This window comes from Malus domestica, chromosome 04, assembly GCF_042453785.1.
Source record: "Malus domestica chromosome 04, GDT2T_hap1".
In the NCBI taxonomy this organism is placed as follows: domain Eukaryota; kingdom Viridiplantae; phylum Streptophyta; class Magnoliopsida; order Rosales; family Rosaceae; genus Malus; species Malus domestica.
In genome coordinates this window covers 566,598-705,168 of record NC_091664.1, presented here as the reverse complement: position 1 = coordinate 705,168, position 138,571 = coordinate 566,598, and the positions used below count along the sequence as shown (strand labels likewise).

General features: G+C 39.1%; 16 protein-coding genes and 4 long non-coding RNA genes across 28 annotated transcripts in view; 10 read left to right on the top strand and 10 right to left on the bottom strand.

Annotated features, from left to right (window-relative positions):
• Nucleotides 1-8,137, bottom strand: part of LOC103443567 (uncharacterized) — a 10,648-nt gene extending 2,511 nt beyond the window's left edge. Inside the window, exons 1-15 of one of the 2 annotated variants that reach the window (XM_029100748.2) lie at nt 7,369-8,137; nt 6,423-6,533; nt 6,219-6,275; nt 5,983-6,059; nt 5,795-5,894; nt 3,709-3,782; nt 3,042-3,142; nt 2,844-2,947; nt 2,626-2,679; nt 2,484-2,539; nt 2,352-2,390; nt 1,498-1,639; nt 1,056-1,240; nt 817-884; nt 595-667 (exon numbers count right to left, since the gene is read on the bottom strand). In XM_029100748.2, coding sequence (XP_028956581.1) covers nt 595-667; nt 817-884; nt 1,056-1,240; nt 1,498-1,639; nt 2,352-2,390; nt 2,484-2,539; nt 2,626-2,679; nt 2,844-2,947; nt 3,042-3,142; nt 3,709-3,782; nt 5,795-5,894; nt 5,983-6,059; nt 6,219-6,275; nt 6,423-6,533; nt 7,369-7,449 — 1,322 coding nt within the window. In that variant the 5' untranslated portion in view covers nt 7,450-8,137. The remainder of the gene's footprint in view (nt 1-594; nt 668-816; nt 885-1,055; nt 1,241-1,497; nt 1,640-2,351; nt 2,391-2,483; nt 2,540-2,625; nt 2,680-2,843; nt 2,948-3,041; nt 3,143-3,708; nt 3,783-5,794; nt 5,895-5,982; nt 6,060-6,218; nt 6,276-6,422; nt 6,534-7,368) is intronic. The other variant, XM_029100749.2, reaches the window with a different exon arrangement.
• Nucleotides 8,138-17,187: 9,050 nt separating this feature from the next.
• Nucleotides 17,188-21,995, bottom strand: LOC103443501 (cyclic nucleotide-gated ion channel 1-like). 2 transcript variants are annotated; one of them, XM_029100747.2, is made up of 8 exons: nt 21,854-21,995; nt 20,918-21,054; nt 20,276-20,681; nt 19,755-19,931; nt 18,978-19,261; nt 18,575-18,689; nt 18,087-18,347; nt 17,188-17,838 (listed from the first exon to the last, which is right to left on the bottom strand). In XM_029100747.2, the coding sequence occupies exons 2-8, from the start codon at nt 20,944-20,946 to the stop codon at nt 17,416-17,418; spliced, it is 1,695 nt and encodes a 564-aa protein (XP_028956580.1). In that variant the 5' UTR covers nt 20,947-21,054; nt 21,854-21,995; the 3' UTR covers nt 17,188-17,415. The 2 variants fall into 2 exon arrangements, with proteins under 2 accessions (XP_028956580.1, XP_070675907.1); XM_070819806.1 differs by having other exon boundaries at nt 19,755-19,811.
• LOC103443503 (putative WEB family protein At1g65010, chloroplastic) lies at nt 21,585-24,602 on the bottom strand. The gene is made up of 2 exons (XM_008382376.4): nt 23,449-24,602; nt 21,585-23,270 (listed from the first exon to the last, which is right to left on the bottom strand). The coding sequence occupies exons 1-2, from the start codon at nt 24,463-24,465 to the stop codon at nt 21,999-22,001; spliced, it is 2,289 nt and encodes a 762-aa protein (XP_008380598.2). The 5' UTR covers nt 24,466-24,602; the 3' UTR covers nt 21,585-21,998.
• Nucleotides 24,603-25,033: 431 nt separating this feature from the next.
• LOC103443504 (uncharacterized) lies at nt 25,034-32,998 on the bottom strand. The gene is made up of 5 exons (XM_029100744.2): nt 32,810-32,998; nt 32,610-32,715; nt 26,775-27,024; nt 25,383-25,520; nt 25,034-25,280 (listed from the first exon to the last, which is right to left on the bottom strand). The coding sequence occupies exons 1-5, from the start codon at nt 32,893-32,895 to the stop codon at nt 25,159-25,161; spliced, it is 702 nt and encodes a 233-aa protein (XP_028956577.1). The 5' UTR covers nt 32,896-32,998; the 3' UTR covers nt 25,034-25,158.
• Nucleotides 32,999-33,553: 555 nt separating this feature from the next.
• On the top strand, nt 33,554-38,153 carry LOC114824300 (uncharacterized). The gene is made up of 4 exons (XM_029100743.2): nt 33,554-35,002; nt 35,450-35,653; nt 37,157-37,266; nt 38,017-38,153. The coding sequence occupies exons 1-4, from the start codon at nt 33,731-33,733 to the stop codon at nt 38,024-38,026; spliced, it is 1,596 nt and encodes a 531-aa protein (XP_028956576.1). The 5' UTR covers nt 33,554-33,730; the 3' UTR covers nt 38,027-38,153.
• Nucleotides 38,154-38,936: 783 nt separating this feature from the next.
• LOC114824299 (uncharacterized) lies at nt 38,937-41,406 on the bottom strand. The gene is made up of 2 exons (XM_029100742.2): nt 41,169-41,406; nt 38,937-40,674 (listed from the first exon to the last, which is right to left on the bottom strand). Exon 2 carries the CDS (start codon nt 40,670-40,672, stop codon nt 39,110-39,112), a length of 1,563 nt encoding a protein of 520 aa, XP_028956575.1. The 5' UTR covers nt 40,673-40,674; nt 41,169-41,406; the 3' UTR covers nt 38,937-39,109.
• Nucleotides 41,407-46,264: 4,858 nt separating this feature from the next.
• Nucleotides 46,265-47,072, top strand: LOC103425187 (adenosylhomocysteinase-like). Its single transcript, XM_008363265.3, has one exon. The coding sequence runs from the start codon at nt 46,296-46,298 to the stop codon at nt 47,070-47,072; it is 777 nt and encodes a 258-aa protein (XP_008361487.2). The 5' UTR covers nt 46,265-46,295.
• Nucleotides 47,073-52,641: 5,569 nt separating this feature from the next.
• Nucleotides 52,642-53,499, bottom strand: LOC103429298 (uncharacterized). Its single transcript, XM_008367444.4, has one exon. The coding sequence runs from the start codon at nt 53,334-53,336 to the stop codon at nt 52,815-52,817; it is 522 nt and encodes a 173-aa protein (XP_008365666.1). The 5' UTR covers nt 53,337-53,499; the 3' UTR covers nt 52,642-52,814.
• A 3,850-nt stretch (nt 53,500-57,349) lies between these two features.
• LOC103443570 (uncharacterized) lies at nt 57,350-58,207 on the top strand. The gene is made up of 2 exons (XR_011579752.1): nt 57,350-57,621; nt 57,692-58,207. It is a non-coding gene; the product is annotated as an uncharacterized lncRNA (long non-coding RNA).
• A 992-nt stretch (nt 58,208-59,199) lies between these two features.
• LOC103443571 (cellulose synthase-like protein D1) lies at nt 59,200-63,853 on the top strand. Its single transcript, XM_017334228.3, has 6 exons — nt 59,200-60,039; nt 60,469-60,898; nt 61,051-61,446; nt 61,631-62,006; nt 62,119-62,539; nt 62,676-63,853. Exons 1-6 carry the CDS (start codon nt 59,435-59,437, stop codon nt 63,628-63,630), a joined length of 3,183 nt encoding a protein of 1,060 aa, XP_017189717.2. The 5' UTR covers nt 59,200-59,434; the 3' UTR covers nt 63,631-63,853.
• A 4,013-nt stretch (nt 63,854-67,866) lies between these two features.
• Nucleotides 67,867-70,681, top strand: LOC103443505 (putative vesicle-associated membrane protein 726). Its single transcript, XM_008382377.4, has 5 exons — nt 67,867-68,169; nt 68,882-69,023; nt 69,111-69,231; nt 70,097-70,159; nt 70,333-70,681. Exons 1-5 carry the CDS (start codon nt 67,980-67,982, stop codon nt 70,477-70,479), a joined length of 663 nt encoding a protein of 220 aa, XP_008380599.1. The 5' UTR covers nt 67,867-67,979; the 3' UTR covers nt 70,480-70,681.
• A 3,490-nt stretch (nt 70,682-74,171) lies between these two features.
• Nucleotides 74,172-78,570, top strand: LOC103443506 (3-ketoacyl-CoA thiolase 2, peroxisomal). Its single transcript, XM_008382378.2, has 14 exons — nt 74,172-74,535; nt 74,785-74,861; nt 74,992-75,076; nt 75,232-75,358; nt 75,451-75,549; nt 75,652-75,719; nt 75,854-75,961; nt 76,044-76,121; nt 76,214-76,343; nt 76,428-76,524; nt 77,067-77,190; nt 77,272-77,380; nt 77,946-78,029; nt 78,124-78,570. The coding sequence occupies exons 1-14, from the start codon at nt 74,455-74,457 to the stop codon at nt 78,234-78,236; spliced, it is 1,380 nt and encodes a 459-aa protein (XP_008380600.1). The 5' UTR covers nt 74,172-74,454; the 3' UTR covers nt 78,237-78,570.
• A 764-nt stretch (nt 78,571-79,334) lies between these two features.
• On the top strand, nt 79,335-80,108 carry LOC103443507 (uncharacterized). Of its 2 annotated transcripts, none has more exons than XR_011579617.1 (4): nt 79,335-79,475; nt 79,558-79,656; nt 79,752-79,809; nt 79,919-80,108. It is a non-coding gene; the product is annotated as an uncharacterized lncRNA (long non-coding RNA). The 2 variants fall into 2 exon arrangements; XR_001790957.3 differs by having other exon boundaries at nt 79,916-80,108.
• A 50-nt stretch (nt 80,109-80,158) lies between these two features.
• LOC139194878 (uncharacterized) lies at nt 80,159-80,637 on the top strand. The gene is made up of 2 exons (XR_011579618.1): nt 80,159-80,298; nt 80,402-80,637. It is a non-coding gene; the product is annotated as an uncharacterized lncRNA (long non-coding RNA).
• A 762-nt stretch (nt 80,638-81,399) lies between these two features.
• Nucleotides 81,400-88,357, bottom strand: LOC103443508 (uncharacterized). Of its 6 annotated transcripts, none has more exons than XM_008382380.4 (9): nt 88,165-88,357; nt 85,441-86,474; nt 84,123-84,786; nt 83,920-84,012; nt 83,293-83,484; nt 82,384-82,481; nt 82,094-82,193; nt 81,852-81,950; nt 81,400-81,693 (listed from the first exon to the last, which is right to left on the bottom strand). In XM_008382380.4, exons 2-9 carry the CDS (start codon nt 86,469-86,471, stop codon nt 81,631-81,633), a joined length of 2,340 nt encoding a protein of 779 aa, XP_008380602.1. In that variant the 5' UTR covers nt 86,472-86,474; nt 88,165-88,357; the 3' UTR covers nt 81,400-81,630. The 6 variants fall into 6 exon arrangements, with proteins under 6 accessions (XP_008380602.1, XP_017190064.1, XP_008380603.1 ...); XM_017334575.3 differs by having other exon boundaries at nt 83,920-84,009; XM_008382381.4 differs by having other exon boundaries at nt 84,123-84,783.
• A 1,213-nt stretch (nt 88,358-89,570) lies between these two features.
• On the bottom strand, nt 89,571-95,493 carry LOC103443511 (dihydroxy-acid dehydratase, chloroplastic). The gene is made up of 14 exons (XM_008382384.4): nt 94,602-95,493; nt 94,270-94,341; nt 93,636-93,683; nt 92,433-92,587; nt 92,139-92,333; nt 91,954-92,065; nt 91,764-91,833; nt 91,607-91,665; nt 91,348-91,471; nt 91,180-91,250; nt 90,832-90,933; nt 90,515-90,595; nt 90,034-90,192; nt 89,571-89,948 (listed from the first exon to the last, which is right to left on the bottom strand). The coding sequence occupies exons 1-14, from the start codon at nt 95,181-95,183 to the stop codon at nt 89,898-89,900; spliced, it is 1,881 nt and encodes a 626-aa protein (XP_008380606.1). The 5' UTR covers nt 95,184-95,493; the 3' UTR covers nt 89,571-89,897.
• A 140-nt stretch (nt 95,494-95,633) lies between these two features.
• On the bottom strand, nt 95,634-103,721 carry LOC103443510 (uncharacterized). The gene is made up of 11 exons (XM_008382382.4): nt 103,049-103,721; nt 102,152-102,462; nt 101,322-101,399; nt 101,038-101,140; nt 100,402-100,490; nt 99,897-100,008; nt 98,569-98,622; nt 98,439-98,487; nt 97,310-97,410; nt 96,614-96,729; nt 95,634-96,519 (listed from the first exon to the last, which is right to left on the bottom strand). The coding sequence occupies exons 1-11, from the start codon at nt 103,412-103,414 to the stop codon at nt 96,174-96,176; spliced, it is 1,725 nt and encodes a 574-aa protein (XP_008380604.1). The 5' UTR covers nt 103,415-103,721; the 3' UTR covers nt 95,634-96,173.
• A 2,597-nt stretch (nt 103,722-106,318) lies between these two features.
• On the bottom strand, nt 106,319-108,844 carry LOC103443512 (polyketide synthase 5-like). The gene is given in 2 exon segments (NM_001328985.1): nt 106,319-107,569; nt 108,589-108,844. Coding segments are annotated over 2 exon segments (1,170 nt in total). The 5' UTR covers nt 108,767-108,844; the 3' UTR covers nt 106,319-106,577.
• Nucleotides 108,845-120,263: 11,419 nt separating this feature from the next.
• LOC103443513 (polyketide synthase 5) lies at nt 120,264-121,609 on the top strand. The gene is made up of 2 exons (NM_001319257.1): nt 120,264-120,441; nt 120,612-121,609. The coding sequence occupies exons 1-2, from the start codon at nt 120,264-120,266 to the stop codon at nt 121,607-121,609; spliced, it is 1,176 nt and encodes a 391-aa protein (NP_001306186.1).
• Nucleotides 121,610-127,233: 5,624 nt separating this feature from the next.
• Nucleotides 127,234-128,195, top strand: LOC114824296 (uncharacterized). The gene is made up of 3 exons (XR_003772452.2): nt 127,234-127,411; nt 127,494-127,591; nt 127,767-128,195. It is a non-coding gene; the product is annotated as an uncharacterized lncRNA (long non-coding RNA).
• Nucleotides 128,196-138,571: the final 10,376 nt, after the last annotated feature.

Sequence of the window (138,571 nt, the reverse complement as noted above, 5' to 3'; positions counted from 1 at the left end):
AACATTTTGTGAAGTATTAGCTACAAGATCGATGAACCAAGTTCATAGCTAATCATTGACAGGTAAACATAGCAAAGTAACTTCTCCATGTTTACACAATGGATTATTTGTTGGGGAGTTTCTATTTGTAATGGAAATGAGCATATATGATGCATTGACTACAATATTTGCAGAGACCATTGAAACTGGACCAATCATTCGAGTGAGCTCAAAACAGCTTTCAGTGGACACGGTTGTGGGCTGTTCGTTGAGAATAATAAGGAAGGTATCTAACATCATGATCTCTAAAGAAATGAGATGCAAAACCAACTCCAATGTTTGAGGTGGACAGCATTATCCATTATAACAAACCAAAGGGCACATATCGCGCACACACATGCAAACATCTTTCTTTATGTAAGCCGTTCTTTATGCGAACCGGTGAACTTATTTTTCAAAACTTTTAAGAATTGACAACGCTACCCTAAACTTAAGCTCTGAATTCTCCTGCAGGGTATTTTTAGGCAAATTCACCAACTTAGGAAACTAATTTATTATCTGATGGAACATTATGATTTAACAAAGAACAATCACAGTTAATGCTTCCGTTCTTACCATTCTGGTAATGTTTCATCCCTGAGGATAGGGCTTTGCCACCTTTCAATATCTTCTTCCCATCGCTTATAATCTGTCCAGATTTCAAAAGTGATCAGGACCCATCACATATACTGCACCCATTGTTAAACAAGAAAAAGTATGCCAAAAACTAAATCTAGTGAATATTAACAGATTAGTGCCTTGATGAAAAGGTCACAATACAGACAGAGAGATACATACTTGTCAGCGCATCATGCACCAAATCCTGAGCTGCCCTTTCAGAGGTCCCGTAGAATTTTGTGTACCTCCTGCAGCAAAATTACAAATTCAAATAACCCAAAATGCACATCACTAGTATTGCAGTCGCTCTCTAGAATAAAATACTTAAAGGCATTCATTTATAAATCATAAAGGTACAGTACTGCTTAATATGCATCATTTTGAAGCAGCTTTTCATGTGTAAATTACAATAAGCTTACCTATGGTATGAGCTTCCCTTCAAAAATTTTACTTTTGGAGATGACCATGATAGGCCAAATGCAACGGTGCACTTCCCATGAGGTTCCACCCAAGCAGTAGCTGCTACTGCAGCACAGAGTGTTTCTCCAGGTGATGAAGACATGCATGGTCCAGAATTGAAATTATCACGATCAAATTGCCCATCCTGAAAAGACAGAGAAGGGTTAAGGAAAGGAAAAAAATTCACTCTGTAAAACAATGGAAGGAACACCATGGCAAAATCCAAGTAGAATTATTCTCAAAATTCGAACTTAATCCACCAGGTTGCTGAATGACAGCATTTGCTGGATAGGACAGCAAATTGATTCGGCTAAATAGAAAAATGACGCACCTAGCATTATGTTACACAATCAAAAACAACAAGGTGCACAGAATTGAGAAAGCAAACCACAGATTTAATACCTGCACCATTTTATTCCACATTTCTTTCGCCGTAGTGGTACTTCCTTCAGATAACCCAAAACACGGCAACACACTCACGCTTACATTTTGAGTTTCACACGCAGCTATTCCAAATGTAACAGGAGGATTCCCTTTTGCAGTCCTGCAACATAGGCATAGTTGTTATAAACAGTTAAAATCAACTGTAACGAGTTAAAGTTTAAAAATAGTGAATGACAACAACTCGCAAAATCAGAGTGATAACCTAATACTTTAGATCAGATCAGGTTACCAAGAACGATAAGAATATAAAGCTCATTATTTTGAACAAACTAAGAGGAGTTGAAAACATATGGTTGAACAAAAACAAGAACAGGTATCAAATAAGGTGATCACAAGCAGACACTTTCAATGTTAACAAATGTGGAGACCCCAAATACCAATTATGAATTTTCCACAGCACTTATTGTTGATGACTGGAAAAGACTTACTAAAAATAGGAGAACGCGGAACTCAAAAAGGCAAGAATTAGCATTTAACATATCAATTCCAATAAATTAGTAAATATGTTTTACTCTTACCAGACGATCAATCTATCTAAAATCTTTAAATATATCTGCTTATATGCTCCTATGACATCTGTCCATACTTCTTTATTTGTGCTTTTTATTTCATTTCCGGATATTTTTACAAGGAATTTTGATTTTAAGTTCATAGTCAGGCAGAAGCATCTTATTTTTCCTAATGGTTGACTTCTTTCACTTGTTTGGGGTTGTTTGAACACTATGTCTTCATTTTGGCCTAGAAAACAGTGTATCGGCAGAGAAATCTGCAAACCAACCGTCAAATAAATGTAATAAGGTTTGGTGACTTGCTTGTGATGTAGAAGTACACCAGAGACTCCATCTTCGCCACTGTCAAAGCAGAGAAGTAAGTTAGAATAAGTTAAAAACACGGTACTAGTATAGTAGGCAACTAGCCATACAACATCCACCAAATTTACTCACATAAATGGTTCGTTCACATGATCGCCCGACAAGTGTGAGACTCCTCCAATTGAATTCTACACCCAGAAAAGCAATAATTACTAAATATCCAAGAATCTTTGAATTGCTCGGAAACTATTCCAATAAAAAAATATAACCTTACCGCCCATGTAAATAGGAGGCTGACTTTTGCTCTTTCTTTTCCAGTGTTCACCAACTGTATCAGAAAGAAGACTCTTATAAACAAATCATATCATAGAAAATTATACTGAAATTCTTGTGTAAGATCCTTATGTTAACACTTGTCTAATACAGAAAGAGCTCATGGAACAATGAACTTTTTCATCTGTACATATCTGGTATCAAGTTGAATGAGCCTACCGTGTAAACAAAAACGGCTGTAGGAAGACTACTTTCTCTATAATTATGAGGGATGAATGGTGATATTTGCCGACAAGAAATTTTCAATTCTGGGTCAGGTTCACCTAAAATGAAACATAATACAACCCAAATTGAAACAGCAGCTTAAAGGGCAAATTACGTGATCAATGGCTAAAAGGAAAGAAAGAAGAATGATACCATCATATATGGTCCATGCCCTTGGAAATAGTGCATGGTATGTTGAATGCTGGCCACCCAGGTTCCATCCCCATGATGATATACCCTCATCATCAGCTTTTCTGTGAAAACAGTCGAATTAAATCAAGATGTCAATAATCAGGACATTTCAAATACTATAGGTAAATTTAGAGCTACAAAAATAGTTAAACCAAGTTCATGCACTATTCATCAAATTCCTCGTAGCCATCAACAAAACTCAAAAGTGATATGCATTAATACAAATGAGACACCCTCTGATAATACAAACTTGCTACACTCTGACGATAGTCCAGTTAAAATGAAATATTGCCTCATGTAACAATAAAGTCTATTGTTCGTTGATGCTTCAATAATTTCTTATTCCCTATAAATTTTGATACTTATAATGTTCCTGAAGAAGTGTCACAGCAGACCACTAGACCTGGTACCAAAGGAACATTTGCCAATTAGACTTCTTAGATTCCCCTTGATGCCATAAAAGGAAGACACAATATTACATATGGTCCCACAAGCTTGGTCTTGACTTGCAGTCAACAAAGGTAAAAAGCATGAAGAATTGTATAGGTATGATAAATTCATCATTCGGTGGTAAGAAATTGTAATTATTACAGAAGATGGTTTCTTAACTTAACGACTACCCTCTTACCCTAATCCTTCATGATGACCGGGGGCCAAGACTGATGCATAATTTTTATTCGTTCCTTCTCTAGATATAAAAATCTGCAATATCACATAAATCTCTGAGTCAGAATTACAACATTACAAAAAGTAAATAGGACAAAAGAAATGAGCTCTATCTCTAGAAACAACTAATAAAATATTAATATTCACTTCTCCTGTACATTATACAAAATAATGCATAAACATTCCTCAGCTAAATACAGTGTCAGTAACAGATTGGAGTTGCAAAGAGCAGCCAAACTGAACTGTACATAGTTAGACAGCATCCCAGAGATTCTAAAGTTTTGAGATGCCATCAAGCCTTAAATGCATATCCTTTCATAATTTTCAAACCGCTTCACTTCATCATCCTTTAAACAACTAATTTGTCCGGTATATATTGTGCATTGATTTTCACAACACCATCACACATCGTCCAAACTTTCATTTTGTATTAAATTCAAGACCACCTTATCAAATGTTTGTATGAACTACATTTCAGTAACAACCATGAGCACGTAAATTGAAGTTTCCTTGTCCACTGCTCTTGAATGTATTACAAAGATGTCCTCTTTCTAGCCATATAGCAACATCACAATCTCCAATTCTCCATATGGTCTTGAGACACTATAACATGACAAGTAAACTTACAGGCAGAAAACAAAAGTCTGATTTTCGCTGACAAGAGATTTTATTCTAGATTTTGGATTGATGTGCAATGTGCCTCCACCAGAACTGTAAACAATTGGGATTGCAGGAAGACCACATAACCAACTAAACAAATCGATGGAAGTAGGGGTGGACAACAGATGGGTTGGCTTGGGTTATGCACCAATCCATTGGCCAATCTAAGGAAACCGGGTTGGTGATTCTAGGAAACCGGTGCAAGCCAATAAAATTGGATGCCCGACACAGCCAGACCAATCGTTTGTGGGTTGGGCTAAGCGGGTTTATCGGGTTTCACAACTGCGAGGAGGGACTGACTGAGATATACCAAAGAGAAGTGTGTGAGGGAGTTAGAGGGAGTGGTTGTGGCTGAATTTGGATGCTCAGAAGCTTGGAGCAGCAACAAAATTCCAGAGTGGGGCTTTGCAATTTAGCAGTGGTGGCAACAGATAAAGAGAACAAAAATAGAAGGATTTTGAAGGTGAAGGGTTTCAAATGTCAAATGGTCCAGAGATGTTAAAAGGGCCAGAACATGTTTCTAGAGTTAGTAATAGCAAATCAAATGAAGTCATGCATACAGTAAACCCTTTTATTAAACATGACGTGGGTGGGTGGAGTTTCAACTGGTATATAGTGTTGCAAACCGGTTTCAAACTTCTCCATCTGGTGGGCGGGTTACGACCTGATATTAAGTTTTGAAAGTGTAGAACCAACCCAACCTGAATTTTATTGGTTGGGTTGGTCTGTGTGGGCGGTTAACCCATGAAAATGTCCACTCCTAGAGGGAAGAAAACAAATAGACTACCTAATTCACATGCAATTACTAGGGTGATGATTAAGCACTGAATACTGAATCTCTAGCACTTCAAATTTTAAACCCAGAAACCTTTTGAACTCAATTGTAAGTATTGGCTTCAGTTCATAAATAAAACGAGCTCTAAGTATGTTAATATTAAGAAAAAAATGGATACTACAGTGTATGTGGTTGTGGAGTTGAGGATGGTCTTGCCAAAAACAATGACAGGGAACAGTTTGGATTTGGTTGGATTTGCATATACTGAACATGAGGTGGTAACTATGGTGATAGAACCCATATCTGTGGTGATTGTTGCAGGTTGCAACAATGGTAATAAGGTGGGTTCAAGCGACAATATCAAAAGTGATGCGGGTGCCAATTTTGATATAGATAGTGTGGAAACTGAGCAAATTTTAAACCCAGAAGCAATGATAGTGGTAAAATCTACATAAATGACATAAATGATGATGGTAATGTAATCAGGCTAGCCTGAGGTCAATATATAATATAAACGAAACTTAAAATATCAACACATGCGTAGCAAATATGTTACGAAAGCAAAGAACAACATTAAATTACAACTATATAAGATCAAGGGTAGAGATTTTACAGAGAACTGATTGGCCATGACAGGAGAACCTTTGCAGATACCAGGAATGATTTGCCATTGCCTGAACTCGCCTCTAAAACCTCTAGATATGCTGCCACTTCTGTAATACGTGTAGATAATTGCCCACTATTAGATTAACAAAGATAATAGTCCATAGAACTCAGGTAACCTATTCATTCGCAACATACCCCATCCCTCCAAGTGGAACCCCCTGAGATGCAGATGGCTTGCAACTTTCTCGAGTAAAAGGGTCAATAGGTGCTTTCTGCATGGATAAAAAAATTTGCGGCCAAGTTTCAACAACCTTTGTAACGACATATCTTCACCCATTCATTTGACAGGTGGGTATAAATCATACAAATACCAGTTGTAAAGGACCAAAAAGGAAAATGACTTCTATATCTAGAAGATTGAGATAATTTACCCTTCCGTGAGAAGCCTCTTCCCTGATGTATGACCACAGGCGTATACCTAACCGAACCTAGTATTAAAATTTTCCACACTGGTCAGAGAAAGATAACATGTGCAGGGGATACTGGAAATTGGGTGAAAATAGAAAAGCTCCAAACATGAGAATGCACAGGACGTATTTATTAGTCAACGACAATAAAGAAAACAACCCGCTTACCATCTTTATCGCTTCCCTAAATGTAACACTAAATTCTCTGAGAAGATTAGCCTGGCTGTTTAACTTCTTCCTCCAGGCATGTTCTGGTGGGGCAGCACTATCAAAATCAAACTACACAAAAGTAACAAGAAAAATAATCAGTTTGAATAAACTAAACAACAAGAACCACAAAAGATAATAGCCCAAAATCAGTTTGCTTGCTAAGACAGTAAAAAATATGCTAAACAAAATTCACAGAGAAGGTGAGAATTGTTTATTTTTTGAATAAGGGTTCATGGAGTAGATACAACAGATTAGCAACTAATAACCCGAAATCCACCAACGGTAACTGACACAAATGTCGAATTAAGACACAAAATATCGAATAACGATACAGATGTAGGATTCCAGGTGTTCTCACAATATAGAAAACCAGAAAACAAAAGATAAAAACCATTCAAATTAAGCATGAATTTTAGTAGGAAATCCTACAGGTTAAGCATGTGTAGAACTAACACTTGATAAACCGCAGAACTTTAAGTTTTAACATGGCACGGATTTTGATTCACTCGATCTGCAAGACGAGCTATTTGATTAAACTACGTTAACAAATAATTTTTTCCATAGCTAATTAAAATTCCCACTGCTTACTCCAATTCCTTCGAAGTTCAAAAACTTTTGAAGAATATGCAAATGAAATCACCAAATAAATTGCATTGCATATATTAGACAACAGGGTTTAGGATTGAAAGGCATTTGAATTTGACTATCATCATTGAAACCAAACATATAGCTATGATCTCTGACTTTATCAAGTAAATTCTAGAGTTAAAGGAAGTTAAGGAACCCATACTTGCTTGTTTTCTTGCCACCTCTTACATTTTCTCAGCAACCAAACACAACCCAAATCAATAACACAAACAAATAGAGAGAGAGAGAGAGAGACAGGAGAGAGAGAATAACCAACCAGGTGCAAAGTGTTTTTGCTGATATACTCCTCAGGCGGCCATGAATTCTTTCTACAATGGAACAAATGCCCACTAACCATGTTGACTAATTCTCAGCAGCAGGTATCAACTCAACTCCTAATGAATCAAAGCCAAAGCCTCCCAAATTTGATATAAGGGAAGCCCCAAACCGAAACCTTCCTTAGCCTCCAAACAACGACACCGACCGCCGACCGGAATCTTATCCAAGCTTACACCAACAGCCAAGCAAGCTGAAAGTTTTTTATTGTTTCAGACCCAAAAGATCTTAAATTTGAATGAAAACCCAGAGGCAGAGGCAGGCCGGAGCTGGAGGTGGACGTCCACCGAATCGGAAACCCAGAATCCAAACACTTTTCGCGATTCGGAAACCCAATTAAAAGAAAGAGGCAAATTGATGGTTGATTGGATTGGATTGGATTGGAAAGGGATTCGAGGGAGGGTGGGGGTGGGGGTGGGTTTGTCGTGGAGAGCAGGTCGGCCGTCTGTCAACTCAGGAACTCCAAATGCCTGGTGTTTACGACTCCGTGTCCCAGATCGCCAGGTGGAGCTCGCTCTCTCTCTCTCTCTCTCGGAGGTAGACACGGGAAGTAGGAGGGCAGAGAATCTGCCTCTGTCTCTGTCTCTCTCTCTCTCTCTCTCTCTCTCTCTCCTGTCCTGCCGTTTCTTTACGACTTGTGGAAGAAAGAGCGCGTGCGTGAAAAGTCGAAAGCTTTCGTAGCTTTTATTCCAATTTGCTACCCGAAATTTACAGCAATTGAAAACCAACAACGAAGAAATACTGGAAAGTGCAAGTAAAAGAAAAGAAATCATTTTTTATTTATTTATTTGTTGTTGCTATTCTGATTCAGATTTTCATAATCCGCCCACCATAGAACTTTTTCTTTTTCTTTTTGTTTTTGTTAAATTAGAATAGAAACAGTCATAAGCATTTGTGTAAATCTGCTTTTAAAATGACTGAAAGCGTATAAAATATTTTTAGGTTCCAAAAGCAATTGAAATGTTTTCTGTAAGAAGCACCAGCTATGTGCTTTTTCCAGGAAGCACTTTAAGTGCTTTTACAAAATTTACTTGCACGTTTACTAAAGATTGAGTCTAAACATTTTCACCAAACACGTTTTTAATTATTTTAATATCCAAACGAGCTCTAAAACACTTGACATCTCTACTAATAAGTAGCTATCAATCTCAAATTTGTTATTGGAATATAGCTCTCATAATTATATAGTAAAAGTATGGTGATCGCTTTTTTGCACTCAAATTGAAAGTTTCGACTTGTTTTTCTATTAAAGTTGTCCTATTTTCTCGTACGTTTTATCTCTACTTAATGAACTTGCGAAATTTTCCTACCGAAGAAAACATTAATGTCATTTTTTAAAAGTACAAGTGGAACAAACAACAACGAGAACAATAATAATAAAATAATACAAGGTGGACTTTGTCTTGGCAAAAAATAAGGATCAGGATCCTCTCATCTCCTCTCCTAAGCTAATGATGAGGACCTTTCTGAGTAAGTTCATCGGACCGTTCAAATTTTATCCAACGGCTACAAATAAAGGGATTTTCTAAATATTATAATAATTATAACCGTTTGATAAAATTTAAACGGCCTGATATACTAGAATCTTTACCCTTAACTCAGGAGAGGATCCTGATCCCAAAAATAAGGAGGTGCATATTCTATTAGAGCGTAAAAGAGTCATGGAAGGTGTGCTAGGACTCACCAAGAATGGTCTGATCAAATGGGTAACTGGCATTTTAGTCAGTCAATGTCGAACTACCAGCATCATGGTACCAGTCTTCTAGAGGGCCATAATCAAGGAACAACCCAACATCACCTTTTACTTTTATTGTCAATTATCTTTTGCTTGCTTTGTATCAAGATTTTTAGAGTCAAGTCTACAACGCTTGTATTGGTTAACTTAATAATTTACACAGCTTTGCATATTTTGAGTTTTATAACAGATCATCTCGATGCAATTAGGTATTTATTGTATCGAGTTTCAGATATGAAATGCATTATTCAACACGTTGTTAACTGACGTGGATGACACATGTATATATAATATAAAAGGGGTGTGCTATCCACACACCCCATTTTACTTCTCACACACCCCTGGATGATTTTTGTCCGTTGATCTTCTTCAATTCATCCGATCCGACGGCCGAAAATTAAAAAGGTGTGTGAGAAGTAAAATGGGATGTGTGGATATCACACCCCAATATAAAATTGTGTATTTAACTTCTTTATAAAAGACTACTAAGGTTAATGATAAGGAGAGTGAAAAAATCATAATAGAAAAGAAATATGACACTGATTGTTTTGAGCATTGAAGGCAAACATATTATGATCAGAGAGAATATACAAGTCACACTTTTATAACCTAGAAAAATAAGTGATCAATTTGCATGATTTGCTGCAAATTTGTAAGGTATTGGGGGTGAAGTAAATATGTTTCTTTGGCAGTAGAAAGAATACAAGCTGTTTGCTTGACACTTGAAAAATAAAATGGAATATAATTGTTGTAGAAGTGACAACAACTCTAAAATTCTAAATGCGTAGAAAAGTATGGTGGTTAAAATTGAAAAAATAAACGCAGAAAAATAAAAGTAAAGTCGGATTGTCGTAGTGTGGGACATATTGCACTTAAAATTGATTGGTACACATATTGCACAGTTAGTGGCATATATGTAGCGATAGAGATGAAATTGGATCTTTTTTTTCTTTGGACTACGCGGAAATTTGTTGATATATCCGATTTAATCTTCTTGTTCTTAAACGTTTCATAGGAATAAATTAGGATTGAATAGATTACTATTCCCTTTTGAGAAACATTTATTCTAAGTCACAAATTCACGTTTGTAGTATGTGGAAATGCACATAATCCATATATCTTGGTTTTTCATTTGAAAAATCTATTACGCCTAAATTATGATTAACATTTAACAGAATTGATTGATGTGCTTGTTTTATTTAGTGGCATGTTGATTGCTTTTGGTTATTTTTTTTATCAGGCGGTTGCCTGCTGGTGCAACCTGATCCATTCATATATTCTTCTGTATTTTATCTATATCTCGCATGTTTAATTTTTTAACATGACAATTGTTTGCTTCTGGTCGAATATTTTTTTCAAATAAGTCGGATGAGGGGTCCATACCAAAAATAAAATATTGATGGCGGTGGGTCGGTGGATTAGTAGTCCTTCTCCTGCTGATTGGACCCGTAATTTGCATGGGAGTACAGTCAGTCACAGCTTAACGACCCTGCCAAATAATTGAGTTAATAATAATTATCATTCGGTCACGTAATAGTGATATTTTTTTTACTTATATAAATAAGATATTTTATATTTGGTTCATTTGAACGAGACTATATTGGATGGTCCATTGTAAATTTTAACTTTCTACTTATTTTTTTAATGTAGGTAATATTATTTGTTAAAAAAAAAATTACATAAAACTACCTTAATTATTGAATTAACCACAGTTTCATACATCATCTATAAAATATTTTAATTTTATAACTTATCTACAAATTTATTGCAACGTTATACTTTTTATCAATTCTTCTGTTAAATACTGACGTGACTAATACAGACCCAATTTCAATTCCAACTAAATTAACAAATTAATTAAATATTAAAAATTTAAATTAAAAAAAAAAAAAAAAACCCACACCCAGATAACCTTCCTTCCCCCTCACGTCTCTGCAACTCCCGCTCTCTCTTCCTCCATCTCCACCTCCGCGCTCCTCCCCTTCCCGCTCACCACTACCCATCACCTGTTGTGCTAGGATAGCACCAAACCCTTGTGGAACCAACTCAAGCTAACCCACAGGAAATATATCAAATAAAATGCAAGAACAAAATATTAAAGACACCAATATTTTAACGAGGTTCCTCAACAGTCAGTGTAACTGGAGTACGTCCTCGGAGCAGTAGGAGCTCACCCAAGAATCCACTATCAACCAAATGGGAGTTTACAAAGTGTTGGCAATCTCACAACCCAAATAACCCAATAACTCACACTCTAAAGAAACAAATAGAGAAAGAAATATAGTGATTAATTTCTTCTCTATACAAAGCTCAAAGCTATTACAACAATAACACTTTGATGGAGTGAGAATTATCCAATGAAAAGAACAACAACCCCTTCTCTGAAAATGGTACTGTAGCAGTACCTTCTTTCTCTCCCTCTCTTCTCTTCGGCTCTCTCAATTTTCTGCACTCTATTTTCTTCTCTTCTATCCCACTCTTACTTCTCATTACAACCAAAACTTATTATTCAAAACCTCAACCGTGACTTCCCATGGACCAAGACAAAAAACCTTTTCCCTATTTTCCTCCCCAAAACAAGGAAAGGTGTTGTCCACCTTTGGTTTGTTTAATCTAAAGTATATGGCCACTTGGCCACATAATCCAACAATCTCCACCTTGGCCAAGTTCCGAAAACGCCATGATAAGCCAACCAACACAATTAGCACACAACATCACTCCCAAACACTAGCAAGAGAACAACTCATGCTGAGCCAAATGCTCCAAAACTCCTACTACTCAACGCCTTCTTTATATAGGCAAAATGTGAGCCAAGTTCAAACAGTGAACAAACTAGGCTACACCAACAACCTTAGTCAACATATCAGCGGGGTTGTCTTTAGTTGGAATCTTCTGGAGAATGATTTCCCCTTCACCAACAATTTCACGAACAAAGTGATAACGCACATCTATGTGCTTGGTCCTCGCATGATGAACCTGATACTTAGCCAAATAAATGGCACTCTGACTATCACAATGTACCTCCACCTGCTTCTGATCAACCCCCAAATCTCTAATAAGCCCATGTATCCAAATGGCCTCCTTTATAGCTTCAGCAACTGCCATATATTCAGCCTCTGTAGTAGACAAGGCAACAGACGACTGCAAAATGGACCTCCAACAAACTGGCCCTTTAGCCATAGTAAACACATAGCCTGTAGTAGACTTCCTTCCATCCAGATCACCTGCATAATCTGAATCAACATAACCAACTGTAAAATGACCAATACCAGAGTCATCCCTCTCAAAGCATAAACCAACATCTCGAGTACCATGGAGATACCTCAATATCCACTTGGCTGCTTGCCAATGCTCTTTACCTGGATTATGCATATATCGACTCACCATGCCAACTGCATGAGCAATATCCGGTCTAGAGCATACCATTGCATACATCAAACTACCAACCAAATTTGCATATGGTATATTTTTCATTTGCAGTTTCTCTTTATCAGTTTTAGGACATTGTAGAGAACTCAATTTAAAATGAGGAGCCAAAGGGGTACTAACCGGTTTGGTTGAATCATGAACTCCAAACTTCCGAATCAACTTCTCAAGGTATTGTTTTTGATTCAAACTGACGAAACCCTTTGCTCTATCTCTAGTGATCTCCATGCCAAGGATCTTCTTCGCTTCACCAAGATCCTTCATCTCAAACTCATTCTTCATTTGCTTCTTCAATTTCTCAATCTCTTCGACATTCTTTGAGGCAATCAACATATCATCAACATATATCAATAAATAAATGAAAGACCCATCTTGCAACTTCTTGAAGTACACACAATGATCATATTGACTTCTAGAATAATTTTGGCCTCTCATAAATTTATCAAACCTCAAATACCATTGCCTTGGAGATTGCTTCAAGCCATAAAGTGATTTCTTCAATTTGCAAAACAAATTCTCCTTCCCTTTCACTATATACCCATCTGGTTGACACATATAAATCTCTTCATTCAAATCACCATGTAGGAAAGCCGTTTTTACATCAAGTTGCACAAGCTCAAGATCATACTGTGCAACAAGAGCTAACATAATGCGAATTGAGGAGTGCTTCACAACCGGAGAAAAAATTTCATTGTAGTCAATGCCCTCCTTTTGTGCATACCCTTTAGCAACTAATCTTGCTTTAAATCTCACATTGCTTTTCTCATCAGCATCTTCCTTCTTGGCATACACCCATTTGCAACCAATAGCTTTCTTGCCCTTAGGCAATTTAGCTAACTCCCAAGTCTTGTTCTTCAAGAGAGAATTCATCTCATCACCCATGGCATTGCACCACCTATTATTCTCCTCACTCTCAATAGCTTCCTCAAAATTGGATGGAATCTCTTCAGTGATAATAGGAAGAGCAAAAGCAACATAATCACTATACCGAGCTGGCTTAGTAATTTGTCTCATTCCTCTGTTCTTGGCAATAGACTCTTGAGGTGAAACTTGCTCTTCAACTTGAATAGAATCTTCAAGTTCAACTTCTTCAACATCCTCATGGTCTCCAACTTCTTCACTTGTAGTGGCTTCGACATCAGCGGAAATAGGATTTGAAGTACCAGAAGCAACTTTCTCAAGCTCCACCTGTTGGACATCTTTCACATTCTTCTCAGAGACTTTGTACATACTTTCTTCGTCAAATGTCACATCTCTACTAATTACCAGTTTCTTCATCTCTGGACACCACAACCTGTAACCTTTGACACCACTACTAAAACCAAGAAAGATAGCCTTTTTGGCTCTAGGATCAAGTTTATTTTCAGTTACATGAAAATAAGCAGGTGAACCAAAAATACGAATATGATCATAATCAGAAGAAGGTTTTCCAGTCCATACCTCCATTGGTGTCTTACCCTGAATAGCAGCTGAGGGTAACCGGTTGATGATGTGACATGCATAATTAACTGCCTCTGCCCAAAATGACTTGCTTAAACCCGACTGAGACAACATACATCTAACCTTCTCAAGCAAGGTTCGATTCAATCTTTCTGCAACTCCATTTTGTTGTGGAGTTCCCCGAACACTGAAATGTCTCACAATTCCTTCCTCTTTGCAAACTTTAAAGAAATGATTGGATGTGTATTCACCACCATTATCCGATCTCAAAATCTTAATCTTTCTCCCAGTCTGGTTCTCAATCATTTTCTTCCAACCCAAGAAAATGCTTAACACCTCACTCTTATGCTTCATAGTGTAGACCCAAGACCTTCTTGAATAATCATCAACAAAGGTCACGAACCAATGTCTACCACTCAAAGAAGGAGTCTTTGTAGGACCCCAAACATCCGAATGCACATAATCAAGAATGCCCTTCGTCTGATGTACAGCAGTACCAAATTTCACTCTAGTTTGCTTCCCCAAGACACAATGCTCGCAGAAATCAAGCTTACAAGTCGTGGCACCTTTTAGAAGACCTTGTTTCACAAGCCCTTGTAGAGCTTTCTCACCGGCATGGCCTAATCTCATATGCCACAATTTAGTAGTATCTGAATCAGATGTGCCCATATTTTCAGATACTACAGATGCTTCACCTGTCACAGTGCTTCCCTGCAATAAATACAAATGGCCACATCTAGGAGCTTTCATCACAACAAGTGCACCATAAGTAACTTTCAATGTCTGTCCATCTGAATGAAACCTGAAACCCTTAGATTCCAAAGTACCCAAAGAAATAAGATTTTTCTTCAAATTCGGTACATACCGAACACCTGTCAACTCTTTAACCATGCCATCATGCAACTTCAAACGAACTGTACCAATCCCTTTTGTTGTGCAAGGATTGTCATCTCCCATGAACACAACGCCACCATCAAACTCTTTCAAGCTTGAAAACCAATCCTTGTGAGGAGTCATATGATGAGTACAACCCGTATCCAACACCCACTTAGTAGCACAATCAAATGATGAGGAAGTGGTTAAAGCAAAATCAGAAAAATCTGTTTCAACCTCAGCAACATTAGCTTCAGAACTTTCTTTGCCTTTGGTCTTCAATTTTGGACAATCTTTCTTCCAATGGCCCTTATTATGACAAAAGGCACATTCATCCCTTTCCAAAGGTTTTCTACCTTTAGAGTTTCCCCTAGGTCGAGACTGTGATTTTTTCCTGCTAGAAGATGACCTCCTCTCCGATGATCTACCTCTAACAAATAAAGCTTCAGAGGTACTATCATGATTTTTATCTCTATGCCTCATTTCATAATTCATCAAGGCATTTGACACATCTTCAAATTTCACAGTTTCTTTACCATGCATAATAGTTGTAACAAAATGCTCATAAGAGTCCGGCAAGGAATTCAACAATATTAAGGCCTTATCTTCATCCTTAATATCCTCATCTAAATTTAACAAGTCGGCAATCAACTTATTAAAAGCATCAAGGTGTCTAATCATTTTTGTACCTTCTTTGTATTGGAAGCGGTAGAGCTTTTTCTTCAAGTGTAGTCGGTTCTCTGCACTCTTTGTCATATACTTGTCTTCCAATTTTTGCCACAACACACTTGCTACCGTCTCCCGCATCACAAAATACTTCTGAGTTTTTACAAGGCACAACCGAATTGAAGAGCAAGCCCACAAATTTAATTTTTCCCATTCCGGCTTCGACATAGTTTCCGGCTTCTCTCCCAACGCGGCAAGTAGATCTTGTTGAGCCAACACATCTTTGACCTCACATTGCCACATCCCGAAGTTGTTTGTGCCATCAAACTTTTCCACTTCGAACTTTGCATTTTGCACCGTAGTTCTTGCAAACCCGGAGCTGCTTCCAAAAGGATTTTCATCTTGCCCGTCTGACATCTTTGGCAACTAGACAGTACCCAAGAGCAACCAGTGCTCTGATACCAATTGTTGTGCTAGGATAGCACCAAACCCTTGTGGAACCAACTCAAGCTAACCCACAGGAAATATATCAAATAAAATGCAAGAACAAAATATTAAAGACACCAATATTTTAACGAGGTTCCTCAACAGTCAGTGTAACTGGAGTACGTCCTCGGAGCAGTAGGAGCTCACCCAAGAATCCACTATCAACCAAATGGGAGTTTACAAAGTGTTGGCAATCTCACAACCCAAATAACCCAATAACTCACACTCTAAAGAAACAAATAGAGAAAGAAATATAGTGATTAATTTCTTCTCTATACAAAGCTCAAAGCTATTACAACAATAACACTTTGATGGAGTGAGAATTATCCAATGAAAAGAACAACAACCCCTTCTCTGAAAATGGTACTGTAGCAGTACCTTCTTTCTCTCCCTCTCTTCTCTTCGGCTCTCTCAATTTTCTGCACTCTATTTTCTTCTCTTCTATCCCACTCTTACTTCTCATTACAACCAAAACTTATTATTCAAAACCTCAACCGTGACTTCCCATGGACCAAGACAAAAAACCTTTCCCCTATTTTCCTCCCCAAAACAAGGAAAGGTGTTGTCCACCTTTGGTTTGTTTAATCTAAAGTATATGGCCACTTGGCCACATAATCCAACATCACCCTCTCCATGTACGCCCACTCTCCTTCCCCGTCGTCGTCGTCCGTACGATTCGAACCCACCCCTCACCCAAATCACTGGTCTGAATATCTGATCTTGTTTTTCTTAGAGGCTGAGAAGTACTGAAGGCAAAGAAAAAAGGGGAGAAAATGGCGGGAAAGGCTTCGAATTTCTCGGCTGTTTCTTGCTTGCTCCATCCACGCGCCGGCGATGAGGATGACAAAATGTACGAGCAAGAGGCCGGCGATGAGCACGACGGAAAGGAGGAAGACGAGGATGAAGTGATTGACGGGGAAGGTTTAGGGGTAACTGGGGAGGATCGGGGTCGACGAAGGCGAAGGAAGTTTCATGTCAGTATTTAACGGAAGGATTGACAAACAGATCGTATGAAACGGGTTTACCGTTACTATGAAATTTACAAACGAAAACAAGTTAATGTACCAAACCTTTTTCATACAGCTTTATTAACGGCCCGAGATGTAATGGTGGCAGTAAATTTGTATCTTAGAATTTTATCCGAATCTACCTCCAACATTGTGGAGAAATTTTTTTATGATGACGAGAATACAGATGATACATGTATCACATAATTTGTAAATTAGTATGTCATCTCATGTTCAGATCATATTGAAAAATTTCTAAACATTGTGGATGCACCTGGGAAGACAGTATTCAGTGCAAGACGGGGTGTACTACGAAATCAATATGCCACAAGTCTTAGCATATTGATTTCGCAACCTAGCGGGTGCCCGACACAGAGAGAGGGTTGTCGATGTCATTGGTCCAAAATTCAGAGACGACACTTCTCAAGTCGTTGGCCATGAGGGTAAACCCTTCAACTTTTGTGCTGCACTTAACAATTCTAGTGGAGATGGGCAGGTCATCGGAAGAGGAGGCAACATTAACGTTATACAATGCCCAATTTAGAAGTTCTTCCCCGTGAAAATCACCTCTCTCAAGGCAGCTAGTCCTTGAGAAACCACCTCCACCACTGTTGCTAGTGTTGTAGGTGCGCACCGTGCCTTGCGTGATGAAGAGCATCTTCTCAATTGGTTCCATCTCCCGAATAATGTACTTGTTCTCGTTATAGATCATTGGCTTTAGATAACCGTCACAAACTTTTCTCAACACTTCGTCATCCATGGCTTGAAGCACTGGCACCTAAGGTTAGAATTAGATACATTATTCCCCAAGAAAAATAAACATAGATAATAAATCTAACAAGGCATCATTAATGTACATTATATCCATAACTGTAAGGTCAAAGTATATAAACTATCAATAATATCGACTGCATATCTGCGTTTTAAAATGTGTGGTTAACCAGAGTAGAAAAATTCAATATACTACGATGGATATGATCAGAACTTTTTTGGGGAGAATCTTTCTTGATGGAAAGAAAAACTTACCCTTTTCAGCGTAGCCAAGCAGAGATGGCGTTTGATGAGTTTGAGACATTCTAAGGGAAGACCAACAGAGAGGATGTTCTCGACATTGACATCCTTGTTCGCATCAAGTTCCCGTAGTGCACATGACATGATCATCTTATTCATGTTTAACGGGATGTCGTTGTTATGTAACCATGATGCTATCGCTGGGCCTCTCTTCCTCTCCATTTTCATCAACTTCCTTTGCTCCTTTGATCTTTCAGTTGACAACAGCATATATGTCTGTATACAAGAACAAGTAGCTAGGTGATCGATCAATTCATTAAATTCTGAGAATGCATGACAAAACTTTAGGTAATGATGAACAACGGAGAAGCTTTACAGTCACCCGATTGAGTAGATTCAGTACTGATTAGCAAGTTAATATTGTTTTCGTAACAAAAAAAGCAGTGAACATGCGTAGCAACCATTCAAGATTCTTGTTTTATGGAGACGGACTAAAAACCAACCTGCATAATTCCATTGAGATATATTAAGAAGAGAAGCATGCCAATTATTGAGATGAAAATTGCAAAGAGGTCTTCCCATGCATAGGTACTAGTCTGGAGATTTTGGCCAAAAGAACTGCAAAGATGAAATGAAGTCGCATTATCTCAATTATGAGCTCGAATAAGAAACTCGATCTACAGCCGTTTCTTTATGTCAAAAGCATTAGTTAAGATCCCATCTCTATATGAAGAAATAAAATTCTGACAAACATCGAGAGAACGACAGTTGTATATAATCCTTTTAGCATGAATGAACAAATGCAGAATACTACAACAGCAAAGTTGATTGTGAAATTGTTCACCCCCACCCAATAGTTCAATATGCAAGATCAAATAGTTGAGCCTTCTATATGCAATTACATACCTAAGATTTCGTAGACCCCACCAGAAACAGTGCAAGAACTTTTGTGGAAAATCGCTTGATCTCAACATATCAGATTGAAGGGCATCAAGAAATATACCAAAATCAAAGAGTGTTGCATTAGGTGGATTTATGGGACATAAACTATTTAGAAGTGTGATATTTCTAAACGGATGATCGTTGCAGTCAAAAGAACTAGCTTCACACCCATTTGTACTCCGACATGCAAATTGCCAGCAATCTGTTACTCGTTGAATGGAGAAAAAGTACCAAAGGGCACCAAATACCTATAAAGGACCAATAAATTAGTTAATGATAATGATTGGATTTAGAGAAAATTCTGAATTAATGTAACTGGTTTGAAGGGGACGAAAGTACGTTTATTAAGTTTTCACGAAATAAAAGCTTCACAACGTATTAATGAAGAATGTAATCAGATTTTGAAAGCCAAAGAAGTAAAAAGAAAACAAGGCTGTTAAATTTTGGAAGATCTGAGAGCACCATACCACGCAACATTAGATTGTCACAGTTAGGCAGTGACTCATTGCTCATGATAATGCAATCTGAACCCGTTAAATAGACAGATATAGGTGGCATTGCCTCATCGAACACTTGCGATTAATGTATATACATCATTAAATCTGAAATACAATTCATTGATGCAAACTACGAGCAACTTCATTTTTCAACATGTATGTTTATCATTCATGGATGACTTGCAGGACAAATGTTTTAATAGAGTAACAACATTAAGCAAATAAAGATGAGATTGGAACTTACATGACTTGCAAGGATGAACGTAAAGAATTTGAAGACAGACTGAACATGATTCTCAAGCTGTTTACACGATAAGTAGATGCGAAGAACCCGCAGCACATATTGAAATAGAACAAGAGAGTTTAGAACTATCCTTGACCTGAAGCCTCTCATATTTGTGAAGAAAATGAAAATTAGTACCTACACACAAAACAAAGGCTTAAGCAAAGAGTTATATATCTCGTCATTGTGTAAATAATGTTTTTTGTTATCACTTGACAGAGGGGGTTGGGGATTCAAACTTGGAACCTCTTCCAACACTGTGAAGAGATGAATCAATTAGGGTATTGACCTCTCCTAAAAAGAAATATATCACATGTAATCAGCTGAATCCTGGTCTAGCAGTAATATACAGTTCTATACGCCTATAAAAGCAAATATCTTATGCATTTATAGTAAAATTGACATCCTAACATGTGAGAATCCAATCCTCCTTACACGTTAACAGACAGAGAGGTTAGAAAAGCAAAGGCGTCTCATTGTACCTGTGGAATGGGAAGAAGGGCTAGAATGTCGATTAGGATGTGTGATCGCCAAATCCACTTGGCCAAATCCAGAGCGTCCTCAACTAATGTCGCTCCTTTGGTCAAAACTATCGTACTGCAATAGGACTTCCCCATCACCCTAAATGGCCGAGCTTTAGGTTCAAAATAAATTTGAATGACAACGTTCGCTATGTAAAAGAGATCTGTGAATGATCTCAAAACAAGAGCTGTATTCTTCAACTTCTTGTCCAACATGAGACACTTGATATCCTCATTGATGATAGGAATGTACAAGAATAAAGGATCTAGGAAAAGAGCAAAGACGCATGATATTATAAATATCCTCTTCCATATCACAAGGAACAGTTTCCTCATCTTGGCCTCCGCTGTACAGTGTTCAGCAATACTGAAAATGACACAAGGGAAATAACATAAACATTGCAGCCGTCAGAAAGAAGAAACATGAAAACGGTCATTGAAATAATATACGGTATAGTGGGGCTTCCAAGTTGGTAGAGGTTCCACCAGACTAAGATGGTAGACTCGAACTTCTTACAACATTGGGAAGAGAAATACCGTTGGACCAATAGCTTCCAAGTCCTATTGTTCGACATAAGAAAACAAGGAATTATATAAACCAACCTCACAACCATCTCTTTGGAGTTCTCCATAGCTCAGTCTTAGTTTTGATGCAAGATCCTCTGAACTATTAACGGACCAAAGGAGCTTCTTAAAATATGTCAATGTTCTGAATAATGTTGACTCCAGACTCGAGTCTCCTGCAAATATGGAGAGAGAGAGAGAGAGAGAGAGGAGTCAAAGTGCAAATATGAAGTCGTTGTAATTGATTTCAATGACTTCTGTATTAAGTACCAAGGATAAAAATGTAATTACACCTACAAGAGATAATACTTAAAAGTTAAGGAATCTTAGTTAGTTTTGGAGGTATATTTTCTGTTAGCTGTGACAGCTTTTGTATAAATACCCAAAGTGTAATGTTATTCATTTTATCAATGGAAAAATACTTTTCCTACTATTAAGACCGGGTCAAAATTTTGGTATTAATTCAACACAATCCTGGCAGTAGCAGGTGAGAGTGCCCAGAGCAACCGTACTTTAGAGGCTAAAATACACAACCCCAATAACATTAAAATTCGACTGAGGATATCACAATATCTATGGAGAGAAAACAGATGGATGGAGAAATGATAATCTCAGAAGAACACCAGAAGAAGTTATCACAAATAGTCATCAAATTACGAGATACCATATTTTGATCATTGTCTGCGATCGACGAATAAATAAAAAAGAACATCAAAATGCCTCTCCATTTATCTATCAAAAAAGGGTAAGGGCTCCCAACAGTTTACAAGCAACATAAAATGAAGGAAAAGAAACAAATCCAGAACCACATCACAATTATAGAAAGAAAAAACAGGGAATATAGAAACTCTACAAAAGTTACCGAAAAAAGCTTGGTGGGGATTCATAATTTGAGAAACCCACAAATAAAACACTCAAAACACATCCAATTCGGAAAAAGAAAAATGAAAATTTCAATTTCCAATTCTAAATTACCTCTTCTAGTAATAGTACATGAAGTAGGATTACTTTTTTTTTTACTTGTTCCAGCTTTTCATATCAAACTCTTTGTAGACTTATGATTTCCAATCTCGACAGAGATCAATAACAAATCAATCCTCGACTCTAGCTCTGCAAGTTGTCACCCCTGAGAAGGTTGCACCGATGCTGCTAATTCTTCTAACTGCTTCCTCCCAAGATTAGATATAAGCTCCACGGAGATGAACTGCTTTGGTAATCTTTCAACCTCTTCCACCTTGAGATCGTATAACGGTTGAAGCTTATTTGCTTCAGAGTCTGCTGCTTCGGCCTCCCCAAGCAGAAGGTTAGCTTCTTCAAGGTTACCCAACTCCAAAGCAGCTTCTCTTTCTGCTTTGGCAATACCAGATATCAGAAGCAACCTCTGAAACCTAGCCGTAGCTAGCTCTTTTTCCTTGGAGAGAATATGCCCCTCTGTCTCCTGCAATCTGTTAACAGTCTCTTTTATCTCTTGCTCGAGTTTCTCAAGCTCTAAGATGGCTTTTTCCATGTCATTCTGTATCCCTTCCTTTTCAACATTCAACGACTTAGCCTCGGCAGCAAGTCGTGCTGCTTCCTTAAAATTTCTTGCAGTTGCAGCGACTTTCTTTTCTGCTTCCAGCTCTGGAATTCTTTTGTCTATGAAAATCATTTTCTGCTTAGAGGATGCTATATCTTGCTGAATGCTCGACTTTTTCGAAGACAGTTCCTGCAGTGAAGCTCTTGAGGCAGAAACATCCTGTTGGAGCATTTGAACATCCTTGGAGAGCTCTTCCTCAGTCTTTGCAAGCGTGATATTATCTTCCCTGGACTTCAAAATAGAGGACATGAGAGTTTTTCTAAGAGCAGCAACTTGTTGGTATGCCTCTGCTTCCTCTGTGGAAGCCCTGGCCAGTTCCCTCAACTTTGCTTCCCTCTCTTGTTCCTGAGTAAGGAAGGCATCAATTTCCGTCTTTTTTGTTGACAGAGCCTCACTCTCTACATTTATCCTAGAGAGGGCCGCTTGCAAGTTGCTGGACTTGGCCTGAATGCTGGATTGCATGTCCTGGAAGCCAGAAAGAGCAAGATCAATCCTTTCCTCAACTTGTTTGATGTCACGATCATTTTGTGCAATCTCTTGTTCCTTCAGTTTCACCAAAGCAAGTAGCTTCTCCAGTTCGTCCATGAGAACGTCCTTTTTCTTACAGAGACATTCTTTCTCCCTCTTGTCATCCTCCACCAAAGTGTCAATGGAAGAGTCCAAGACAAGCCCAGCATCATCAATGATATGGGATTCAATCTCCAGTTCCATTTTCTTGGCATGCAAGGCTTCAGTCGATGAAAGCCATTCTTCTGTTTCTTTTGAAGAGTGGGCTTCTGCTGTTTGTAAGACCAAATCTGCATCATTCGAGGCATCCTGTGATATCGAACCAAACAATCATCACATTACTCATTACTACATGTCATCATTGTAATGTCATAACTTTCACAATTGCCATTCATTCCATTATCTCCATTTTGTTTGTAGTCTATGCTATTAAAAACAATTAATTTCTGCAAGCAAATAATCAAAAGGTGGAGGAGGAGGTACATACGGTGGCAAAGCGTTGAAGCAGAGAAGCACATTCTTCCTCGGCGGTGATTTGAGATTGGAGAACTTGATGCATTTTGGTGTCCACAGCATCACATTCGGCCTCGGCATCTCTGAGGGCGGCTAACAGAACTTGCTTCTGGCTCTGAGCAGCTGCAAGGCTGTCACTGAGCCTTTGTGCAGTGTCGAAATCCTCAGCCTCGCAAGCCTCTTCCAGCTGTTTCTCAAGATTGGCTTCATTGACAGACGCCAAATTGAGATGGTCCGCTGCTGCCCTTCTCTTGGCAATGGATTCCTTCCTTGCGGCGGAGATGGAGGCAGCCAATTGGCGAGCGTGACTGAGCTTGTCGGTGATCAGAGCCTTGCTCTGATCCAACCGGAGCTCGGGAGGGGCTTCTTTGTCATTTACGACCACTTCTACTGGTACTGGTTCTGGTTCCGATACTGATAAGGATACAGGCGGAGGCGGGGGAGGAGGGGGAGTGGAGTCAGAAGATGGAGTGGAAGTAGGGACCACGGGGCTGGTGGAGATGGAGGTGGAGGTGTAGGGGAGGGAGTCGTCGTCGAGATCGGGATCATCGGCCCTGGAACTGGAATAGGAATCGCGGGCGTATCCGATGCGGAGGCCAGCGGCTCGCTTTTTCCGTCTGGAAGTGGAGGAGTTCTGTCTGGATGTTGTCGCAGGCGGTGTTGGTTTCGATGCGGGGGTTTGATTCTGAACAAGGTCGTCGTGTGTCTGTGTTAGCGGACCTTCTGGGTTTGGGAGGGTCTGGAATTGGACTGTGAGGTCGGAGAAGAGGTTCTCGTCAAGAGGCTCGGAGGATGATGATTCTGGCGGAGGTGGCGGAGGTGGAGGAGCATCTCCATCTTGGTGAGATTGAAGGGCTGGATCTTGACCACCGTGATCAGGGAGATGGTGTTTCTCCAAATCCTCCAATTGGGGTAGACTGTTATTACCAGAATTGTTAGGGGTAAACAAGACCATGCCCTCGAAGAGCGAATCCATTTCGTCAACCTCCATTAATGGCTACCCCTCGAAAATCGATTGCTCTGGTTGGTTACTCCCAAGGCTTGGAGTCAAGGACGAAGCCGCCTTTTTCTATAGGAATTTAGTCGGTCCTTCTCTGGAGCGGAAAGGAAACAGATTTTTACTTCCTTACCCACGGTCAGTTTTGAATGCTGACATATACCATTTTACTTTTCAACTTTTTGAAAAAGGATCCTCGCCTCTGATGGGATTCCGTTAACGTTCATAGTACATAAAATCAAATATAAATAATACTTAATAAAAACTGATTGTTCGATATACAATGAACGATAACGATCACGGAATTCTCAGAATTCTCAGAATTCTCAGAATTTTTCAACTGTTTTGGTCAATTTTTTACTTTTAACTTTAGTTATGATCTAGTGGTATTCTTATTTACTAATAAATGACAGGTCTTATATTCGATTATTGTCAAATACAAATTGAAACCATATTATTTCTAGCTTATTGTGAGGATAAACTCATCTCATCCCTTCAGTATAGGTAATATCGTTTGTTAAAAAAAAAAAAACTTATAATTTAAGAGCATCCCACCATGATCTTTAGCTAGAGTGGTAAACATGACATCTTCAATTGTTAATGATATATCTTAAATTATACAACAAGGACATCTGGTCATCTACTAAATAAGTAAATATTCGTAGCATCAAGTCAAGAATCTCAAGATCAATGCCACTCTATTCCTCCCAATGTGGTAGATCCGACTCCTTCCCACACCTCATTCAGTCCTACTTCTTCGTTGTCAATCCCCTCCCGGTCGCAGTCCCACCACCCACGCCCGCTTGCATCTGTCATCACCACCAAAAAGAAAGAAATAATTTGTGGAGCTTCACAAGAAACATGAACAAGTAACTGTTTCTGACTCACAAATTATGTAGCAGCATACTCACAGTGATTATAAGCAGGCCCTGGTTTCTCCTTGCCTACGATCAAGCTCTCGTCCCTTCTCCTTTTCTGGTTCGGTTTTGGCGTTGGATCACCTCCTAGCACTGTGAAATTCTTTCTTACAATGGGTTTGTAACCGCCACCTAATTCAAAGACAAAGACGAGGTGTGGGGAGGGGATGTGGATCAGATTTATAACCAAATACGTAAGTTGATTGAGTAACCAAATGTTTTAACTGCCTGCAAAAGTGACGTTTCCTGCTAGATGTCAAACTACCCAATGCAATGCATATTGTGGTGTATATGCTAACTACAACTCTACTTGCAATTTGAGACCCTCAGCTCATCTTTCATGTTTCTACTTTGTGAGACTTTATCTCACAAACTTGTCCCTCTCTTGAATCCAAATTTCTGGGCCACTGCGTGGCACTTAATTTTTTTTTTCCTTTCTCAAGAAGTATGACAGTTACAGAAAGAGAGACAGAAAGTCTGTTAAAGATATGAAATCCAAGTCGATTCCAGAATCTAAGACTTCCAATGCGAAAAGAAAAGACATGCTGATGATATGGAAATCCCCTGAACCATGCTTGATGTAAGTAACGCATGTTGGCAAATATCCACAAACATTTCTACGCAGAAAGAAAAGCACTCATCAACTGATAAAACATTCATGGAATGTTCTGCCAGATTGCTACTCAATCAGATACCAACACGGAGAAACTACTAGATCATTTCTACAATTTAACTTTATCCCTGTGACTAAAATTTGAGGCAATTAAGAAATGTATAAAACTGAGAGTCAGACGTGCACAACGTATGGTGGAAAGTCCAATGCATACCTATACCAATAACTCATACATATGCATCTCCTGTAGTACATATAGACAAGGAAGTACTACTCTTAACACCTTGGCTACACCTCATTCTACAACTCCCCACCCTATGTGTACACTTCTCCAAGCAAACTACCATTGCAATCATTTTCTATTGGTACCTATTTTAGAAGTAATGGGCACAATCACATTTCATAAACATTAATCGCATTCTTGAAATGTGATGCACTATACGAATTAGCACCTGAAGAAATGGAAAACTTACTAAACTCGCTTGTTGTGCTTGCTGGTTCTATGAAGAACTAAACAACCAAATTTTATACCGTATTAAGATCCAGCAAACATCGCCCCAGTCCTGAACAAGAAATAGTCTTTTGAATTGGTTGAGTTAGGCTGTTTTAATAAGGTTTTCAGTTTTCCCCCAAGATTAGTGCAACATAAAGAAACAATTCAGTTTTCAATTATATTTCTCTCTGAAGACAAACCAAAAAATGATCATCAAGAGAAGCTTAGTTCATTCCAAAGATAATCTAGCACCAAGAAAAGTTGAGATACTAAAGCAAACCTTCAAAGGGGTTCCTCCTTTTTCTCGATTCTTGAACTACATCTTCATTAGAACTTTCAACTTCACCAGCAGTGGATGGACCTACAGAATGTCCTTTTCCTAGATCAGTATGGTTGAAAAGTTCGAGAGCCACTAAAGCAGCAACATGATTCTTGTCTGCTTCCCCTCCTTTCTTTGCCCCAACTTGCTCATCAATAGACTCACTTAAATCTCTTGACCCAAATACAGATGAGAAGGGCCTTAACCTTTCCTGAGAATTAAACCAATTTCATTCAAACCCCAAATCTTAAATCAAAACAGGAACCTAAATGCACATCCTTTTTGTTTTGTTTTATATATCTAACAAAGACCCACATGCTACATCCAACTCCTGGAACTACCTAAAAGGAAATAATCAAGTTCCAAACTTTCAGTTATCCGCTCTAAATTTGAGAAAAGGGAAATGATTTCAACACACCTCTCTTGTTTTTTAGCGTTAGATTGAACAATCAAAGGAGAATCAACCAGTTAAAATTAAGAGGGGGTGTGTAGAGGGTCAAATATGAGTGTCTAAATTGCTTCTCAATCGACATAATTTAGTAATTTTGTTGGAAGAATGCATGCAAGTCATATCTTGTGTTAAAATGTATGCATGAAATAAACATGTTGGATGACTAGTGAAGTTAGGCTAGTCAACATTCTTTGTGTAAATTAGGCAAGTTAGGCAAGTTAGGAAATTAGGCAAGTTAGGCAAGTTAGGCAAGTTAGGCTTATGTCTACTTTCTTTTCCTATATATATGTTTCATTTGTAATTGTTTCTTCATGAAATACACATAAAAAATTCTACATGGTATCAGAGCAGGTTCATTTGTAACCTGTCTCTGCCATTCTTGCTGCTGCAATTTTTTCTTTCTTTCAAAGTCTAAGTCATGACTGAAGAAAGTTCTGTGAACCATGATGAGGAAACCCGGCACAATCTCTCTCCAAACTTCTCAGATGTTGAGGTTAACACCAATCAACGTTTGTGTTCAGTTCTCTTGAACGAGTTCAATTATCTTCCTTGGTCCCGAGCTGTTTCACTAGCTCTCGGAGGCAAAGGGAAGTTAGGGTTTGTAAATGGAAGCGTGGAAGCTCCAGACAGTTCTTCCTCTACATACAATGCATGGCTCTGCAAAGATCAACTTGTCATGTCCTTGCTGCTCAACACCATGGAGAAACATGTTGCTGAAATTTTTAGCTACTCCAATTCCGCACATGATCTTTGGAAAGCTTTGCAGGATATGTATGGAAATCAAAACAACTATGCACGGGTCTTCCAATTAAAGAAGGACATTGCCAGTGCTCAACAAGAAGGGAAAGCATTTGTTCAACACCTTGGGAGCCTCAAAGCCATGTGGAATGAGTTGGATGTATATCTCCCTCATACCACAGATCCTACCATTCTCCTAAAACGAGCTGAGGAAGACAAAATTTATCAACTGTTAGGGAGTTTGAGCTCTGAGTACGAGGACCTAAGGAGTCACATCTTGATGAGTCAAGACCTGCCTACCTTCAACAATGTTTGTGCAACTATCCAACGAGAAGAAGCAAGGAAGAAGGTTATGAATGTTGATCACAATCCTAGATTAATGGAGACTCGGGCATATGCATCAAAGTACAAGAACTCAGAAGCCAAGGTATACAAGGGAAGAAACACACATCTAAAATGCAAATATTGCAATGGTGTTGGTCATGAGGAAGACAAATGTTGGGAACTTCATCCTGAACTCAAGCCTAAGTTCAGGAAAGATGGAAGGATGATACCAAGGTCCTCACAACAATTTCAACCTCATTTCAAGGCACAACTTGCTAATGCTCACGCTCCTACTATCTCACAAGGATCCATGGAGTTCACTGCCAATCCATTGTCATTGATCAATGAATTTGCAGCTTACCTACAAAGTAAGGGGCACGGAGGAGGCTCACATGGTCAAGGCAATGAAGAGGGTAGTCACACAGCTATGTTGGGACAATTTGCCGGATTTCTTGCTGGAAATGAGAAAGTTCCAAAGGGAGAAGCATCAGGTATACTCAATGCCTTTACTACTGCCCTATTAACTAGTACTGAAATTGATTGTTGGATAATTGATTCAGGCGCCACAGATCATATGACAAACAAAGTTACAAATTTACATCATTTTAAAAAAATTTCAAGCCCCTCACATGTGTCTGTTGCAAATGGAAAAAATGTCTTAGTTTTGGGAAAAGGAGAAATAAACTTACTCTCTCAAAAAACACCTTCCACTGCCCTCTATGTACCAACCTTTCCCTTCCAACTTTTGTCAATTGGAAAGATCACCAACACCCTAAACTGCCGTGCTATTTTCTCACCAAATAAAGTAAGCCGTGCTATTTTCTCACCAAATAAAGTAATGTTTCAGGATGTTCTCACCATGAAGATGATTGGTGAAGGGGTCTTCATAAATGGACTTTACTACCTGTGCAAGAATGCATGTTTCACTCAGGCTCTTCAAGCTCAATCGAAGTCCATAGATGAAAACCAACTTTGGCATAGGAGATTAGCTCACCCTTCTGAACTTGTCTTGTCGAAACTGTTTCCAAATTTTTGTAACCCCTATCCTACTTGTGATACTTGTCAATTTTCTAAGTTTACTAGGCTACCTTTTGGTAATTCAATGTCTAGGACAAGTAAACCTTTTGAAATGGTACACACCGATGTATGGGGACCTGCAACTGAATCGATGGCAAGTGCCTTCGCCCATGAGCGGTAGGTCTCGGGTTCGAGACTTGGGAGCAGCCTCTCCATAAATGGAGGTAAGGCTAGCCGACATTCACCTCTCCCAGACCCTGCGTAAAGCGGGAGCCTTGTGCACTGGGTACGACCTTTTTTATTTGTTGATGATTTCTCTCGAACAAGTTTTCTATATCTTATGAAATCAAAAAATGAAGTCCCTACCATTTTCAAAGACTTTCACATGCATGTTAAAACGCAATTTCAATCAAACATTAAGGTTTTAAGGTCAGATAATGGCACTGAATTTCTATCCAACAACATGCTTCAATACATAAGTTCTCAGGGTATCATACATCAAACCAGCTGTGTGGGGACTCCCCAACAAAATGGAGTAGCCGAGAGGAAAAATAGAGATCTCTTGGAAAAAACTCGTGCTCTCATGATTCACATGCACGTTCCAAAGAAATTTTGGTCGTTTGCCATCCTTACTGCCACTTATCTCATCAATCGACTTCCAAGTCGTGTGCTAGGGTTTAAATCTCCCTATGAAGTTCTCAAGGGGAGGAAAATAGATTTGACACATCTCAAGGTGTTTGGTTGTGTGTGTTTTGTTCACATCCAAACCTTGAACCGTGACAAACTAGATGCCAGGGCAACCAAGTGTGTGTTTATGGGATACTCGACCACTCAAAAGGGATACAAGTGCTTCAATCCAGTCACTAAGAAGTGCACAGTTTCAAGAGATGTGAAGTTCGAAGAAGACTATCCCTATTTTACAAGTCAGGGGGAGGATTTAGTTGACATGTTCCCACTCCCTCAAAACTTTAATTATCCGATGTTGGAAAAGAGATCAGTCATTGTAAGTCCAGATTGTGAAGAAGTTCAAACTGACCAAATTACTGCCAGTGAGAGTGAAGAGGAGCCCTACTCTGATCCTTCTCCGCCCTCTACAGAGTCTCAGGTGATTAAAAGAAATCCTCCTCGAATCAGAAAACCTCCAGCTAGGTTGCAGGACTATGTTACATATGCCTCACGACATCCAATCAATGAATGTATCAGCTTTAGTAAGTTCTCAACATCTCACGCTGCATTTCTCAGTGAAATTGATAAGCACTATGAACCAAGAAGCTTTCAAGAAGCTTCTCTTCTCCCACAATGGAACCAAGCCATGAAAGAAGAGATTCGGGCACTGGAAGAGAATTGCACCTGGAGCCTAGTTCAACTACCACCAGGAAAAAAGGCTGTTGGAAGTCGTTGGATTTACAAGACTAAATTCAAAGCTGATGGATCTATCAAGAGACACAAGGCTAGACTTGTTGCTCGAGGTTTCACCTAAACCTTTGGTGTAGATTATAAGGAAACATTCGCACCAGTGGCCAAGATGAACTCAGTCAGGGTTTTACTGTCAGTTGCAATCAATTGTGGATGGTCACTCTACCAAATGGACGTGAAGAATGCTTTCCTTCACGGCGAGCTGCAGGAAGAAGTGTATATGCAACCTCCTCCAGGCTATGATGGTATTAAAGGCAACATGGTTTGTAAATTGCACAAGGCAATATACGGATTGAAACAATCACCAAGAGCTTGGTATGCCAAGCTCAGTTCTGTTCTGGAAAAGGCTGGATTCATGCGAAGTAATGCTGATTCTTCGTTATTTGTAAGAACTGGCACCAAGGGGAAGTTGGTGGTCCTCGTCTATGTTGATGATCTTATCATCACTGGAGATAATACCATGGAGATTGAGGCACTAAAACTTTCACTACATCAAGCTTTCGCTATCAAAGATTTGGGGAGGTTAAAGTATTTTTTGGGGATCGAAATGGCCACATCTTCAAAAGGACTGTTTCTACATCAACGGAAATATGTATTGGACCTCCTTCAAGAAGCAAAAATGCTTGACTGCAAGCCTGCTATCACTCCCGTTGATTGTAAACTGAAGCTCAGCATAGATGGAGAAGCCATGCATGATGTAAGCTACTATCAACGATTAGTAGGCAAGCTCATATACCTCACTATCACTCGTCCAGATATCACATATGCAGTGAGCTTGGCTAGTCAGTTCATGCACTCTCCCACTGTTGATCACCTTAACCTTGTTAAGAGAATCCTTCGTTATCTTAAGGGTTCAATTGGGCAAGGAATTACAATGCATAACAATCAGTCCACTGTCATTAGTGGCTACACAGATGCAGACTGGGCAGGTAATGCAATTGATAGGAAATCAATCACAGGCTATTGTACATTTGTTGGTGGAAACCTTGTCACATGGAAGAGTAAGAAGCAACAAGTAATTGCTCGTTCCAGCGCAGAGGCTGAGTATCGAGCCATGGCAGCCACTGCATGTGAACTCATTTGGCTTAAAGGGCTTCTTTCAGACTTAGGGTTTCCTAGTTCTACTCCTATGACGCTTATGTGTGATAATCAGGCAGCCATGCACATTGCTGCCAATCCTGTGTTCCATGAAAGAACCAAACATATTGAAGTGGATTGTCATTTCATCAGAGCTCAAGTTCAAACGCAAATCATCCGGACCATGTTCACACGAAGCCATGATCAACTAGCAGATCTTTTTACAAAGGCACTAGCATCATCTCAGTTTCATCGGTTATTGGGCAAGCTTGGCTCAGCGAATCCCCTCGATCCAGCTTGAGGGGGAGTGTTGGAAGAATGCATGCAAGTCATATCTTGTGTTAAAATGTATGCATGAAATAAACATGTTGGATGACTAGTGAAGTTAGGCTAGTCAACATTCTTTGTGTAAATTAGGCAAGTTAGGCAAGTTAGGAAATTAGGCAAGTTAGGCAAGTTAGGCAAGTTAGGCTTATGTCTACTTTCTTTTCCTATATATATGTTTCATTTGTAATTGTTTCTTCATGAAATACACATAAAAAATTCTACAAATTTACAATACAACTAGTTGCCTTTGGCAACTTAAAGTTGCAATTTTTCACGAAAGTACGATTCACTTGGGTAAAATGTAGCCTACAAGATTCCTCTTTTGCTTCTAATAATCAGAGAAAACAGTAAATCTGGACAGAAAATATAAAACCCAGTATTTGATTTGTCTCTTTCTTTCCCTCACAATTTTCTCAGCAACCAAACAGAAGGTAACAAATGGGTACCTTTACTGTTGTGGATTTTGCAGAAGTCCGGAGCAGCTTCCTCTCTGAAGAGTCCGAAAGTGGCACATTGTTGCCTTCATCTGGATTTTCTTCTGCAACCTTGGCCCTAATTCCACTCAAAACAATTGTATCTAACAAAAATCAACTCCAATTTAATCGACAAAAGAGAAAAACGTTGGGTTTGGTGACTTTTCCCTTACGGCGTTTTTGAGCAAGACGAGAATAATGAAGGCAGTGAGCGCTGCCCCGCCGCCCTAAATGCCACCGGAGCTTTCCTTGACCTCATTTCTATGCTAATCTTCTTTCTTCGGGACTTCCTCTGCTTAGTTCGGCATTGGAGCTTTGGAAAGTGTTATTCTTTAAAAAACCCTATTTTTGAAGTTTTGGCGGCAAGGTTTCAAGTTTTGGCGGAGGCTTTTCAGTTTCTACTAAAATCACATCGATAATATTAACATAAAATAATAATATTGTTATGACAAGTAGTGTGAATGTTACATGTATGATTGTATAAGGAATCAAATTAATATGGACATTGACGACAACCATTGAAAGTTTTACGTGAAAAAGTATCAGGGAGATGAAATTTTTTCTTTATGTATGTAAGGTGTTGTCGAATGTATTAAAGTATGTTTGTTTCTCAACACAACGTACAAGATCAAAAGTAAAAGTAATAATATCAACCTCGCATCCTTTTGTAAGTTTAAATCTTGTTGTATTATTTTTACACTAGACCAAGATTAATAGACGCGAGTCTTCATAAGAGTTAGATACGGTGCACTTGCACCCAATTATTCAACTCATCCTTATCAGTATCTAACTTTTTCTGGCCCAATAAGAAACAAACTCAAAATTTCCGGCTCAGAAGGCATATTTACCTTGTAACTGGAAAATTCAACTATTTCGTTATACATTGCAATTTCCTTTGAAAAATGTAAAAGCTTGCATTGGGCAGTGCAGACAGTCTTCCTTGTGCCCTCCCAAATTTTGGTTTGGTTCTACCTTTCTTGTGTCTCAAGTCTCACAACCCAAAACTCATTTATTCATCAGTAAATCGAACCGTCAACCACCAACTTTTGGTTTCTCGAGCGAATCCTCTAGTTCCTCAGAACCCCACATTCGAAATGACGATTCCTGAAAACCAAATTCAGCGAAGAACGACGATGGAGCCGGTATTTTCTCAGCAATTGCAAATGCAAGCCTACGCAACTCTGAGTTCGAACGATGTGCAGCCAATGGAGACGCTCCTTTCTCATCTCTTCAGCCCTCAAGAGCCCCAAAAATCTCAGGCCTATAGCCTTCTACATTGTTGCAGAAAGCACTTCCCGGATTTGCTTTTCATCAAGGTTTTCTTTGTGATTAGGAACGGGCCTTCCGCAGAGATTCGCACCAGGTCTGCGCTTGTTCTCCGGTTTGTGCTCGGTGACCTTTGGCCGAAGTTGTCATTGAATGCTCAAATTAACCTTAAAAATCTATTTCTTGTTCGCCTTCATGAAGAGGGCTCATTGCCCATTTTGAGGATTCTCTGTCTCATTGCATCTGAAATGGCAGTGGAGATTTCTAGGACTGGCGATGAGTGGCCGGAGCTCATTGACTATTTGTTGATGTCTTTTCAGTCGGACTCCGAAAGGTTTCAGCTTTCTGCTTTGTGGGTGTGTTCTTTTTTCCCAAAAGTGTATCGTCCGGTTATTTGTGAAACGTTAGCTCCTAGCATTGAACCTACCCACTCAGCATTTTTGCGTATGTTGAATTCGGAAAATGCTGATATTCAGGTTGCGACATTTGGTGCTGTGGTTAGTTTGATCCATTTGTTTTCGAATTCATTAGGGCGGAATTGGTTTCATGACCTTTTGAGGGGGATGATGGTTGGACTGTTTAATTTGTTAAGTCACTTGAAAGAAGACTATGCTCGCGGGGCTCTCAAGGAGTTAATAATGTTGGTAAAGGAAGAGCCACAACTCTTGAAGCCCTACCTTAACGAACTAGTACTTGATATGCTTAAGATAGTAGACAGTGAACAGGTGACAGAGGGAACCAAAGTGTTTGTTCACAAATTCTTGCTGACCGTAGTAGAAGCAAGCGATTTGGCACTTACAATGAGGGGGCTGCCACATCAGACTTTGGTTAAACTGCTGGCAGTCCCAATGAAACTGCTTCTCAGTATAAATGATGACTATGCATGTTACAACACAGAAAGCGAGCAGGCTGAGAATGCTGGGAAGACAGATCTTGGAATTGCATACCTGACAAAAATATCAACCGCCTTAGGTGAAAAGACAATGACCCCCATAGCTTTTGAGTTGTTCTTGGAGTACATGGATGCTTCCGATTGGAAGAAGCGCCACGCAGGAATTTCTATGCTAGCGGTTATTGCAAAGGAGTGCTCAGAGGAGATGGTAATAGTTCTATGACTGGTTGATTGCTTGATTTTTGCCTACTGGTATTCAGAAATATTTATGTGATATGGTACTGTACTGCAGATCATCTAAGTATGATGGTTAGTTGGTTTACCTGAGTTACCAACCAGTCTTAAAAACCATAACTTGTCTTTTTATATGGTTCAGTCAACTAACATTGTGTGTCGGTATCAATAAAAGATGAAGGAATGGTATACACACCATATAGATTTTCTGGTTTGCGCATTTGCCCTGGGACTGGGGTTTAAGGTTTGTTAATGATAAAGCTAGATTATCTCCTGTTAGTCTGAGCTATTTATAGTGCACAAGCTTGTGTTAGTAAACTTAGCACGTGGTTAGTAACTCAGGTATCCAGTACCTGTTATTTCATCATTATATGCGATCCTTTAAATCATTGATATGTCTCAACCCATTCCTTTAGTGCAGGTACTGATGAAAAAATATTTGGAACAAGTTACAACCATGATTTTGAAATCATTCCAAGATCCCCAGTCTCAAGTTTGTTGTGCAGCTTTTAATTTTATGCAACTGCCTATAATCCTGATTGAGGCAATGCAGATTCTTCATCATTTGAGGATTGTGCCTGCACTAGTTAGTGCACTTGACCAACATTCGATTCCAAGATTAAAGGTGCGGGTTTATGAATTTACTATCTGTTATGTTATTTTGTGATTACTTGCTCGGTTTTTATCAGTAATGTTTTACATAATTGTGCCTCGTCTTTGCTAGATCTCTCTACTTCAATTTTGATAGGCCAAGTTCCCTTGTGCTTATTTGAACATGGTTGTAGTTATGTTTTACGTTTTACCCTGGCATGTTTTGTTTTGAATGGTCATATTGTTCAGTTAGAGATTTGCTTTTGTTTTCCTCCTTGAAAAGTATTTGGGTTGCCAGGAATTGCATATGGAACCAAAGCCTATAGCTAAATTAAGATGGATAGAGTAATAAACCAAAGGGTGAAAAATGTGTAAGAGGATGCCTGGAGGGGCAGTATGAAAGACACAGTTAAGTAATAAGTGTTGTGCTAGGATAGCACCAAACCAATTGGAACCAACTCAAGCTAACCCACAGGAAATATATCAAATGGAATGCAAGAGCAAAATGTAAAAGACACCAAGATTTTAACGAGGTTCCTCAACAGTCAGTTTAACTGGAGTACGTCCTCGGAGCAGTAGGAGCTCACCTAATAATCCACTATCGACCAAATGGGAGTTTACAAAGTGTTGGCAATCTCACAACCGAAAACCCCAATACAACCAATAGCTCTCACACACCAAAGAACCAAATAGTGAAGGAAATATTGTGAATAATTTCCTCTCTATACAAAGCTCAAAGCTAATACAACAAATACAACTTTGATGAATGATTACTAACTGAAGAGAGGTGCTCTCTTCCAATGAGGAATGCAGCACACCTTTCTTCTCTGCTCGGATGCTCTGCTCTCTGAGCAAAGTTGGGCTTCTCCAAAAAACAAATGATACTCTCTCTACTTCTCCAAAGGTAAAGGGTGGAAGTAAAAAACCAAATTCTCTGCCTTTGAAAATTCAACAAAACAAAAGGAAACATAATCATTTGTCTCCTCATAATGATGTTCCCACATCATTATATCCTTTATTTTTTATTATATGCACCGAAAGGTTTTTGGCCACTTGGCCACTAATCAAGTGGCCAAAAACCTTACTATGAACCGAGAAGCTATTAAGTTACCTAACCTAAAGGTTGACTCTGAACCGAGAAGCTATTAAGTTACCCTAGTATATGGAGCTTAGCTGATAAACAGAAATCTTACTATGGTTATAAGAATTCTAAGTATCTAGCATATATGAAACATCGTGCTATATAAAATATGGAACTTTTCATTGCTGTTTCAATGTTATCCATTCAGAGCAGTCTTCCATTGTGTATTGATACGCAATGCTTGGAAGAGACATTACTAGACCAGTAATGCTTGATGTTTATTTGCTCGTATTACTTTAGTTCTTGCCTTTACTGTAAACTTTACTCTTTGGTTCTTGAACTTTGAAATCCATCCAGACTTTCTTTTTTCTTTTTATCTTTTGAAATGCCCCATTAGTTATTTAATTGTAGGAAACGAGTATAGCTGTTGGTCTTAATCTCCTTGTTTGCATTCAGGAACAAGCTGCATCAGCAATACAACACTTGATAAAGAACGTTTCTTCGGATAGTTTAAGAATGCACATGGACCTGGATGCTATATTGAGCAAACTTCAGAAAGACCACAGGTACTCTTTTTTCTCTAAAAGTAGTCCCATCCACGAGACCATTGTACAATTCAATTTGCAAGTGTAACTTTGTTGCACCGGCACTGTACTTATATCATGTGTGTGTTTGTGTGTGCATGTAGAACTTAAGTTGAGGATTTGTATCTTAGTTGTTAAATTATATATGAATGTTTGAGGTGCACAATGGGGTCCTAATTTAAGTGTTTTCTAACTCATGCCTTGAGATCAAAATCTCAGAAGGAAAACCCCTTAATCATGGGCAGCATTTAAAACATTTATGAAGAGGTTGGTTGGTCATGATAATGTCACTTACAATGCCATGATAAAGATTTCTATTTCCTGCACAAAAGTTTAGGGTCCATTTCGTTTTTAGTGTTTTGGTTTTCATTAGTTCTGAAGTACAAAAAGTGAAAACCAAAATAAGTGAAATGGTTCTCAAACGGTCCGTTACCGAATCAGTTATCTCAACTACATCTTTAATCTAAATGATGAATTTGTTAACCAAGATACAGTCGAGACAATAAGGATGAATGAGTAGCATACCGTGTACTAGGGTAGGGTAGGTGACTGAACTAGCATAACCGAAGCTTACAAGAATGAAGTGAATGCCCTCATATAGGTAAAATCTTGAAACCATAGCCTTTTGTTATGAAATTGGAAACACATTGTTTATTTTAGAAATATGAAAAGTCGAACATTACTCCTTATGATTTTGGATTTTCATTTACCTTATTTTCCATCCTTTCTCAGGCGTATGTAGCGGTAAATACGAAAATGGGGCGTTTCTTTCTTCTCCGTGCTGAAAGAAGAGCAGATGCCAAGTCTCAGGTTCTTGGAAGAAACCCATCACGCTCTACTACCATGTCATCTGCTATCTGCTATCTTTTTTCTTTTTCTTTTGTCAATTGTCATGCTTTAGATTACTACTTTTTGTAATAGCTGCTTTAGAGGTGGTTTGGGAATGAGGTGCTTAAAAAAAAAGCACCCATAAAAAAAAGCTGTGAGAATTTTAGGTGTTTGGTAAACTGAAAAAAAAAAAAACTTATTTTGGAAGCTGCTGTGAGAATAAGCTGAAATCAAAGGAAAAAACTGAAGCTGCTATTTGCAAGCTGAAATCAAAGGAAAAAGCTGAAGCTGCTATTTGCAGCTTTGAAAAATTGGTTTTTTTTCAAAGCACACGGAGCTACAGTGCTCCTTTAATAAAAAGACCCACTATCAAACTGCTTTTTTTTTCTTTCCAAAAGCACTTTTACAAAAAAGTTTACCAAACACTCTGTTGATTTATTTCACAGCCGCTTATTCTCACAGCACAGCCGATTATTCTCCCAGCAGTTTTTTTTCAAAGCACATCAATACCAAACCAACCCTTAGTTTTATGCTTTTTGTGAAAGGGCTTTTTCTTCTTTTGTGCCATTGTCATTTAATTTCAAATATCTTTTTAAAGAAGAAAGTTTCAGTTGATTTTATACTTGTATATCAGTTCGATATACAACGTGACAATTGAAGGATGCTCCGGAGCATGAGAAAGAGATTTTCTATACTACTAGTACTCCAGAGAGTCGAATACTCCAAAGCACCATAGAAATTTTGTTTGCCATCGTCCTGACAAAAATTCAAAAGCCTTTGAGTAGAAGTATCTTGTGCATTCATCCTACTTCTCACTACTGTAATAAAAACTAACAAGCATATTTAGCTCCAAATAAGGGTCCACTCAACTCTTCCGTACAACAAACAGCCACTGTTGTAAGCAGGAAAAAAAAAACATACGAAAAACAATTTTAAAGGAAAACCAAACTAAAGAAGGTACCCAGTGACGAACTTAATATTCAGTTTAAACCACCATTTACTCCCGCATGCTACTATCGTCTTCCTCATCTTCAACGTCATGGTCGGAGTCACGAAGTTTAAGGTCATCAAGCAACTCTTCAAGTGGGACAGAAGGTGCATCTTCCCCATCAGTCATAGATGCCATCTCTGACGGCTGGTATTCTTCATTCTTGTACAGTGACATGTTAAACCTCATCTCAGGGTTCTCCTCCAGATCCTTCAAGAACTGTTCATACTCCGACTCCACCTTTTCTTGATCTGTTTTATTTTTATCATCAATCTCCATTCCAAGGGATTTAAGCTTCCAGGGACGAGGCTTCCCACGCTTCTTCTGCCGCTTTTCTTCGTAGCTCTTCTTTATTAAGATTGCATCTGGAATGACCAGACTCCTGTATTTCTCTAGTTCATCATCATTGCTGTTAGCCCCATACATGTCATAACCAAGAGCATAATCACCTGGGCTTAAAATATGGCCGAGATGTGTTTTTATGTTGAAAATAGTGTCATTCTTCCCAAAATCAGACACGCGAGCAACTTGTGCATCAGCTAGAGCATATCTTGAGCCACCAACATTAACTTCAGGGGAAATAATCTCCATATCAAGCACTATATACTCCACCAGCTCCCTGCTTGTATGCAGAGACTTGAAGGAATACCTCCAATACTGATCAGTATCTAAGAAACAATGCCTCAGGGTGAGCGGATCAAGCAAAGCAATACTATTGGTCACTTTGGTGCAAATCACGAGGGGACCAAGATTTCCCAAACTAGACCTGACCTTGGGAGGCAGACAAATCAAATCTTCACGGCAAATGGGGCTTATTTCAACAGAGAATGTATGCTTATAATTATAATTGTTACTTTTAGAATCATGGGAAACAAGCTGTTTGTCACTGCGACTCCTTACTGGAGCAACTTTGCCCACAAATTCCACAAATTTCACACCATGACTTCGGTTTGAGAAAAAGAAGTCGATACCTTGTTCCATCTGCTTTATCTTTATAGCACTAGCAGCAGCACCGTGCTTCAGGATCAGCTGCTCCAGATAGAAAAATGTGCGCCTGTGAGAAACATGCTGGCGGAGTTGCACAGATGCAACCCACTGGTCAGGGTTGGCCTGAACCCTTGAACAGGATTCGCACATATGCTCTTGCTGAACATACTCAACAATATATGATTGTTCAAGTATTGCTCCATTAAGGACCTCCTTCTGAACTTTCAACTTAACCTTGATCCTCTTGGAGTGAGGCTCAGTCCAAATAAATTCAGCATGCACCAACCGAACTTTATTCAAGTTCTTGAGTCTCTTAACGCAGAAGGTCAGCAGCTCCTTCGACTCCAATTGGGCTTTGATCCAAGTTCTTGGAGGCTGCAAGTAGCACTCACACTCAGGGCAATGAACAATGGTGACATGCTTCTGCAGACCTTCCGTAATATCAACTTCAGAGCGCAGACACTTGACACACATATTGGCAGCGTTTGGTGCCATGGGAATACCGCATTTGCAACATAGTACGCTCCCAACAGTCTGATGAACCATAAACATACCTGCGTCCTCAGCCATTGCTTCCTCGGCCATTGCTGGTGAACGCAAACACAAAAACAACAATTATAAGAACAACAACAATTATAAGAACCAGATTGCTAGTATTATGTCACGGCAAAGTTTGAATTTTTTTTCGCACGAACAGATATATATGCAGAGTATAAACAAACCCATTTCTGAATTCTGAAAAATTAAAATAAGATTCAGAATAAAAATTGTTTCTTGTTCTCATGAGTCGAAGCGTTGAATTTAGTTCATAAAACTAAAGATTTCAGGAAAATAACTCCAATTAAATAAAAAAATATAATCATTAACACGAAAATTTCTATCCACCTGGTTTCGCGCTCATAATACATGATAAATCAAACGAAAATAATCCTATTTCTCAGTTGAGAAAACGAATTAAGCAAAACCCAAAACACAAATTTGCAAATAACAATAGAAACGGAATCCATTCGAGGCAGATGACAACAAAAACAATCAAAGGGAATAAATAAACAACACAAATCCATTGGAAACAAACTCTTACCGGCAGAATATGAATGAAGCAACTGCCGATGAAAAGCCCTAAAGAGAGAGGCGACGGCGGGAGTGATGAGAGAGAGAGGGGGGGGGAGAGAGAGCGAGAGAGTTTCGTTCAACTAGGTTGGGTTAGGGCTACACCGCTACAGAAATGAGCTGCGAGGCCTTCGGCCTTCCAAATGAGAGGTTTTATCGCTGACGTAAGCGAATAGCTCAACAAAACTCAACACCGACTCCCCGGGTTCGATTCGCGGCAGCGGAACCTTCTTTTTGCAATTATTTACTTTTTAATTTTAATTTGTGGATTATACAAGGAGTTCAAACAAAACTCAACTTGGGCCGGGCTTTAAAAGTCTGGCTAATTTGGTTCAAATTCTCTTTGACGAAAATCAAACTTAAGACTTATCATTTACAAATGAGGAAAAATACTATTTAACTCGTAGGTTAAGTGGCTCTATCCCAGCCTTGATAGTCATGATTTTACATAAGAAGGCCTACTGACGCTCCGATTAGAAGATGCGACTATGGGACAGAGGTTCAGGGCCGAAGGGGTAGAGGAAGACCTAGGAAAACTTTGGAAGAGACCCTAAGAAAAGACTTAGAGTACTTGGATCTAACGGAGGACATGACACAGGACAGAACACAATGGCGTTCTAAGATTCATATAGCCGATCCCACTCAGTGACTTGGATTTTCCAAGTCTCCAACCGAGAAGTTTTCCTCACTCGGAAAATTAAGGGAACACTACCTCAGCCTACATGCTCCACTCACAAAGCTTCAACAAAAGAAAATTCAAAGAACTTAGCGAAGAAAGCTTTGGTGTATTTAACACAATACGTTGAAATGAAGGAAAGCTTATTTATTGATATCCCCGATAAGTTACAAATATGTACATATACTTGAGTCAAAATAAACAAACAAGAGGGAGCCTTCACAAAGGTTGCTTAGGAGAAGTCTCAGCAGTCGGTAGAGCCCCAGAAAGAGAAGGCCCCAGAAAGTCTTGGCTAATTTGGTTCAAATTCTCTTTTAACGAAAATCAAACTTAAAACTTCTTACTTGTAAAAGAAGAAAAATATTATTTAACTTGTAGCTTAAGTGGCTCTATCCCAGCCTTATAGTCATGATTTTACATTTTCTACACGAACATAAATTTTTCATTTGAATTTAATATTTTTATACGTTGCGTCGGAGGATTGCTTCCACATGAGCAAACTCTACCGAGAGTCATGCATAATTCCTCTGTCGTCTCCCCTTTAATTCATGCCCACCACCGTATTAGAAATATAAAACCATTTTGATTCTGTAGACATCGAAATTTCGTAAATAAATGTTGACCGATAAATCAAAGTGTCAACGCTCATGTATTACATAAATTTTACACGTAGCGTGTGACTCAACGAAAATTGAAATGAGTTGGAAAAATCATCAAATAGGACACGTGTCAACACCTGGCAGAAACGACTTATTTCATCTGGGATATTATATTCAAAATTAGGCATTGGAAAATTCTATAAATACAAGCCCATTTCATTCATTTAAGGGACCAAAAAAATCATTAGGCAAAAACTCTTGAAGCTCTGAAGCTCTGAAACTCCGAAGCTCTCAAGCATCCAGGTTCCCGAAGAATCAAGAAAGCGTTCTTCGTTCATCGTTCTTCCAAGATCAAGCCCGACGGCCCTTGGATCAACAATCATCCACCTTCAAGCCCAAGCCTCAACGGCCTCTTGAAGAAAGCGTTCATCGTTCATCAACTGTTCATCCTCAAGGATCAAGCCCCAACGGCCCCTTTGGATCGACAACATCAACAAATCCGCTCATTCGCTGTTCATCAAGCCCAAGCCCCGACGGCCCTTGAAGAAAGCGTTCATCGTTCATCACTATTCTTCGAGATCAAGCCCAAAAGCCCTCGAAGATCCGTTCAAGCCCAAAAGCTCTCGAAGGTCCGTTCGTCACTGTTCTTCGAGTTCAAGCCCAAAAGCCCTCGGAAATCCGTTCATCACTGTTCTTCAAGATCAAGCCCAAAAGCCCTTGAAGATCCGTCAATCACCATTCTTCAAGATCAAGCTCAAAAGCCCTCGAAGATCCGTTCATCCTCGTTTATCCAAGATCAAGCCTCGACGGCCCTTGGATCAATCGCACATCCCACAAATCAACACCTTACGGAGATCGAATCAGAGGATCAAAATAGAGAGAGATTGTAACCCAAAATCATCAAATACAAATATTTGTTTGTGCACGTTCGTTCTTGTCTCTTTCGTTTCAGGAATTTTCCGTGTTCACAAATTGGCACGCCCAGTGGGACAATCTCTGCCTCTCATCTCTTTCTCCGTTCAAGAAATTCAAGCGCACTTCCAAAATTAATGGCATCAAGGAAGGCTCAAACTGTTCCCGTAACCGGCGCAAAGAACAAAAGCGTCCTCGTCGCAACTGGTGTCACTTTGGGCATCACGACTCGAAGCATGGCAAGAGCTACTTTTGCCGCCTCTTTCACCTCTGCATCAACTCTGCCAAAGGAACAAAAGCACCCAAGGCACGAGCCTTTGATCACCTTAGCCTCACTAAGGGTACCAAGGGGGGAAAGCCCAAGGAAATACTCCGAATCCATGCTCTCTGATGCCGATTCAAGCGACAGTTCAGCCATGCAAGTCATGACCATTGGAGCAACTTCAATCGATGAGCAGCTGGCTCAAATGAATGAAGCAATCGCAAGGCTAACCCAAACTGTGGAAGAAAAAGACTTGCAAATTGCAGCACTAGTCAACCGACTGGAGGCGCAGGACGGCGATAAACCCGACCCAGAGGATGATCCACTAAAAGGAGGAGCTGGCGGAGACGAAGAGCCTCAGGTGGAGAAAAACGATGCGAAGCCGGAGCCAGACCAAGCAGCGGCACTCATGGGATCTCTTTCTATCCAGCAGCTGCAAGAGATGATCACCAACACCATCAAGGCACAGTACGAAGGGAGCTCAAATACCTCCGGGTTGTACTCAAAGCCGTATTCAAAGAAGATCGACGCCTTAAGGATGCCGAGGGGTTATCAACCACCAAAGTTCATGCAATTTGATGGAAAGGGAAACCCGAAATAGCACGTTGCCCACTTCGTTGAAACTTGCAACAACGCAGGAACCGAAGGGGATTACCTCGCCAAGCAGTTTGTGCGCTCGCTGAAAGGAAACGCCTTTGAGTGGTACACAGACCTAGAGCCTGAGTCCATCAACAGCTGGGAACAATTAGAGCGGGAATTCCTCAACCGCTTCTATAGCACCCGCCGCACTGTGAGCATGCTAGAGCTAACGAGCACAAAGCAGTGGAAGGACGAGCCAGTCATTGACTACATCAACAGATGGCGCACTCTAAGCCTCGACTGTAAAGACAGGCTCTCGGAAACCTCTTCAATCGAGATGTGCATCCAAGGCATGCAATGGGGTTTGCAATACATCCTTCAAGGCATTAAACCACGGACCTTCGAGGAATTAGCCACTCGCGCCCATGACATGGAGTTGATCGCCCATCATGGGAAGAAGGAACCAATCGCCAACTACAAGAATGACAAAGTTCTTGAGACAAAGGTGGAAAAGGCTGCATGGAAACCCACCAAGGAAGCGATGACGGTCAACACATCTCCTGTCAAAATCTCCACACGAGGCAAGGCGATTCAAGCCGAAGGCTTTCGTGATCAAGAGATGCGTAGACGCACTTTGAAGGAGCTCGAGGAGAAAACTTATCCATTCCCCGACTCTGATGTGGTTGCCATGTTAGAAGACTTGCTGGAAAAGAAGGTGATCGGCTTGCCTGAGTGCAGACGGCCAGAAGAGATAAATCGTACTGGCAGTCCAAGATACTGTAAATTCCACCGCTTCATCAGTCATCCGACAGAAAAATGTTTCGTGCTGAAAGATCTCATCATGAAACTGGCTCAGAAAGGAATCATCGAGCTAGATCTTGACGAAGTGGCGAAGTCAAACTATACCACCTTCACTTCTGGCTCTTCCGACTCAAAGTTTTCACCTCAACCGCTGGGGGCATCGTCCAAGACAAGCAAAATTGAAGGATGGACTCAAGTCACTCCTAAGAAATTGCACAAGAAGCATACGTCTCCTCCACAAGTCCGCCAATCGGAAAGGGGGCAAAGCAGCTCTTGTCAACCTTCAAAGCAACGTGAACGTGTTGAAGATGATGACATTTCGACACATAGATCGTCCGTTGCCATCACGATGCGCGACTTCTTGCCCGAAGATTTTTTCAATCACGCGGTCAAAGCTCCTTGCTATGAAAATTGTGAGGAACGCCTCTCCAAAATTGCTTGACAAAATTCACAAAATTCTCCTCGCCCGCACGAGTCTAAACTGCATGGCACAAAGCTCCTGGTCTGCACGAGCCTAAAAGGCAACAACCCAAAGCTCCTTGCCTGCACGAGCTGAAATTGCAAAACGGCACCAAATGCTCCTTGTCTGCACGAGCTGAAACTGCAACACGACACCAAATGCTCCTTGTCTGCACGAGTTGAAACTGCAAACGAAACCAACACTCCTTGCCTGCATGAGTTAAAACTGCAAACGGTACAAAAAGAAAATACCAAAAAAAAAAAATGTATTTGAACTACGTTTTGACTTGATCTCTTTCTTTGGAAGGGTACGTAGGCAACTCAAATATTCAAAATTTGAGTTCAGTCACACCAAAATAAGGAATAAAGATTTAATTAAAAGTTTTGATGCTATTACAATTTCTTTATACCAAAAAAAAAAAAAAAAAAAAGAGAGAGAGATACATGTTTTATGTATTTACACAAAAAAAAAAAAAAATATATATATATATATATGTGTGTGTGTGTGTGTGTGTGTGTATATATATATATCAAAGTGGGGTATCTCTCTATTTTAAATGTCGTCCCCAAGCCGAAATGGATGAAATCAGTCCTAAATCCAGTCGGTGCAGCAATCAGGACAAATCCTTTTATTGGGCCTGGATTTGTGAGGCCTGCTACTCCTATCCTTTGTAACGACATCTCTCAAGGGAAAGAGAAGACGCCTATTCGCGCAGTCAATAAAGTAGACAGTGATGAGAGTCCTCCATCTTTCGATTACATACCATTTATCCAGATTTCTTGAAAACCGACCCCAAGAGGTACCACAAGATGAAGGACAGGTTGGTCGGAGTCTCGGAGGAGACCACCACCGGCGTCAAGAGATTGTATCAGATGCAGGCCAGCGACGCTCTCTTGTTCCCCGCCATCAATGTCAACAACTCTGTTACCAAGAGCAAGTTTGACAACTTGTACGGATGCCGTCACTCTCTCCCCGATGGTTTGATGAGAGCCACTGATGTTATGATTGCCGGAAAGGTTTCAGTTGTCTGTGGATACGGAGATGTCGGAAAGGGTTGTGCTGCTGCCCTCAAGCAAGCTGGATCTCGCGTGGTTGTGACTGAGATTGATCCAATCTGTGCCCTCCAGGCTCTTATGGAAAGCCTTCAGGTTCTTCCCCTTGAAGATGTTGTCTCTGAGGCCGATATCTTTGTTACCACCGCCGGTAACAAGGACATCATCATGGTTGATCCACTGCTAGATTTCATTCTCGAGGTCATGCCATGGCGTTTTCAGAACATCCATCTTCGGCCGCCTCAAGAACCGCAGCTCGTTTCAGGCCCCGAAAGCCCTAAAGCCAGGCCCACCATGATGCTATTTATCACCGACACCACCAGTCCACCTCCGCCATTCTCGCCAGCAACGACCTCAACGCCTTCTGATTTCTCAGCTGATGTACGATTGACTTTCGAGAAGGCCATGCGGTACAATCCCCAAGGCCACGAGGTGTATAATTATGCCAATCAGCTTCGTTCGAGGTTTGAGGAGTTGTTTCAGCCTCTGATTGACAAACACGGAGATGAATTCCGGTCCGAAAAAGGGTTCTGATGAGGAATTGCAGGCGAGTTCCTGGAACCATGTTGAGCCCGAGAGGGTTTCAAGGAGGGAGGCGCCTGTTCGGATCGAGAAGAAACCTGAGCCGGTTCGGCCTCCACCAGTCCAATCATCTCACCGCAGCCTGATCTCGTCTTCTCTCGTCTGCCCTTATCTTCCCCTGCGACGCAACTGCAGCTCAGCAGCTACACATCTGAGCGCACAAGGCCTCCACGCCAACTTGTATCCTCCGTCCTCACTCCACTCAAACCCGACCTGCTGCACATGGTGCGCACACCCGGAGCAAGTTGGGCTGCGCTCTCGGCATCGACTCCTTCTACCGCAGCGCCTGGCCTCCCTCGAGCTCGTCACTCTACAGCCCTCTCCGTCTTCGTCCTTCCTGCAAGTTCTTCATCCCATCACCAGAATTTATATAAATATATATATAATAAAAAAAATAAAAAAAACAACATAGTGGAGCAAAGTGGTGCTGGCACCACGTGATTAAAGGCAAAAAATATAAATGTTTGATCTTTGGTGCGTCTGGCACCATGATCAAAGGAAAAAAAAAAAAGTTTTATCTTTTGGTGCTCTGGCACCATGTGCAAATAAAAAAAATAAAAAAAAGGAAAAGAAAGGAAAATATAAATGGATGGTGCATCTGGCACCACGTGCATAAAAAATAAAAAATAAAAAAATAAAAAAAAGCATTAAGAGAAATAAAAGTCCATTTTATTTATTTTTTCTGGAAATTTTACATACCTTAAGAAGAAAAAAAAAATCAAATCAAATCAAATTTACAAGAGGGGATCTTCAAGGACGATCATGTGCCGCCTCACCACTCGGCAGAGCTCCAGAAATGAGAGGCGCTGGAGGTTGACTGTTTGAAGCCTCACCACTCGGCGGAACTCCAGGAAGTAGAGGAGCCAAAGGTTGATCATTCGAAGCTTCACTACACGGTACAGCCCCAGAAGACGAAGGCAAATGTTGTTGGAACAAACCCACAAACCTCCGATGATCAAGTAAAATCTGACCATCAGATTCCTGCATCTGGTCAATTTTCCTCTTCATGTTTGTGGCATAGTTGTGTGCGAGCTTGTGCAACTGTTTATTCTCATGCTTGAGCCCCCTAATCTCCTGTTTGAGACTCATCACTTCAGCCGCCAACGATTCAACTTGACGGGTTCGAGCAAATAGGCGTTGGGCCATATTAGACACAGAACCTGCACACTGCACACTGAGAGCCAGAGAATTCTTAACAGCCAACTCATCAGACCGTTTGGAAAGTAGTTTGTTATCTCTGGGAGTGACAAGGTTCCGGGCCACCACCGCAGCGGTCATATCATTTTTCATCACCGAATCCCCAACGGTAAGAGGACCAGTAGGGGATATGAAGGATGGGCGCCATATGTTGTCTGGAGAAGGCGGGACTGACTCTTCACCAAGATTCAAGTCAAAACGACGGTCGGAGGGTCCAGACATTTTCAAAGTGTTGAAGGAAGAAGAGATCGGACAAATCAAGATCTTAGAAGTACAAGAGGGGAGTTTTCACAAGCGAAGTGTGCTTTGAAACGAACTGCGTGCCTCTATAAAATCAACACTCGACGGCATTTCAGAGATCGAAGAGGTGAGCTCAGAGTTCGAAAATGCCGATTCAAAAATCGAAGAGGCAAGCTTAGAAATCGGAGAAGCATCTTGCTTTTCCAGACGCGTTAGCACCCGTCACATGCAAACTCAGCTTTGCGGAAATCACGGGCAATTTGTTAAAGCGCCAATCCCAGATATCGAAGAGGCGCTAGTCTTTTTCAGCCTCGTCAGCACCCGTCACGCACAAACTCAGCTTTGCGGAAATCACGGGTAATTTGTCGAAGCGCCGATCCCAGATATCGAAGAGGCGCCAGTCTTTTTCAGCCGCGTCATCACCTGTCATATGCACACTCAACTTTGCGCAAATCACGGGCAATTTGTCAAAAGATTTTCAGTGAAGGAGAAAGCACGTGAAGTTTACTGTTCAATCACGCGTTAGTTGCCGACACGAGTGAAAGAATAATACCTCTACAGGTATTAAGGGACCTCCTATAACTGTCCACCTTCACCTTCCATAGCAAGGCAGACATACAGAGCCTTTCTTCATCTCCAAAAATGCTTTCCCAACGAAACCTCTCGAGTCATTCAGTGTTCCTTATTCCTTGGGGTACCTCTGCAAGCCAATGACTCCAAAGCAAAAGTATCTCATATCACCAGGGTAGAAAGCAAGAGTATCTCATATCATGCGTTCTCCCTGTCCTTTCCTTTGTCCTTGTTCTTACCTACAAAGACAAGGATAAAGAAAACAATATGCCGGAACTTCCACTCAAACTCGGGTAAGGAACCGACTGCTTGGAACCCTTCCCTGATTGCCTACCTAGCACTGCTCTCGAGTACTCGTTTCCCACTGCTGCTGTACTTCCAAAGAAGTTGCCCCATCTGCCTGGAGAACAGATAAGGCAAGTGAAAATGATACCTTGCAGCATGTGGAGACAAGGTGCAGAAGGAACAAGCAGAGAAGAATGCAGTCTGCACAGTCAACTCAGGAGAAGGAGTCCGAGCTGAAGAACTCGAGAAGCTGCCATATCTGCCTGAAGAAACAAGCAGAGAAGAATGCAGCATGCTCAGTCAACTCGGCGGAAAGAGTCTGAGATGAAGAACTCGAGAAGATGCCACATCTGCCTGAGGAACAGATAAAGGAAATGAAGATGATACCTTGAAGCATGTGGAGACAAGTGCAACCAAGCACGTGCCGATTCATCCGCTACTTCTTCAAAAGCAAGAGTATCTCATATCATCAAAATTGCAATCACTCTGACGGTGAATTCGTTTTGACCCTCAAATTCTTGGGTCGACTTACTAGGCGTTGTAGGCTGCACGTGCCGATTCACCACCCTTGAATCAAATCCTTAAAGATCAAGTCACCAACTGGAAGAAAAGCCCATCAATCTTGAAGATCATACCGTTGACCAAACTGCTCAGGTGTGAATTAGAAAGATTGAACAGAGCAACAAGTCGTCACCTTCACCTCGTGCCTGCTTGTCATGTGTTCAAGTCAACCTTCAAGGATCAAGCCCTAACGGCCCTTGAAGAAGTTTCCAACCAAATTCAAGATCAAGCCTCGACGGCCCTTGAGGAAATCACAAGTCCGATTCAAGATTAAGTGTCTACCACCCTTGAATCAAAACCTAGTTCAAGAATAAGCTGTGGAAAATCAACAATTGGAGGAATCCAGAAGATCCTTCAACCCAGTTCAAGATCAAAGCTGTGGAAAGTCAACAAAGCGCAACAAAATACGTGTCGATTCACCCACTACCAAAGCCAAAGATCATTTACCACATGAAGCTCCTTGTGGTCCAATTTCAACCTTCAAGATCAAGCCTCGACGGCCCTTGAAGAAATTTCAAACACCAATCCAAGATCAAGCCCCGACGGCCCTTGAAGAAATCTCAAGCCCAATTCAAGATCAAGCCTCAACGGCCCTTGAAGAAATCTCCAGCCCAATTCAAGATCAAGCCTCGACGGCCCTTGGATCGACATCTACAGTAAGGGACTTCAAAACGCATCTCCTACACGTGACAAGCACATGTATACGACGTGCCTTGAAGTGGGGGCATTTGTAGACATCGAAATTTCGTAAATAAATATTGACCGATAAATCAAAGTGTCAACGCTCATGTATTACATAAATTTTACACGTAGCGTGTGACTCAACGAAAATTGAAATGAGTTGGAAAAATCATCAAATAGGACACGTGTCAACACCTGGCAGAAACGACTTATTTCATCTGGGATATTATATTCAAAATTAGGCATTGGAAAATTCTATAAATACAAGCCCATTTCATTCATTTAAGGGACCAAAAAAATCATTAGGCAAAAACTCTTGAAGCTCTGAAGCTCTGAAACTCCGAAGCTCTCAAGCATCCAGGTTCCCGAAGAATCAAGAAAGCGTTCTTCGTTCATCGTTCTTCCAAGATCAAGCCCGACGGCCCTTGGATCAACAATCATCCACCTTCAAGCCCAAGCCTCAACGGCCTCTTGAAGAAAGCGTTCATCGTTCATCAACTGTTCATCCTCAAGGATCAAGCCCCAACGGCCCCTTTGGATCGACAACATCAACAAATCCGCTCATTCGCTGTTCATCAAGCCCAAGCCCCGACGACCCTTGAAGAAAGCGTTCATCGTTCATCACTATTCTTCGAGATCAAGCCCAAAAGCCCTCGAAGATCCGTTCAAGCCCAAAAGCTCTCGAAGATCCGTTCGTCACTGTTCTTCGAGTTCAAGCCCAAAAGCCCTCGGAAATCCGTTCATCACTGTTCTTCAAGATCAAGCCCAAAAGCCCTTGAAGATCCGTCAATCACCATTCTTCAAGATCAAGCTCAAAAGCCCTCGAAGATCCGTTCATCCTCGTTCATCCAAGATCAAGCCTCGACGGCCCTTGGATCAATCGCACATCCCACAAATCAACACCTTACGGAGATCGAATCAGAGGATCAAAATAGAGAGAGATTGTAACCCAAAATCATCAAATACAAATATTTGTTTGTGCACGTTCGTTCTTGTCTCTTTCGTTTCAGGAATTTTCCGTGTTCACAGATTCATTAGGAATGACACCTCACCAGATGCCACATTACTTCTTCTTTCTAATGATCTGACAAATGTACCGGAAAGTAGATCGTACAGATGAAGAGTGCAGATAACAGATGAACATGCTATGAATCAAGCAGTCGGACTGGTAACGATGAAAACCATATCCAATCCATCAGCTTCAAACCAAATTATAAGCAATTGTTGGGGTGCAGCAGCAGCACCATATTATCTCACCAACCTCGATGACTCGCATTTAAATTTTCATCGTTCATCCTCAACAAAAGGCAAACAACATATCATATTCATGTTCAAACACACTAATCACTATGGCACTACGATAACAGATGTAGGTACCATAACCAATCCCTTCACCCATCACCTTTAACTTAACATTACAATTCTAATGCTTTACATTGAAGCAATGATCGATCCAAATGTTCACCATCTCATTACACAAGAAAACAGATTCATACTTGACACAATTTTTCCCAGTATCAAGATGCAATCTATGCAAACCGCAGCCTGCATAAACTGTTTCACGGTGTAAAATGTCACTCATCACATCTATACACTCACTTACGATACACTTTTGAAAGACAACTCCTCTTCAATATGTTCTCGATATCTTAAAAACCCACATTCTGGGGAACCATTTGATAATTTGATAATCAATAGTATCTGTAGCGCACATAAGTACGATAGCTCAAACTAATCGCACCAAAATGACTAAACCACAAAACCCTACTATACATGCGTAATAGCCGTTCATGTACTCTCAAATCCAGCTAGAGGCCATACGATCAGCAATAACCAGAAATAAGATAATTCTCCATATGCATCTAAAGATATCAAGTCATCGAAGAGAGAATAGCGAATTAAGTAACAATACTCCAGAATCCATACACACGAAAACAGAGCACTGCATTCATAACAAACAGCAAGAAATTCAACAGAAGAAACAACAAGAATGAAAATATGATTGTTATTGGTTTTATCAAGTAAAAATTGTTGTGATAACAGACAGTGTTATAAGTTTGATTTTCAGGCCTCTCAATTGCCACACCAGTTTGCCACTAATTATTTCCGCAATAAAAACAAAAATCTCAATCACTGACCATGCTAGCAATCAGCAATCACCTAACCGGGCAATGCGTCTTGCTTGCCGCTAGAACCGGAATGCTGCTGGGAATTCTCCGAGGCGACGGCGGCATTTCGTTGTTCGGAGCTCTCAGCAGCCTTTTCCTTCTCCAATTCCTTAACAGCCTCTGCCTCGGCCGCCTTCTCGGCCTTGAGTATGGGCTCGTAGTAATCGGAGTGAGCCATCATACATTCCTTCAAAACCGAAGTGATCTCGAAGCATTTCTCCACAATATCCTCCTTGTTCTTCTCAGCCTCTTCGATGCATTCTTCCCACGCCGTGAAGCTCTCTTTGCACCCGCCGCCTTTCATGAACAAGCAGAACCCACACTCTCCCGCCTCCTCCTCCTCTTCCTCATCCTCCGCCGCCGCTTCCCCTTCTGCTTTTGACGCGTTTTCCGATTTCACTTCTTCTTGCTGGGACTTCTCCTCTTCTTCTTCTACGGTTTTCGTATCCATTTGGGGGTTTGAGGACTGATTTGGAGGTTGGTCTTCTAGGGTTTTAGAAGCTGAATCGGCCATGTAAGATTTTTGATGTGTTTGGTGGGTGGTGAGTCGGACTCGGTGGGAATCGGTGGGAATCGGTGCTCTATGGTTTGTTCTTGTTCTGGCAGCGCATGAGAAAGTCAGCTCCCACAACAATTGAAACCCTAAGAGCAACTCCAGCGTGAGGAAGGTCCTAGGCAACTTACTATTTAATTAATAAACCGTAATTATATTTTGCATATCCACTTTTAAACTGAATAACTGTGATAATAGGTAATAAAATATTAGTATTTTAGGTAAAAGATTGTTTACTACTCTTATATTTCGTGGTTTTCAACATTTAGTACATCAATTTTTTTTCATCTCATAATCATACCTAAAGTGTAAATTTTGGGACATATCACCCACGTGGAATTAAAAATAAATTATTTATAAAATAAATAAATAAATAAAATATATATATTAAATAAATAAATAAACCTTTATCTTCCCGAGAGGAAGAAAAAGGAGAAGAAGTGGAAGGAAGAATGAGGAAGGAAGAAGGAGAAGGATGAAGAAGAAAAAAAAACCGACATCTTCCCCATATTCGAAGGAAGAAGAAGAAGAAGAAGAAGAGGAAGGAAGAAGGAGGAATGAGAAGGAAGAAGGAGGAAGAAGAAAAAAAAAACTGACATCTTCCCCAGATTTGAAAGAAGAAGAAGAAGGAGAAGGAATAGATTCGGAAGAAGAAGAAAACCGACATCTTCCCCAGATTCGAAGGAAGAAGAAGAAGAAGGAGAAGAAGTGGAAGGAAGAATGAGGAAGGAAGAAGGAGAAGGATGAAGAAGAAAAAAAAACCGACATCTTCCCCATATTCGAAGGAAGAAGAAGAAGAAGAAGAAGAGGAAGGAAGAAGGAGGAAGGAGAAGGAAGAAGGAGGAAGAAGAAAAAAAAAACTGACATCTTCCCCAGATTTGAAAGAAGAAGAAGAAGGAGAAGGAATAGATTCGGAAGAAGAAGAAGAAGAAAACCGACATCTTCCCCAGATTCGAAGGAAGAAGAAGAAGAAGAAGAAGAAGAAGAAGAAGAAGAAGAAGAAGAAGAAGAAGAAGAAGAAGAAGAAGAAGAAGAAGAAGAAGAAGAAGAAGAAGAAGAAGAAGAAGAAGAAGAAGAAGAAGAAGAAGAAGAAGAAGAAGAAGAAGAAGAAGAAGAAGAAGAAGAAGAAGAAGAAGAAGAAGAAGAAGAAGAAGAAGAAGAAGAAGGAGGAAGAATGAAGAAGAAGGAAGAAGGAAGAAGGCTTTTCCACCCGACTCTTTGGTTTTAAGAATGCTGGTTTTAAGAATGAGTGATTGCCATTCTTCGACCCTTACTACCCAACCTGAAAGCGGACAGCTAATGCGGTCCACTTATTGAACAGGGTTCTACGGTCGGTCCACGACCCCTGGATGCCGAAAGCTTCCTTGGGGTGATTTCGTAGTTCCTACGGGGTGGAGACGATGGGGTTAGTCCATGGATTTTTCTTTCTTTTGCCACATTTCGCTTAAAGGGTTGAAAGGAGATAAGGAGGAAGAAGAAGAGAAGGAAGAAGAAGAAGAAGAAGAAGAAGGAAGAAGGGAGGAAGGAGAAGGAAGCAGGAGGAAGAAGAAAAAAAAAACTGACATCTTCCTCAGATTCGAAGGAAGAAGAAGAAAGAGAAGGAACATATTCGAAAGAAGAAGAAGAAAAAAAAAAAAACCAACATTTTCCCCAGATTCGAAGGAAGAAGAATAAGAAGAATAAGAGAAGGAATAAGAAGGAAGAAGGGGAAGAAGGAAGAAGGGGAAGGAAGAAGGAGGAAGGAATAAGGAGAAGAAAGAGGAAGAAGAAAAAAAAAGTTGCAGATTCGGAATTCGAAGGAAGAAGAAGAAGAAGAAGAATGAGAAGGAAGAAGAAGGAAGAAGGGGAAGGAAGAAGGAGAAGAATGAGGAAGAAGAAAAAAAAAGTTGCAGATTCGGAGGAAGAAGAAGAAGAAGAAGAAGAAGAAGAAGAAGAAGAAGAAGAAGAAGAAGAAGAAGAAGAAGAAGAAGAAGAAGAAGAAGAAGAAGAAGAAGAAGAAGAAGAAGAAGAAGAAGAAGAAGAAGAAGAAGAAGAAGAAGAAGAAGAAGAAGAAGAAGAAGAAGAAGAAGAAGGAGGAAGAAGAAGGAGGAAGAAGAAAAAGAAAAAAAAAAGAAAAAAAAACCGAATCTAGGTCTGCAACCCAGATTCGGAGGAAGAAGAAGAATAAGAATAAGAGGAAGGAAAAAAGAAGAAGGAGGAAGGATAAGGAAGAAGGAGGAAGGAGAAGGAAGAAGGAGGAAGAAGGAGGAAAAAGAAAAAAAAAGGAAGAAGAAGGAAGAAGGAGGAAGAAGGAGAAGAATGAGAAGGAAGAAGGAGGAAGGAAGAAGGAGAAGGAGGAAGAAGAAAAAACAAAAAAAGTTGCAGATTCGGAGGAAGAAGAAGAAAAAAAACCGAATATGCAACCCAGATTCGGAGGAAGAAGAAGAAGGGGAAGGAAGAAGAAGGAAGGAGAAGGAAGGAGAAGAAAAAAAAAACTGAATCTGAAAAAGAAGAAGAAGAAGAAGAAGAAGAAGAAGGAGGAAGAAGGGAAAAAAAAACCGAATCTACAACCCAAATTCGGAGGAAGAAAAAGAAGAAGAAGAAAAAAAAAAAGGACCCAGTTCGTCCCCCTCCCCCCCCTCCCAAACCCAACCCCAACCCCAACCCCTGCAACCCAGAGGAAGAAGGAGGAGGAGGAAGAAGAAAAAGAATAAAAATAAAAAAAAGAACCGAACCCCAGAAGAAGGAAGAAGAAAAAGAAGGAAAAAAAAAAAAACATGGATGACACGTGGCGCCCAGTCATTGTCCACATGGGTGCTACGTCACAATTAATGACAGATTTAATAGTTTGACTAACGGATGTATGAGACTGTCTCAAAATTTATACTTTAGGTATGACTCTGAGACGAAAAAAACTTGATGTACTAAATGTTGAAAACCACGAAACATGATGGTAGTAAATAGTCTTTTACCCTAGTATTTTATAAAAAATAAAAAATAATTTTATTTGTAATTTCGGATATGATTTTTAATCGGTCTCGTTGTACCACATGTTATTAAATAAGAAATTACAACACAAAGTATTTGAAAAAATATAAAATTATAGTGTAAGTTGGAAGATAATGATAACATATTTATAGAAAAATTAAATCATTTTTTTTAATTTTTAATTTTTGTTCGGATTTTTTTTTAATTTTTTACATTTTTATTAATATTTTTTTATTAATTTTAAAACGTGGTTGATGTCAGCCAAGCATCACATAGGCCTCAGACTCTCGGGCCAACGATTTGAGCCGAGCCTCTCACTCCGGCCCCACCTCAATCAATCGCCCTCATGAGCTGGAGTTGGGATAGGGAGGCAATTGAATTAAATCCTTGCTGGTCCATCGGGCTATCCACACCAGTGGAGTTGCTCTAAGTGGACTTGTAATGTGGCTAGGCCGGATTAGGCCCAATGTCGTTTCGACATGATTTTTTATGTTTGGTGGGTGGTGAGTCAGACTCGGTGGGAATCGATGGGTTATGCTTGATAAAATGCCCCAGGGAGGCTGCTTATGTCTCTTGGCCATCTCTGACGAAGAGAGGTCCAAAAGTTTAATAATAATAATAAAAAGGAACTTTAACGAAAAGCTCTCGATACTATTCATTTTAACGAAGAATCACATTTTTACACTAAAAAGTCAATCTTGGTACTATGTACTTTACCTTTTATTTTGTCCTTATCGCTAAAACTCAAAGTTTTTAAACCATTTTCATTAGTTTACCTATAAAAAAATGTCTAATTTGTTAAAAGATTTGTTTCCATTTGATAACTGGATTATTATTATATAGCGTACGATGAACTATTATTTGACCAAAAGGGCATTAGATTGGCCAAGTGTAACTTCCTTTTTGTAAATCAATAAACGCGAAACACAATGCTAATTAACCGCAACGCGGATGAGCCATTGTGCAATTTTTTACATACATAAAAAAGACGAATAAATTACATTCGTTCAAAATTCAAATGTATATCTAGCTAGCTGTTAGTTACCAATCAGGACAAACAAACATAATGCCGGGATTAGAGTCATTACCGTGGGAGTGCATCTCACATTTTCTTTCCCTCACGTCCCCTAAAGATGCATGCCGGTCGTCCCTCGTCTGCTCTACATTCCGATCGGCTGCCCTATCTGACGTCCTTAGGGAGCGTTTCTTGCCTTCAGATTACTATGCCGAAACCCTGTCGTCCTCGACGAGGGCATAGTAATTTAACTTTAATTAATTAGTTATGTAAATACTAATTTGACTATGCAAATTGAGTTATGATGTATATAACACATTCTGGATCATTACAGGTTCTCCCAAGTGGCTGAGCTGAAACTTGTATGGTGGCTTGAGATCAAGGGATGCATAGAGACGAAAAAGTTATCCCCACGAACGACGTATACAGCTTAGCTTACCTTGTCTATAAGCTCCCCGAAGAATCCAAATGGGGGTTTGAAGGAACGCCGATTACGTTGCATATCGTTTACAAACAAAGAGGAGTTGCAGAGGATCATAGCATGATCCTAGACCCTCTAGAAGATATGCCTCGAAATGCTCGGCGGCGTGGAAGAGACCGGTGGACAGAGATTGAGATGGGCGAATTCTTCAATGGAGGAGGAGATAATGCAACAGTAGAATGTAGTCTAAGGGAAACTAGTAGTGACATACCTAAGAGCGGCCTCATTGTGGAAGGTATTGATCCTAGGCCTAAGAGTGTATGATTTTTGGAATCAAGATCTCTGTATTCTGCTTCGTAAGGAGATACATATAGGATTACAATTGTGTTACAATAAAAAAAGGTAATAAAACTTAATTGCACAAATCAAGACTCTAAAATGTTAAATCCCGAAAACTAGATCAAGCAAATAGTACTTACAAACAAAGCACATGACATTCTGGCAAACATGACACAAGCAAGGACGAAGCTACCTTGGGCCAGGGGGCTGGATGCCCTCACTTAAATTTTTTTTGTTGGAAAAAATGTAAATGTTTGTGCCATTAAGAAGGTGTATTATTGGTTTGACATTAGCGTTAACTCTTTCAGTTGCAATTGCTAACTCTGAAAGAGCATTCTTAGTCGTGAAATTTCTGAAGAATCGATCGAGATATCGGATTGGTGATCAATAGATGAATGATAACATGATTATTTTTATAGAGTGAGATATTTGATATTATTGGTAATGAAGTTGCTATGCAACGCTTTCAAAACATGAAAAATACACGTCGAGTATACTATAATATGTTGTATGAAAAATCTTATGGATTAATATATAAGTATTTTGTTTAGTAAATTCTTTGGCCTGTTAATTTATGACTTTGTTGTTTGAGGATGTCTTTATCCATACAAATCTCTGGTTTCATCCCTGGACACGTGTGTGTAAATACAAAATTAAATGTCAATTCACGCCAACTTCGAACTAATTATAGAGCGTGTGAAATCAATCAATAACGGGTAGTAATAATATAGATATTGCTGCAAAGGTTTAAAACTACAAACTCTCAATTAAAATCGAGAAATAAGATTATATACAAACTGGGACAACAAAATTCAATTAAATTGCTGCAACTTATTTAAACCCAACATGCAAGCTTGATTGACATTGATTCAGTACCACTACTGGTGTAGCGTACAAAACTGCAACCACCAATTCACAAAGCTCAAACAATGTCCATCTATCCATTACGAAGATAAAATATGAATGAGACAGATTGAAACAAGGGAGTGAGATCCGCTGCAGCCAAACCTAAAAATAGAGAAGCAATTTCGGACCATTCAACTTATCAGCCATTACCATATTTGGCCTCTCCTTCAACCGCTGATTGAACTTTCAACGTCGATCCCAATTGCTCCACCTCCTGAGTCCCAGAATTTCATGTTTCCACCTCCTCCCTCTCTTTTTATACACGGAATTCCAAATTCTCATCTTTGCGTGCGTAACAAGCAACACGCGCAATTACATGTTCTAGTTATTTAGGCATGGAATAATCGATCATTAGGGCTTTCTAGCACAATTACATTAGGAAAAGCATAGACATCATCAGGAGATACAGATATGGCAACCTCATCAAATTCATCAAAGAAATCAACATCGTCATCTCCCGGCCAAGGACCGAAGGGTGTCAAGTTTGCTCGCCGAACGTCCAGCGGACGTGTGATGAGCTTGTCCCGGGACGATGATTTGGACATGAGCGGGGAGTTCTCAGGCGAAAATGACTACATCAACTACACCGTGATGATGCCTCCCACACCGGACAACCAGCCAGGTGGGTCGTCCAGTGCAGGAACAACCTCGGATCCCAAGCATGATGGTCCAGGGCCATATGGACCATCAAGGTTTGGGGCGGAGACTAGGCGAGGGGGTGGTGATGGTGGCGGTGGCGACAGTGAGGCCGCAAAGATGGACAGGAGAATGTCGGTGATGAAATCATCAAATAACAAATCAATACTATTGAGAAGCCAAACTGGGGACTTTGATCACAACCGTTGGTTGTTTGAGTCGAAAGGAACGTATGGGATTGGAAACGCATATTGGTCAGATCAGCAAGAGAACAAGTATGGTCCGGAAATAGAAATGAGCATGCAGGATTTTATTGACAAGCCATGGAAACCACTCACCAGGAAGGTTAAGGTTCCTCCTGCTATTCTTAGCCCTTACAGGTACTGACTTTTTTTGTTAGAATCTCGGCGGTACGAAAGAATTTTATTGATACAAAAAAGAAGAATTTACATCCAGTGAGCTTCTTAATTAACAATTACATTAGGCTTTTTGTGCTTTCGTTTCGTGCCATGTTAACCCATTCCATAAGCTGGTTGGAAAATCGTTTACTTAGCTTATGTGGAACTAAACATTTTGCTCGAAACTTGCCATTTTGTTTGTTTTGGCTCTACTTCCACAACAGCCAAGTTAGAAATTTTCTTCACCAATTGGATAGAATGGAGTAACTTGGGACACGAAATAAAAGCAGGAAAAGAAAGTCAACAGTTTCAAGTTCATATGGTGAAAGAAGGATTTTCATCAAAGCACAAGGGCAAGGAAAAGAAAAGGCCATTCAATCAATAACATATATACATGTATACATTATGCAGGTTACTAGTGGTTATCCGTTTGGTGGTACTGTTTTTTTTTATAATATGGCGAGTGAGGAATCCAAACCCGGATGCAATGTGGCTATGGGGAATCTCCATAGTCTGTGAGATTTGGTTTGCATTTTCATGGATTTTAGACATACTTCCCAAGCTGAACCCCATAAATCGTGCCACGGACTTAGCTGCCCTACATGACAAGTTTGAGCAACCTTCTGCAACCAACCCTACTGGGCGGTCTGACCTCCCCGGTGTTGATGTCTTTATCTCCACCGCCGATCCTGAAAAGGAACCGCCTCTTGTCACTGCCAATACCCTCCTCTCTATCTTTGCCGCCCAATACCCTGTGGAAAAGCTTTCGGCTTACATTTCAGATGATGGTGGTGCCATTCTCACCTTTGAGGCCATGGCTGAGGCTGTTAACTTTGCTGAGGTAATTGGTTTTTTTTTTTTCGGTCGAAGAAGTAACTGGCTTACTATAATGAACTTAGACAAACCAATTGATCTGTAACATAAAAAAATTCAGATCTAGAAGAATTATACACGTACCTATACGTCGTCTAAATATATACATGTGCACTGCAGGTTTGGGTCCCCTTTTGCCGAAAACACAATATTGAGCCTAGGAATCCAGACAGTTACTTTAGCAGCAAAGTTGACCCTACCAAGAACAAGAAGCGGCCTGATTTTGTCAAGGATCGGAGATGGATCAAGAGAGAATATGATGAATTTAAGGTTAGGATCAATGGTCTTCCTGATGTAATTCGCAAACGAAGTGAAATGTATAACTCCAGAGAGAACATGAAGGAAAGGAAGCTTACCAAGGAAAGAAGCGCTGGTGGAGGTGGAGCAGAGCCAGTGGAAGAGGAGGCAACGAACATCACAAAGGCAACGTGGATGGCTGACGGAACACACTGGCCGGGGACGTGGCTCGAACCTTGCGCTGATCATAAAAAGGGAGACCATGCTGGGATCTTACAGGTGATTGATACGTATGTACATATTAACTAGCTAATAATATGTTGGTGTTGTCGTAAGGAGTGATGCTAGAGGCACTAAAGCAAGTCCGGAAAGTTTGAATCTCAAATGTTGTAAGACTTGTTTTTTTTTCTATCTGTTTCATATTTGAGTGCGTTCAAAACTTTAATCCCAAACATATATACAGGTAATGAGTAAGGTCCCAGACATGGATCCTGTAATGGGTTTTCCGGATGAGAAAAAATTAGACTTCACAGGGGTGGACATTCGAATCCCAATGTTTGTTTATGTGTCGCGAGAGAAGCGACCTGGATACGACCACAACAAGAAGGCAGGAGCCATGAATGCCATGGTCCGAGCATCAGCAATATTGTCCAACGGTCCATTCATGCTTAATTTGGATTGTGACCATTATATCTATAACTCTCTAGCTATAAGGGAGGGAATGTGCTTCATGATGGACCGTGGTGGAGACCGGATATGCTACATACAGTTTCCTCAGAGATTTGAAGGGATCGACCCATCTGACCGTTATGCAAATCATAATACAGTCTTCTTTGATGGTAATCTTTATATGTTTGATCAGGGCGCTTTGACTAATTAATTGAATTTGATAGCTAATGTGAAACTGAAAGTGATGAAAGTTCTTGGATTTAATTGTAAATCAATATACAGGAAATATGAGAGCCCTGGACGGTCTCCAAGGCCCAGTGTATGTTGGAACTGGGTGCATGTTCAGGCGTTTTGCACTGTACGGGTTCCACCCGCCGAGGGCAAATGAGTATTTAGGAATGTTTGGGACGATCAAGGCCCGAGCTCCAAATTACCATGAGATGGAGGAACAGTTACTGTCTGATCCAGACCAAGCGAACTCAGAAAAACAACCTCTGGCAGATCACCCGGACTTAGGCCTTCCAAAGAAGTTCGGAAATTCACAAATGTTCACAGATTCCATAGCTGTCACTGAGTTTCAAGGACGTCCTCTTGCGGATCACATGTCTGTCAAGAATGGCCGCCCTCCTGGCGCGCTGCTTGAACCACGTCAGCCACTCGATGCTCCCACTGTTGCCGAAGCAGTTGCTGTCATTTCCTGCTGGTAAGTAACATAAAAAAATCATGCTAAAAGAAGCACATTTTTAGACAGCATGAGTCAACACCGCAATTCAGTCAATAGATTTACTAATTCATTGGTGTTTGCGGGCGTTTGAACGCATACACACGTGCACACACAGGTATGAGGACAACACCGAATGGGGAGACAGAATAGGTTGGATCTACGGATCTGTGACAGAGGATGTTGTGACAGGTTACAGAATGCACAATCGTGGATGGCGGTCAGTGTATTGTCTCACAAAGCGTGATGCATTCCGTGGCACAGCACCTATCAACCTTACGGACAGATTGCACCAGGTACTCCGATGGGCCACTGGTTCTGTGGAAATCTTCTACTCTAGGAACAATGCATTTCTTGCATGCCGGCGCCTCAAGTTTCTACAGCGTATTGCATACCTCAATGTCGGCATTTATCCCTTCACCTCAATCTTTCTGGTTGTTTACTGTTTCCTCCCAGCACTCTGCCTCTTCACAGGTCAATTCATAGTTGCAGGCCTAAATGTCGCCTTCCTTGTCTACCTCCTTACCATCACTGTCTGTCTGTGTCTCCTCTCCCTACTTGAAGTCAGATGGTCTGGCATCGGTCTTGAGGAATGGTGGCGTAACGAGCAGTTTTGGGTCATCGGTGGAACCAGTGCTCACCTTGTAGCTGTCATCCAGGGTCTCCTCAAAGTCGTAGCTGGGATCGAAATTAGCTTCACCTTAACCACCAAGTCTACTGCTGAGGACGAAGAAGACATTTATGCAGACCTTTACGTTGTAAAATGGACAAGTCTCTTCCTAATGCCTCTCACAATCATAATTGTCAACATTATTGCAATTGTGATTGGAATCTCAAGGACCTTATACGCAGTGATACCGCAATGGAATAGGCTACTCGGAGGACTATTCTTTAGTTTTTGGGTGTTGGTTCACATGTACCCATTTATGAAGGGCTTGATGGGAAGGAGAGGAAGGATACCTACGATCATCTATGTCTGGGCAGGGCTGCTTGCAATCACAACATCTTTGCTCTGGGTACTAATCAATCCTCCAAATGGTGCCAATTTCGGTGGTGGAAACGTGCAGATCTAATACCAATAACACAATCAAGGAATTACAAACTAATATCAAGAATTTTTTGGTTCGAAAAAAAAAACTTTCTAACTTGGGGTGCATGGCATTGGCACCCATTGCAAATGTAATTATAAGAACAGCTACTGATGGAGGGCTTATGCAGTGTTAGATAACTGTTCCTACAAATCTCTGTAAATGTTTCAAGGACTATACATGTTAATATTGCTTCGACTTGACAAAATCCTATGTTGTTCTGAATTCAGTTATGCTGCGAGTTTTATTGCGTTTTATTCTGTAGATCATGCTTACCATTTTCAATTCTTCCCTTCTTTTTCTCATCTTTCTTCTCCTTTACTACTTATATTCATGTTTTTCTTTTCTTTTCTTTCGGGAGGGACAAAAGTCATTAGCACGCATAACTTTTATCCTCCTGCAGTAATATCTATGGCGCAAATAGTTCACACCCTGCGGATGAATGACAGTGATGAATGTTGATCGAGGCATCAACATCGATCATGCAGGTGTTCTAACGAATGACAAAGAAATCGATGAACAGGGAAATGATTATTCACCTCGATAGTTAAACTTAAAGGCCAGCGATCGTCATTCTTTCTTTGAGGTTGCTTCCTTCCGCATGGCATTGTCAGGGAGCTGTATTCAATTGGGATTTTGAGGGATTTTAATTCTTTTAATGAATCTAGATGTATTCAATCAGGATTTTAAGTGATTCTCTAAAATTCAAGATGTATTCAATTAGAATTTTAAGATAATTTATTAAAATCCTTAGAAATCCGAGTGTATTCAATTAGGATTTTAAAGAAGTTTATAACATTTCAGGTGTATTCAATTAGAAATTGATTTTAAAGAATTTGAGAAAGTTACACTATGTTTGGATGAAGAAAATAAACTTGAAATTTTGGTAAAAGTCAAAATTTATAAATTGACATGCACCAATTCTCTTGTTTGGATTCATAAATATAGAAATTTAGAATTTCCGCGTGGAAAAAAAACTTGACATTTGGGACCTCCAATTCCCAAGTTCAAATTCCATGTAAATAAGTTTCATTTCCCAATTTCTATGATTCAGAGTTAAAAAATAACAAATTTCGTATTAAATTTCGTATTAAATTCCATTGTTCTTTTAGGTTAACCAAACAAGAAAATTTACAAATCCTAGAAAATAAAATCTTGTTATTTCAATTTCCGTCATTTTGAAATTCCTTAGTAATCTTAAATTTCTTCATGCAAACATAGTGTTAAGGAATTAGAGGGAATTAGAGAGATTTTGTAGTGTATTTTAAGCATCCACAAATCTCACCTCTTCCTATGAAATTTTGAGGGAATTGAATCAAAATTTTATATGAAATCTCTACAAATCAATTAAACTACATAAAAATCCACAGATTTATAAATCTATTAAAGTCTCTCAAATTCTCAATTGAATACACCCCCTTAATGTTAGTTTTGAGAACCTTTACTCACCTTTCTAAACCTGACTAAAGAATTGTAATCAATTGGGATTTTAGAAGATTTTAACGGATTTTTTTTTAAGCGAGACAGATTTTAAAAGATCAAAAAGGACTTTTGAGCTTAGCCGCCTTGCTCACCAAAAGGAAAATGTACAATTGTAGTCTTTTAGTGCACATGACTATTAGATTTGACAATGTGCTAACACAATAAATTTTTGAAAAATGAAACACTAAGAAAATGTATAACTTTGTACAATAGTTGATGTAAATCACTAATATTATGTTTGGATAAAGGAAATAGGCTTGAATTTGAATAAAATCATAATTTATATATATACATGCACCAATTTCCGCATGAAAAAAAACTTGGAATTTGGGACCTCCAATTCCTAAGTTTAAATTCCATGTAAATAGGTGTCATTTCCCAATTTCTATTATTGAGAGTTTAAAAATAACAAATTCTGTATTCAATTTTATTGTTTTTTTAGGTTAACCAAATAAGAAAATTCATAAATTCTAAAAAATATAATCTCATCGTTTCAATTTCTGTCGTTTTAAAATCCTTATTAATATTAAATTTCTTCATCCAAACATAGTATAAGAATGAGAATTGAAGGGGGGTGTATTCAATTGAGAATGTGAGAGATTTTAATTGATTTATAAATCCATAGATTTTTGTGGAGTTTAATTGATTTGTAGAGATTCCATATAAAATTTTGATTCAATTCCCTCGAAATCTTATGGGAAGATGTGAGATTTGTGAATGCTTAAAATATACTACGAAATCTATCCAATTCCCTCTAATTCATCAACTTTCTCAAATTCTTTAAAATCAATTTCTAATTGAATATACCTAGAATGTTATAAACTTCTTTAAAATCTTAATTGAATACCCCTGGATTTCTAAGGATTTTAATAAACTATCTTAAAATTATAATTGAATACATCTAGAATTTCAGATAATCACTTAAAATCATGATTGAATACCACTAGATTTATTAAAATAATTAAAATCTCTTAAAATCCTAATTGAATACACCCCGCGAATAGTATTGAGTTTAGGCTAAACCACCTACATCAAACCAGTAATTTTAGCTCAAACCGAACCCAACCACATTACTTAATTAGTAGCTCATTTCGTTTAAGCCATAGTCTGAGAGTAAAACAACCCATCTTTGTTCATACATAATTTCGGTGAAATTCCACTTAAATTTCGTTTAAGATAATAACATACTAGCATTTGCCTACACACTTTGTGTATATGAATACATTTTTTTAGAAAATGAGAAGGAGAGAGGGAGAGAGAGAACGTGGGGGGGGGTGAGAGGTTTTTGTTTTTGATTTTTTTTTAATATTGAAGGTATTTTAACATCACCTGTAGGTGAAGCTTCAATAAAAAACAATAAAATTTGAACTTGTGAAATTACATTATTGTCCATCATTTTTTTTGTGTGATAGAAGACTAATTTGTCTTTTCATCCTCTTTTGATTGACAAAAAATATTTCATTAATTAGTAGAGATAACATTTTTGCACAAATGAAATTTAAGAAAAAGCAGAATTTCCTATTTTTACAATACTTGTGAGGGCACAACACCACTACTCTACCAGTGAGAAGCGGAGGAAAAGGCGGAGGACAAACTAACCACCACACAACTTTGTCCTGTGTAACCTTCCCGCCTTGGTCTATGCACCTTTCATATTTTTCTCCGCCATACTAGCCCCTTAGCACACGCCTACTAATTGACTTTATTTATTTATTATGTTTATGTATTAGTTTTTTTTTAATGGTCAAATATAGTAATATTAATTTTATCAAGTAGTTATTTGTTTGAAATTTTCAAAATGACCTAGTTTTATTATTTTACCCTTGTTAATTAAATTGTTTTGTTCTGGAATTCTTAACTAGGGAAGGGCATTTTTTGGTATTTTGAATATTTCACCTTTTTTGTCTTCTCACTTTATATATATAGATAGATAACTTCACTCTACACCTAATTTAAACTTTAAATGTGAATTCTCTTTTTTGTCGTATTGTATAATGACCATCAAGTAAAAGATAAAATTAACAGTAAAATTAAATTTTATCTATGAACTCACACTTAATAATCAAATTCTTACCATCACGCATCTTTTTCTTAATTGTGCACAGAATGGCGTTAAATTCAAGTTCATTGTTTGCTAAAGACAACAGACCTGTTGGAAATTTTGAAAGGACGCATTAATAGTGTAAAAAAAAAAATTATTTCGATGTTTATGGTGAAATTCAGTTGAGTAAATCATACCGAAACACATCATTTCCACTAGACCAAAAATGATGTTCGAATATCTGATTTTGTTCAGGATTTGTAGCCAGTAGGGTAAGGCTTTTCATAAGCACTTTTCACTTTAATTTCAGTTGAGAAATCAAACAACTCATCCAACGTATTGAAAAGAAACACAATATACCTGTTTGGAAGGAGAGAACATTAAATGGGTGTAAAAATTATAAATTTACATATTGAATTGAGTTTAAGAGGATAATTTAGGCAATAAATTTGGGTTTAAGAGATATTAATAGTATAATTAAAAGTAATATGGGTGTAGAGTAAGTTGAGTGTAAAAAAATGAAGTTATACGGGTTCAAATAAAATATCTATTTTCTATATATATTTTTTTTTGGCAACTGCGAAATTTAAATTAACTACATCACTAAAGTTACGACGTCGTTCTATTCAGGAACTCAAAGAAAAGAAAAATACGGTATATTGCTCATTCTTTCTCTCCCTGCGTAAATTCAGCATTTTCGTTCTTTCCATCCCATCGTCTCTCTCTTCTCTGAATCTCCGTACAACCACATTTTGATTGGGATTACAGTTAGTTTTTTTTTCTTCTTTCTCTTCTGTAATTTGGGATTGAGATGGGGCAGCAATCTCTGATCTACAGCTTCGTCGCTCGAGGCTCTGTGATTCTCGCCGAGTACACAGAGTTCACTGGAAATTTCACCACCATCGCCGCTCAATGCCTCCAGAAGCTTCCTTCCTCCAACAACAAGTTCACCTACAATTGCGATGGCCACACCTTCAATTACCTCGTCGAAAACGGCTTCAGTGAGTCCCCATGCATTCATTTCCTCGTGCATTTTTACGGTCTCCTTCCAATTTATTCGTTATTTGTCAACTTTGATTTATTTATTTTCTTCTGATCTATATCTTTTTCTCTTCGGTTTGTTCGTTGTTGGAATGGGAGGATTATATAAGTTTACGTTTATGAAATTGAAAACGCTGATTAATGTTAACTATTTGTTTGGTTGAACTAAATTGTTGGGTTTGATTATTTCATTACGTGGTTTTTCGCGATGCGCAATGCTTTGAAACTTTCGGTGGTACAGAAAGGCCAATGATTGTGCCGGCACTATGTGAAAAGATATGATTTGACGATTTGAAACTTTTGGTGATCTCTGTTTTGTTGGATTTGAGATGTCATGAGATTTAACATCTAGTCGTTTACTTTCTTATAATTCTCAAGCAATCGAGAAAGGCGGTTGCTGGTCTCCCTCTGCCTGTACTCAGTTGATCAGATCTTATAGAATGAGTGCATGGCAAGGTTGCTGGTGGTTGCTCTTGGTGGTGGTTGATTATCTATATTTTATATACTAATAACTAGATCGCTAGTAGTATTTGAAGACCGTCTTTAGTTTGAATTCTTTCAACCCAAAAGAAAATCGTACTCTGCGAAGATGAATGCTTATGAAGTGGTCCATAATCCCCATACGTATTATCGGATTAGGGTTTTAAACTCTCTTGATTTTGGATACTACAGCCTACTGTGTAGTTGCTGCTGAATCTGCTGGGAGGCAAATTCCAATTGCCTACCTGGAGAGAATCAAGGATGATTTCAACAAAAGATATGGTGGTGGGAAAGCTGCGACTGCTGTTGCCAATGGACTGAACAGAGAGTTTGGGTATTTATTTCTTTTAAGTCCTCAGTTCTCATGGCAACAAATTTTGTTTTTTCAAATGATACGCTAACTCTTGTATGGATGTTTTAGACCCAAACTGAAGGACCACATGAAGTACTGTGTTGATCACCCTGAAGAGATCAACAAGCTTGCAAAAGTGAAGGCTCAGGTTACTGAGGTCAAGGGTGTTATGATGGAAAATATTGAGAAGGTACAGTGAACTGCTACTGTTTATTTTAGCATATTTTTGTAACTCTTCTATAAGTAATTTGGAAGTTGAGAACTTGAGACCGACTACGATATAACCTACTTTTGCTCACTTCTTTCTGATCCCTAGCGGCCTATCCTGTATGATTTTTAGCAATGGTACACTACAAATAAAAAAAATAAAAAAGAACATTTACAAACGAAATAACTTTGTCAGACCAAATACATTTTCATCATCTCTAATTTCGCCCGGCAACAGTCCATAGAGCAAAGTTCGTCGTGCAAAACCCGTCGCTAAAACATTTGCTTAACAAATTTTTATTTTTCGTCGGACAAATGGTAATTTGTGGCAGTCGTATCAATATCTCTGACTAATTTTGAGTATACACTATAATGACTTCAGTTTTGGTTATTTTCTCTTACATTTTTGTTTCCCATACATTGACTGATGATATGTTTGCTTACCCGAAATGGGAATCATTCTCATGCATGCAAATGTCAGTGTTTACCTGCAATTAAAAAAAATCAAGAAACTTCTGATTTCTCTGATTTTACGTGACATCAGAAACTCCCTTATGATGCGTATGGTGCTTTAGTAATTCCAGTGTTTTATTAATAAATAGTTGAACCTTATACAAATGTTTCTTTGTACAATGGTGCTCAAGTAATCCGAATGATTTTTATTTTGATTCCTGAAAAGCATTTGTAAATTGTAATAGGTATAACTCGATTCCTGTTTCATTTTAACAATCGTTGTGAAATAACTAGTAAACACTTCAATGAGAATATTAATTCTGACTTTTCTCAGTACAATTAAGTAGGTAAATATGTCATTGATTTTTAGTCATGGAAATTCATATGTTATGCAGGTTCTTGATCGCGGAGAGAAGATTGAGCTGTTGGTGGATAAAACTGATAATCTTCGCTCCCAGGTTAGTCCAAGAATCATTACTGCTTGAGCTAGTTTAACTTCTGGAAACCCATGCCCTGTTAGGTTTGGCTGCGGGAAGATGATATGGTTATTCGATTAGATAGACACTGCAGGGTGCTGTACTTGCTCTCGCTTCAGTTTCTTTATCCCTCCCTCATTTTTCGCTTGTTGCAGGCCCAAGATTTCAGGACACAGGGAACAAAAATGAAAAGAAAGATGTGGTTTCAGAACATGAAGATGAAACTGATTGTCGTGGGGATCCTCATTCTCATAGCCCTCATGATATATTTAACTATTTGCCGTGGTTTCAAGTGTACCTAAGTCGCTTTGGAATGTCTCTGGAAACTTTTCAGATGTCATGCGGCTTTCAAGGTCTTGGTAAATTGCTCAAACTCTTGGAGTTCTTTACCTTCCTAGGTTATACCCGTCCTCTTTTGCTAGCCATTTTAGGACGGGGGCGGTTTTGTATTTCGCATTGGTTGTATAGTTTATATATATTTACCTTGTCTAGGTAGTTAAATCACTATATGTTCTCCACCATGTGCAATGGATCCTTAGCTTAAGTTATGTAATGGAGGAATACTTGGATGCTTGTAAATCAGCATTCCTTTTGGAATGCTATTGAAATCTATCCCCTTATTTGCTTCCGTATGAATGATGAACACAGTTTTCACCCCTCAACTTAACATTTAAGTTTAATCTCTACAACATATCTCATGAAATTAAGAGCTTTTGGTGCTTCATTCACTAACAAGCACAATGCGGGCGGTATGAGTTTTCGGTTTATGGAGTGATAACAATAAACCCAGGCAGAGTTCAGTTTTGCCCAGGATTTCGCTTGGGGTATATTTAGTTTATGTCTTAGAAAATTGATCTTTCCTTTTCACTCACCAATTTTCTTTTACAGCTTACGGTCATTATCCTATTTTCTATTCTATAACACCCAAGAAGTCCTCAATCACTGCTAGGCTTTCGCCATTTTTACTCAAATTTCTTGTCGGCCAAGTTATAAAAGTTACACCTTGCAACCTTGTCTAGATACTTGTGTATTTTGTTTTAGCGTTCATCAACAATTGAGCGTCCAAATTTTCAATTAAGTATTGGAAGATTTTGAGGGGCTGAAAGGAGAAAACATGTGTTCATACATGGGAGTTTTATAATTTTCTAAATTCGTTTACACCAAAAAAATTGATATATCTAAACCCTACAGATATCTGGATGAAGATTATATAGACTCTCTGTTCAGTTTCTTCAAGGGCAAGCAACCGAACAGAGAATTAAAATTTATTTTGAGTTTAATTTCTAAAAACACCCTACCATTTTACTTGAAATTCAAAAATTATTTTTAGTTAAAAAAATGGAATTTAATTTTTTTTTTGTAATACATCGATATTTTTACACTAAGAAGAGAGGAGTTCCACAAAATCACACAAAATTGGATTAAATTTGAATACTCAAAATCTATTTAAGTAAAACGAGTACCTAAACGACATGCGTTTCTTTTTAAAATTTTTTTTTTTAAGGGTACTTAGGCCATCTTCAACCGAATGGTTCAGAGTGCCAGAGGGCCGAAAATAGCCCGAAAACCGTCTCCAACTTAGGGCTAGGCCAAAGAGCTCGTGGGCCCCACTGGACAAAAAAGGGCCAAAGGGCCAACCGGCCAACCCAAACCAGCCAGTCAGTCAGCCCCGGGCTAGGCCAAAATTTAAACACAACGGCTAACTGACGTCAATTACCGTTGGATTTGATTTTTTTTTGCCCAAATTTTTTTTTTAAAATTCTCATTTTTTCCTATAAATACTTAAGTATTCCTACACAATTTCTCACATAATTTTCACCATTTCAATTCTCATAATTTCTTACCTCTTCCAATAATCTTTCCTTCAAATTTTTCAATAATTTTCAAATGGTCTCGTCTGCAATGAAAGGTAGGGCTTGGACCCGAAAAGAAGATGAAACTCTTTGCAAGGCTTATAGATAGGTCTCAAAAGATAGTGTGAGGGGAAGTTCTCAAACAAGTGAAGGTGTTTGGACTCGTGTGTCCAAAAAATACTATGAGTTCTACGAAGGCACCACTCCACTGAATACCCGAAACCACGAGAGCAGTTCTTCAAGATGGAAAAAACAACTTCATCCAAGTTTGAATAAATGGCATCAAGCACTGTTGGCGGCCGCAAGTAGACACGAAAGTGGCACCAATTACTACAACGAAGTAAGTGTTTTCACAATTTATTTTAAATATTTAATTATATTACATTTAATTTCATAAATTAATTTCCTTTACTTTTTGTAATTATATTTTCTAGGTACGCCAAGCGAAGGAATTGTATATGGAGGGCAGCTCAAAACCCTTTCAGTTTCACAGTTGTTGGGAAATTTGTAAAGGGTGGGTGTTATTTGAAGATCCACCTCAACAAAGAGTAGGTCTTATGATGTTGTTCGGAACTCAATCCTCAGCTGTAGATGGGGATGAAGATGGATCTCCTACCATTCAACAAATAAGGGTAGAAAATCCGTCTTCGGGTGAATGTTCCATACCTAGGGCTATGGGACGAAACAAGGCCCGAAGGTTGAAGGAAAAGGGTAAGGCAAATGATGATTACGCCGCTCAACATGAAGTGGTGGCCTCGTTGCAATTAATGGCGGAGCAAAATGCCTTTGTCGCGGAAGAAATGAACTGTAGGCATGAAGAACGGGTCAAACAAATACAAGAACAGATGAATTATAGGAATATGCAAAGGAACACTTCAGATTATAGTCAAATGAGTAAGGCCTATTTTGATAAAAACAATTAGAGGGAAATTATAGCCCGCGACAATTGTTTACATCCGATTATACTCCTACGATGGTGGATGATGAAGATGATGTTGATTATGGACTTTAAATTTAAGTTGTTGTATTTTTTAAATTTAAGTTGTTTATTTTTTGGAATTGTTATTAGCACTCTAAAAATCTCATTCTACACTCCAAACTTTCTATATTAGGAAAGAAAAATACACTTGTTCAGAGTGTAGAATGAGATTTTTGGAGTACCAATAATACTTCCCTTATTTTTTTTAAAATTTAGTTGTAGTTTTTACATATAAGTTGTAGTTTTTTTGTTTTTTTTTTAAATTTCAGTTGTAGTTTTTAAATATAAGTTGTAGTTTTTAAATTTAGGATTAATCTCAGTTTACTACTCCGAAGTTTCTTGGTTTTCAACATTTAATACTTGAAGTTTTTTTATTCCAGAGAGGTACATAAAGTCATAATTTTAGGACACTTTCATACATCCATTAAGTTTGTTGTTAAATCAGCCATTAACTGATGACGTGGCACTCACGTGGATAGTGACTAGGCATCACGTGTCATAGGGACCCACATAATTATTAAAAAATTTAAAAATTAATAAACTTAAAAAATAAAAAATTAGAAAAACTAACCCTAAGATCTAAAAACACACCGCAGCCATAAGACCTTTTGGGATAACAATTTCATGATCTCCTCACCATCGTATCCAGTACCAGCTTTCAAAGCCATTAACCATGGGTGTGCATGCTGGAGCATTTAACCACAAGGTTTGGAAAAACGCCGGTTGTCAATGGCGGAGATGGTGCCCACGAAGTAGGTAAGCTTAGTGAAGGGAAGGGACTCGGCGGCGAGGGTTTGGAAGGAACTCAGGATTTGGTGGGTTTGTGCAAAGGATTTGGTGGATTTGGTGGATATGTTCATTGACCATGCCCTGTACATTAAAATATTAATTTATTAAAGGTCCAGGCTAAAACGAGTTATCTGTTCTTCATTCGGTTGGTGATGACCTTATACCCTAATAATGTTGAGCTGTTAGTTTGTGATAGCACTGTTTTCCAGAAGGATAAAAAGAATATCCCCATCTTTATCTTCCATTTTACAAGCGGGCACGCATTCCCATAGTTTCGCTTTCATATTGCAAAATAAAAGCCCACGCCCGTCCAAAGCGCGTAAGAAACAAAAGGTTTAAATAAATAAATAAAAATATATATATATATATATATATAAATATAAAATGCAAAAGCACGCGCGGAAGGGAAGGGTGGAAGTGAAACACTTGCAGAGCTTGTACGTCACACCTGAAAATTTAACAAAATCTGATAATTGTTAGAAAACCGAATCATCTATGCATTGGCCGAGACAGATCTGAACCGCCCAGGCCGAGGACCGGCATTTATCACTTGTATAAATACCAAACAGACGCGGCCCTTCATTTGCTTGCTTGTCTGACCATCTCACCCAGTTTTCGAGCTTCATACCAGACACAAAGACGCAGAAGCACCAAAAATGGAGAAAGCGATCAACAGGCAGCGTGTTCTGCTCGACCACCTCCGCCCTCCCTCCGCCGACTCTTCTTCTTCTCTCTCCGTAAGCCTCTCTCTTACTCCTCTTCGTCATCCCCAAAGTTCGATTCAACCTTAATTTGATTTGATTCAACAAAACATATATATATATATATATATATATATATATGTAAGATTTGAATTCGATCGAATTCCAGCTCTGTAATTTGATAAAACCGATTTCGGATTCAAATTTCGTTCTCCGACAGACTACTGGAATAATTGGTGGTTTATTAATTTTTGGGAGATTTGTTTTGCGTATTTTTGATATCAGGCATCGGCATGTGCGGCTGGGGACAGCGCTGCATATGCGAGGACACACGTGTTCGGAGATGATGTGGTGATTGTTGCGTAAGTTGTTTACTTTCCCAAATGATATGACCTGATGCTCCTCGATCAGGTTCAATTTTGTATGTGTATCGATTCGTAGAGATTTTTGAGATGTTTTTGGTTGACAATTCTGAGCATTTTTGGCTTGCAGAGCTTATCGGACTCCGATTTGCAAGGCGAAACGCGGCGGCTTCAAGGATACTCATGCTGATGATCTTCTTGCACCTGTTTTGAAGGTTTGTTATTACCATTATCTTCGTTTTTGCTTTCTTGTTTTTGTTTCTGGTGAAGTTTGATAGGAACAAGTATTATTCCTTGAACTATTGTTATCTTGAATTGATAGAAAGAAGTATATTTTTTTTCTTACTGGGACAACAATTGCTTGCTGTAGGCAGTTGTAGAAAGGACCAATGTGAACCCAAGTGAAATTGGAGATATTGTTGTGGGTACAGTGTTGGCTCCAGGATCTCAAAGAGCTAGTGAGTGCAGAATGGCTGCCTTTTATGCTGGCTTCCCTGGTATGTATACCCTGAAAGCAAATGTAATGATCCTTAAGTATCTCAACTGTTTGTTAATTGTTACTCGTGCGCATGATGGCTATAATGTGCAGAGACTGTGCCAATTAGAACCGTGAACAGACAATGTTCATCTGGGCTCCAGGCCGTTGCTGATGTAGCTGCGTCTATAAGGGCAGGATTTTATGATATTGGTTAGTCTTTGTCAAGGCTTTTCTTTGTAATTATCACAGGATCAATTCACTTCAGACAAGTATCCTTATCTTTAGTTTACCTTTTCTCGGATTATGATGCAGGAATTGGAGCTGGGTTGGAATCTATGACTGCAAATCCAATGGCATGGGAAGGATCAGTTAACCCTAAAGTAGCCTCTCTCTCTCTCTCTCTCTCTCCTGTACTTTCTTTTCTGTCCTTTATTTCCCTTTTAGAAAAATAGTTCCTTGCACAATTGATGTCTTTAACAGGATTGTAAGATTCATAAATTTGCATTATGGTCAGGTGAAGATGTTTGAACAAGCCCAGAATTGCCTTCTTCCTATGGGAATCACCTCAGAAAATGTTGCTCATCGATTTGGAGTTTCACGGAAGGAGCAAGATCAGGCTGCAGTAAGTTGAATAAATCTTTCTGTTTGGTGTATTTTACTTTGCTTTGTCAATGTTTATTGATTTTTCAAAATACTTGTTTTAGGTTGATTCTCATAGGAAGGCAGCTGCTGCTACTGCTACTGGTAAATTTAAAGACGAAATTATTCCTGTGGCAACCAAGGTAATGTACAGTTTTGGCTATTTATGTTTGCATGCATTTGTGCAAGGGCATGCATGGTCTTTATGTGGCACTGATTTGAGTGATTACAATAGATTGTCGACCCAAAATCTGGTGAGGAGAAACCTGTTACAATTTCTGTTGATGATGGGATTCGGAACACAACATTGGCAGACCTGGCGAAGTTGAAGCCTGTATTTAAGAAAGATGGGAGCACCACTGCTGGTACCTTCTGACAAATGATAAATCAATTTATTTAAAAAGTATCATCGCATTATTCAATATCATCATTTGGTGTACCCTTTTTAGGCAACTCTAGTCAAGTTAGTGATGGTGCTGGAGCTGTTCTCTTGATGAAGAGAAGCGTAGCTGAGCAAAAAGGATTGCCGATTCTGGGTGTATTCAGGTATGCTTCTCGTTGAAGTCGTGCATCTATTGGACAGTAGGGGCTCCCCTTTTTTTGTTTGACCTGCAATTTCGGCCTGGTGAAATTAAGATTTGGGGAGTCCAATGTTCCGTTACTTTTTCAACAAGCAGGCTCAGAAGTGTCTATCCTTGTAGGACTCAATACCCAGCATATTTTTCTGTACCTTTGGGGTTTGCTAGTTTAATTCTATCAGCATGCTTATTGGATTTGCTACTTTATATCTACTAAAGCTGTGAACCTTGGTTTTCAATCAAGCAACTTTTTCTGGGATAAACCAAAATGGCACTCGGTTCTATGTTACATAAGTCTTTGTAATTCACAGGCTCACAGCTAATCAGTTTCTATTCACTTAAAAGCATATGAAAAGGATTTCAGAACTTGAGGGTTGGCTATTGAATTGGGATTCTTCCTCTAAAATTATATTGTAGTTTCTGAAAAGACTTATTTTGCCTCCCAAGCTAATCTAAATGAGCTGGCACTATTTTGAAAGTTTATAACTTTGCCCTGTTTTTATTCTGCAGGAGTTTTTCTGCTGTTGGTGTGGATCCAGCCATCATGGGTGTTGGCCCAGCTGTTGCAATTCCAGCTGCAGTCAAGGCTGCTGGTTTAGAGCTTGATGATATTGATCTTTTTGAGATAAATGAGGTATTAATCAGTGTAGAATCTCTGCATCTGATTTTAGGCATTGCAAGTATGAATTGACATAAAAAATGCCCCTCTGTGCAGGCCTTTGCATCCCAATATCTCTATTGCCGTAACAAGTTGGGCCTTGATCCAGAAAAGATCAATGTTAATGGAGGTGCACTTGCCATTGGGCATCCACTTGGTGCAACAGGTACATACTTAATATTCCACTTTGTATGGCTCACTGCATTGTGTTTTAGTTTCTTCCAGTATTGTTATAGGTTACTGGATCCTGAAGGGTTGAATTTTTTACATAAATTCCCAATTTTCTCTAGCAACTATTTCTGAAACTGTAATTTGGCACCCTTACTCTTACACTAGTAGCCAGAGTTTTATTTCAATTAAATGGGAAGCTGCTCCATGCTTAAACCCTATATATTTAGTTTCTACCTCTTCTTTGATCTTGTAGGTTCTGGATTGTTTTCGATTAGATTTCCCTATTGCCTCTCCGTAGCTTTCAGTATAGCGTTCGTATCTGTAAAAGATAAACATAATGGTTTCGGTTTGCTAACAGATTAAATTGTCTGTTAAATTTGTCCGGATTGGAATTTTGAAGTCTACATATTAATAAAAATATTGAATGTGCCATAATTCATGAATTAAACTGTTTATTAAAATTGTATTTCCAGAATACGAAATCTGAATTTCTTAGCAGAAATCTATTTACTTGAGCAAAAGTTTGTGGAGTGTACTGAGACCTCGTATGACCATTGCAGGTGCTCGCGCTGTTGCCACTTTATTGCACGAGATGAAGCGACGAGGAAAGGACTGCCGCTTTGGAGTGATATCAATGTGCATAGGTAAATAATTCTTCCCCTTCTCTTTTGTGTGCGGGAGCATTGATATTATTGCCCGTTTCAAGTATTAACAATGGCTGTTATTTGGAAAATGCAGGCACAGGGATGGGGGCAGCAGCTGTTTTCGAAAGGGGGGACTCTGTCGACGGACTGTGTAATGCGCGCAAAGTTGAATCCCACATTCATCTTTTGTCCAAGGATGCTAGGTAGAAGGAATATCTATCGAACATCGTCGCGCTCCTATCAATAATGTAGGGTTGAGAACGAAAATTATAATGAAGCGTTGCAATAAGGTTGCTGCATTTTAATATGGGGTTATTTACTCTAATAGGTCATGAGATGCGAACTCTATCGGGATCTCCTCCTTGTGCTCGATCTGTGCTGTTGTTTATCTTATGTTCAGAGTTTGTCTCTGCAATTCCTCTTAATAATGTTTGACATACCGAGAAATCATAGTGAAGCAAATATTCTTATGTATTTAAAGTGTGATGGTGAACGCATTCATCCTTTTTATGTTATTATGTAATGTCTAAAGTTTGACTCACGTGTATAGCGAGTTAAATATCGCTTTATTTATGGCGGACATATAAATTACAAAAATTCGTAACTCGAGTAGATCAGCATGAAATGAAAATATTACGTGAAATTATCTCGCTAATGGCACAATAGTGAATGAAAACGTCTCAATAATTATATAAGTAAGGCTTATAATTTGTCCCATTTTGCCTTGTTCAAAAAATTTGTCCCTCAAAAGATTAGGCAAATAGGTAAGGCTTATAATTATATAAGTTTGCTCAATAATTAATTAATTATATAATTCATGTTGTTGCGGAGTGAAACATTTACTTTTGACTAAGATAATGGTGGGGTATGATTTGCCTAACCCCTCTCAACAAGGCAAAAAAGCCTCCAAGTGTTGTACATATGAATGGTCACGCGTTTTCCATTTATTATTTGGTTTGAGTGGATGACTCATGCTGTTACGAACTTGTCAAAGAAAGTGTCTGGGTAGGCTTATTAGGTTGAAAGGCACGCCTGTAAAACAATCGTCCAAAGTAAGAGAGAAGAAGACATGGGAAGAGGAGAGGAAAGAAAGACGAAGGGGAATGGAGAAGAAAAATATCAGTTAGCTATATCGAGCTTAGAGACAGGGAGAAGAAAATAGTGAGAGTTATTTTGTACTCCTATTATTTCAAATAAAAAAAGAAAGTAGTACTGCTCCTCCGAGGACGTAGAAACACTTGATAACTCCAATTCTTCCACTGTCAAAGGTGGCTTGATGTCTGCAGTTGATGAGGAAAATAAGGATGATGATGGATTTCTTCACTTGATACACACTGATCTGTCACGAGTAAGAACATGAGTGAGTGAGATACGTTTTCTTCCTCGTCACTCAGTGCTAGTGAATTAGATACGTTTTTCTTCCTCGTCACTCGGTGCTGCTACGAGGTGTGACATAACTCTTGAAATGAGGTGGTAGTTAGTTGTCAATTCACTAGTGCTTTAACCATCTTGATTTGTACTGCTGCAGTGGAGCAAGATTGTTTCCCCTTCCATTTATGCTTGCAGGAAACCAGGATTTTCAAAGCCCATTGGTCTCTTAGACCCTTGGAATGGTAGAATATACAAGGTAAGAATGGTATCTAATCAAATTATGTTTATGTCCTGTGCATTCAATGGATACATACTGTTCTAGTTTGAGTCTCTATGAATGTTATTGCGCAGACGCTTCTGCTTACGGATAAGTCCGGGATGCCTGACATGACATGGCCAAGAGACGGAAGTTAGTTGTCATTTCCTCTGTGCTTTAGTCATCTTGATTCGTATTGCTACAATGGAATACAATTGTTGTCGTAGTTTTTTCATCTATGGTTTTGATATATTTTCAGCAGGTTTTGGGAGGATTGCGAACCACAACCACGCAATATAGACGTTTGGAAATTGTGGAAGATCATATACCAGACTACCAGTAACAACTTTTCTGCATCAAATATGTTTTACATCCTTTCCACGAGTGGATATAAGATACCTTCACCTAATTTGGAAATTGTGTAATATGACATCTGCATACAATAAGGAAAATGTGATTGTTGCAGCAAAAGCCAACTCCAAGCTCATTTCTTTCATTTGACTAACTAGTCATAAGATGAAGGGGTTGTCAAGCAGTTTTATGGCCTTCCCGGTGTTTGTGACTGCAGATACCATGTTCTCACTGATACGACACCCAGAGAATTTGATGTTGATTGTATTCGGTGGAGGATACCTGCAAGTGGTGAGTAGCACTGCAACGCATTGTTTGTTTTATGATATCATCCAGCTAACTTGTTCCCAAATTACAAATAAAGTTGTTCGGATTAATGTTGCAATGGTTGCAGTTGCATTGATGTCTGCTGTGGATGAAGATGGATTTCGTCGCATGACCTACAGTGGAGAAGATAAGGGAGGCGCGTGTGTATCTCATGTTTTACTAGCAGCAACTGTGACGCTGCTGGATTTTCTTTGCTTTAAGACGGTCGAGGATGGTGATTACTGTTGCTAATCATTCTTTCGGAGGAAAAAGGAATGTGTAGCCGAGCAATATAAGGCAGTCGAGCCTCGAGGTGTTTTATGTCGTTGTTATCTTCTCTTTGCTTTCGTTTGCTTCAAAAGAATGCGATGACATTTGGTAGTATCGTCAAAATTATGGTTTCAAACTATCAAGTTTGAATATGCTAAATTAATTTTAATTTTAGAACATGAATTTGAATTTGCTGACACAACTTGAGCAAAGGTTTGTGTGAGACCTCATTTGATCATTGCATTGCACGAGCTGAAGCTGCGTGGAAGTCGAAAGGACTCCCACTGCTTTGGAGTTATCTCCATGTGCTCTCTTTGACAAATAATAGATGATTAACACTAAGCAATGAGAAAGGAGATTCGAACACAAAACCTTGACTTTTCACAACCCCGTATTTGCTTCTCTTCTTTTACAAACTCAACTCGAGTTGAACGTAATCCCTTGGAACTCAAATTTTGTTAGTTAACCCCTTGACACTCCTCACTTTGCCTCTACTGTCGAAGTTTTATCCGAGCGTGGTTTGTGATTTTAACCGCGAAGCCAAAGATCTTGCAAAACCTCAACATTGCATCTTTCTCAAAAATTGAGTAACTCAAGCATTTTATCAAATTTTCTTGCCGGGCCTATCAGAAGCGCCGATCGGACAATGCTCGCCAAAACCAAAATTACTACACTTAATGCGTACCTGTATCCTATCCAAACAATCAGGGCATTCCCAACGCAAATGAGCATCGATCCAGTAATGAGGTCGGATTCGTACTCGTATGCATCGGAACTTATGCTGACAGCCGCATCGACGTTAAATACAAAAAACCGGAGCTAATCAGGCCTGGAAATTAAATTAATCACTCGAGTATCGAGCTACACAGGTATAGTTGAGCTTTCTTTTATGGTATGAGCAGAAGACCAGATGTTACCACCTGAACAAGTTGTTAAGAACATCCTTAAGAAGAAAACCAAAAATGAACCGATGACTGCCTTGACCCCACAAACATAATTAAGATGCTGTTGTCACAAGCTACCCTGAATGGTGAATCGCGGTGCAACCTAGGTGACGGAACACTTACAAACTGGGCACGAAGTCCTTCTACCAAGCCATGGATCAATGCACTGAAAATGAAACGAGAAACAGATGGGAGGAGGGAGAGAGAGAGAGAGAGAGAGAGAGAGAGAGAGCAAGAAGGGAAACCAACAAAAACAAGAGTAAGATATTCGATGGCTTCATTTGCTTGGAGAAAGCTAATTAAACAAGAATTTGGAGTGCTTACATCTTTGTGAAATCTGTGCAAGCAAGGTAGATGGCGAACTGTTTCTCCAATGGTTGGGGTTTCCAGACAAATTGCACAAGTTTCCTCAGAGGCGTCACTCTGTGCAACAAAGAAACCACAAACAATTACTTCACAGCAGGTAAACATGCAGATATGATGGCTGGGAATATCGCCCACCACAAGAAGCTTAGAAGTAAATAGGTTACTATTTTCAATAATTGTTCAACTTCCACTCCACCTACCTGAACTGTAGATTGTGGCAAATTATTAATTTGATGTGCTGTTGCACCAGCATGCTGATGATTGTTCTCATCAAGTGCCAATAACATCTCATAGTCATTGCTGAAAAAAAAATGAAGATGCAAAAGTTAACTGGTATTTGAATTGAGATTTTAAAAATAATTAACCATGCCCAGAATCTTAATGTAAGAAGCCGTTTGATAAAAGAAGTATCATTTTAAAGTCTAGCATGATACAAGGCTCAGATGAGAATAAGCAAGACATAAATGGTTAAATAGAAAAAAACTCTTACTCATTGAAATCCCTCTGAACTCGAAGCATGCGAGCATTCAGTCCCACATCACTAAAGTCCTCAACAGCAGCCTCTAAAGCTTCTAATACATTAAATGTCTGCATCAAATAGCATAAATTAGTTTAACGAAAAAAGAAAAAAAAACAAGAGAGGGAGCAGGGGAAGGTGTAGCCATGTGTGGCGGAGGAAAAAAGTTGGGGAGGGGGTTGGGGCGAGTCAAGATGGGGAAGTATGGTGGTGACGGGTTAGAAGAAGGTTGAGGTTGGGTGGCTGCAGAGAGAGTGAAAATTTTCACACATGCTACCTGCTTGTTATTCAATAACTTTCTGGTATGACTTGTCATTTCATGTGACCCGTACATGTTCCTGTGACGGCTTAAGCTAGTGAAGGGCATTGTTTAGGACATCCTAAATTTCAGGGGGACATTGATTGTTTCAAAGTTAAAGGGACATTAGAACGAAGACCCAGTTTAAGGGCGCATGACACTTCAAAAAATTCAAAAGAAAAACTCAATCCCTTGAAGAGAAATTTGATCATCCGATCAAAACGAACAAAAGTAGACAATTAGAGGTTCCATTTTCGTCAAGGGATATTTAATCATCAAACACAGCAAGCAAGAAACAGGCAGTAAAGATCCGTTTCATAACATCTTTCTTCTTGGTTCCCAAATAACAAGAATGAGGAGAGTTAGAGATGAGAAAAAGAGAAGTGAGGAAACGCGGAAGGGAATAGATAAAACCAGAAACGACAAAACATTAAAATTGTTTTTAGCCTTATTTATAAACAATTGTGTGTTATTGTTTCTCTTCTCTCCTTTAAATTCTTTCATTTCTCCTCCTTATCTCCTCTCCTCTCTTTTTGATCTTTTTCAAACAGGCTCTAAGAAATAAAAGGGATAAAAAGAATTACCATTTCTAGATCCATGTCGGAGGGAAATCGCCGACTTCTTCCTCTAGTTGGTACTCTAGACTGGTTGCGAAAGCGAGTCCTCAACTGTGCCATGCTGGAAGAGTCTCGAGCCCGGGTTCCTCTCCTATTGGAATGGTTCTGTAAAGATTCTGGCAGGGGTTGTCTGTTTGAATGCAAGATTGCTGAACCTCTCTATATAACATAAGAAAAAATAATTAATACAAAATACCGCTACCAAACAGCATAAATCATAGTCATTCATAGAGAAATAAATGTCCATTTTCAAAGGCACAAAGGCATTGGTTTTAAAACAGGAAATTAATAAATAAAAAAACGTCAATTAAGATCAAACGACGACATATGCAACCACTTGTCCAATGACCGAATTTCAGAATGCTTGCATGAACAAGAAATAATAACTTCTTTTTTCAGTTCTAGGGACAGAAGCCCAGGCCTCTGGCACAGCAGAAATGATCTGTTCATCTCTGTGATATGAATATGATATCATTCCTACAACCATGTGTATCAGAATAGTTCTAAATAATCATGTGGAAGTCACCATAAATGCACTTATAATTAGTAAACCATGCTATCAACAGACTACAGAGAATAAAGAGGCTCCCTCACACGATGTGATGCACTGTGACTTCCTCTAGAATAAGTATTTAAAGTATTCTCCTCCTGCTGCTGCAGTGCCCATGCTAGATGTTCATCAACCTGCTACAATGTGAACAGATACACAAGACTTGGTAAAAGACAAGCATCTGAATGTCCACATGCACAAATATACAAACACACAAACACAACCTGGTCCACAACAAAGCACTGACCTCACCACCTCCAGCAATGGGCACCTCATGGTATAATTGTTCTTGTAGTTCACGAGCCAACATCTCATCAGCTTCTAGTTGTCTTGCCCTTGCATCAAAATCGTCATTTATGGAATTGATACCTTGAGCGACAGAGTGCCCTGCAGCAGGTGACAAATCATCAACTTCAATAACTCGAGTTGACGCTCCCTGAAACTGAGGTCTCTGGATCCTAGATGATTTTAAACTTTCCGATGCCTCGGATGACCCAAGAAAGACAATATCCGAGTCAACAGACACCGGTGAAGAGCATTCAGCATGACTTCCAGAACTTAATCCCCGTTTCTTGTGCCTTTTAATAACTGTCTCTGCTGCATGAGATGGCCCAGTAATCCAGCCTAGCTCAGACACATGCCCTGAAGCTGTTTGAGTTGCATTTAGATCTTCTACAAAACCTTCAGTCCTTTGATTTCCTCGACTCCTGATATCCCTCCTATCTACCCTATTTTGATGTTGGTTGATAAAGTTTCCAACTCCATTGGTTCTCCTGGGAAAATGCTCGGTTGAATAAGGCAAGAAATTATCTATTTGCCTTGAACGATTACGTGTAGTTCTCCAGCCACCATTGAAATCGCTACCAAGATCACCGAGTCCATTAGCTTCTTTATTATCATTTACAAGACTGCTGCAAAAAAAAAAAAATATCATGCCATAAGGTCGCAAGGAATTGGTAAAAACAAACAATAAACAGAAGCCGGTAATAACACTGTTGGCAACAACAATCAAGCAGGAAAAAAGAAATTCTTAACGTAGTCGGCCGGAGACACATCTGGTTATTTTTGTCGAGTTTCTGCGGTTTTGGTGATCATTGCCCAAAACTAATAAAGGAAGAAAATGATAATGAAATATGGTTTGCCACATCACAAACTTAGAAATTTGTATACAAATACATAGACATATATATACATATGTTTAGAAAGTTTCGGTTGTAGGATCTCGCAACCAAAGCCAATGTACATGCGCACACACACACACATGTAGACAAACACACACACACACACGCATGTAGACAAACACACACACAAATATAGAATTTAGCTCCAGTGTGGTTGACTGCAGTTTTTCAAAACTAACAAAATAACAGAAGGACAAGGTTATGACAATCTGAGAAGTAAAACCCTTATATCACTCTTAAATAGTAAACCAGCAACCCTTTAAATTCTTCAGCCTTATTTAAACCAGGTATTGAAATATAAATCTTACTCATTAAGAAAGTAATAACCAGAACATTTACTTAAAAGAGTATCTAACCAAGAAAATAGCTTTGTAAACAAAATACCTGCCAGATGTACGAATAATTCTTGCATTATTCTCCTTTGGTTCAGAAGAATGAATTATTACACCTTTCCCTTTCCCTTTCACTCTTTCACTATTATTGTCTTCAGAAACTATGTCACTTATGTCTACGACATATGGTGAACCATTGGAATCCACATTCCCTGAATGACTCTGTTCAATATCCTTGGAACTATGGTTAGGCTTTTCAGCTAACTGTTTAGTCCTTGTTGCTATATTATGGGGGGAAATACACCCATTCCGTACCAACCTTTTTTGGCCACTGACTCTCGGAAGGTTAACAGAATGAAGAGGCACATGATTTTGTTGCCTATGTTGAGGATCAAGGGATGGATCAACTCCTTTGCCAAGAGCCAAAGCTAAACCCAGACCATTAAATGCACTATCATCAATTTTTTCCTTCCCCTTGAAATTATTTCTGGATCCCTCTGAATGACTTGGAATGCAATTTACCGAAGAGCAGCCGTCTGATACTACTTGCCCTTTTCTTTTGTCTTCGGCTACAAGGTCGTCTGATTCACCAAGTGGAAAATCCTTTTCAGGTAATTGAGTGTAACCATTCTGTTTGGCTATATCAGAAAAGTGAGTATTTCCTTGGCAAGCAGATGGTTTGGAAGAAATTTTGATTCTCATAGGCTTTCCCTTGTCCACATTATCAGTTCCCGTACAATATTTGGCTTCACGACTGGAGCTTTTGCTCACTGTACCTCTCCGGAAAATGGGAGTATTATTGGAAGCAGATGAATTGTCAACATTAGAGTTACTGCAACTCTTACTGTCAAGATTGCTAAGATTTCTCGGAGGACGTATAACTAGTCTTTTACTATGCCCATTATCCCTGATTTTTGGCCCATTGACATATTTTTCATCCACAAGGTTTGGATTACTCAAGTCACGAACAAATGATGAATTACTGACTTTACCAACAGATTCTCTGCCAAGAATGTGTCTGGAAGCTAATCTATCAGGCGTGTCAGGTACCTCCACTACCTGATCGATGTCCATGTCTTCCATAATCTGCACCAAGTTTAAAATAATTAAAAAATCAAATAAGTCAGCAACTGCTACTGGTACAAGAATTATTGTCTGTAAATGCTATAAATAAATTGAAAGTACGCATAAAAAAAAAACATTACTAAGAATCATAGAAAAAAAAAAAGTTAACCAGCTGCTTGTAGATACATTTTCTGTAAGAAACACAGCATTTGAGCACCTACTAGAACTAGAACAGAAGTAAAAAATATCGTTTCCTTTTTCCTTTTCTTTATTTTCAATAACTATTAGGAATAGTGGGTGGAGAAGTGCCATTTATATGACAAGTTACGCAGCAGAGTATCAACATTTGACTCTTTATGCAGTACACTACAGATCCAGACTTACATAATGAACACGTTATTGATTGGAATTATTTTAAAAGGACTCAGACAACTGATATTAAATTTGATTGGAAGAGAATTGTTACATACTACAAAATATCAAAGAAGGAAACTACAACAAGACAACAATAGGTAATGGCCCAAGACATAGAACAATGTGGTCATTGAAGATTATGTGGCAGAAGTGACAGGTTTCATGAATGGAAAAGGTAACTATATTCTCCTGTTAATGGAGAACCGTATGACGCTTGAAAAAGTCAAAAGACTCATCCTCCTTTTCCATGCAAATGGAAGGGTCAGTTGCCGAATCCAGATTTTCCAAGGTGAGGGCACCACTGTATCAGGCCCCGGTGGTGAATTTTATTGTTCAGATTTAACTTGCCCTGCCATTAGGTACTGCAAATGGAGAGAAGCTGGATCCTATAAATTTGATATCTTTGTAAAAGTTGTGAGAGGCCTCTATGAAGTATGAACTTGAAAATTCAAGATAGTTAAAATTAGGCGAAGTCAATAGCTCTTCAAAAGTAAATTAGGAATGGATTCATGGCCCAGCTTGTAATATTCCATGGTTAGGATCAAACCGACCTTTAACAAGGAATGCAGTTTAATAACTATGAGAGTTAAAAGTGCCTCCCAATCCCTCTACATGCCTACAATCCCAAAGGGGCTGGCATTAACACGAAAAAGAAGATTCTGTCAAAGGCTCAAAACTTCAAAGAGTGATCAAATCAAAAAGTACACGGAATAATGCATTTCTAATCTTTCATATAACAAATCTACATTCTCTATGAGAATGAAATGCTTAATTCATTGTCATACCGGTTTAACTGGTGCCCAATGAAATAGATCATCTAGAGTTAACACACAAGTCTCATTTATACGTAGACAACGAAATTCAGAACAACTGTTAACCAACATCAAAATAACTACTAATACACATTTCATGATACTAGAAATAACAAATTATAAATTAATCATAAATCAATAAAGATGAAAGCAAATAAAACAGTACCAAATTCTATGAAATAAACATAAAGCATTGAACTTTAAGAAAGAAAAATTGATCTAGCCCCAATCAGTTAACATGGGAGAAAATTAAGAATTAAAAAATTATAAAAAAAAAGAAGACATAATATTAACAATAAATCATAATTAATACCTAATTTAACATCAAGTTTCTCAATTTAGATACAAAATTGCAATCAGATGGAAACCAACCACGATGTGAATTAATGGGAAAAGTAGAAACAGATCAGGCAGAAAGAACTTAGAATTCAGGAGCTGAAAACAAAAATTAAATTAAAACAAAATAAAAATTAAGAAAAAAAAACCTGAAGTTTTCGTTGTCGTGGATTCAAATCCGAAAGAGAAGCCCAAATTTTGAAGAGAAGAAGGAAGAGAGGAAGATGGACTCATGCAGTCGTGGCCAATCTCTTCTCTCTCTGTTGATTGACCAAAAAAATCTCGGTCTCTGTTGGGAGATGAACCGAACCATCAGCCCTCTTTCCCCTGTGCAATGAAAATGGGTCGGGTCGGTTTTAAGGTTCTCTCGTAAACTGTGGGTCGACCTGGCGGGCCTTTTGAGATGCGGTGGCCCAACTATTAGAATGCACTCAATCTTTTAGCCCCGTTTGTTAGGACAGACAATTTCGGATTAAACTAACTTAATGGACTAAGTTGCACTGGTTTTGTTTGGATTGAACATGATAGGAATAATGAATTACTTGGTACAGTGTCGGACTAAGCTATATACTAAAATATTTGTGGACAAATGACTTTTTTTTTTTTTTTATCATTTTGATTCACTTTTGCCTTAAAAAAAAAAAAACATGTTTGGAACTCTTGAATTTTAACAAACGCTTTTCAGGTTTTACACCTTAAAAACTTGTTTAGTAGGATTATTTTCAAAAAATAAACTCAAGACTAACTTAAAAAAAAAAAATATATATATATATATATATTCTTTAAAAATAAAATTGAGTTTTTAGAGTTTTTAAACTTAAAGCTCACTCATTTTATTTGTTCTCTCTCTCCCCTCTCCTCTCACTCTGGATCTCTCTCCCTTTTTTCTTCTTTCTCTCTTCTCCTTCTCTTTTTTTTTTACTCTCCTCCTCTCTCCCTCTTATCCACTCTCTTCGTTATTTCTCTTTTTCTCTTCTTTCTTTATCCTCCTCCTCTTTATATCCTCTGATCCTCTCTCCTCTCTCTCTTCTACTGCTCTGATCCTTTCTTTTTTACTTCATCCTCTCTCCTCTTTCTCCCTCTCCCGCCTTCTCTATGGATTTTTTGTCCAGTTTAAATTTAAGATCTAAAAATAATTTCAAATTTTATACCAAATAAATTTTTGAGTCTAAAAGAAAATTATTTTTAAGAGATGTTCTTAATAAATGTTTTGAGAAATGATAATTTTTTTTTTGATAGAATACCAAACAGTCCCTTAATTTTTTCACTTCACCACTTTCCTTTCGATACTCTCTAGATGAAATTAAACTCATCTCTCTCTCTCACCAATTTCTCTCACAGAGCACCCTTACCGTTATCACTTACGCGCATGCTAATTGGCTATTTTATTTTGTATTTAATATTTTTTTCTAAAAGGTTAATTATTATTTTGTTATTAAAAAGAATATATCAATGAACTTGTATGAAATGATTACTTGGCTACTCACACACCTCTATTTATGGTCATCTAATCAAATAAATCAAACAGAACATACGGCCAAAATTAAACAAGATGTGTAAAAGGTACGAATTGAGATTAAAAGTTGATTATTAGCCGATAAAATTCTGTTGGAGATAGCAGACAGAAATAAAAACTGAAAAACTAGAGGATAACTTGAAACACCTAGAACCCGCAAAATTGGTACGCACAAACATACGACAAAAGATAGAAGCGGTACAAAGCCGACTGGACATAATATCCTACAAGAGCAAAGCCGACTGGACATAATATCCTACAAGAGCCGCCATAAGCTACACCCAATTGCACACATCCTAAGGGGGTTTGCCAATTTGAGCTTGCCACCACACTCTCTATACCCCCGTCTACGGATATTCTTCACCGTTACTCATCAGTCACGCATCCCTTTGAAGCCGGCTGCACGTTCTTGATGTACTGCACATAAAGAAGATGATAAATTTCTATTAATATAACAATCATAACACGGGAAGGATGGTTGCAGAACAAGATTCTCACATACCTTGTACAAAATTCCACGGTTAGCCTTGTATGGCGATGGAATATAGTTCTTCCTTCGCCTGTCCATCTCTTGATCGGTTAACTGGACATCTATTCTCTTGTTTGCAACATCAACATTGATGATGTCCCCATTCTCAATTAATCCAATAGGACCACCTTCCTGAAAATAATTCACAATGCATTCCATGAGTTCATTTCCCTTTCTTGTGTCTAAGATGTATAAATTTTCTGCCTGTTGCAAATAATCTTGATCGCTGTAACACATTAGTTTTTCATTTTCTTGGTGGAACGGATGACTAAATTTTCATTTTCAAGAACTATTTGACATTAAGTACCGATCAAAGTACCCAAAGTTTTCATGTAGATCCAGTAACATGAAGCTCGCGGAAAAATGCAATCAAAGGAATACACACACAGATAGACACAACCTATCAAGATGTAAAAGCTAAAATCAAATGACATTAATGGAAAGTTAAAAACACCTGTGCTTCAGGACATATGTGGCCAACAACAAATCCATGCGAACCGCCTGAAAACCTACCATCTGTCAATAAAGCAACCTCCTGCAGGACCGAAAAGCAATATCCATTGAAACATCTACTAGGAAACAATAGCTACATACCAACTAAAGCAGTGCAATGTAGCTTGAACTTGAAGGGGTCATGCTGGGATTAATTGCTTATAAAACATAATCATTAGCTTTATTTAAAACACTACTAACAAACAGTGTGAAGCAAAATCATTACAGTTGGATAACTAAAGCAAGTACAACCAGAAAATAGATTTTGAACAGCTGTACCTTTCCCAGTCCTGCACCCATTATTGCACTGGTTGGTGTTAACATTTCTGGCATGCCTGGTCCTCCCTTTGGCCCCTCTCCTCTAATAACAACTACTTTCCCCTGAAGGACAATAAATACAATACAAGAACTTAGATATTCCTTTTCGACATTCAAATTCAATTTAATTAGTAGAACACAATGATGCTGAAAGTAATATGCCTAGAATTCAAACAGAAAACCTCACTAAGATTGTCAAGCACTACGGAAATGTAGAATTTTTGTTTTATCAAAGACCAGAATTTTCTATTGGAAGGTTGTGAACAAATTATTTCCATAGACAAGTGCAATCATGAAACAATAATCAACCTTAAAACTCATAGGATCCTCTGAGATAGCTGCAACCATTGACTCCTCACCTTCAAAGACAAGTGCAGGACCTGGAGTATTTTTAATAAAGAACTCAGCAGTTAAGGGGATTTTAAATTAAAAAAGAACAGAAAAACAAATTACTAAACAAATAACAGAAAACAGCACCAGAGAAATATAGCCCCTCTTTTCCTGTAATTTTTGCTACAGAACCCTCTGGTGCAAGATTTCCATATAATATTTGCAGATGGCCTGTTTTCTTGATAGGGTTTCCCAAGGGCCTTATTATATCCTGAATGAGTAAGAAGAAAAGATAAAATTTAAGAATATAAAGAAAGGCATGAGGCAACCATGTTAGATGTTGGTCTTCATTCAAACACATGATTCAACAGAAAACAAAGTTAATTTGTGAGGAGAGCTATCTTACCTGTCCATTAGCCAAAGGAAGGAAACTTTCTGCATTCTCAGCCACTGTCCTTCCGGTGACTACAGAATGGATGTCCTTATGTTAATGTTATAAGCATTACAACTTAAACTATTAATTCCAAAGATGCAAACAATATGAAGATTCTGAACATGCATACCAGTCATACAATCCCCATGTAACAACCCGTTCTCCAAAAGGTACCGAATGACCGCTGGTGTTCCTCCAATCTATTAAAGAAAACCATTACCTTGCTCATCAAGAGAAATAAGTACCAAATGTACCTAAACAAATGGCATATACACATAAAATATGCCACCAATTGTTACATTGAGTGCAAGAAAGGATACCTTGTGTACATCCTCCATGACATACTTGCCACTAGGCTTAAGATCTGCAAGAAATGGAACCTTATCGCTAACCTTCTGGAAATCATCCAGATTTAATTCCAAACCAACAGACCTGCCAAGAGTCTTGTCAGTTGATATTTTCATGCAAGACAATTATTAGCATCCTGGAGAATCTGGCTTCTCACCTTGCAATAGCAATCAAGTGCAGAACAGCATTGGTTGACCCCCCTAATGCCATAACAATAACCATTGCATTATGTAGTGACTTTGGAGTAATAATATCTCGAGGTTTCAAATCCATTTTCAGTAATTCCAAGAGGTATTTCCCAGCCAATCGGCACTCATCCAGTTTCAATGGATCTTCAGCAGGCGTAGAAGAGCTTTTAGAGAAGGGGTGAAAAACAACAAAGGCAAAAATAAGAATTTGATTGCTTACAGAAATTATATTAAATTAAATTCTGTTCTGAAGGCATCTCTACCTGTAAGGAATAGACATTCCCATAGCTTCAATGGCAGAAGCCATCGTATTAGCAGTATACATCCCACCACAAGCTCCAGCCCCAGGGCAAGAGTTAAGGACAACATTCTTTCGTTGCTCATCGCTTATGGATCCACTTACATATTCTCCATAACACTACGATATCAGTAAAAAGTATTAAAAAAAATCTGTTAAGAATAATTTTTGACTTCGCCACATTGAGAACATAACAATTTATGTTCTGAAACAGCTTTTTATGTTAAAGGCAAACAGCATTTACATAAGCAATTATCGACAAAAAAAAACTGAAGTTTGGGTTGACATTCTACGCCATGACTTTGAATCTAAAATCACAACAGCAAGAATAAGTTCAAAATTTCTATATTCAGGGTAAAGAGGTAGAAAGTACTCTTCATTCAAACAAGTACATATTCTACAGCAACAGCGTAAAGAAGTTTACTTTACGCACATCAGCAAGCAGTTGCCAGATCATCCTTTTCTATTCATGGAAACAAAGACATTCCCATTCAGGGATGCTAAACATGCAGTTGAACAAAAAACCGCCCTGAAAGCTCTCCACAGCCTCCCATTCAGGGATGGAGTTTATTTATTCGGATAACCAAAAAACATTCCCAACACGGAAGGCTTTGCCCTACCATATTTTGTGTGACTATCCCTCTCCAATAAACCTTCATGAATCTTAACATGGATACTAGCAATATTATTAATGAGAACATTGAAAGAACAGCCATTTGTACCAAATGCAAACAAAACTTAGAATCTAGACAATTTTTGGTGATTTAGTCGATTAACTGAACTTGCATGTCGCACTACATTACTGGTCTTGGAAACAAGCTTACCAAAATGAAATGCTAAAACCAAAGAAATCAACTTCTACATGTTAAAATACTGTGGAAGACACAGAATGTGGCCCTTCAAGCATCTAATGGAATAAACGAGAAATTTTCTTCAACTTTGTCACATTCACTGATGGCTTCACAAAGGAAATGGAAAGGGCCAAAACACACACTGTTTCTTATACCAAAGAAACAAAATCAAAAAGAAAACAAGACCATATTTACGAAATACAAAAAAAAAAATAAATAAAAAAAAAATAAAAAGTTAACAGGACACATCTTTATACGCAGAACCAAAAGTAGGCAGCTCTGACATTAGTATTCAAACCTCAAATTAGAAGGCATACCTGAAATGCAGATATTATATCATAAGTATTGCCTTGGAAGTGCCCTGGCTGCAAGAAAGACAAAAGAAAGATAAATAAAACAAATATTATGACTGATAGCCCGCATATTTTTCTATTGTAAAGAATATATACAACAAGCAGATTAATTTGAGAGCAACTATGATGTAGAATCACACAACATCAATCATCAGATAATAGTATAGTAAAGAAGTTATAATATATTCCAAGTTATTGTGGGTTAGTGCCACGGACTCCAATAATAAGAGAAATTATTTCGTAGCAACACATACAAAGTGTATGTACAGATCCAGAAGGTACATAGATTCAGAAATTTAATCCAGAACACGAGCTTAATTTATACACAGCTTATGATATCGAGAAAAGAAGAAAAACCTATTTATATGCAAAAACCGTTGACTATGGAGGAAAAACATGCTCAAGTAAATGATACAGCTTTCCCTCATAAACCTGTTATCTCATGCAAGATCAATCCTAAATAAAGATACAGAAAAATCATTGAGAACTTGATCTCGAATCAAATAATATATGAAAAATAGAACGCTAATCATATACGAAACAAGAATTAATACATAACTCGTACTTTCAGTAAATCAATCAAATAGAGAACTCAAACCTTAATAGTTCCACCATAAATCATAATACTTGGTCGGTTGAGCCTTCCCATCGCCATAATTGTACCCGGCATCTGCAAGAAGTGTGAGCATAAGACGATCCTTTCAGAAAATAAAACTGAAAGTAGTTGAAAGAATCATGGGACGTTTACGGGTGCCTATGAAACACTTGAACTCTTAAGATACCGCATCTCTAGTGTCCAAAAAGACAATCCTTGCTAATTGAAATCGAAAACATAACTTTACAAACGCTCTGAGACTAAGAAGCACAGAACCCACATTTCCATCCACAATAACAATCAGAAATTTAGTAAATTTGAAAAAAAGGACTCACATTTTTGTCACAACCAGGAATGGAGATGTTGCCGTCGTACCACTGAGCGCCCATAACAGTCTCAATGCTATCGGCAATCAAGTCTCGGGACTGCAAGCTGTAGCACATTCCTCTGGTGCCCATGGAGATTGCATCGCTGACCCCGACCGTGTTGAAGCGGAACCCCACCATGCCGGCCTCTTGGACCCCTTCTTTCACAGCCTCCGAGAGGCCTAGCAAGTGCATATTGCAGGTGTTCCCTTCGTACCAGACCGACGATATGCCGATCTGGGGCTTGCTCAAATCCTCCTCGGAGAGCCCCACGCCGTGAAGAATGGCCTGGGACCCACCCTGGGACTTGGGCTCCGTGATGCGGGAGCTGTACTTGTTGAGCTTTTGGTGCTGCTTCGGGGCCGGGGGCGGGGGTGAGTCGACGGTGATGGAGGGCGACGATTGGGCGGCCTCGGAAATGGAGGCTCTGACGGAGAATGGGGGCCGGTGGTGGCGGGGCACATGAGGTGGTCGGGGTAGGGACTTGAAGGCCGTGGAGGTGGCGGCGGTGGCGGGGCGTGGAGATGGAGTGAGGAGATTGGCTTGCATCATGGCTGTGGAGTGTGGAGTGTGGAGTGTGGAGTGTGGAGGTTGGTCTGGGCGTTTGGGCGTTTGGGTTTAGCAAGGGGATTGGGACCCGGAGTTTTCAAACAGGGTTTTAGGGAATGCAATCATGGATGAAAGGAAAGCTAATGCTGCCCTAACTTTATGTATCACGTGCGTGCCGTCGGGTAGTGGAGAGTAGAGACGTGGCAGGTTTTTTCACAATTTTTATTTATTGCTACCCCACTCATACTGGGTGGGGCGGCCGTGGGAGGATTCACTCTCAAAGTTTCAAATAAATTTTGGAGAATTTTAGGATAAGCTCAATCCCCCGTCAGCAAATAATACGTCTCATCGTAGAAATTTTATAATTTGGATCGTAGAAATTTTACAATTACTTGGTAGGAAGCCTTCGCTGTCAGCTTGTCAATCCTAGAACTTCACCTAATGTACCCCAACTTCATTTAATGTAAATCGTATTAACCATCAGTTTCAAAATATCATTGAATGTAAAGACGATAAGTAAGAAATATTGTAAATACGTAAATAAAGCTAAAACAACCAGCAAATTCTAAATGTCTTGGAGGCTAAAGGAAAGGATCCTAAAAGTTGTAAGGCTAAAGGAAAGGATTCTAAATGTCTTAGGGAGAGCGTCCTTTGCATAGTCCTCCTTTCTTCTGAATATGTTTTACGCAGCCACTTGAAGCAGATTTTGGCCATTACTATTAACAAGATATCCTCCAGCCAGAAATGCTAAAAGCAGTTTGCAAATGCCTCCAAACAATCGAGAGAAGTGGGAGGAGAATTGGTATGTTTGGACAAGTCAAAAGTATTGGGCCAAGAGCTCGGGTAACCAATTCTCGCAACCCTCCAACTTCACTTAATGTAAAATGTAAAGCAACACACACGACTAGATAAGATACCATCTGAGTGCATATTTGTTATCCCATCATCAATGCGTTGCTTGATCATGCAACAATACAACTAATCCATTCATGTCTAAAGGAAGTTCCTCTCGTACGAGCCAGATGAAAACCGAGACGATAAAACTTGAGTCATGTTTTCTGAATCCAACTTTACATTTTGCCTCCCACCTGCCAAATCCTTCTCGCGATCCCAAGGTTTCCACGGATGTTTCCCCACCCATTCTTCCTCTGCCTGTTGTGACTGTTGCTTGGATTTTCTTTTCGAACGGCTTGCAGTCTCCTCTTTGTGCTTTTGTACCAATGATTTTGATCGTTTTGCTTTGTTGTATTTGTCCACCAAATCGGCATCTGAACTCTGCCTTTTATTTTCCTCCTCATTCGAAGCAAGGGCTGCAGCCTGATTATACGCTTCTAAGTAACTGCAATGGTAACATAATTGTGTTAAAGAAATGTTTATGTACATGTAATATTTATTTTATGCAAGTGCAAAGCAATCAAATCATGTGTACATACCCCATCTTAGCTTTTTGGGCTCTGTCTGAAGGGGTATCAGTCCATGCACTAGTATCACCACGTCCTTCTTTCGTGCTCTTGTTGAATCTTGTTGATTGCATGCTCACAACACCATGCTGACAAAAAATGAAAAAAAAAGAAAGAATAGGCATTAATAGCTTTGTAACAAGTACAACACAGTGCAGTTCTAGGTTTTGGACCACAGATAATAAGATCTGCGAAAGTGTTTAACTACGGTGGGTAATTTTAAAACAAGCGCTTTGGGTATTATCATATACAATACAGTACATTTTTTATATGCTCTCATTTTTTATATGCTCTCCTTGCTACCAACAATTTGCAAAATGACCCATCTCATGTCATGGTGTGTTTGGACCATGTCCAAATTGTCCCAATAATATCATCTAACACATGCCTATGTATCAGATTTGCGTTGAAGGCACATGCAACCAACCAAATAAGGGAGTTCACCTTTTGTTGTAATTTAGTAAAATTATAAATCATACGAAAATTGCGACTACGAATTTTCCTTGTATTTTCATCATTGCTAAGAGTTTAGAATATGCTTCGATGTAGAGAAGAGAGAATACAGTAAATATCATAGTCACAATCCACAAGGAGAACTCAATTTCGGAAACTTTTGGAATAGAAAAGGGAATTGATACAACAGGATAACAAAAATGAACAAGCACTTACTTTTTTTTCAGGTGGCAGCGTTGTCATCCACTCATCTCTTTTCGGTGCTACTTTAACATCCATGTCTGCTAGGAGTTCATCATCACCCTCCATGGATATTCCTGCCAAAAACTTTCTTCAATTAGATCAAAGTGTAATTTAACAAGTGTTTTAACCAAGAACGGGAAGAAGATTCATGCAAGGATACAAATGTCGGTATCAGTAATATTTTTGTACTCCAAAGTCCAGATTAAAGGAAGTATCAAAATTTACTTCTAAACAATAGAACTTAAGAAAGGTTATCCCATAAATTAGACATGTAAATTCTGTGTATTAGCATATCCACGATAAACATAGGGCATGTAGAATAAATTATTACACTCCAAATATATAAATATGTAAAAGAATCATAGGGAGTCTTGAGACACTCAAGTAGAAGTCCATGGAAAGATGCAAATCCCAAGGTAAAGCTTCATTTTTGGGTGTTGTCAACTTGTTGGAAATGGGGACATAATTATGTTTTGGGAGGATGTTTTCCTGGGAGAAAACTCTGTGGAAATTTTGTTTCCTAGTCTTAAAGTTGTCCAAATTCCACAAAAAAGGCTATTTCTATCCTTATTTACTCTACTGGCTCGCACGAAATCAGATGGAGTGATTGAGGACAACAGCTGGAGAGAAGAAGAGAAGCCCGGGCTTGCTCCAGCCTTGGGTATCACACCAAAGGTGCATTGAAGTCACTCCAACAGATTAAGAAAATTCCAGAACCGCACCAGCCTTTGGCATCACACTGGAGGTGCCATGGAATCACTCCAGGTCAACCCATGCTTCACACACAAGCAGGAAATCAAAAGAAATTTTCACTAAAATAGGCAACTGGGTTTTCTTGAATAAGAAGATAAGAACACATCAGACGGTACTCTGAATCTATCCTACAGTTCATTTACTCGTTCAGCTAAGCTTCCCTGTAACAAATCTTTTTCCAACATGAAAAACATAACATTTGTCTTTTACCAACAACCTCCTCTTGTATTATGCAGTAACACACTAAGGGAGGGTGGAAATGAGGAAGGAAGCTCATGAAAAGAGAATTTGGACGACAAATAGAGATGAAAACCTCCATATCAGAGGAAAAAAACAAAAACTAGCTAACCTTGTAACCTTCTCCATTGTGCTGCCTCACGCATAGCTTTCAACTCAACCTAGAGGGAAGCAAAAGATACAAAGTTAGAGGTGCTTTTTCAGATTATAGCTAGATCCAATGGTCTCGTGAAAATTCATACCTTAAATTTTTCATGTTCCTCCTTGAGTTTAATCTTGTCATCCAGCACTTTACGCTACAACAAACAGACAATGTGGGAAAAAAAAAAAACCAAAAGCCAACATTAAACTTAAAGTTTAAAAGAGTGCCAAATAAAAATCAATCATACCACACATCAAACTTCCTAGAATAGGATCATTTAACTCAATCAGGCATTGATTATATATTTTAAAACCAGTAATTAGGTTTTGATTATGTGAGAGGAGTAAGTTGTATAATTAGGTGGATCACGTCCTTTTTTTCCTTAATGTGATTTCTACTTGTATAAACACCTCTCTGATTTAGAGGAATGATAGATAGAAAATAAGCTAATTATTCACCGAGATACTAACTAATAGGCCTTGCTTGCAATATCATATCATATACAATGCTTTTTGACCAAATCATTTCCAACATTTCATTCAAATTGATTTCTGGCTGTAGAAAATGTTAGAATAAAACCTCATAATGAATGATGAATAAAATGGAAGAATAATAAAAATATTTACATGTATGCCTGGAAGGGAGTTTTCACCGTCATTATAATAAAAGACAATGGAGCCTACCTCCACGTTCTACAAATCAAATACAATGCATTTCCTAAATGATAATTTACTTTTAACATCATGGCTAAACCAGTATTGACAGCAACACTTAGGGGTTGAATAATTTTTCATCTTCCTAGAACAATGTAATTGTGCAGAATATTTCTGCATTCCAAATTGTTGGAGAGACTCATCAGGCTGCTGACCCTAAAAATGGGCAATTTGAGCAAAGAAAGACTTGTACTCAACATTTAACAAATATAGAGTCATATAAACCACTTAAAATAGCTTAGGGTACAAATGTTTTAGATATTCATTATTATTCAATGGGAGAAAAAAAGCTAACTAAAGCAGGGACAACCAATTGGATTGAGAATTATTCTAGTTTTCTTTTTTCTTTTGTCTGATTGAGCAGTATCTTGAGTGAGGCCAATATTGTCTGGGTTCAGAAATATTAGCAAAGCCAGCATCGATCTGTCCCTTTGAATTCTTCTGGTTGTCTTTTAATAGGTAAATGTAGTTTTTTTAGTCTAATCTGCAGAAATATGTTCTAAAAAGGAAAAAAGGGAATTTTAGAAGAGAAACTTTATCCGCCTGAATCCAGGCCACACCTTTCTTGGCATTCTACCATACAGAAGAAATACAGAAATTAAGAAAAGGAACTAAAACAAAACTTGTAGATTCAAACCAATGAACTAATCAGTCACAGTGATCATCCAAAACATAGATATACCTTGTCCATATAATGTCTGTTAAAAAAACTCACCTTATCTGGATCTTGTAGTTCCTTAAAAGCTTTATTCAACTTAACAAATGCTTGGTGAGCTTGAGGATGTGAGCATTTATCAGGATGCACCAAAAGAGACATCTTCCAGTACCTGAAGGTCAGGATGAATTAGTGTATTAATAAATAAGAATCAAAGGCAACATAACAAATTGCATAAGCTCAGAAGTTCACAACCATGTAAAACAGGTAAGATTAATACAACAAGCATAACGCTATAAAGATGTGAATGACCCTATATGACCAGCCTTCATAAACGATGACAAATTTTTTTCTATACACTTGTTAAAAAGTTTATTCAAACTATTTCCACATTTTCATTATAAGTAGCTGGATAATACTGAGAGCATATCAAATACCAAATGTAGATTCAGTTACAGATATATTTTTAAGAACAGAGATGAGTTCAAGTATAAAATAGGGTTCACCAAGCACATCGAATTGTTATTACATCAACAATATGGAAGACAAATATGAGTTGTTATACCTTTTCTTAATATTCTCAGCAGACATATTGTTGTTCGCTCCTAAAATATCATATAGACTATCATCCTCAGCATCCATGATCCTTGTGACCTGATTGGTTACATGTTAGTCGATGAGTTCAAATAATATAAGAACAGAAAAAGGAAAAAGATACACTATAAAGACTACAAATAAATGCTTCTACATGCTTGATGTAAATAAAAAGTACAGTCCAAAGACTCTCACATGGACTGATTTTACAGCAAACACCCTTTGAGACATGATTTTAAATACAAAATCTCTTCCAAAACCTTAAAGCACAATGTAATCTAGCATCTAAGGGAAAATACTGAGATTTCCTTTTGAAATATGGTTATGGTGCATATTCACTCAAGTTCATTTCGTAACCCTCGCAACAACTCATTAACTACTTGTTTAAAGATCAAAACTCTTCCCATGCATAATATACATCTGTCAGTTTCATTTCATGTGCCTATACATGTACACTCATGTGTAAAAGCACATGAAAAAATGAAGGACAATACTGAAGGCTAAGAAGAGATGAATGTAATGATTTAACATGAACTCACTCAACCTAAGGCTAATACAATCTCCTTATTAATTTTGTTAAAGTGTCAGCGAGGTAAGACAACCATACCTCTTCAAACCGCTCAGCTTCATTAGCTGATTCAGTTTCAGCAACCACGGCTGGTGGTGGAGGTCCTATAAAATATTCAGAATCTTCTTCCAACTCAGCTTCTCTGTACATATGTAATAAAAACCACAACATTTCAAGCGGTCACAATGAGAAAATACTATAATCCACCACCACGTCAACAGGTAACCCAAATTATAACTGTAATTCAAAATAAACAAGACTAGAGTAATTGCAAAGTTGTGTCAAAATAATTTGCCAGCTGAATAATCTGTCAAATAAAATACCTGAGCTCAGCCTGTGCCTCCGTCAATTTGGCTGCTGCTGCAAGTAACTCAGCTGATGGCATTGCAGGGCCAATTGTCCTAAAATGTAATGCAAGCAATCAACCAAAAAATAACAAATAAAGGTTCTTTTCTTAAGCAATACATAAGTGTCATTAGATATTCGATCAACATATATCAAGCCCATCAGTACCTGATGCAATATGTAAAACTAAAGATAGAAGTATGGTTACATTAAAAACTTTTACCAATATATTACTTTCAAGAAGAACCCAAATTATGGGGCTGTTTCTCACGAAAAATTACATATTCCCAATAAGAAAAGAGATCCTCTAGCATATCATAGTAGCCCACAACCTAAGCAAAGTTTCTTACACCCAATTTAGTGAATTATCCTGGACTGTTTTACCTTCTGACATTTAGATATTCCCATGTTTATAAAAGAGGAGAGTTTTTTGCCTTCTGAGCTTCAACTTGGCTTACAGCTCAAGTTCTGCACTCTTCATCATTGTTGTCACCATTATCATCCTTGCCTTTGTCCCAAAAACATGAAATTAGGCATATAGATTCTTACCTTTCATTATTGGCTATTTACATAGAGCACCTCAATCAAATAAAGTGCTATTAGCAAAGGGAAACAAATTACCGCAATGGGTTTTCTATGGAACACGTTGATAAAGCAGTGCACAAAAATAGGCTATGAAAATTTAAAAACTAATACAAGTTGGTTGATTCTCGTTAACTGGACTAAAACATTAACTCGCACTTGTGATTTTTTAAATCAAAATAACAAGCAATGACAGACCTATAAAGAGTGAAAACGTAGTTACTACCTTCTTTTAGGACCAGCATCAACATCATCCATGCATCGTACCGTCGTTTTATTTTCATCAACCACTTGATTGTATTCCTCATCTGGTTGTTCTGGATGCACCTCATTCTGTCCAGTTTTAGGTTCTAAAGACTTTTGAATCATAAGCCCAACAACCTCCAAAGTGGGACGAACATTTGAAGGCAACAAAAAGACCCCATTATTTTCTTTGAGGTCTAATGAATGGAACAACTTCTTCAGATGCTTAATCAAAGATCTTTCAGAAATTCCCTTGATGTCAACTGCTTGCCCACAATCAATCATTTCTAAAAGCTATATCAAATAAATGTAATCAGTAACATTCATCACTACAAACAAGAGGTGGAAAAATATAAAGAACCTTGTTAGTGCTCACATTGCAAAGTCGACTATAAAGTAGAACATAAACAACCATATAATTAATCAGTTAGTACGAAACAACTAAATAGAAGTAGTGTTCATATGCCAAGTGCTTGCCCACTGTACCACTGTTTACGAGAAGAATCATTGTACACTATATTTTGTTATTTACTAACAGATTTGAATAAAATAGTCCAAACGACCATCTAACAAACATAAGCATGTTTTTACACAAAACCGAAAAATCAGTTAACAAGCAACACCAAAGAACCGAACCGAATATAACTGACAATCAGCAGAATGTCATGGCTGGAAAAGATTGGAAATTTTCTAGTTAATATTCAAACTTAATCACATAGCTAAACAACAACATAAAGTAAATGATATTATCATCAGTTTCATGGCGGGAAAAGTTTGGTGTTGTCTGTAATTAATCAAATCTTCAGAGTTTCATTTGATACATGAATTCTAATCCAACAATTCTGATTCTGAACAAAATTATTTGGTGGTGTAATTGTACCTGTTTCAAATCATTCCCAACATTGGGAAATTCGATGAACAATTCTCGTAAAACGGGTTGCGGATCGAGCCGACTCCGGCCTGGCTCTGAATCGTCAGCACTCCTCCCAGAACCGGACTCATCGCCGTCATCAACCCCATAAGCCCTCTTCTTCTTCTTTGATTTCCTTCTCTTCGTCTCTCGCTTGCTTCTCCGTTTCTCTCTCCGTTCCTTCTCTCTTCTCGAACCACCGTCGTCTTTTCTGCGACGGTGCCTTTTCGAAGAGCGCTCGGATTCCTCGGAGCTTGAGGAAGGCGATGAATATGAATCGTCGTCGGTTGAATCCTCCAATTGCTTCCTTCTCTTGCTTTTGCTTTTGCTTCCCATTCTGATTTGGATTAGGGGTTAGGGATTAGGGATTAGGGATTTGGGGTTTGCGATCAGAAGTGCAGAAGCAACAATCGATTGAATTTCAGGGAATCCCGGGGGCTGGGGAGCGCCAACTGAAGCGAATCAGCTTTTCTCCTCTAAGTCGAAGGGGACGGACAGAAACGGATGAGAGCAGTTCCACCGTTGGGTTTAACCCGGTGTCTTAAATTTCAGGTCGACCGGCGCCCTTCCAATAACATTGATACTGTCACACTTACCACCTGTCCAATTCATGCTCAATGTTAGATGTGGGATTTTATTACAAGGGGTGTGATATCCACACACCCCATTTTACTTCTCACACACCTTTTTAATTTTCGACCGTCGGATCGGATAAATTGAAGAAGATCAAATAACATAAATTATCAAGAAGTGTGTGAGAAGTAAAATGAGGTGTGTGGATAGCACACCCCTATTACAAAATGTCTTTATGTTAGTTAAAGTAAAATAATTCTATTTAAAGTCCAGCCCATGCGGGCAATTGGGTTATGGGGGAGCCCGTGGGAGAGGGCAAGCAACAACATAGAACCAAACCCAAAATACTGGACAATCATATAATTTCCTGGCTGGAAAAATTGGAAATTTTCTAGTTAATAATCAAACTCATTTAGAGATTCCAAAAATTCCGAATATCCCATCAAAATATATTTGAATTTTTCCGAACTTATTCCATTATATAAATTTTTATACATGATCATAAAGTTTTTTTTTTTAGCAAAAGCATATACCAAATATTAAGAAGTATGAAAAAGTTAGAGAATGTTAAAAAAATATAAATTATATGAATTCCTAAATTATATTCCGAAAATTCTAAGATTACTTATGAAATTTCGGAATATGCCAAAAAATCTGAACTTAAAAATTATGATCTAATCCAATTCTGAAATTTTGGAACGAAAATTAAAAACGTTTTTTTTCTGATTTGATCCTTCTGAAAACACCCTAGTCGTCATCAACCCAACGATGAAAGACGTATTTTGCCTGGCTCCTTTAAGGGATGTTCGATGGACCTGTTGAAACTTGTCTTTTATTTTAAGGGTCGAAAGTGTAATCACGATGTGTAACCGAATCAAATATGGACTAATAGACATGATCATGTATATTTGATCGAATTATTAATGGCAAGTTTAATACCAAAGTATTATGAGTAGCTCATTATGTGACTTAGGTAACGGTTGATATTTGATTCATATGAGCAGACACTGTTAAGTTTGATTCGGTTTCACACTAACAATATACAAAATTAATCAACAATAAACAGTTTGGTTCAGTTTGGTTTGGTTTGGTTTGGTTTAATGGAGGGAAGCCTATTCCAACATATCAATAAAAAATTTCAACATAGAAAAGATAAGTTTTCGAAAGAAATTCATCAAACCAATTAGGACTAAGTTGCAATGGAATTGCTTAAGGGGAGGGATCCCCATTTTTTCAAAAAAATGGGGACACGCTCCCCACTGTTGGATTTGAATTAAATGAAATCCTGTGGTTGAGATTCTATGGCCTGTGTTTTAATCTCAACCACACAATTTCATTAAAGTCAATCTAACGGTGGGGAGCGTGTCCCCATTTTTTTTGAAAAAATGGGAATCCCTCCCCTTAAGCTCCCTGAAGTTGCAATTAACTACAATCTTATGCTAGCAAACAATTTATTACTTCCAATCTCACATAGGCATAAAGTTTCATCAAACCAATTAGAACTAAATTTTAATTAGCTAAAATGCCATGCTAGCATAGTTTCAAATCTCACATAATCATACAATTTCATCAAATCAATTATGACTAAATTTTAATTATTATTTTTAAATAAAAAAGGGGGACAACTGGTGGAAAGTCATGGTTATCCACCATTTTTGGGGGTTAGGAAGACTCACAGAGATATTTTAGCCTCCCCTGACTAAATTTCAATTAGGTAACGGTTAATAGTCACTACAATTTCAAATGTGTATGGCAAGTAGGGGTGCAACTTGGGTTGGGCCAATTCGAACCCGCCTATGTCCAACCCGACTTTAAACCCGAACAAGCGAGTCTTTTTTAGTTATTACCCGCCCCAAACCCAACCCAATTTCAACTCGTTCATTGATTGGGTTGAGTTGGCTTGATCATTTGTTCGTCCATCCCCAACCCAACCTGATTAACCAAACCCGATTGTGGCCCATATCAATTAATACTCATTTTACACCCAAGTGGACCAAGTCCAAAAATCCACATCATTTCTAATAATTTTTTAATAAATTACCCCTTAAATCCATAATCCAATCTGTTGCACCATCTTTTTCCCAAATTGATTTCTTAATTGAGTCGTAAAGGATTTTGGGTTAGACCTAACTAAAGCATAATAAACTTTGATTAGTCAGCCCATACTTATGGTCTCTAAGCCCTAAAATTATATATTAAATTGTTAGTCTCCAAACCCCAAATTCTTTGTTGTCATGTACAACAACTACAAAAGATTGTGTTTAATTGTATGCAGAGGAAAGAAAAAAACTGAAAGAGATGTTTGAATCTTCAAATTCGCAAGTGAGTCTCACAACTAACTTGGACTTCTGTTCAAAATCTTGGATATATGTGTCTTACCGCACATTTCATTGACAAGGAATGGGTGTTACAAAAATGAGTCATCAATTTTCGGGTGGTTCCCACTCAACATCGTGATGAGGTCTTTACACAAGTTGTAGAAACATGTTTATTGGGTTGGGGTATAAAAAAGTTATGTACACTCACAGTTGATAATGCAAGTTCAAATGATACATCAGCAAAAAGTTTGGTTTGAAATGGAGACTTCCCGTGTCCCAAATCAGGGGCAGGGCTCTACCACAATATTTGAAATGGAGATGCAGCTATAAGAGATTATACTACACGAGAGATCAAAGAGTGGTATTATTCATTAATCAATATTTTACTCGATCGTTACAAGCCCAATTAGGGCCTTTTTTCATCGATATTGCAGTAAACAACATGAAAGTAAGGGTCATTCCTTGCGCCAAGTTAACCCCATGACGCCCACACACTTTTCAAACAAAAACAAAATATCCGAAAAGCCAAATTCTAACCAGAAAAAAGTGAAAACAATACATATACGAAGCAGAAGCAGATAGATAAATCAACGCTGATTTTCATGTCTTCAAGCAGCCACACTGTGAAGCACAACGGTCTCGACAGTGAGGCCAGGCCCAAATCCGAAGAGCACGCCCCACTCCAGTCCTTCTCCAGTTGTTTTGAGTCCTTTCTCAGCGGATTTCCTCCTCACCTCGTCCAAAATAAACAAGACACACGCACTTGACATGTTGCCGTAATTAGACAGCACTTGCCTTGTTGCTTCTAGTTTCTCCGGCTTAAGTGCCAACTTGGACTCTACTTGGTCTAGAATAGCAGGGCCACCAGGGTGTGCAATCCAGAAAAGCGAGTTCCAGTCCGAGATGCCTATAGGCTTGAAGGCCTCATTAAGGCTCTTTTCGATGTTCTTCGAAATAAGCCCGGGAACATCCTTGAGAAGGTGAAATGTAAGCCCAACTTCACGAAGATGTCCGTCAATAGCCCCATCACTGTCGGGGAGGATGGTTTGGGCAGCAGACACTAGCTCAAATAAGGGTTTCTCGACTTCGGGCAATGGATCTGCACCAATGATGACGGCCGCTGCACCGTCGCCAAACAAAGCTTGGCCCACAAGACTATCAAGGTGGGTGTCACTAGGCCCTCGGAAGGTGACCGCGGTGATCTCAGAGCACACAACAAGAACACGTGCACCCTTGTTGTTTTCGGCCAAGTCCTTGGCCAAACGGAGGACCGTGCCTCCAGCAAAACAGCCTTGTTGGTACATCATGAGGCGCTTGACGGATGGGCGGAGGCCCAATAGCTTGGTGAGCTGGTAGTCGGCACCGGGCATGTCGACACCGCTGGTGGTGCAAAAGACCAAGTGGGTGATTTTAGACTTGGGCTGTCCCCATTCCTTAATTGCCTTGGTGGCCGCTTCTTTGCCAAGCCTTGGGACTTCAACAACCACCATGTCCTGCCGAGCATCGAGTGAGGGAGCCATGTACTCGCACACAGTCGGGTTTTCTTTCAGAATTTCTTCAGTCAAGTACATGTAACGCTTCTTGATCATAGATTTGTCACCTGAAAATTACATAAACGTCACAAGAAAAGTTAATTACCACACAATTTGTTTTTAGTACAAGTGATACTACTAATCTAAGCTACATCGAGGGAAAGGGAAAGAGTTTGAACTCGTAATGCAATTGAACAAAAATGTCATATCCACTGGCAAGTGGATTGAACGTGTATATATAGTAGGCTATATATTGTAGGCCTCCGGTTTTGCAAATTATGCACTCTATATTGAATCAAAGGCCTAGTGTTGATTGAACGTGTATATATAGTAGGCTATATATTGTAGGCCTCCGGTTTTGCAAAGTATGCACTCTATATTGAATCAAAGGCCTATTGTTGATGTTTTCGAAAAAAAAGAAGACATATTGTTGATTTGAGCATTAAGGTTTTGTCAACGAGAAGAAGGTTTGCTATAGAAATTGTTGGATTCATCATCTTCAATCTCTACAGAGAAGATGCACTATTTTGAGGTCTTGCATAACTTTTTCTTGGTTGATTTTAAAGGTCAGTTTGGTTCTTACATTTACTGAGTTGTAGTTTTGATATTTGTATGATAGTTGTAGTTTGGTCTTTACATGGAATTCACTCCCTAAAACAAAAAGCATTTGAGATGGGGTGATTTGTTTGAGATGACGAAATAATTTTAATATTAATTTGGGTCAATCAGCATTAATTTCTTGCTTTTAAGGAGAGGTCAAAACTTCTTTTGGTTGACCTTTCTCGAAAATAAATTTTATTTTAATTAATTTACAATATAAAATGAAATGTCCATCAATCTTATACCGATTCACCAAAAATATAAACAGTAAATCAGCATACCCCACAGATATGCATAATGAAGTTGTCAAGCACTTCCATGAATATCATGTTAGTGTGTGTACCAATTTGGAATTCGCTTAATTCTAACAATTTTGTAGCAATTTAGCACTTGATCAGCGAAAAAAAAAAAGATAAATTGCAAACTAAACAAAATATATTAATTCACAGAAGGAATATATATGGAGATGAAGTTAAGTAGTACATACACATGCGCTGAAATTTTTCTTTGAGCTCAGTCTTGTGCTCGCTGTTGGTGATACGAAAGTAGTAGTCAGGGTATGTGGCCTGGTCTACACAATTGGAAGGAGTTGCAGTCCCAATAGCTAAGACTGTGGCCGGACCCTCAGCCCTCTGAGCCTTGCGAACTTCCTCGACGGTCACCATTTGTTTTTATATCCGATCGTCGAGAAAGATCAAATACGACAGAGAGTTAAAGCTAGAACTATAGGTGGTGTTGTTAGAGGAGAGGTTGTGACAAAATATTGATTGAAGTGGATTGTATTTATATAAGGAAAAGAGGGGAAAGAGGGTAGATGAGGGTCACGTGATTGACCAATGCATGCCAGCCATCATTGGGATCACCAACAACCATCTGGAGAAGGAGACAAAGGATAATAGGCTTCACCGGCCGGCTAGCACGTGCATTTTTTTAGTTCGGCGTGGATGGTTGCCCACTGAACATTCTCCCAATCAATTATTCATTACAGGAAATCAGATTTTGTATGTCTAAAATATCGATATTATCCTGATATTTTCATCGAAATTTTTGTGTTTTTGGACTACCGATATTTCCTATATCATCGATATTTTAGACCTTGATAGGAACTCTACGTGGTACTAAGTTACTCATGTATTTTACCATGTAATATATAAAGTGTAAAATATTGTACTAATTCATTATATATAAATGATTATGGTGTGTTTAAACTTCTTTCATTAATTACTACATATTTTCTACACTCACAATGTTTGCCAGCTCGCTATATAATCAACTTAAATCAGTTAAATCCATCATGCAATGCATTTCCTTCCAATTTTTTTGTGATAAACTAATAGATAATTGACTAAATAAACATCCTGCAAAGTTTCAATAAAAATTTCTAAGTTTTTCTTAAAATTTCCGTGGTTTTTATTCAATTTTTATCGATATCGATAATATCCCGATTTTTCATCGAAATTTCCGTGTTTTTGAACTACCGATATTTCCGATATCATCGATATTTTAGACCTTGCTTATAAGTAATTGAGTTAATTTTTATATTTTCATTTAATTTTATGATAAAATTTTAACTTTCTTTGTAGTATATAGTAGGTCGTATTTCGTGTGAATACCAACCTAATAGCCACACATGTTCCACATCATCCGATTTATGTTTTTCACGTGCGAAGCTTGAAAATTCATCACACGTGACATGACTGTTGAGATAATCAATTCCACATTGGGGAAATGAGGGACCTTGCATATGGCTCATAAGTAATTTGGCTCCTCCTCATATTGCTTGGTTTTATGGTGAAATCTCACATTTCTTTATATGAACTATATTTCTTCTTAAGTTTCATCACTTTAGCTAACAAATTTAGTAGCTAAAGTGATGAAACTTTGGGGTAAAGTAAATTTTATCACCTCAACTTTGGGTCGCATGACAATCTTATACCTCACCTTTTAAACATTGAAATGTCATATATCAACTTACGAATTCGTTGTAATGTCACTTTCGTAAAAAGGAAAAAAATAATAATTTTTCTGTCAAATATTGATGTGCATTTAATATAAAACTAATATGGTGGCAAAGGAATAAGTTAGTTAATTGGGACATTAGTGTCACTCAGTATTACGGTATTTCTTTTCACTTGTAAGTAAGATGTCTTAGGTTCGAATATCGTGAATGACGAATTCGATACCAAATTAGGTTGGTCATTGTATGGCTTAGCCGAACTCCTCCTCCCTTAGGGTAAAATATATTGTTGTACTCAAAAGGAAAAAATATATATATATTGGGACATTAGTGTGCAAGCACTATGATATTGACTCACTGATATGGTCTAATTTCAACTCCTCCTAAAGTTAGTTACATATAAACTCGGATGTGATACATTAAACTCAGAATTTGCAAATCTTAATTTCAATCCTTCTTTTTATATATTTCTTCTTGTTGTTTATCTTTTTTTTATTTTTTTGGACAATAGAGAACCATTCATTAGGGGCAGAGCCCAAAAGCCATACGGCAGTACAAGGAGAGAAAAAATAAACAAGGCAGAGGAAAGGGAAAAGAGATACAAAACCAAAAGAGGTCTCGCCCAAGCTGAGCCTGGGAAGGAGGCAGAGCACGACACATAAGCGAGGCTGAGGTCCAATCTGCAATCCTTCCCAAACGCAGCCTCCAAAGGTTTAAGGGGGGCAAGGGTAGGGAGACCATCTTTGGATAAAATGTGAACTAGTAAGGAGGGGGCCTTAAGACCCAAATATCAGAGCGCATCCCTCTTTTACATTGCGAAGCAACCCAATCGGCTGCGCAATTCGCTTGACGAGGAATCCACCGCCAGTTGATCGAATGAAAACTATTGGAGAGGTTCCGAATTTGGATTAGTAGGGGATAAATGGTCCAGTTTCCATACTTGAAGTCACCCTTGATGTTGTTAATGAGCTCCAAAGAGTCGGATTCGAAGACCACATCCTACAAATTGTTGTGGATCGCTGAGCGGACAGCTAGAAGGGCAGCCTTTGCCTTAGCTTGGAGGGGCGAGGAAGATAAGCAGGGACTAGAAGCACCAGAGATATGACCTGCATCTCTCTTTAAGGCTAAAAACCAGTCATCAAAGGTTGTGATGCTTGATCTGTTAATTCGATAATTGAGAGAACTAGCAAACCAAACGCCGATGGTCCAAGGACACAGGAAAATGACATGCTCCGTTGATTATGGGAATTCTTTGCATAAAGGGCAGAGCGGGTTTGGGGCAGCCCTCTTGTTGTATAGAGCAAGCACCGTAGGTAACCAATTAGTAGCCGCACGCCACAGAAAGAGTTCAATCTTGGGTAAAGTTTTTTTCTTCCACATCAACTTCCAAAATGCATCCCCAATTTGGTGAGAGCTCTGCGATGTACCCCTGCATAAGTTGAGTTCCAATGCTCTGGGATTATGACAAAAATTATAGCCCGACTTCACTGAGTAAACGCCATTTTTTGTTTTGGGCCAAATTAGTCGATCAGGAGAAGAACCATCCCCCGATACATGTTAACACAATTCTTCTTGTTGTTTATCTGACGGGCACGATTTGTTTTGCAAAAAGGGTGTGACCGATTAATTTGGGGTGAGGAAGGCGACTGAAGCAAAAAGTGGATGACTAAAGACCCAAATATATAAATTAAGAAAGAGATTAAGAAGGTGTGGTGCGGTGTTGTGGGTAGCTTTGGGATTCCATCGCAAAAACCGCATTACTTGAGGACAAACAGAAAGTTTATGTTATGTTCATTCAAAAATTGATGGGATTCATAAACGAAACAATGAAGCAATCCAGCTAATTAAAATGTAGAAGCTGCTGTCGATAGTTGAGTTTTGTCACGAAAACAATCTTATATACAAGAATGTGGAACCGGAAACTGTTCAAAATAATAATGCATACATAATATTGTATTTGGTGGGGGACTTGGAGAAATAGCTCAATTTTTTACTCTAGAATTTTATTGAAATATCTCACATCGATCGTATCTTTGATAAAAGAAGAGTTTAAATATTCTAATCTTACTTCAATTAATACCGAGATTTTTGGTGATAAAACCTTACACCTGACGGATTGTGTAGGTGGTAATTTCTAAGTTAGATACAATATTGGTATTGTTAGAAGTGGCTCTTTGACCAGTCTCTTTAATAATTCTACAAATTTGAACCAAAAGTTTATGATATCTGGGCTTTATCTAGAACTATCGGCTCCGTTGTGTTTTTGTTTTCCCATTGTGATAGCTAGCAATAGGGTAGCACACTTTCTGGCCTCATATGCAGCTAGGCATGGCGGCTCTCATTTGTAGAATTTTGTTGGTCCTGAGTTTGATTTTCATTATTTTGGCATATTGATGTAAATATTTTTATTCCAATTTAATAAAGTCTTACATTCTGACAACAAAAAAATTTATGTAAAAATGACTCCAACTTAGTGATATAACAATATATCTCCTTGGTTATCAAAAAACTAATACACCCCCAATCAAGGCATGTTGAATGACACATGGAAGGTAACAAAGTTATAAAGTGATTGTGATGTGGAAAAGTACCAGTAAATTAAAATTTTACGTAATTAAAATAAGAGTATGCATGTGAGCAAGGTTGAAATCTTATCACAATGCAAAGTTCAACACATAAGTAACGGTGCAGCATAAAGTAAAGAATATTATCATCCTAGTAGTATGGATATTTATACAAAATGGAAATTAACTTCCTACATTTTTTTAAGTGCTAGTCAGCTAATGCCAGTTATTTTTCATCTCCACAAGTGTAACATCCTGTATTTTTAGTTGTATTTGTGGATATTATTATTATTATTATTATTATTATTATTTCTAATTAGAGTGAACCTAAGATAAGCTTTTACATAGTTGTTCACATGTTAAACCTAATAGTGAGAGGTGTCAATACTGTTTTTTCTAATCCATTTTTAAACTTATATTGGTACATTTTTTTCTGGGTAAATTACACTTTACCACCTTAAGTTTGAGGTCTATTGCAACCTCATACAACATCTTTAAAACATTTCACTTTCATACCTCATGTACCATTTTATTTCAATATAATACATCCGTTATATTTTACATCCATTGATCCGTTAAGAGCTGACGTGGTTGCCACGTGGTAAAAAAATAATTTTTTATACATTAAAATTATTATAATATTTACCCTTTAAAAATAATAAATAAATAAAAAACTGGTCCAGAAATCGTCTTCCCCACCCAACCACCCTCACAACCGAGCAAGCTATGGAAAGGGGTTTTTGCGGTGGCCGGAATCATGACCACACTCATCACCTACGACGTTTTCCAGGTCCCTAATTCCCTCGCATTTCTCCAATTCATCGAATCGATCTCCGTTTTCACAGCGGAAATGTTGAATCTTTTGCTTCAATTTATTGCAGGAGAAGATCATGAGAGTGTCGTACGGCGACAACAAGGCATTTTTCAAGTACTCGCTTTTCCTCGTCTTCTACAACCGCATCACGACGTCGGTGGTGTGGAATGGGGTTAGGGATGGGCAAATACCCATTGGTTATAGGTAACCGTGGTTATCCGCCAATTTAAATTTGACGGTTATGGTTATGGGTAACCGTTTAGATAAATAAACGGTTATGGGTATAACCGTTTACCTGTAAAATTTAAATGGACGATTATGGGTATTACCCAAGGTTATAAACGGGTACCCATTTAACCATTTATTTTAATATATGTAAAACTACAAAAAAAAAAAGTTTCTAGCTAAGTTTAGTATCCCGAGACATATTTGGTTATAAAGGGCCATAATATATATATATATATGCCTCACTTGAGAGAAAAATACAGTTGATAGAACGGGTCAATGTTTAATATATGAGATTGAATGTGCTAAAGCATTAGAGTATTCGACAGTTTTGTTTTAGAGTCTTTTGGAGCTTTGGCTAATTCAAGATAATGATTACCTTGAGCTTTTAGAAACATGTTATTGTCGACTAATGGGTACCTATATATATGTATATATATTTAATTGGCCTCAAGTTTTCATTAAATATTTGACCCAAAAATTAGAAATCAATTAAATGACTTGGATTAATGAACATATGTTTCTAAATAAAAATTCAAATATTTATCAAATTAGTTTATTAGCCGACTGATGCGTACTTATATATATATATGTATGTATGTATGTATGTATGTATACAAGAATATTAATTAATCTACAACCATGCATGATTCTTTTAATAGATTGACCGTCAAATAATTGGGAGACATTGCATATATTCATAAATAATATTGCCGTTAATACAAAAATTCATGTTAAATGTATTTATAACGGTATTTAATTGTTAGAAAAAGAAAATTATGACAAATTTCATTTTAATTTTTAAGTTGTTAAAAAAATAGGTAGACGGGTAAAAAAGAAGAAGAGTAAATTGGTTAAAAATAGGTAAACGGGTACGCGGTTATGGTTAAATGGGTATGCAATTATGGGTATGATTAACCGTTTATAAACGGTTATGCGTATGGGTATACCTGTTTATGTAAACACCCAATGGTCTAAACGGTTATGCGGGTAAACACTTAAACGGTTATGGGTAAATAACCGCGGCTACCCGCCTTCCATAACCGTTGCCCATCTCTAAATGGGGTGGAATAGAGGAGGAGGAGGGGCTTGGATTTGGACGGGGTGGAATGGAGGGTCCGAATTTGGAGGTTTAGGGTTTGGACTGGGGGTTGGAGTGGACCCCAGTTGCGGCGAGTAGGTGGAGGAGGAGTGGGAGGAAAATTGGACATATACATGCCTCTCCAAACACAGGCCAAACATCCTCCCTGCATGTTGTATTGACGAGGTCCATCCATCTCATCCTCTTAACTATTGAACCACTGACTGACGTGGAATAATGGAGGCCTTCAGCTGCATCTGTGCGGTATGAGGAGCTGCCAGCAGCACATACACAAACATACACATCTCCTGTCTCGTAACCATTGAAATTGCATCCACGGAATCATATATATAGCATATAGCATACCTTAAGTTCCACCGCCCTTTATAACTTTCTTAAACTATTAAATTTTCCATCGCCCTAACGGAAGATTTAGTTTTAAAACCTAATAAAACTTTAAAGCGGTGGAATGTTATTGGAGTCAGCTCAAAGTATTCTAATGCACATTCCACCATTCAAATCTTCCTCTCTGCCAACCTTTAGGGTGCATTTGTTGCATCAGACTGTCTTAGACTGGACTAACTTCAGGGACTAAACTGGACTGGCTTATACTAGACTAAGCTGGACTAACTAAGTGAAGCGTTTGGTGCAGTGTCGGACTAAGAAGCATGACTATAATATTATATTATTTAATATATATTTATTAATATATTTTTTTAAAATTTAATCTATATTAATTAATATTTTATTATTTCTTTTTCATTTTCCATTTGTTCTAGACTTATCTTCTTCTCTGATATCTATGCCTCTCTCTTTATAATTTTCCATTTTTTACTCTGCCCTCTGTCTCCTCCTTCCCCCTTCCTTTTTCTTCTGTTTCACATATGTACCACTATCCCCTCTCCCCTCTCTCCCCTTGTATTCATTTCATTTCGCCTCCAAGGAAGTGCTTGGAGTAGGAGCTGCGGTGTGGCAGAGGGATCTCAAATTGTGAAGATCGTTTTCGGATCCAAAGTTCTTTAGGCGAAGACCGTTATCTCTGTTTTATGGGTCTAATTCCAGTTCAATCGACGAAAATGGAGAACCCATTTCTGCATATCGATTAAGTGTTAAGCGTTCTTTTGTCTGTTCGTTGGGAAATTTGGGTTGTGGGTTCGTCGGGAAGCAAATAGGGGGTTGGGTTTGCTGGGTTTGCTGGATGACGGAGATTGGCAAAAAGGCTAGATTTTGATGACTGGGTTCGCGGGATGTTGGTAGTGGTGGAGACGAGATTAGCAATCCCGTAGTTTTCGAGGGGTTTAGCTAAGATCAGCGAGCAAAGGACTTAGTCGGCACGAGTTCGAACTAATCCCATTTAACTTAGTCCCTTGATATACCAAACATGGGTTATTAGTCCTAGCTAGTCCAGTCATAGCTAAGAAGGTCAAACAAACGAGGCCTAAGGGTTTCCGAGAAGACATTTCTTTTTCTTTCTCAAATAGGTTTCCGAGAAGATATTTTCTTTCTGTATTGTTTTCTCCAATATTGGAAGTTTGCTAAGCCGCATGTACATAAAAACTTCTGAAAGTGCAAATTAGCCCCACGGTCTTCCATAAAATCATTAGCGTTTGACACAATATTATTCAGATATTTAACAACCACCACTATGCGTGTATCCATAGAAAACTTGGGATGGGAAAATTAAAAACTATTACGTCTTTTTTCTCATTTATACTTTTTTTTTACTAATGGTAAAAACATGGCTACCGCACAAAAAGGGACAAATATAGATGATAAAATGATTTTTGTACCCTAAACCTACCCAGGTGAATCTCGACATAAATCACTTAGCAATGGGCATATATATATATATATAGGAGCATCCTTGCTGGATCTTTTTTTTTGGGTTCTGGGATCTCGTAATCATAACTGTTCAGCGTACATCGTAGGGTCAGTTTTTATTAGGTACTATTTATATTTATTTTAAAATTTAAAATAATTTATAACTATACAATGTACGATAAACGATCTTGATTAGAAGATTATCAAGAAAATGATTTCCATATATATAATTGTAATATGCCCATCAAATGATGTTCAGTGGGTCTGCATATCCCTTCAAGTCGTAAATTGAGGCATGCAGAGACAGTCTGCCATGAGGTGGGACCGGTGGTTTCCCACAAAGCATTTTAGTGATGTAAAAGATTGCGATTAGATGAGGGTTGGCAATGTTCGATAAGTTACCCCGTATAGAATCTTGCCGGTTGGGCGGCACAAGTTCGTCACCAACTCATTTACCCAGGTGCACATAAACGGGACAAGAGACGTTAGGGGTAAAACTGGAAGCTTGATAAATTATTTGTTTGGGTCAGTTTTATTGAACTGGTTTGATATTGAGTTTTGTCCTAATTATTAAATAAAATTATTACTTAATTTTTTATTAAAATTGAAAGTATTAAATTTATTTTCATTAGTTTCCCTATTTATTAATCAAACCAATATTAATTGTAAGTTGTAACTAATTTAGATATTATGAAATAGAAATTACAAATACTGAATTTGAATTCGTAGAACGAAAGCTGCAATGCAATGTAAATTTTGAGCTTCAATGACACGCAACTTAGAATTTTTAGTCTTTTAGATCATTAATGACTTATTTACGTAACCGTAATCACAATAGAAGGAGTTGGAATAACAAGAGGTCCGAATCGGATTCATGTTGAAATTGTTTATTTAAATGTTTTGGAATCCGAATGAGAATAAAGTTGAGTTCATGTGGATTGTTTACTAATTCACCTGAATCGAAATAGAAATTAATATGATTACTAAAATCTCATTGTTTTTGTTTTATTTCATTCCTATATTTATTTTTAATAACAATTTAAATAGTTATTTTTATTTGTTTGTTAAAGTGAAGAGTTAAACTGTCACTATTGTAATAAATTAGTTTATAATTTTTTTAGCAAACGATATTAGCTATATCAATGGGTGAGGGGAGTGAGCTAAACCTCACAATAAGCTAGTAATAATATGGTTCAAATTCGCGTTTAGCGAGAATCAAACTAAAATCCTTCACTTACAAGTAAAGAAGAATACAACTAGAAAATAACCTACATATCCCACTGTAACACTCTCTCTCGAGATCTCAAATTATTTCTTTGATTGGAAGCCATAGAATAGGGTCCTTTCTCTCTCTGCATTACTTTCTTGTACAACTAATTGCATGGGAAGTGAAGGTTGTTGGTGTGGGGGAAGGTACGACGGGGGTTAATAGCAGGTGGTGGGGGAAGGTACAGCGGAAAGCGGGGGTTGCTAGTGGTGGAGATGGTAGTTGTGTGAAGAGCACAGAGAAGAAAGAACGTGCAGATTGTTGTTGGGTTATGTGAAGGTATAATATGTACAAAAAAGTGGATTCTCCTGGAATCATGATTACCACCTAAATGTAAGGTGTTCAAATCCTCCACATTTTGGAGTTGGCTTCCAACATTCGTGTGGGCCCCACCAACCTTTTGATTCCCTAAATTTGGTGAACACTATTGTATCTTATAATTGGAATTCAATTTCATATGTTGATTCCGAGTACAGTTGCGTAAACAAGCTATAAATCTACAAGTGTAAGTTTCTTACTCAATTACAAGGGTATGGAAATCAATTCATGGGTTTGCCTTTATTTTTAATATACTATTATTAGGGGAGGAGGAGAGTTCGAAATTATTACGATAATTTAGGAGAGAGAAAGTTTTGAACCCAGAACGCATGAGTAGAAACCTAATACTCTATATACTAGGATATTGAACCACATGTAAAAATTATGCGTTTGCCTAATTGACCTAAAGCTAATAAATAAATAAAGCTTATTGACCCAAACCAAAATTGATTGTGATATATTCCTAATTACAAAGGATTATATTGCTCTTAACCTTAAAAAATAATTTATAAAAAATAAAAAAATAAAAAACCTAAAGAAATAATTTAAATTTCGGCCCCAACGAACCTTACAATTCTTGCTCCACCACTACACACATTGCTATCAACTATTTAATATCAAAACTAAAATCTTCTTTACTTGTAAGTTCAAACCAACTTATTTGGCAAGTTCAAATACACTTGCTCCACCTCAACTCTCGTCGAAGGCAAGTTCAAATCAACTTATTTGGCTAGCCCAATAAGTAACTTAGTTTAAATTCTTCTACACTTCAATGTAAATATATATATCGTTTTATTAAAAAAAAAAATCAAAGCTAAAATCCTAAACCATTATTTGAATTATGTCATCTTTCAAAATTTCCTCAACAAATCTTCAATTGTACAGAATGAAGTTTCCTCTCATACATGTAAGAGATTTTTGGAATATTTGTTTAATTGCTCATCAAGAAAATGACCAAAACAAATTTGTAAACGAGTTAAATTGGCTCAATTATGTTACATTGTTACGTTTGTTGCGTTAAAAAAAAAAAAAATGTTACGTTGGTTTGACATGATGTGCAACTTGAGGTTAATGCCGAATCATACCGGCTTTTGCCCATCCCTAGCCTATAGACATGAATTTATGTCCTAATTGTGATTTTTTAAAAAATGGCGGACTTTCTTTGTGTTATAGGTGTTCGACTTTGGTGCGTGGCATGTTTTTGACTCTTGTACCTTTTGAGATATTAATCTTGCTAACATTTATTTCTTTAACCAACCAAAAAAAAAAAAAAAAAACCCCCAAACTATTACGGGAATAATTTTGGGGAGTTAAGAGTTCTTAAATCCATGATGCATGAGTAGAAACCTAATGTTTTATCCATTAAAATATTGTAACACATGCAACAAAATCAAATTTTGCTAACATTTATTGGCCTTTTTAGTCAAAATGATCCTTAAGATTTGCATAACTCCTCACTTTGGTCCTTGATATTTGAAATCAATAGAATTGGTCCCTGAGTTTGTCCACAATCAATCATTTTGGTCATTCTATGAAAAATCTCCATAAAATAAGGGTAAAATGACAAAAATATCCTCAATTTTTGTCTAATCATTTTGGCATATTGTTTATTAAATTGAAGTCAGTTTGATACTTATTTAACATAATTTTTCACCTAAGGACTAAAATGATTGATTGTCGACAAATTCAGGAATCAATTCTATTGATTTTAAATCTCAGGGACTAAAATGAGAAGTTATACAAATCTCAGGGATTATTTTAGCTAAAAAAACCCATTTATTGACCAAAATATCTCTGCAGCCCTGGTAGTTGAACACAGGAACTGCGATCCTGTACCTACCACCTGCGCCGTTATACTAATACAAATATAGTACTCGAAGCAGCCGAGCCTCACTGGTCGCTCGCAGTTGTATCTCGTAGGTGGGTTGAGGGTGAGGCTTTCTATTCTAACAACACAATTCGTCAGGCACGTGATGCCCAGCTACCCGCTTTCACCATTTTCATATAAATACAACCGCTTCTCTTAACATTGTGTCACACCCTCAACTTCTACCTTACCATTGCAACTGTAACTAGCCTCTTTGATCTTTCTCGACGATCGGATATACAGAAAAAATGGTTACAGTCGAGGAAGTTCGCAAGGCTCAACGGGCGGAGGGTCCAGCCACAGTCATGGCCATCGGGACAGCAACTCCTTCCAACTGTGTGGATCAGGCTACCTACCCCGACTACTACTTTCGTATCACCAACAGCGAGCACAAGGTTGAGCTCAAAGAAAAATTCCAGCGCATGTGTATGTACTCCTTAACTTCTCCGTTTTTCTTATTTTACTAATCTTGCGTTTTGGCTTCTTTAATAAATATATATATATATATATATATAGCAATTTGTTTATAGTTCATCAGCTGTGGATCTATAATTTGTTGCATAATTAATTTTGTATATACATGCAAATATTTTCAGGCGACAAATCTATGATCAAGAAACGTTATATGTACTTGACTGAAGAAATTTTAAAAGAGAACCCAAGTGTGTGCGAGTACATGGCTCCTTCAATTGATGCAAGGCAGGACATGGTGGTTGTGGAAGTCCCAAAACTTGGCAAAGAGGCTGCCACCAAAGCCATCAAGGAATGGGGACAGCCCAAGTCCAAAATCACCCACTTGGTCTTTTGCACCACCAGCGGTGTCGACATGCCTGGCGCCGACTACCAACTCACCAAGCTCTTGGGCCTCCGCCCCTCCGTCAAGCGCCTCATGATGTACCAGCAAGGGTGCTTCGCCGGTGGGACGGTCCTCCGTTTGGCCAAGGACTTGGCCGAAAACAACAAGGGTGCACGTGTTCTTGTTGTGTGCTCTGAGATCACCGCGGTTACCTTCCGTGGGCCTAGTGACACCCACCTTGATAGTCTTGTGGGCCAAGCTTTGTTTGGCGACGGTGCAGCGGCCGTAATCATTGGTGCGGATCCAGTGCCCGAAGTCGAGAAGCCCTTGTTTGAATTGGTGTCGGCGGCACAAACCATTCTCCCCGACAGTGATGGGGCTATCGACGGACATCTCCGTGAAGTAGGGCTTACATTTCACCTTCTCAAGGATGTTCCCGGGCTTATTTCGAAGAACATCGAAAAGAGCCTTAATGAGGCTTTCAAGCCTATTGGGATTTCGGACTGGAACTCACTCTTCTGGATTGCACACCCAGGTGGCCCTGCTATTCTGGACCAAGTAGAGGCCAAGTTGGCATTGAAGCCGGAGAAACTAGAAGCAACAAGGCAAGTGTTGTCGGATTACGGTAACATGTCGAGTGCTTGTGTGCTTTTTATTTTGGACGAGGTCAGGAGGAAGTCCGCCGAGAAAGGACTCAAAACGACCGGGGAGGGACTGGAGTGGGGTGTGCTTTTCGGATTTGGGCCCGGCCTCACGGTGGAGACCGTCGTGCTTCACAGCGTGGGTTTAACGGCTTGAAGTTGAAGTTTCAATAACTATTTATCTATCTGCTTTGTATTTGTACTAAATTTTCCACCGGTATATCTTGTGGTTATTTCTTTGGGTTTTTGGATTTTTTACTTTGACTTGGGGAAACTTTGGAGTAATATTTGCTGCAAAAATGTTATTTTCATCATTTATTTGTATCGTTTTATTAATAGAGATGGAATCCATATATATTGGTGGATCCTATTTTTATTAAAGAGATAGTACAAATAGATGATATTTATGAATTGAAGACACAGCGAAGGGAACCATGCATGTAAGGATAAATTAATAAATATATTGGAGCTACTCTTCCATGCTTCACCTGATCAAGTATTATAAATTTATAATCGCTTAGCTACTCTTCTCTTCCATGTTTGAACATACAGTTAGTTTTGCAAAACTAAGACTTCAATTCATATCTACAATTCGTTTTGTTATTTTAGTTTTACTTATGTTGTTTAATGATAAAGAAAAAATACAAGGGACGAAGTATTTCTTATTTCTTCTTTTCTCTGTCACTTTACCTTTCATTTCTCATATCTCAAGTACAAAAAATAAAATCTGAAAACTAAATCCAAAATAATTATCAAACCAGGCATAAATGATTCCGTTTTTAATTAATTTCAATAAGTGACTAGAAAAGAGAGACAACATTTATTATGTAGAAACAATATCTTTAATCTTTAATATTAGAGAGTCAGAAGGAAAGTTTAGTGTCTTGAGGCTTCACCAAAAATAATTAGACTATAAAGCCCCTCAAACAAATTTTTTTTTTAAAAACAGACAGAAAAAATAAATATAAAAACCGAAGGGTAATTTTGTTAGAAAGAAAAAAATTATAATTCGTTTTATTAGGAAAAAAAAGAGATAAAAAGGGGATGTGCTGAAATCCCTGATTTATTTTCTTATAAAAAAAATGAGATAAAAAGAATTTAACCCAACCAACCAACACCACTCCTCCTCCATTTTAGGAGAGCGAGAGTGTTTAATATCTCACAGAAATAAAAATAAGAAAATACAAAATAAAACGCAATCATAGTATTGTAAGAAAAAACAGAAACTTAAAATTGTTTTTTATTGAAAAAATGAAAAAAAGAAAAAAGAAAAGACGTGACCAACTCCCCTCCTCCTCCAATTTCGGAGAGAGAGAGAGGGACTAATATCTCATAGAAATATTGTTAAAAAAACAAAAATTTATAATTCGTTTTATTGAAAAATGAAAAAAAAAAAAGACGTGACCAACTCCACTCCTCTTCGATTTTCTGAGAAAATATTAATCTACCAAAATTATATCTAAAAAATATCTAAGAAATTTAAAAATGAGATAAAAAGAATTTAATATCTCACAAAATTTTATATTTATATATAGATATATATGAAACCAACGTGGGAGAAAGAAACGGGTAGAGGTTGCCGTGAGTTTTCAAAAAGGAGTGTGTTGATGCACAAAATCAGCGAGGACTTTGGTACAACAGAAAGTGTCAGGTTTGTGACCTTCGCTTGGTTGCTTCGGTCACTAGTGAAGATAAGTACATAAATGAATAAGGACAGGGAAGCAAACACAGGATGTACGTGGTTCACCCAGATTGGCTACGTCCACGGAGTAGAGGAGTTCTCATTAATTGTGAAGGGTTTACACAAATACATAGGTTCAAGCTCTGGTTTAGTGAGTTCTAGTGAATAGTTTAGTACAAAAATGACATTCGAGATTATTGTGGGAGAATGATCCCTATTTATAGAGGAGAGTTTCTAGTTTTGTTCTAACATCGACACGTGTCGTGTTGTGATTGGCTTCTGATGACAACACGTGTCGCTTTGTGATTGGCCTCCTGGTTGAAGGGAAGCTCTTCTAGGTCCTTGACGGTATAACGTTGACCGGTGCTCAGTAGTTTCGGGATTGGTCAAGTATGGTACAAACAGTGCTCCCCTAAGTTCCCGAGTGAGGGAAGCTCCTCGGTTGGGGACTTGCAAGATCCAAGCCATTGAGTAATCACGAAACTTCTAAGTACTGAAGTGTGGTATCATTTTCACGTGCCTTATCTGTCTCATATGTAGATGTGGCATCTTCTCTGGAAGTACTTTTCCTCCATCCATGGGTGGTATCTTTAACCGATGAAAATGCACAAGGTAATGTATCAATTTCACTTGAAGCTTACTTGTAGTTTCGGGCTTGGTCAAGTGCAATACAAACCCTATAGTAGGAGTCCCCCAAGTCGCCGAGCTAGGAGATCTGCCGAAAGAGGTGACAGACAAGGTAAGCAGTCAAACTTCCAAGCAAGCAACCCAGGATCGGAGGTTCGACTTCGGCTTCCGGTTGATTGTTCTCCTTCTCTTTGTCTCTCATTCAGCTGCCAGGATAAGGAGAAGCAAATGGAGAAGAGATGATATGAGATACTTTTGCTTTTGAAGAAGTAACTTTCCACATGCTTATTCTTGAACTGTACTGGAGGGTTTTCTGGTTCCCTTCAGAGTATAAGGCCGACTCAAGAATTTGAGGGTCAAAACAAGTCCATCAAATCTAGAGTACGTTCGACCTTGATGATATGGGATACTTTTGCTGTTGACGGAATAATGAATGTGGTATGGAAATGTGTCGTGTTGTAGTGATCTGTTTCAGCTCACCGTTGAACCTTCTGCTTCAATCTTTTGCATGGCAGAAGTGGTGTGTACCATTTGCATTTAAATGGTCCTTCAGAACATTCCTTCCTAATGACTCATCCACGCTTGGCAGCTTCAGTGTAAAGAGCCAATATCTGATCAACTGTCATGAGGTATTTGTTGGTGGAATTTGTGACCTTGACAGCAGTTGAGGATGAGTACTCGAGAGCAATGTTGAGTAAGCAACCAGGCAAAGGTCTCAGGCAGTCAGTTCCAGATTGGAGGTTTGATTTCAGGTTCCGACTGACTGCTCTCTTTCTCCTTGTCCTGCAGGTGTGGACAAGGACAAAGACAAAGACAGGGAGAAAGCATGATATGGGATACTCTTGCTTTCGACCCTGATGATATGAGATACTCTTGTTCTTGGTGTGGCTTATTTGCTGAGGTATTATCGGGGGGAAATAAAGCTGAGTATTTCGAGAGGTTATGTTGAGGGTGCCTTCTCGAATGTGAGAAAGGGTTGAGCATTTTTGCAGGTTTGCCTGTCCGTTGAGGAGGGAGGTCGATGTATATAGGGATTTCCCAATAACAAGTAGTAGTGCTATTCCTTTACCCTTGTGGGTAATAGCAATGTAGTGGGAGCTGCCAGCTTCACGTGTTTTAACTTTGTCAGAGCACTTTGAAAAAGTGGTATGTGGTATCTGGAAAGCTGATGTTACGTGTGAAGATTACAGACAAGCTTTATCTAAGGAAATCTAGCTCTCGAAGTTCTGAGAGTTGTGCCTCTTCGGTTTTCGAACAAGCAATCCCGTCGAGGATCTGACTTTCGAGATTCGGAAAGCGGTGCTACTTCAGTTTTTGAGAAAGTAATTATGTTGGGAGTCTTTTCTCGAATGTGAGTAAAGGTTGGACGTTCTTGCCAACCTGTCTTGCTGCAAAACACGGAGGTCGACACACATATGGACTTTCCAGTTGTCAAGCAGTGGTGCTGTTCCTTTACCCTTGTGGGTAATAGTAGGGTAACTGGAACTTCGAAATTCTCGTGCCTAAACTTTGTCAGAGATCTTTGACAAAGTTATATGTGGTACCCGAGGAGTTGATGGTGCATGTGGAGAGCGGTGATTGAACAGTAAGATTCACGTGCTTTCTACTTCACCAGAAATCTTCGACAGATTGCCCGTAATTTTCGCAAAGCTGAGTGTGCATGTGACAGGTGCTGACGAGGCTGAAAAAGCAGGTGCTTCTTCGATTTCTGAGATCGGCCCTCGTGGTCTCTGAGCAGCCCAGCTTTTGAGAAAGCAAATGCCTCTTCGATTTCTGAAGCTCCGTCGAGTGCAGATTTTTATAGAGGCTGGCATTAAGTTCCACAGCACACTTGAATCTCTACCAGTAGAAGCTCCATTCTTACACTTCTAAGATCTTGATTTGTCTGACCTCTTCCCTCTTCAACACATTTGAAAATGTCTGGACCCTCCGACCGTCGTTTTGACTTGAACCTTGGAGAAGAGACAGCCACGCCTTCTCCAGACAACATATGGCGCCCATCCTTCATATCCCCTACTGGTCCTCTTACCGTTTGGGATTCTGTGATGAAGAATGATATGACCGCTGCAGTGGTGGCCAGGAACCTTCTCACTCCCCAAGATAACAGACTACTTTCCAAACGGTCTGATGAGTTGGCTGTTAAGGACTCTCTGGCTCTTAGTGTTCAGTGTGCAGGTTCTGTGTCTAATATGGCCCAACGCCTATTTGCTAGAACCCGCCAAGTTGAATCATTGGCTGCTGAAGTGATGAGTCTCAAACAGGAGATTAGAGGGCTCAAGCATGAGAATAAACAGTTGCACCGGCTCGCCCATGACTATGCTACAAACATGAAGAGGAAGCTTGACCAGATGAAGGAATCTGATGGTAAGGTTTTACTTGATCAACAGCGGTTTGTGGGTTTGTTCCAAAGGCATTTATTGCCTTCGTCTTCTGGGGCTGTACCTGGTAATGAAGCTTCAAATGATGAACCTCCAATGCCTCCTCCTTCTGGGGTTTTGTCAAGTACTGAGGCTCCGGATAACCACCCTCCGGTGCTTTCTCTTTCTGGGGCTCTACCGACTGCTGAGACTTCCCTTAAGCAACCTTTGTGAAGGCTCCCTTTTGTTTGTTTATTTTGACTCATGTATATGTACATATTTGTGGCTTTATCGAAAATATTAATAAATAAGCTTTGCTCCATTTCAACATATTGTGTTAAATACACCAAAGCCTTCTTCAGAAAGTTCTCTGAATTTTTTCTTTTGTCGAAACTTGTATTGTTGAAGCTTTGTGAGTGAAGCATGTAGTTTGAGGTAGTATTCCCTTAATTTCCTGAGTGAGGAAAACTTCTCGGTTGGAGACTTGAAAAATCCAAGTCACTGAGTGGTTATGAGACTTCCGAGTATCAAGGTGCAGTAGCATATGGTGGGAGTCCCCCAAGTCTTCAGGCGATGAGAGTTGCCGAATGAGGTGTCTTGCTTGCTACTAATATGTCAAAGTAACGAAGCCTTGTTTTGATGTCACACCTTCATATATGCCTTATCCAAAAATATTTCAAGCTAGGTTTAGCTTTGGGAGGGCCCAAAATTTTTGTGTAGCCCAAAACTGCTCATTTGTTTGCAAGCCCACAAAAAGAAGGGATCCAGTGCCTTTGTTCATTTGTTATTTGTGTGGCAAGCCCAAAGAGGAGAACAGGTTTGTGCCCACTCCCCTTTATTTAGTTTTTGTGAAGCCCAATGTATTCTTGCTGCATATTGGGAGGTAGATAAATAATAACAATGAGACTCAAAGTCTCATCCCTTTGCCTGTGTCTTCTTCCCCATTTCCCCGGACTTTGTTCAATATGGCATTGTGCACTTATTCCTTTTGTCCGTCACTTTTGGTGGCTTTTAGCTATTCTTTTGACTTTCCTTTTCCTTTCTTTGCTGGAAAGGTCTTCATGTCCTCGTAAAAATCTGAATGAGTCCAAAGGCATGATGAAGGAAAGTGGGTGTTGGAGCCAAGGAAGGGAAGGAAGGAGTTAACGTAGAGGGTGCGGTAGCTCTGCAATATAACACTATGTTCTGTAGCTTAACTCGCAAGGTTGTCTTCATGAAAATTGTTCCTTAGCTTGTGAACTACAACATATCCAAATTTGAGAGCCATCGGAGTAGTACAACTCCAGATATTCAGGTATGTTGAGTAAGTGTTCATCATTTTGCTGTTAACCCACAGACTTATTGTGAGCTTCGAAACTTCATTTTTTCTTGTTCAGATCAACATACTTTCTTCATCAAAATTGTTCCTTAGCTGGTGAACTACAACATATCCAATGTTGAGATTCATCGGAGTAATACAACTCCAGATATTCAGGTATGATGAGTAACTGTGCATCATTTTTCTGTTAATCCGTCAGACTTATTGTGAGCTTCGAAACTTCATTTTTTCGTGTTCCGATCAACATACTTTCTTCAACAAAGTTGTTCCTCATCATCTCTTCCATAACATATCAAAAATTCAGAACACACTAACGGTTGGATATGTCCAGATCTTCGAAACACCGCAGCAGCGTTGAAGCTTGCAGAAATCTGACCGTCGTTTTGTTGGAGCTTCATCACTCTAACTTCCGTCGCTCAAATGGAAACATTTCCTTCGTGAAAGTTGTTCATCTGCTCAAGAACTATAAGATGTCCAAAATTCAGCTCTACTGAAGAAGAGCAGGAGTTGCAGAAATTTGATAGATGGAAAGAGGCGGAAGAGGGAGAGGGAGAAAAAAAGGTTGCTTGGGTTAGATTGTATATAATTGTATGTCTGTTTATGATAGGGATATTGTGGATGTAAAACAAAAAAGTTTGTGTGCACTCATGTGTTGTTGTACAAGTTCAAGAGAATCTTGGTTGTGTGAACAAAATTTGTTTATTTGCCACAAGGTTTTGTGTTTGGAAAATAGTTTAATAGGTAAGGTTTATTGACTATAGATTTGTGCTTGGGTAGATAGCTTGACTAGTGAAGCTTTGGTGTTGAAGCTTTATAGGTGAAGCTTTTGTGTTGAAGCTTTATAGGTGAAGCTTTGGTTGGCGAAGCTTTATAGGTGAAGCTTTGGTGGTGAAGCTTTATAGGTGAAGCTTTGGTGTTGAAGCTTTATAAGTGAAGCTTTGGGGTTGAAGCTTTATAAGTGAAGCTTTGGTGGTGATGCTTTATAGGTGAAGCTTTGGTGGTGAAGCTTTATAGGTGAAGCTTTGGTGTTGACACCATAAATTGATTGTGCTTCGCATTATCTTGATGAACATAGTGCGAAGCTTTTGAGATTGATATTTATCCTCCATTGATGAAGCTTTTGTTGGCACCATAAATTGATTATGCTTTGCACTATCTTGATGAACATAGTGCGAAGCTTTTGAGATTGATATTTGTCCTCCATTGATGAAGCTTTTGTTGGCACCATAAATTGATTGTGCTTCGCACTATCTTGATGAACATAGTGTGAAGCTTTTGAGATTGGGAGTTGAATCCCATTGATGAAGCTGCTGTGTTCCCCCTTCCCTTTTTTTTTTTTCGGATTTTTTTTTTTTTTTTTTTTTTGAGGGGGGAACTGAAACATTTGAAATTTGAAACTCCTTAATGTTAGAAGTTTGAAGATTCTCCATGTGGGGTTTTCTCATGGTTTGAATTTGAATTTTGAATGTTAATAGCCATGTTGAACTATATATAAGAAGGATAAGTTTCCATTCTTTACCTTACCTTCATTTGCTCATCTTGTAGTGATTGTTGAAGACAAAGTGCTTTTTACTTGAGAGGGATTCTAGCATTGCTTTGCTGCACCATCTTCAGGTTGGTAGTCTTCTCCACTACATTGGATGTTTTCCTTTTTGTTGAATTGTTGGAATGTTCATGTATTTTGTGACGAACATAATGAACTGGTTGAGCTGTTCTTCATGCCCTGTGAGCTTCCTTATGTTTTGATCCTTCATGTAGTAATAGAGTTTGTTTCTGTTTGTTGTAGATGTCGGAGTCTGGAAGTCTTAGTGATGAGGGCTCCCCTAGCTCGGGCTCTAGGTTTGAGCCTGCAATGTCGGGGTCTTCATGGCCTTTGTTAGAGTCTTGTACAAAAGAAACGTTGGATGATCCTCACAATTGTCAAACCTTAGCCAATATTGGTTATTCCTCCATGTTAGTGGGTGTGGGGGTTGTTTGTGACGCCATACCCATATGTCGTTCTGATCCTCACAATTGTCAAACCTTAGCTGAGATTGGTTCTTCCTCCATACGAGTGGGTGAGGGGGTTGTTTGTGATGCCATACCCATATTTCGCTCTGAGTTCACAGCGGACCATTTAGAAAATAACTTGTTAGATAGCGAAAAACAGCTTGAGGCCCTAAGGCAATCATGTAGTATCCCCCGTAGTGTAGGAATACATTTGGTGCGTTGTGAAGAATTGCCTTCGGAGCCGCCCAAGGGTCATGTTATGTTCTATACCCAGACATTAGTGACCTTGGGGGTAAATTTACCTTTGCATCCGTGGTTGCAACGAATGCTGGCTTGTATTGGTTATGCACCTGGGCAACTCAACCCTGGTTTCTGGGATACCTTGATTGGGTTTTATATTATTTGGATGGAGTGTGGATTAGGTGAGCCTTCCTTCCATCAGTGGCGCTACTGTTATAAGATGCGCCCGGTGAAAGCATGTACTGGTTATGCTGAATGTGCATATCGGAGCGAGAGAGAGCGTGTTGTCTTTAATAAGAGAAAGTCGTACTGCACATGGAAGAAACGTTGGTGCTTTATTTATAATGATTGGGAGCATGCTAAGGGTGTCACGCCTGAGCGACGTGTTCCTACTCACTTCCAGACTGTAGGTTGTAATGTATCCATTTTCTCATTATTTGCTATTGTTGTGATTTTCTCTTACTTCTAAGATTTTTCTTCATGCAGTGACACGAGGCACCATCAAACTCTCTGGATAGGAGCTAGCTGATGTAGAGAAAGTGCTGAGGGTGCCTAAAGAAGATAGATACTTGGGTAAGCTACGTCCCTTGTTTCGAAAGTACGGTTTCCAGCCCTTAGTTTCCGAGTGCTAGAGACGAGCGAGTAAGTTGTATCCTCACTTGATCCTTGTTCTTCCCCTTTTTTTTTTTATAGATATATAATGTGGTATTCCTTACTTTGATTTTCCTTGTTCAGTGGAGAAGGTGGGCAAGAAAGTGGAGACTAGCACCAAGAAAAGGAGAGTGCCCATGTTAGTTCCTTCAGAAGACATCCTGTTTCACAAGGAAGCGCGCAAGGACCGAGTGAGACCAATTATTAAAACTAAGTCTCGAGAAGAAGTCCTCAAGGTTGCTGCCTCGAAGAAAGCTGAAGCTGAGGCCATCGGATGTGCTGCTGCCATAGTTGCCGGGGAAGATAGGCGATTGCTGCCTCCTCTTCCTACTATTAATCCCATCTTTCCTCCAGTTAGGGAACACATTGAGCAGGAAGGTGATCCTAGTTCTAGCAGCAAGGGTAAAGATAAGGAAGAGGTTGGCAGTGTCCATTGGAAGGATTTGAAGGTTGCCATGCGGCCAAAGGACTTTGGGTATATCAACAATTGCCTGGCAGGGCGTCGATTCACTTTCGATGAGCTCGGAGAACCCTTAGCTAAAGATGAATCGGATTGCGACCGGATGTTGAAGCTATCTTCATATGTGAGTGTTACTTTGTCATTCCCTTGTTTTCTCCTCTTTATTAGCATTATTTTAGTAGTGATGATCGTCTTGTCATGCAGGTCATGGCTGAGTATCACGACAGACTGCGAGAGGCTGAACGGTGCAAGGTGAAATTGAAAGAGAATAAGCAGCTTGTGAATGATGCCAGGAAGACGAGCAAAGCTTTAGCTAAGGCCATCCAAGTCAAGGATCAACATTTTGAGAGTTTGAAGAGGCGGAATGGTGAGAACTTGAGACTCAAGGTACAGTTGGAAGCGACTAAGAAACAGTTGGAGACAACTATGCTCGAGGTTTTCAAGGTTAAAGGGGAGTTGGATAGTGCCTTGGTTGAGGTTTCTGAGCTGAAGAGTGGTATCCCGGCTGAGAAGGAAGCTGCTGTGAATGAGTTCTTGGGTTCCCAGGCCTTTCTCCATGTCCTTAGACCTCGCTGTGCCCGGGAAGTGCACTTTGAAAAAAGAAAGTGGATGGCTGTCCTTGATCGTTATGATGATGGAAGTGTTCTTCGAAAATACCGTGAAGAAATAGATGAGCATCATCGAAAAGGTGAAACCTTCGACCTTGCAGTTTATTCGAGCAGTGCAGATGAGTCGGGCGATGATGCTAGTGCTGATGAGCAGAGTCATCAGGGTGATGATGAGGTTGGAGATGCAGAAAATGGCGGTAGGTCTCAGAGTGATATGATCAGGGGTTCAACTTCAGAGGAGGAGGACTAGAAGTGCTTTCACTTTCTGCATGTACTCTGCCTGCACTAGTTTATTGTTTGTATGGCATGTGCCATGTTATAAACTCGAGGGTTTTTTTTTTGTTTTGCTTTGTATGTTTATGAGTATTTGCATTATCAAGCAAGTGTTTGTATTATCAAGCTTCAAGTGTTTGCCCTATCATTGATGAATGTTTGACTATGTTTGCATAGATCATTTGTATAGTCTTGTTGACATATACTTAGATTTTATTCTGTATTGGAAACATGTGCGTTGAAGCTTCAATACTTGAGTGTTTCATTGCCCAGAATGTAAAAGAGTTTAGGGTCGAGTTGGCTAAATCACCTCTTTATTGAATTCATACCAAATGGTCTTTGTTACATAGGATGCCGAACGGCTGTAGCTTAACACTTGTACAATGTGAGTCTATTTGTAATAGTACTTCAAGTGGTCAGCATTCCATGGATGGCCAAGGGTCTTGCCGTCGGAGCTTCTGAGCTTGTAGGAGCCAGGGCGGCTGATGCCGACGACCTCGAACGGTCCGTCCCAGTTAGGACTGAGTGTTCCTTCACTCGGGACTCTATCACAGAGTAATCTTTTCTTCAGTACCCAGTCTCCCACTTTAAAAGAGCGAGGTTTGACCTTTGAGTCGTAGTAGTTGGAGATGCGCTGCTTATAGGCGACATTCCTCAGGTGAGCCTGATTTCTGTGTTCCTCGACTAGATCCAGGTTGAGGGTGAGTTGCTTGTCGTTCTCACTCTGTATGTAGTTCTGGATTCGGTATGTTGCTTGCTCAAGCTCAACCGGGACAACTGCTTCTGTACCAAAAGCAAGTGAGAATGGAGTTTCTCCTGTGGAAGTCCGATATGAAGTGCGATATGACCAAAGAACTTGGGGTACGAATTCTGGCCAACAACCTTTAGCTTTGTCCAAGCTAGTTTTCAGAGTGCGCTTGATTATTTTGTTAACAGCCTCGACTTGTCCGTTAGACTGGGGATGGGCTGGAGAGGCAAAACATAAGTTGATGTTGAACTTAGAGCAGAATATCTTGAACTTCTTGTTGTCGAACTGCCGCCCATTGTCCGTGACTATCGCATTGGGAATGCCGAATCTGCAGAGGATGTGCTTCCATACGAAGTCTTCTATTTTTCCCTCAGTAATGGTTGCCAAGGGTTCTACTTCAGCCCACTTTGTGAAGTAGTCAACTGCAACGATTGCATAGCGGACCTTGCCTTTCCCTGCAGACATTGGGCCGATCAAATCAAGTCCCCATTGGGCAAAGGGCCAAGGGCTGATCATAGGAGTGAGCGGCTCGGGAGGGGAGTGAGGGATAGTTGCGTAGCGTTGACACTTATCACATGAGCGTGATATTCTGATGGCATCCTGGTGGAGTGTTGGCCAATAGTATCCTTGGCGAAAAGTCTTGTGTGCTAGGGATCGAGACCCAGCATGATCTCCGCAGACTCCTTCATGTATTTCCCGAAGGACAATTTCCGCCTCCGCAGGTGTAAGGCATCTTAGGTATGGCAGGGTAAAACCGCGCTTGTAGAGTTGGTCATTAATGATCAGGTATCGGGCAGACTTGTATCGAATCTGCTTAGCTTGGACTTTGTCAATTGGGAGGCTGCCATGAGCAAGGAATTTATAAATTGGGGTGATCCAACTATCTCCTTGTTGTAAATTGCACACTTCCATGACCATGGTGCTTGGTGCTGCCAACAATTCGACATGAATTTTTCTCCCAATCTTGTCTTCCACTGCCGAGGCGAGGCGAGCCAAAGCGTCTGCATGACTGTTTGCCGTTCGAGGAACTTGGGTGATCTGGTAGTGGAAGTGCTTGAGCAAAAGTCGCATTTGCGCAAGATATGTTGCCATGGAGCTATCCTTAGCATCAAAGTTATTCGTGACTTGGTTGACCACTAATTGGGAGTCACTGAAGATATCAATTCGTTTAACCCCGAGGTGCTTGGCCAAACGTAAGCCTGCTAGAAGGGCTTCGTATTCGGCCTCATTGTTCGATGCCTTGAATTTGAAACGAAGAGCGTATTCCATCGCCACTTTGTCGGGGGTAGTAAGGACTAATCCTGCTCCGCAGCCCTGTTGGTTGGATGAGCCATCAACATACAGACTCCATGTTGGGGTTGTTGATTCTATCTTCTGAGCTTCCGATGGTAATGAAGCTATTGCTTCAGGTGTAGAAGCAATGTCAACAGGATATGTGAAGTCGGCTATGAAATCTGCTACAGCCTGACCTTTTTCGGCTGGTTTTGGTTGGTAGGAGATGTCAAACTCACCCAATGATATTGCCCATTTGATCATTCGCCCAGACGTGTCAGGACTCTGGAGTATCTGTCGAAGAGGGTGATTGGTAAGCACGATAATGGCGTGTGCTTGGAAATAGGGGCGAAGTTTTCGAGCAGACATGACCAATGCTAAAGCTAATTTCTCAATGTTGGAGTATCGTGTCTCCGCATCTTGTAGGGCCTTGCTAGCGTAGTAGACGGGCCTTTCGACCCCACTGTCCTTTCAAATAAGAACAGAACTAACTGCTGAAGCCGAAACCGATAGATAGATAATGAGAGTGTCACCAACTTCTGGTTTGGAGAGCAGAGGGGCTTTACTCATGTACTCCTTGAGGTTCCTGAATGCCTTGGCACATTCCTCCGTCCATGTAATGTACTTCTTATTTCCCTTGAGTGCTTTGAAGAAAGGAGCACATCTGTCTGTGGCCTTAGAGATGAATCTGGTTAAGGCTGCCACCTTGCCAGTAAGGCTTTGGATGTCTTTTGAAGTTACTGGCTCTTTCATGTCGAGGATTTCTTTGATCTTTTCGGGGTTAGCTTCAATGCCTCGTTGGCTAATCATGAAGCCTAAGAATTTTCCAGAGCCCACGCCGAAGGCACATTTGTTGGGGTTCAACCTCATTCGATACCTCTTTAGAATGGTGAAAGTTTCAGATAGGTTGATGATGTGTTGGTCAGCATGTTTGCTCTTGACTAACATATCATCAACGTAAACTTCCATGCTCTTCCCAATCTGTTCAGCGAACATTGAATTGACTAGTCTCTGATAAGTTGCTCCTGCATTCTTTAGGCCGAAAGGCATGACTTTGTAGCAATATAGTCCCATGTCAGTAGTGAAGGCTGTGTGTTCTTGGTCTGAGGGGTTCATGAGGATTTGGTTGTATCCTGAATAAGCGTCCATGAAGCTCAAGAGCTCACACCCTGCCGTAGAGTCTATAAGTCTATCAATGAGAGGAAGGAGGAAACTATCCTTCGGGCATCTTTTGTTTAGGTCGGTGTAGTCGACACACATTCTCCACAAGACCTTTTGAAGCAGGAGACTTTCCTTGGTCGGATTTTTCTTAACAAGGACAACATTTGCTACCCATGTTGGGTAATTGACTTCACGGACGAAGCCTATGTCCTTGAGTTTTTCAACTTCTGCTTTCATCGCCTCGTATCGCTCAACATCATAAGATCTTCGCTTCTGTTTTACTGGTTTGGTCTTGGGATCAATACTCAAGTGGTGACAAATGATATCGGGAGAGATGCCCGGCATATCTTTATATGACCAAGCGAAAACCTCAGCGTTCTCTTGCAAAAAGGAGATCAGTGACAACCGAAGGGGTGGTGACAAAGTAGTGCCAATCTTCACCATGCGGTCTGGATGGTCTTTGGAGATAGAGACTTTCTCTAACTCTTCAGCGGGTTGTGCTTGCTGGGTGAATGAGTCATCTCGAGGGTCGTCGGGTTGACTGTTGCCATCCTGAAGACCCGAGTTGGATTCATCTGGACTGGTCTTTACGACTTGGTTATGTATAGAGAGAGTCTCATTGGGGACAGACAGGTGTTGTTGTTTGACTGAAGTGTTGTAACATGATCGAGCACTAAGTTGATCTCCCCTGATGTACCCATTGCCGAAAGGGGTTGGAAACTTCATCAACAACATATGTGTGGATACCATGGCCTTGAGATCATTTATGCCTGTGCGCCCAAAAATGACATTGTATGCCGTTGGGCAGTTGACCACTAAGAAGTTAGTGGTAATAGTAGCTGTGTAGGGGCCTGTACCAATGGTGAAGGGTAAGTGTATACTCCCTAAAGGTTGCACGATATCGCCAGAGAAGCTTATCAAAGGAGAAATCGAGCGATCGAGCAAGTGTTCCGCTACATTAAGTGCCTTGAAAGCTTCAGCAAACATGATATTGACTGAAGCACCTGTGTCTATCAGGATTCGTTTCACATCAAAATTTGCTATGTGAGCTTCCACGATCAGCGGGTCATTGTGAGGGTAGATGATACCTCTTTCTTCCTCAGGGTAGAAACATATTGGATCCCAGTTAGGCTTTTGATACTTGCCTCCTCTGATGTCTTCCACGTGAAACACTTGATGGCCAGGTCTCAAAGTTCGTTCACTTCTTTTCATGGCCCTATTGGAAGATTCAGACATGGGTGTGCCGCCGCTTACGGAATATATCACATTCACCTGGCGTTGGTTACGGTTATCCCTCGGAGGGTGAAGGAGGAACTGATCAATTTTTCCTTCACGTGCCAGAGCTTCAATATGGTCACGGAGGATAATGCACTTTTCACTATCATGGCCATTATACTCGTGGTAGCAGCAAAACATTCCCGTGTTCTTCGTGGACTTGTAATCTGGCTGTTTTGGCTTTGGCTTTGGTATCAGGTGAGCTATACTGGGGTAGATGGCAGCACATGTAGCATTCAAAGAGGTGTATGTCTCATACCTCGGGGTAGGGCCTGTCTTGACACGTGATTGGCCCACTGCGTTGACTGCCTGGGGGCGGGCATTATTGTGACGATATCCTGAGTTATCGCGATAGTGCCCCTTATTCTTTTTATTAAAATGAGATTGGTGAGGATGGAAGTCTTTCATTTTGCCCTGAGATTGATATGTCTGCTGACTTGGCGAAGCATTAAATAAGGCAGGGGGGTGTGCTGCTACCATTTGGAAGGTTGAGGTCTTTTCATTCGGTTGGATCTGGCCTCCACTCCCTACTTGCTGATAAGGGGTGACTGTAGGGGGTTTCCCTTGATATGTCCTTGCCTCGGCGGAGGCATGGTTGTAAGCTTGTGTCATCACCTCAGAGTAAGTCTTCCAAGTGTTGGCATTGATCATGTACTTGAAGAAACAGTCACGTAAGCCTGCCGTGAAAGCCTTGAGGGCGGTCTTGTCATCTGCCTCAGCGCAGCGAGAATACTCATGGCTGAAGCGGCCAGCGTACTTTCGTAATGACTCGTCCGGCTTCTGGCGAATAGTGTACAAGTCATCTGCGGAATGCAAGCGATCGGTTTGGAAGATGTGTTGAGAGATAAACAGCTTCCTCAACTCTTCAAATGAGTCTACTGTCTCAGGTGGAAGACGACAATACCAGTTTAAAGCTCCGCCAGAGAGGGTGGAGGGGAAGAGAAGGCACCGTTCTTCGTCGGTGTGTCCCCGGTATACCATGGTGGACTCAAAGAGGTTAAGGTGTTCAATCGGGTCTTCCTTTCCAGTATAGAGCTGTAAGTCAAGCTTCTGCTTTGTCTTCGCTTAGAGGGGAGTATTGAGGATCCTTCTTGTGAGAGGGCCAGGCTTGGGTTGGTTCCAGTCAGGTATCTCGGCTTGACGTTCAGCCTTCAGCTTGTTTACTTCCTTAAGGAGCTGCAGGACAAGGGGGTCCTGAGCGGAGTCGTGCACCACCGAAGTTTTCTTCTTTAAGTCTCCATCGCCTCTTGGAAGTAAGAAAGTTTGATCAAGATAGCGTGATCTTTCTTTGGACTCGCCACACTGACTTCTAGAGTGAGTATGTCGGAATGTTTTCGAGTCCCCAGTACCTTCATATTCTTCTGGGACTTGTTGCCCATTCCCTAGATTGGCGGCTGGCCTGGGTCGTGGAAGAGGACCGAGTCTTTCAGAAACCCTTGGGTCATTGATCTTCGAGCTTATGTGGATGGGATTCTCTCGACGTTGTTTTAGGAAGTCTCGACAATCGCGATAGACAGCTTTTGATCCTTCCACTCCCTCTGTGAGGAGGTGTTTTCCTCTACTTCTCCTGCTTCGGGTTGAAGCAACTGGGTTGAGAGAAGTCTCATGTTGATTATCACATTGATGTGTAGCTCGATCCCTATCAGGGATGTCCGTGTCGGATATCGGCGACCCTCTGTGTTGGGGGGCATTCAGTTGATTGTTAACCTCAACAGGGGCGACGAGCTTATGTGTTTGAGCCTGCCTAGCCTCGTGAAGCATCTCGAAAAGTTTTTCATATTGTTCCTGGAGGACTTCATTCTTCATCGCTATCTTGTTGTTCTGAACCTCTAGCTCATCGACTTTAGCTTGAAGAGTAACTTTATTTCCTTCCTGCTTTCGTTGCTTCATACTAGGTCCAGCGGGGGTGTCATTATGTGTGCTGTGGCTTCTTTCGCTCCCCATATCGGAGAGAGATGCTTGGCCAAAAGAGAGTGTATGAGCGGTGGAAACCAGCTTGACAAAGCTGAAGAGAGTGGGAATAAGTGTCGTTTCCCACAGACGGCGCCAAATGTTGATGCACAAAATCAGCAAGGACTTTGGTACAACAGAAAGTGTCAGGTTTGTGACCTTCGCTTGGTTGCTTCGGTCACTAGTGAAGATAAGTACATAAATGAATAAGGACAGGGAAGCAAACACAGGATGTACGTGGTTCACCCAGATTGGCTACGTCCACGGAGTAGAGGAGTTCTCATTAATTGTGAAGGGTTTACACAAATACATAGGTTCAAGCTCTGGTTTAGTGAGTTCTAGTGAATAGTTTAGTACAAAAATGACATTCGAGATTATTGTGGGAGAATGATCCCTATTTATAGAGGAGAGTTTCTAGTTTTGTTCTAACATCGACACGTGTCGTGTTGTGATTGGCTTCTGATGTTGACACGTGTCGAGCTGTGATTGGCTTCTGATGACGACACGTG

Excerpts from the sequence above, each read along its gene's own strand:
- LOC103443501 (XM_029100747.2), bottom strand. The coding sequence starts at position 20,946 with ATGGAGAACTCCAAAGAGATGGTTGTGAG. Across the intron at positions 19,932-20,275 it reads CCCTTCTTCCCATTCCACAG|GTACTAATTTTCATTTTCTT; the intron begins GTACAATGAGAC and ends TTTTGTGTGTAG. Across the intron at positions 19,262-19,754 it reads CGTTCATCCTTGCAAGTCAT|GTATTTGGTGCCCTTTGGTA; the intron begins GTAAGTTCCAAT and ends GGTCCTTTATAG.
- LOC103443503 (XM_008382376.4), bottom strand. The coding sequence starts at position 24,465 with ATGGAGGTTGACGAAATGGATTCGCTCTTCGAGGGCATGGTCTTGTTT. Across the intron at positions 23,271-23,448 it reads TGCTTCAACGCTTTGCCACC|GATGCCTCGAATGATGCAGA; the intron begins GTATGTACCTCC and ends TCGATATCACAG.
- LOC103443504 (XM_029100744.2), bottom strand. The coding sequence starts at position 32,895 with ATGAGGTCAAGGAAAGCTCCGGTGGCATTTAGGGCGGCGGGGCAGCGC. Across the intron at positions 27,025-32,609 it reads CAAAATCCACAACAGTAAAG|GAAAGGTTAAGGCCCTTCTC; the intron begins GTACCCATTTGT and ends TTTAATTCTCAG. Across the intron at positions 25,281-25,382 it reads AGGGCCTGCTTATAATCACT|ATGCAAGCGGGCGTGGGTGG; the intron begins GTGAGTATGCTG and ends TGGTGATGACAG.
- LOC114824300 (XM_029100743.2), top strand. The coding sequence starts at position 33,731 with ATGACGATTCCTGAAAACCAAATTCAGCGAAGAACGACGATGGAGCCG. Across the intron at positions 35,003-35,449 it reads AGGAGTGCTCAGAGGAGATG|GTACTGATGAAAAAATATTT; the intron begins GTAATAGTTCTA and ends CCTTTAGTGCAG. Across the intron at positions 35,654-37,156 it reads ATTCGATTCCAAGATTAAAG|GAACAAGCTGCATCAGCAAT; the intron begins GTGCGGGTTTAT and ends GTTTGCATTCAG.
- LOC114824299 (XM_029100742.2), bottom strand. The coding sequence starts at position 40,672 with ATGGCCGAGGAAGCAATGGCTGAGGACGCAGGTATGTTTATGGTTCAT.
- LOC103425187 (XM_008363265.3), top strand. The coding sequence starts at position 46,296 with ATGAAGGACAGGTTGGTCGGAGTCTCGGAGGAGACCACCACCGGCGTC.
- LOC103429298 (XM_008367444.4), bottom strand. The coding sequence starts at position 53,336 with ATGGCCGATTCAGCTTCTAAAACCCTAGAAGACCAACCTCCAAATCAG.
- LOC103443571 (XM_017334228.3), top strand. The coding sequence starts at position 59,435 with ATGGCAACCTCATCAAATTCATCAAAGAAATCAACATCGTCATCTCCC. Across the intron at positions 60,040-60,468 it reads GCTATTCTTAGCCCTTACAG|GTTACTAGTGGTTATCCGTT; the intron begins GTACTGACTTTT and ends TACATTATGCAG. Across the intron at positions 62,540-62,675 it reads GTTGCTGTCATTTCCTGCTG|GTATGAGGACAACACCGAAT; the intron begins GTAAGTAACATA and ends GTGCACACACAG.
- LOC103443505 (XM_008382377.4), top strand. The coding sequence starts at position 67,980 with ATGGGGCAGCAATCTCTGATCTACAGCTTCGTCGCTCGAGGCTCTGTG. Across the intron at positions 68,170-68,881 it reads CCTCGTCGAAAACGGCTTCA|CCTACTGTGTAGTTGCTGCT; the intron begins GTGAGTCCCCAT and ends TGGATACTACAG. Across the intron at positions 69,232-70,096 it reads TGATGGAAAATATTGAGAAG|GTTCTTGATCGCGGAGAGAA; the intron begins GTACAGTGAACT and ends TATGTTATGCAG.
- LOC103443506 (XM_008382378.2), top strand. The coding sequence starts at position 74,455 with ATGGAGAAAGCGATCAACAGGCAGCGTGTTCTGCTCGACCACCTCCGC. Across the intron at positions 76,122-76,213 it reads TTATTCCTGTGGCAACCAAG|ATTGTCGACCCAAAATCTGG; the intron begins GTAATGTACAGT and ends TGATTACAATAG. Across the intron at positions 78,030-78,123 it reads AGTGATATCAATGTGCATAG|GCACAGGGATGGGGGCAGCA; the intron begins GTAAATAATTCT and ends TGGAAAATGCAG.
- LOC103443508 (XM_008382380.4), bottom strand. The coding sequence starts at position 86,471 with ATGGAAGACATGGACATCGATCAGGTAGTGGAGGTACCTGACACGCCT. Across the intron at positions 84,013-84,122 it reads CCATTGCTGGAGGTGGTGAG|CAGGTTGATGAACATCTAGC; the intron begins GTCAGTGCTTTG and ends TTCACATTGTAG. Across the intron at positions 81,694-81,851 it reads TGCACAGATTTCACAAAGAT|TGCATTGATCCATGGCTTGG; the intron begins GTAAGCACTCCA and ends TTTCATTTTCAG.
- LOC103443511 (XM_008382384.4), bottom strand. The coding sequence starts at position 95,183 with ATGATGCAAGCCAATCTCCTCACTCCATCTCCACGCCCCGCCACCGCC. Across the intron at positions 94,342-94,601 it reads TTCCTGGTTGTGACAAAAAT|ATGCCGGGTACAATTATGGC; the intron begins GTGAGTCCTTTT and ends CACTTCTTGCAG. Across the intron at positions 90,596-90,831 it reads TGGGTGCAGGACTGGGAAAG|GAGGTTGCTTTATTGACAGA; the intron begins GTACAGCTGTTC and ends TCGGTCCTGCAG.
- LOC103443510 (XM_008382382.4), bottom strand. The coding sequence starts at position 103,414 with ATGGGAAGCAAAAGCAAAAGCAAGAGAAGGAAGCAATTGGAGGATTCA. Across the intron at positions 100,009-100,401 it reads GCTGAGAATATTAAGAAAAG|GTACTGGAAGATGTCTCTTT; the intron begins GTATAACAACTC and ends CCTGACCTTCAG. Across the intron at positions 98,623-99,896 it reads AACTACAAGATCCAGATAAG|CGTAAAGTGCTGGATGACAA; the intron begins GTGAGTTTTTTT and ends TGTTTGTTGTAG.
- LOC103443513 (NM_001319257.1), top strand. The coding sequence starts at position 120,264 with ATGGTTACAGTCGAGGAAGTTCGCAAGGCTCAACGGGCGGAGGGTCCA. Across the intron at positions 120,442-120,611 it reads AGAAAAATTCCAGCGCATGT|GCGACAAATCTATGATCAAG; the intron begins GTATGTACTCCT and ends AAATATTTTCAG.